At 50.0% G+C, this 121,896-nt stretch overlaps 5 protein-coding genes across 9 annotated transcripts in view; 2 read left to right on the forward strand and 3 right to left on the reverse strand.

The window, feature by feature from the left end:
* The window catches only part of DRG2 (developmentally regulated GTP binding protein 2), an 11,207-nt gene extending 790 nt beyond the window's left edge, over positions 1-10,417 (reverse strand). The window contains exons 1-11 of the mRNA XM_054161301.1: positions 10,280-10,417; positions 8,739-8,899; positions 7,771-7,860; positions 6,615-6,675; positions 5,689-5,779; positions 4,838-4,910; positions 4,615-4,705; positions 4,321-4,418; positions 3,204-3,280; positions 2,205-2,293; positions 807-865 (exon numbers count right to left, since the gene is read on the reverse strand). Coding sequence (XP_054017276.1) covers positions 807-865; positions 2,205-2,293; positions 3,204-3,280; positions 4,321-4,418; positions 4,615-4,705; positions 4,838-4,910; positions 5,689-5,779; positions 6,615-6,675; positions 7,771-7,860; positions 8,739-8,899; positions 10,280-10,343 — 954 coding nt within the window. The 5' untranslated portion in view covers positions 10,344-10,417. The remainder of the gene's footprint in view (positions 1-806; positions 866-2,204; positions 2,294-3,203; positions 3,281-4,320; positions 4,419-4,614; positions 4,706-4,837; positions 4,911-5,688; positions 5,780-6,614; positions 6,676-7,770; positions 7,861-8,738; positions 8,900-10,279) is intronic.
* A 3,553-nt stretch (positions 10,418-13,970) lies between these two features.
* On the reverse strand, positions 13,971-21,456 carry GID4 (GID complex subunit 4 homolog). The gene is given in 8 exon segments (XM_009896694.2): positions 13,971-14,605; positions 15,778-15,908; positions 16,917-17,018; positions 17,736-17,843; positions 18,695-18,754; positions 21,092-21,353; positions 21,355-21,425; positions 21,427-21,456. Coding segments are annotated over 8 exon segments (828 nt in total). The 3' UTR covers positions 13,971-14,541.
* Positions 21,457-21,639: 183 nt separating this feature from the next.
* Positions 21,640-28,268, forward strand: ATPAF2 (ATP synthase mitochondrial F1 complex assembly factor 2). Of its 2 annotated transcripts, none has more exons than XM_054180279.1 (8): positions 21,640-21,836; positions 23,611-23,655; positions 23,932-24,124; positions 24,890-24,987; positions 25,551-25,631; positions 25,727-25,839; positions 27,318-27,433; positions 28,062-28,268. In XM_054180279.1, exons 1-8 carry the CDS (start codon positions 21,733-21,735, stop codon positions 28,197-28,199), a joined length of 888 nt encoding a protein of 295 aa, XP_054036254.1. In that variant the 5' UTR covers positions 21,640-21,732; the 3' UTR covers positions 28,200-28,268. The 2 variants fall into 2 exon arrangements, with proteins under 2 accessions (XP_054036254.1, XP_009895006.2); XM_009896704.2 differs by having other exon boundaries at positions 23,979-24,124.
* A 672-nt stretch (positions 28,269-28,940) lies between these two features.
* DRC3 (dynein regulatory complex subunit 3) lies at positions 28,941-51,014 on the reverse strand. The gene is made up of 12 exons (XM_009897515.2): positions 50,861-51,014; positions 48,386-48,502; positions 44,632-44,798; positions 43,254-43,400; positions 41,738-41,857; positions 40,742-40,854; positions 38,660-38,834; positions 34,471-34,602; positions 33,145-33,215; positions 32,309-32,432; positions 30,258-30,389; positions 28,941-29,875 (listed from the first exon to the last, which is right to left on the reverse strand). Exons 1-12 carry the CDS (start codon positions 51,012-51,014, stop codon positions 29,762-29,764), a joined length of 1,566 nt encoding a protein of 521 aa, XP_009895817.2. The 3' UTR covers positions 28,941-29,761.
* Positions 51,015-52,796: 1,782 nt separating this feature from the next.
* TOM1L2 (target of myb1 like 2 membrane trafficking protein) lies at positions 52,797-121,673 on the forward strand. Of its 4 annotated transcripts, XM_054180280.1 has the most exons (16): positions 52,797-52,890; positions 81,613-81,697; positions 82,344-82,422; positions 84,281-84,430; positions 89,911-90,045; positions 91,050-91,208; positions 91,952-92,068; positions 94,751-94,884; positions 97,804-97,852; positions 99,351-99,474; positions 100,739-100,856; positions 102,832-102,907; positions 106,588-106,653; positions 114,291-114,350; positions 117,016-117,052; positions 117,639-121,673. In XM_054180280.1, exons 1-16 carry the CDS (start codon positions 52,839-52,841, stop codon positions 117,785-117,787), a joined length of 1,590 nt encoding a protein of 529 aa, XP_054036255.1. In that variant the 5' UTR covers positions 52,797-52,838; the 3' UTR covers positions 117,788-121,673. The 4 variants fall into 4 exon arrangements, with proteins under 4 accessions (XP_054036255.1, XP_054036256.1, XP_009895016.1 ...); XM_054180281.1 differs by lacking the exon at positions 114,291-114,350; XM_009896714.2 differs by lacking the exon at positions 106,588-106,653.
* Positions 121,674-121,896: the final 223 nt, after the last annotated feature.

Below are 121,896 nucleotides of genomic sequence, written 5' to 3' on the forward strand. Positions count from 1 at the left end.
TGGTGACTCCACCACCTCCCTGGGCAGCACATTCCAGCCCCTGACCACTCTTTCCATTAAAAATTGTTTCCTCATGTCCAACCTAAACCTCCCCAGTGGCAGCTTGAGGCCATTCCCTCTTGTTCTGTCACTAATGATCTGTGAGAAGAGCCCAGCAGCAGCCTCTCCACAAGGTCCTTTCAGGTAGCTGCAGAGAGCCAGGAGGTCTCCCCTCAGCCTCTTTTCCAAACTAACCATTCCCAGCTCCTTCAGTTGCTCTTCATCAGATTTATTCTCCAGGTCCTTCACAGCTTCCTTGCCCTCCTCTACCCTGGCTCCAGCACCTCCACATCTCTCTTGCACTGAGGCGCCCCAAAATGGACACAAGACTCAAGGTGTGGCCTCCCCAGAGCTGAGCACAAGGGGACAATCCCCTCCCTGCTCCTGCTGGACACAGCATTTCTAACCCAAGCCAGGATGTCATTGGCTTTCCTGGTCACCTGGGCACACTGCTTGCTCATATTCATTTGCTTGTCAATTAGAACCTGCCTGGAGGCCATGCTGCTCCAGGTGAACCTGCTCTGGCAGGAGGCCTGGACTAGATGATCTTCAGAGGTCCCTTTCTGTGCCTCTGTGAGGTTAGTGAGGTTAGTTTTTAAACCCTTCATAGCAACCTGAGGCAGACAAAACCAGCACAGGTAACAAAAGCAGCAGCTCAAATTAAACACTGAGCACATCCCAAGCTTTAAGAGGCACAAATCATAGCAGGCCCCAAGAGGAGCTTGCCTTCCACAGACAAGGAAACATAAAAGCTGCAGAGACATTACCACGTGCTCCACAGAGGCTCCCTTCCGCAGGATAATGGCATCTGTGAAGTCTGGTCTCTCTGTGGAGAAACAGGAGGGCACAAAAAGCAACATTGGATTCCCATCAAGTGTCTTCTGATGAGCTGACATCACCTCACAGTGCCCTGAATTCCTCCTCCTCCTCCTCCCCTTCCACTTGGCAGCTCCCAGACACAACAGGTACCTGGGTACTCCAGAGCTGCAAGCCAGTGCCACAGAGCCCAGCACCCACAAGCAGTCACCCACCTCACCCAGCCAGCAGCTCCTCACAACCCACCTGCCCCCAGCTCCATCCCAAACACCTGGCTTAGGACAAACAAAACCACCCAAGTCAAAACCTACTCAAGTAAAACCAAAGCACTCTGAAGTTTTCTGTGCCATCCCCTTCCCCCCTCTCCCCGCCCCCCCCCCCAAGCTTTCAGAGCTTAGCAAGCTCACAGAATGTTCCTTCATCTCCTCATGTCCACCCCAGCTCAGCCACAGCTGCTCACAACTGAACAGGAACAAGTTAAAGATGTGCCTTCATCACTGGGGCAAGCTGCAAGGGGGCTGTAAAGCAAAGGGAGGATCAGAGGCACTCCTGAGCCTCAGGAGCCTGGCACAGAACCACCAAACCTCTCAAGGTAGGAGCAGGAGACCTAGGTAGTGATGGTCAGCACAGATTGTGTGCAAGGAAGAAGTTGTGAACTTGCACACTTTACTTCCTTGAATCATCATGAGGGCTACAAAGACACTGGGGGGGCCTGGAGCAGCTGTGAGGAGGAAAGGCTGAGAGCCCTGAGGCTGTTGAACCTGGAGAAGAGCAGCCCCAGAGATCTGCTCAATGCTCAGCAAGAGCTCAAGAGGCAGGGGCAAGAAGATGGGGCTAGAATTTTTTCAGCCATGCCCAGGGACAGGACAAGGTACAATGAGCACAAACTGGAACCCAGGAGGTGCCATCTGAACAGGAGAAACTTCTTTGGTGAGAGGATGCTGGAGCCAGAGAAGTTGTAGAGTCTCTTTCTCTGGAGAGATTCCAAACCCTCCTGGACAACCTGCTGTGGGTGCCCCTGCTTTAGCAAGGGGGTGTCCCTGCTTTAGCAAGGGGGTTGAACTGGATGATGTCCAGAGGTCCCTTCCAGCCCTCCCCATGCTGGGATTCTGGACAGTTCATCACAGAGTGCTTAACAGGGAAGAAAGCTGCAAACTTGCACAGTCCCTTTCCTTGCCTCATCATGGATGCATGAGAATGCAGCTCTTCAGTGCAAGAAGAACAGAAGGGATGTGGTGGGACACATGCCTGGCTGGGTCAGGTGAGCATTTCCCAAGAGCTGAAAGCCAGCCAGGGCCTGTGGAGCCTTCTGTGCCTCTCAAACCCTCAGTCAGCTAATGGCCACTTACGTCCTCGTTTCTTGGTGTAGATACAGGTCAGGGCCAGGTATTCCCAGAGCTTCTCCAGCAAGTAGTCCAGGTTCAGTTTCATGCCACAGCTGCAAAACACCAGGAAGAGCTCCATGTTTACTGCTGTTGTGATTTAGAGATTTGAAGAGCAAGGTGAAATGCCTTATTAAAGGAGTAGGGAAGAGGAGGAAAGTCTTTAATGAGGCCAGCAGAGGAAAAGCACAGATTGAAACAAATTGAACTTTCAGGAGGGCAAACAGCTTGGAAGCAGCAAAGCCCCAGCCAGGTGCATCAGCACTTCCAGGCAAACCAATGAGACTGGCTGGCTCTGGCCTGCAGACAGCGGGGAGAAGCTAAGCAGCCTGCCCCTCTGGGGCTGCACAGTGCCTCTGCCCCTCAGCACAGCAGCTGCTGACAGCCCTGGGAGAAGCCCCAGAAAAAGGGTATGAAATGAAGCAGCAGAGCAGGCAGGCCAGCAGAGCAGGCAGGCAGGCAGGCAGGCCAGCAGAGCAGGCAGGCCAGCAGAGCAGGCAGGCAGGCCAGCAGGGCAGGCAGGCAGGCCAGCAGGGCAGGCAGGCCAGCAGGGCAGGCAGGCAGGCCAGCAGGGCAGGCAGGCAGGCCAGCAGGGCAGGCAGGCAGGCCAGCAGGGCAGGCAGGCAGGCCAGCAGGGCAGGCAGGCAGGCCAGCAGGGCAGGCAGGCCAGCAGGGCAGGCAGGCAGGCCAGCAGGGCAGGCAGGCAGGCCAGCAGGGCAGGCAGGCCAGCAGAGCAGGCCAGCAGGGCAGGCCAGCAGAGCAGGCCAGCAGAGCAGGCAGGCAGGCCAGCAGAGCAGGCAGGCAGGCCAGCAGAGCAGGCCAGCAGGGCAGGCAGGCCAGCAGGGCAGGCAGGCAGGCCAGCAGGGCAGGCAGGCAGGCCAGCAGGGCAGGCAGGCAGGCCAGCAGGGCAGGCAGGCAGGCCAGCAGGGCAGGCAGGCCAGCAGAGCAGGCCTGAGAGGCTCCCACCTGATGACCACGCTGTGGGGCCTCCGGGCCAGGCGATCCACCTCCTCCATCGATATCTGGTCGATCTTGTTGTAAACCTAAGCCAGAGGTAAAAGCCCACCCGTCAGGAAGGCAGCTCAGCAACACTGCTGGAGGGCTGACAGGCACTGGTGGGGCTGCACTTCAAATACTGGGCTGGTTTAGGTTCCTCACTCTGAGAAGGATGTTGAGGTGTCAGAGCGTGTCCAAAGGACACTGAAACTGGGGAAGGGCCTGGAGAAGAGGGCTGGTGAGGAGCAGCTGAGGGACCTGGGGGGGGTCAGGCTCCTGGCTCTCTACACCTCCCTGAAAGGAGCTTGGAGCAAGATGGGGATTGGTCTCTTCTCCCAAAGAACAAGGGCAAATGGCCTCAAGTTGCACCAAGGGAGGTTTAGGTTGGACAATAGGAACAATTTCTTCCCCAAAAGGCCTGGAACAGGCTGCCCAGGGCACAGGTGGAGTCCCCATGCCCAGAGGGATTGAAAAGCTGTGCAGATGTGGTGCTGAGGGACATGGCTTAGTGGTGCCCTGGCAGTGGTGGGTTAATGGTTGGACTTGATGACCTTGAAAGGTCTCTTCCAACCACAACAATTCTATGAAGGCATGAACATGTAGCTGTAGCAAGGCAGCTCCAGCACCTGAAACAGAAACCTGGATCCTGTCAGGCAAAGGACAGAGAAAGCTCTCAGCAGAACAAACTTAAAATTCAAAAGCCCCAGTGTCAGTTTGGACCTTTCAGAGCTCTCCCCTCCATTCTCCCAGTATCTTTGGCTGCACTACAGACCCAGTCACTACCAGTGACCTCTGACACAAGGGACCCCCAGGCAGAGTTCGTGGCACAGGGGCTGAAGGCTCTGCAGTGTGGGAGCAAACCCCACACCATGACACCAGCTCAAGCTGCTCCACGGCTGCCAGCCACAAGAGGGCACAGGGAACACATGCAGAGCACAGCAGCCTGCCTGAAGCTTATAGGAGCTCCCTGCTGAGCTGTGCTTTCCACCTCAACCACCACATCACTCCTGCTGGAGCAACCAGGATGATTCTCAGCAGGCTGCAGGTGCTTGGTGTGGCTGAAGGTGGCTGGCTCCAGGATACTCACATAGAGGCATGGCATGTAGACCCTGTTGCCTACAATCACATCAATGAACTCATCAGGGGAACAATCCTCTCTGAAGAGGACTTCAGCATTGAAGATTTCTGAGGTGAAGGCTGTCAAGGTCCACATCCCAACACAGCAACACAACTGCTGGGAGCCAACGGGCTGAGCTTGCTCGTGCAAGTCCCTTGGCAGCCCAGAAAGCCTCAAAGACACAGTGAGGCTGTCCCACAGCAGCTACCACTTGACTGAGGAGCTGCTGATGGCTTCAGGGTCTCCTGCTTTAGGAAAGGATACTGTACTCATGGAGGATGAGCTGTACCAGCTTCTCAGAGCACTGAGTCAACGTGACAGTTGAGTTGAAGGAGATACCTCCACCCTTCTTCGGCTGCAGGGAGGCAATAAAGCAACTTCAGAACAGTCTCCAAACCCCACAGCAGCCCTCAGTCTGTCCACCACAGGGGACAACACTCAGTGTGAAGTGGGCAGTGGTACAAGCTGTGCTTGCAGGAAGCCTCACCTTGAAGTAGATGTTGGGTTTGTTTTTGTTCAGCCGGATCCCTACCGACTCCAACTCTTTCTCCAGTAAGGCCCTGTGGGGACACTGCATGTGAGTGCTGAGACTGAGCACAGCCAGGTGACACCCACACCTTCCCTTTTGGGTTCCCATTGATACAGCCTTGCCAGAAGCTTTCACTACAACCTAAAAGCCACAGCTAACGTGGGGCAGTGCTGTGAAAACGTAGGCTGGCCTCCTCCCCGCCTCTGAGCTGCCCTCCTGGGGAAACGATTCCTCAGCTGAGAGGAACAAGCTTGCTTCCAATGGGATACCACTGCCAGCTCATACTCAGAATCACAGAGTGCTTTGGGTTGGGCCTTTGAAGCTCATCTAGTCCAACCCCCTGCAGTCAGCAAGGACATCTGCAACTAGAGCAGGTAGCTCACAGCCCCAGACAAACCCGAGCTGGAAAGGTTCCAGGGATGGAGCATCTGCCACCTCCCTGGGCAGCCTGGGCCAGGGTTTCACCACCCTCAGGGTAAAAAATGTCTTCCTTCTTTCAGGTTGGAATGGATGATCTTGGAGGTCTCTTCCAACCTGGTTGATTCTATGATTCTCCACTCTGAATCCCCCCTCTGTTTCAAACCATCACCCCTTGCCCTCTCACAACAGGCCCCTGCTAAAAACTCTGTCCCCAGGTTTCTCATTGGTCCCTTTAAGTACTGAAAGGCCACAAGAAGGTCTCCCCAGACAGCTCAGGTAGTGGTTCCCCAACATGCACAGGCCATACTTCAAGGAGCTGATGCCTTCTGGGAGCCCCTGAACCTGCCCCACCGCCCCTCAGCTCCACACCCCCAGAAGCATATCCTCACCTCTGCACTTCCCCCTTGGTGGCATCCAGCATCATGATAACAACATCTGCTGTCCTGGCCACAGCTATCACCTGCCGACCTCTGCCCTTCCCTGAGGAGAGGAGATGGGTGTACATCAGCAAGAGAAAGCAGGAATGAGTTCTGCTACCCTGCAGAGCTGCTCAGAAGCAAGGAAAAAATCCTTTGCTGTGTGGTAGTGAGCAGCTGGGGAGCCCCTGAGCAAACACATCTGCTCCATACACAGTGACTTCTGCCCAGCACAAGCCCTAACAGCCCTAACACAAGCCCTGAGGACAGCTGCACAGGTGGAGATGCCATCACTGGTAGCAGGAGACATCCCCAGACACAGGATGTGGGCCTAGGGTCCCTGTGCAGAGGGGTTATGAATCATTTCTGGTCAATAAAGAGAGAGGCCTTATTAACCAGGTCATGCTCCTCCATTGGGAGATTTTCCAACGTTTCCTGAGGCATCTTCTGACAGCAGCAGCCAGTCAGGAGATGATGAAGCAGAGGGACAAAGCCAGCACCTCTTCCCAGAATCAGGAGTCATAGGAGGACTGGCAGGAACTCAGGGAATCAGTCAAAAGAGGCTACTGTTTAGCTGTGATTTCCTCCCCTGTCACTAGCATCTTTCTTTAGCTGTCCTCTGTACCAGAAAACAGTTGAGGGAGGTAACACTCACACAGGAGGGTGAGAAGTGCCTGGCTTGCTTGGGCTCCCACCTCCAGAGAAGCATCTTTCTGCTACATATAGAACCTCCTGTGGGCCCAGGGATCCAAATCGTGCCTCACCTAAGATCAAGGCCTCCAAGATCTGGAAAGCCAAGATGGGAACTCTTGGCCCTGGCTACCTGCAGTGGTCTGAGACACCCAGCTGCACCTCTGAGGGCAAATCCCTACTCCACACAAACACAGAGATCAGCCAACCTTGTGCTGCTCCTTCAATGATTCCAGGAAGATCCAGCAGCTGAATGTTGGCTCCTTTGTACTGCAATGGAAAGAGGACAGAGAGTTGAAAGCTTTGTGCAGGGCACTCGAGGTGCTTCCAAAGCCTGGGATGTGTGCTGGGGTTCAAAGCCTGCAGAGAGTGGAACTGAATGAGCCCCAGGACAACTGTGCACAAAGCCAATGGCTCTGTTTTGTTAAGGCACCTCCAGAGTGTGTCCTAGGAAGCTGTGCTGAACACCACCACACGCTGGTACGTTAGGTCCTGCCCTCTAAAGCCTCACATGACTGCAGCTTGACAAAGCACCAGGGAAACAGCACAGGAGTCAGGCTGCCCCAGGGCAGTGACATGGGAAGGGAAAAAAACACCACCCTTTAGTCTCCTGCTCTAACAAGAAAACACAGCAAGCAGCAAGTGCCACCACCTCTTCCTGAGGCAGCCCAGAACCGTTCAGATGTGCTGCAGCAATTCCAGCAGCACAAAGCAGCAGGAGGCTTCCACTCCCCACATCTGCAGGGCATTGGCTCTCGAGCTGGCACTGCAGCAAAGCCCTCAGGAACTGGCTGCAGCTCATGGCTGTGCTACAGTATTTGTGTTTATTTGAACACCAATACTTTCATTATTTAACTCTGCTTCCAGTTCTGACCCAGAAGCTCTCATTACTCAGACACTTCTCAGTCTGATGCCCTTTCTCCCTTGCTTCACTGATGGATGCTTAGGCCACCGCTAATAAAATTCCTCAAGGACAGGAGGAGCTGTATTTCCTCTCCAAATTGATCCCAGTACAGATTGCCTCTTTTAAAGCTTCATTAAAAACAAATCTGTCAAGGTTTCCAGCCATCTGGTCAGTGGCACCAGCAGCAGTTAGAACAGAGTCAGCTGAGGATCGCTGGGCTGCTCCGGTCAGCGGAACGGCGGCAGACAGCACGCCCTGCTCAGGCAGGCAGTCCTGAGGAGTGACGGAGCCTAGGGCAGTCCCAAATCAGCCCTGTGGGTTGCACAACACTTGACAGCTCACTCAAGACCTCACAAAGTTTAAAGCAGAAGCCAGCAGAGACCTTTGGATGTTGACACATTTACATGCCTGGGTCTCTTCAGCACCACTAACAAGCCGACGGGAGGAGAATCTCCACTTACTTCTATGACGCCTGGGATGCAGGTCAGGGTTGTGAACTCGTAGGATGCAGCTTCACTGGCAGTTGAAGTCATTAAACTCAAAAATGTGGACTGAAAGGCAAGGGATCAGCATCATCAGAGATATGCAAATGAAAGCCTTGATCAATGTCCAACAAAACAAGCAGCACCAAAGGGTCCCCAGCTCTGGAGCTGTGCCGTGTCTGTCCCAGGGACTGACACAGGGATGCGTCAGGCACTGCTGTCACTGAACAAAGGTAAATCCTGGGCTCTCACCCATTTTATCAGCAGTGCTATGGCTGGGTAAGACTGAGTTTGAGGCTGTTACCACAAGACAAAACAAAGAAGTGCTGCCCCTAGCTCTAACTTTCAGCTCTGAGCCTACAATAACACAGAATGCCAGGTTAGAACGGACCCCAAGGCTGCCCTGGTCCAACCCTTCTAGGTAATGGCAAAGCTGAAATGAGCTGGCCCAGCACCCTGCCAAGCTGAGTCTTAAAGCTGACCAGTGCAGGGAAATCCACTGCTTCCCTTGGGAGAGGACTGCAGTGTTCAGCTGCTCTCATGGTGAAACATTTTCTTCTGGAGTCCCATGGGAATCTCCCCAGCAGTGACTTGTCCCCATCACCTCTTGTCTTTTCCATGGGATTCCTCATATGAAGGGAGTGTCCTTCCTCCTGGTAGCTACTCTTTATGCCCTGGTACATGGTAACAAGGTCTTCCCTAAGCCTTCTCTTCTCAAGGCTGCCCAAACCCAGCCATCTCAGCCTTTCCTCCTGTGGCAGCTCCTGCAGTCCTCTGACCCTTCTTGTGGCCCTTCTCTGGACACTCCCCAGCAGGAGATCCAACAACCTGTCTGTTGTCATGGAAGATGAAGAGGAGATGGAGATCTGCCTCATCAGCTGTACAGGCCCTGCTAAGCACAGCCTGGCAGCACACATGCCACCTGGTTAACACAGACACTCACTGACCTTACCCACAGAAGGAAAACCGATCAGTGCCACGCGGGCATCTCCGGATTTCATCACATCGAAGCCTTCACCCTTAGCAGCTGAGGATTTGGAGGGTTCCAGCAACTGGGCTCTGTATTTTGCAAGCTTTGCCTTCAGCAGGCCAAGGTGGTACTCAGTGGCTGCAACAACATAAACACAACAGCTGGATGACAGAGAGCTGCTGGTAGTTCACTTCCAGAAGTAAGAATCTTCCTTCAAAGAAACGCTGCAGAGCTTGGGTAATGCCTTAACCACTGCTACAGGCAGGAGCCACCCCCTAGGTGCTCTGTAGCCTTGGGAAATCCTGGGGTTGAGAGCAAATCTGGTGTCCTGCACAGAAGGTCAGGCTTGAGGGAAATAAGCAGCCACAAAATTCCTGGCTGAAGGAAGTAAAGGCAGAGAGAGAGTAGGTGCAGGAATGAATGGGTGAAGGCAGACAGCTAAGGAGGGAGATCCCAGTGGGAATGGCCCCTCCTGGGCAAAGGCCCCTCCTTACATCCAGCACTCCAGAAAAGCAGGATTTTCCCCCCTGCTCTTGACAAGGCCTGTTTGACTTGGCAGTCATGTGTGGGAAAGTATTCTACTGATTCTTTCTTTGCAAAACACTGGAATTTGCACCTGGCAGAGTTAAAAAAGAAGGTGGTTGTTTCCCTTCACAACAGGTGAGGCCAAGAAATCCAGGAGATCACAGGACTTACAACTCTTCCTTTCTATTATTGGCCACAGCCTAAAGCCCCCAGAAGCAGCATGGCACTGGGAATCTGCTGTGGCAGAACCCGAGGGGAGCTCTGGTCCCCATTCCCCTCTTTAAGCTAGTGTTCAAACACCAGCCTGAGAAGCCCACAGAAGACATCCCCGGGCTCCCTGTGCCAGCAGCACTTGGGGTCCTTGGTCCAGCTCCAAGAAGAGCTAAGGATGCTACCAGGACTCTGTGCTGCACCTTCTCCAGGCTGCAGCCCAAGGCTTCCCACCTGCATGAGCCAGGGCATCAACAGTGGGGAAAGAGGGTGGCTGCCAGGAGGGGTAGCCTCCAAACACCCCACCCCAGACTCAGGGCTCACCCTGCTCCCTCATCTGCCCCAGACCAAACACCCCAAGCCCCTCAAGCATTCTGACAGAGCCCCTTGCAGCACCACACCTCATTCTAGCTTCACAAACTACCCCACAGCCCACCTCCCCCACGGCCCAGACTGTCACCTCTTCCTTCGGATCCCCTCCCAACCCCCGCTGAACTCTCGCAGCCCCTCCAGCGCCCAGCCCAGTCACTCCCATCCCGACTCACCTCCTCCCCCAGACCCATCGCCAGCGCCCCCATAACCTAGCAGCCTCTCTGCTCCCCCAGCTCGCACCGCCACAGCCTCCTCTTCCCCCAGACCGCCCTTAACTCAGCAGCCCCTCCAGGGCTCCAGCCTCCCCATCCCTCCCAGTCTCCGTGTCCTGTCAGCCCCCGTGCGCCCCGAGGGCTCTGCCCTGCCCGCTATCCCGCGGCAGCTCTCCCCGCACCCCCCGCAGAGCCGGACCTTTATTCTTCTGCGTGCGGGCGATCTCCTTCTCGATCTCGGAGATCTTCTCCAGGATGCCCATGGCGGGGCCCGGCCCGGCCCGGGCAGCTCCCCAGGCCCCACACGCCGCACACCGGAAGCGCCGCCGGCCTCCTCCGTCCGTCCCCTTTAAGCGTCCGGGCCGAGCCCACGCGGGCGGTACCTGTGCCGCCGCCGCGCCGCCCCGGCCGCCTCCTGCGCCCCGCGCTCCGAGTTCCGACTCCCACCCTCCGCGGGGGTGGTGCCAGGGAGCGGGAGTCCAAGCCTGAGCGGGGAGCCCGGCGGAGCGAACCGCCCGGGACACCACCGGAACGTTCTGGTTGGAGCTTCAAGCTCCAAGCCTTAACCCAGCACGGCCAGGTCACCACGGCCCTCAGCACCACATCCACACAGCTCTGAAAGTCCTCCACGGGTGGGGACTCCACCACTGCCCCAGGCAGCCTCTTTCAAGGCTTGACAACCCTTTTGGGGAAGAACCCCAAAACCTCCCACCTAACACCCCCCCAACCCCCCCCCTCCCCCCCTTGTGCAACTGGAGCTCGTTCTCTCTTGTCCTGTTGCTAATTCTTTGGGACACTGACCTCCATCTCCTTCCAACCTCCTGCCAGGGAGCTGGAGAGAGCCAGGTGATCTCCCCTCAGCATTCTTTTCTCCAGGATGAACAACCCCAGTTCCTTCAGCTGTTCTCCAGCTTTATTGTCCTTATCTGGACCTGCTCCAGTACCTCAGTGTCCTTCTTGAAGCTACCTCAAGTTCAGTTCAGAACCAAACCCAGTGTTTGAGCTGCAGCCCCCCCGGGGCTGAGTACAGCAGGGCAATCCTTGCTCTGGTCCTGCTGGCATCCTGGCTTGGATCAGCAATAGTGGCACACGCTGGTTCATGCTCAGCTACTGTCAACCAGGTGTTTTCCTTTGGGCAGTTGACTGCCACTCTGCCCCAAACCTGAAGCATTCCTGGGGTTGTTGTGACCCAAGTGCAGGACCCACCCCTTTCCCTTGCTGAACCTCACCCCATTGGCCTCAACCCATCAACCCAGCCTGTCCAGATCCCTCTGTAGGGCCTTCCTACCATCAAGGAGATCAACACTCCCACCCAACTTGGTGTCATCTGCGAATTTCCCGAGGGTGCCCTCAAACTCCTCATCCAGAACACTGATAAAGGTATTAAACAGAACTGGCCCTGGTGCTGAGGCTGTGGAGGAGGTTGAGAGGAGCTGTAAGAAAAGCTCAAAGGAACCCAGAAGGTTTCAGGATCCCCCCACAGCAGGCTTTGCCCTTCCTGCTTCTCTAACTAAGGCCAGACCCTGCATTTGAGGCAATCAGCAGCCTACTGGAGAAAACCCCGAGGAGGGACTCGGAGCACAGCTGTCCTCTGGAACAGAGAGGTGCTTTGGTCAACAAACAACACACAGACACAAGCCCCTGGGATACAATTCATGTTTAATTTGGACGTTAACGCTCTGCAAAGCCCCTGGCTCCGTCTGCCCACGTGCACACCCCTCCTGCAGCCAGCATGCTTAGAAAGAGACATCACCACCTCCGCCAAGACCAAATGCCTCCTTTCCTACCTCCACACCACGGTCAGCTCTCTCTCACCACACCACAACATACATAACATCTCTCCTGAACTCCTCAAACAGGTCTAAGGAAAACCAAAACGAAGGCTCTAGAGGAGGGAAGCTCTGAACACTGATGGCCCCTACAAACCTCTTGGCTCCACAACCTGCTCTGCCCCTACCACAAGCGTCCCACAGGGCAGCACTGCCCCAGCAGTTTTGGATTTCAGTCAAAATCAGCTTCAGGATGGTGGAAAGGAGACAGGAAGAGAGCAGGATGCTCCTTCCCCACCCTTCTCACAACATATCAAGTCTCAAAGGAAACCTTCAGAGGCTTAGGGGTTGTTAAACATCTTGAACAACTCCAGCACCTTCCTAAACCAGCTTCTGCCAACAGTGACCACAGGGTTAATTCTGTTAAGCCACATCACAAACCAGAGTGTCTCACTGGCACTGACAGCTCTGGGGAGCGTGAGGAGACCAGAGCCACCACCATTACTGCACACAGATGGCTCTGGAGGGCTGTGAGGAGCCTCACACCCACTCAGCACCTGGGAGAAGGCTTCACCCCAATGCATGGGTGAAGCAGCACCACCAGCTTTTGCCTCTAAAACCAGGACATCTCCCAGCACTGCCCATGAGGAAACCCCTCTCTTCCCACCACAGAGTTTCTCCAAGAGGAGCAGGGTAAAACACAAATCCACTTCCCAACTGCTTTGCCTGCTGCTGCTGCTCTCCCTTTATGCCTTGACTCACTCTTCTGCTTGCCTCCATGCTGCTCTATGAACCCAGCCAGGATGGGCCAGACAAGGGCACAGCCAGTGGGGCTCCTGCCCTGTGGAAGGGCCAGGCCTCCCCCATTCTCCCAGAAGCAAGTCTTGCTACCCCTCACTGGGGAGAAGGATGCACCCACAGCAAACAGCACACACAGGGAGGCCACTTCCACATCACCTCCTGAGGCCAGCCCGGACGCTTCTCCCACCACACAAATCCCAACTTGGACTAGAGGGAATGGGCTCACCAGGGCCCAGACATCTTCTCATTAAGGCTTAAACTAGCAATTCAGCTGCAAGAAACCAGACAAACACGCTGCCAGAAGGAAGAAAAGTTAATTAAAACAAAGAGAACCCAAACCACTTTGGCAACAGGCACGAGGGAGGCTTAGCTTTCCTCTCCCAGGCAGCCAGCTTGCCCTCAAACACCACCACAGGAGCCTGCTTTAAGGAGGGGGAGAGGGGGGGGGAGGGATCTGTTCTTCAAACAGCCAGGAAAACCAAAATAAATGCAAACTAAACCCTCAGAACAGCCCCAGGAGGTGGGACTGCCACAGGAAACATCCAACCAAGGCCAACTTTTAAAATGCCTTTAAACAAAATGAAACCACAACCAAAAGAACCCAGAAGCCACACAGGCACAGGAGCCTCGACTGACTGCCACGGGGAGCAGCTCAGAGGAGAGCTACTGGAGGGGGGGGGGAGGGGGGAGAGAAGCTGAAGGGGTTTGGGGGGCTTTCTTTTTTTCTCTCTTTTTCCCTCCCCCCCTTCCCCCTTGTAAAAAGGTGTCAAGCAGTGGTGTGGTGAAGCACAAAGAGCCAAGTACAAACGCTGAAGAGCCCCAGAGCTGCCCCTGCCCCCTCCCCATCCCCTTGCTCCAAGCAGCCAGCTGGTTACACACATGGATAGAAAAAGGGAGTGCCAACATTCCCCAGTTTTCAATGTGAAAACAGCAAAATGTCATCCAGTCCTTGTGCATTTGCCAGAGGGTCCTTTGGAAGAAGGAACCATAAAAATAGATATATTTGTTTGTTTGTTTTTAAATAAAAGTCCTTTTTGTTGGTTTTTTTTTCCTTTTTTCCCCCTCTCTCCTTTTTGTTTGCTTTTTTTTTTTCCTTGTGTCCTTTTTTTAACTCTTTTGTCTATTTTTGTTTTTGGGGTGGGGTTTTTTTTTGTGTGTGTGTGTCTTTTTTCACCCTTAAGTAAAGAGTAAATGTACACCTATAAGCAGAGTTCAGATCCACTTTACTGAGAGCCTGCAAGTCCACACATGGAATTCACTCCCAGTGCTGTCTCCAGCCACGGGCACGGCTCCCAGCTCCAACAGCCTGGCGTCCCTGCAAGGACTGCAGCCCTGGCTAACCTCATCAGCCAGTGCAAAGCAAAGGCTCACTCAAGCCTTAGCTGTGCCAGTCAGCGCTCCCCCACAACAGCTGAAACCTCACACGCTGGGACCCGGCTCCAGGAGCATCAGAGCTGGCAGGCTGGGTACCAAACCTGAGGCCTGGCGAATTCGACCCACGTCAGGCTGTAACAAGGAAAATACAAGCACTCTGCTTCTATTTTCTTGTTACTCAGAGGACAGATCACTGATTCCAGCTACTGAGAAACAGCTTCCAGAGGAGAGCCAGGAGGAACTTCAGTGATAGAGAAACTAGCTGTGCAATAGGGAAGTGCATTTAAAGGTAGCTTAAAACCAGATTAAAGATCAAATCCGCCACTCGACAGGAGGGAGAGAAGCTCCAGCAGCCACGCTCCTTGGGCTGGGTGGGTTAAGGTTGAGGCTCTGCCTGGCGAGTCCGAGGGCAGGAGGGAAGCGTGCATGCCCCTGCTCCCACAGGGGCACAGTCCTCCCGGCAGGCCATGCCCTCCTGCCCGCTTGGCTTCCGTGCGCTCTCAGCTGCGGGCGGCTGTCATCGGAACTCGTAGATAGGAGCACTGTGCTCAGGAACGTGAGTTAAATTCAATGACTGATACCTGGGAGAGAAGGAGAAGGTGGATGAAAGGAGTGCACAGAGCAGCTCAGCTCCCCTGCCACCGATGGCTGCTGCTGGGCAGCCTGACCACCAGCTCTGCGCCTCTGCTCTTCCCCTTCCCAGCGTCAGGTCTCGGAGGCGTTCAGGCACCCAGCACCTGCTTGCCCCGGTGCCAAAACCCTGTGAGGGCTCAGCACCGCTCCTCAGTTCCATCCCTCTGAGCTACCTGCAGCCAGGCTGTGCTCAGGGTGGGCTGGCTGTGGGGTTTGGACAGCTTTTGAAGTTCAACAACTTTCATGTTCAAACTGTGTTTGCTACAGCTGCAAATTACACTCAGGTCTTTCAAAGCTTAGCTCCAGGGGATCTGTCTGAAAGCCTCTCAGGCACCTTCCCTCCCCCAAGAGCTTCCAGCTGCCTTACAGCTTTTGTGTGACAAGGCTGTCAGAGGGAAGAGAGCTCTCCACAGCTCCTTGTCAGAAGGTTGGCTCTAACATGAAACCAGTCCATTAATTTTGCCTGTTCTCTTGTCTTACAGCAACACCCCAAGGACCATGGACTACAAAGCAGTGGCCTAACAAGATTTCTGCCTGAAGGGAGTAACATCCAAGCTGTTACAGGTGAGAAATCACTGAGCTCCCTCTCAACAGTCCCTCTGATATCATCTGGCCAAGGCATGGGGAAGCTCAAAGCCTGAATCACTCAGCAAAGCAAAACCCTGCACAAGAGACCAGGCTGCATTACCCTTGCCTGTCCTCATGGGAGGGCAAGAGCAGGCCAAGCCCTGCAAGTGTTTGGAGACCAGGCTTCTGGAGGGATGCTTTCAGTGGCCCACAGCTGGTGTCTGCCTCCCAACTTACCTCACAGACACACCAGACCATTGCTTCACTGGGCCACAGCACATCCTCAGACCTCTCATCTCTTCTCTTTCTCCTTGCCAGCCTGATGAGCCCCCACCACTCACAAAGGGCAGCACTTTATGCCAGTCAGAGGGGCTGCTCTGGCCAAGCACAGCACACACACCCTCCCTCTGCCCAAAGGTTCAGCCTGAGCCTCCTTCCCAGCCCAGAGAAGCACTGTCTGGACACTCCCAAGGCTGCAGCAAAGCAGAAGAAGAGTCACAGCTTGGTCTGAGGAGCCAGCCCTTGGTCCACAGGAAGAAGGAAGCTTCCTTACCATTCTGAACTCCTATGGTAGTAATAGCCCTCTATAGATGCTGCTGACTTCTGGAAGCAGATGTAATAGAAACCAGCAAAGGAAGCACCACTGATGTCTTTGATAGTGTGATCTGGGACTAGGAACTGTTCCTGCACACAGAACACAGGCTGTGTTTTAAAATGCCAGTTAAATACAACCCCCCCACACCCCCATCTGCCCTCCCAGACTGAATGCTGGCACCCATTAGCATGAAGGCATTCCTGGCTGAGCGTTCCCTGCACTCCCAGCAGCTCAGACCACAGAGACCAGCATGTCCTTGCACCACCTGCCATGGGAGGGCTCTTACAGGGAAGCAGGGAGCTGAGAACAGAATCAGTTTAGAGAGTGCAGGAGATTGGTGTCAGGTCAAAACCTGCCCCCTGCAAACCAGAGGCCAGCTGTGAAACCAGGAATAGGAGTTGCCTGTTGACCAAGAAAAGGCTCCAGGGAGACCTGATTGTGGCCTTCCAAGACTTATGTGGAGCTTAAGAGAAAGATGCAGAGAGACTTTTGACCAGGGTGGACAGTGGCAGGCAAGAGGTGATGGTTTGAAACTAAAAGAGGGAGAGTTGGACTAGGGAGAAGGATGAAGTTTTGCATATGAGGGTAGTGAGACTTTGGCCCAGGCTGCCCAGAGAGGTGGCAGATGCCCCATCCCTGGAACCATTCCAGGTCAGGCTGTCTGGGGCTGTGAGCAACCTGCTCTAGCTGCAGATGTCCCTGCTGGCTGCAGGGGGGCTTGGACTGGATGACCTTTAGAGGTTCCCTCCCACCCAGTCCAGACTGTGATCCTACAGTTTCCTCCCCTTGCAGCTACATAAAGGCTCATGTGAAAAGGGAGGAATCAACACAGGTGAGGAGAGGCCAGCTTGCATCCAGCACAGGTCCCACACAGGGACTGGAGACACCAATTCTCTCATCCTGTGGAGCACCACCAAGCAAGATTTTCCTGTTGGTTTTAGCCAGGACTGCAGCCCTTCAGGACACAATTAGCTGGCTAGACAGGAGTCACACTGCAGTTCACACATGTGGTGGGTTATGAGTGAGGCTGGTAGAGTGAAATCTTTCCTTAAAGCATCACAGCTGAAAAGGAGCAGAGGAGGAGATGTGGAATTTACCTTCCATCTCATGAACACATAGTCCCCATTTTTCAGATCCTCATAATCAAAGTCATCAGAGTTAAATGTTTTTGCATACTGGTAAAAAGCCTGAAACTTCCCCTGAAACAAACAAGAAAGGAAAGAAACCAAGATGCTTATTCCAGGAGCAGAACTCACAAGTGCCAGCTGATAGTCAGGAGGAGGGGAAAAACTGCTACAGAACAGCACCAGAAGGGCTGCTCTTCCCTTGGGGCAAGGCTAAACTACCCCCCAGGATCAGGAGAGGGGAACACAGAGGACTGCCAGCCACACACAGCCATGTCCAGCCTGGCTGGAGAAGCTCTGCACTCCCAGAGGAAGATATTTTGACAGAAACATAATAAACATCAAAGTCTAGCAAGCAACAGCAAAGGTCAAGGTGTGGAGGCAATCAGCTGGTAGCTGTGGCCCCGATCCAGAGCACAGCAGCAGACACACCCTGCCCTGGGCAGAGGGTGAGATGGGGTACCAACAACCTGCCTGTGCCTCTCCTCCTCCCCCCCACTTTACAATGAATGTGCTCTGCTGGGGGTGGGGGGATCAGGAGGTGAGGAATGTTCCTGCTCCATTCCAACCCCAGTGCCAGCAAGTGCAAAGACAGCACCTCCCTTCCCCCAGACCTCAGCCAAGAGCCTGCCGAAGGGACCTCCAGTTGCAACGATCCCAGCGGGGAAAGGAGGGAGCCAGCTAAAAAGGAGAAGTTTCCAGGCCTTCTCACAGCTCTTGCATGGGCCCACACTGCACTTCATCTCCAAACCAGTGGCATCAGATCCCCCCCTGCCCCCCAGAGCTCCTTACCCAGTGCTTACGATCCACATCCTCGTCAGCATCCCACTTGCGGGTTAGGAAAGGATGTTTCTTACTGATTATTTCACCTTCAAAGAAAGTGGTGAGGGTTGGGTACTCCTAGGAGAGACAGACAAGAGGCCAGGAGGTTTGACACCTAGAGACTGGAACCTGAATGCTCAGCAGGAAGAGCTCTGGGCATTCTGCAGCTGGTGCTGTGGCCTTTCCAAGCGGCACGCTGCCTCGTCCCGCCCCGCACCTCCTGCAGCCCGGCTCACACACACAGAGCCTGCCCCCTCCTACGCCAGCCTCCCTCTGCCCCTCCATTCACTTCACCAGCAGGAGCTATGGCAGAGCTGGACTGTTGGGAAACACCAGGCTGGATGATCAGAAGTGACTGTTCACAGCCAGCATCACTCCAAAGCAGGTATCCAGCAGCTACAAAGCCCAAGGGCTGAGTTCAGCCATCCCACCACAGGAGGAGGAGTTTCTCTTTGGCTTTGTGTTGGCACTGAGTTAAGAGGACACAGGCAGGGAACAGCAGGATGAAACCACAGCTGCAAGAAGCAGCCCCCTGGGAGACAGCTCTCAACAACTGCCTGACACCAGGAGCAGCCTCAGAGGATGGATGGGGAAGGAAGCATGGCAAGAACTGCTTGGGTCCTGGTTTGTTTTCTTTCAGCAGCACATCACCACTGGTAGTGCCTGAAGCTGACTGCAGGGTCAGACTCTCTGCTGCTCAGACCTCAAGGCATGCCAAGAAAGCTTCCCTCCTTCAGGACTCCCATTGAGCCCCAGTGCTCAGCGTGCCAAGAACAACAGACTGAAGCTATTAAACTCCTTAGTGGTCAAGTTTGCTGCATGCTCAATCCTTCCATTTCCTATTTCTGGTGGCAGCTTCTCCCACCCCCCCCAGCAAAAAAGAAAAGCCTTCACAAAGCATCTTTTCTTGTTCTGCTGCTAGCACTTACCTCTGTAAGGCCTTTAATCTTCAAGTATCCACAGAGATAGGAGTTTTCCATGTCCACATGCTAGAAAGAGAGTGCAAAGTCTGAGCACAGGCATGAAGGCACCCAACTGATCCAAAGCAAGGCCGACTTCAGCTTCAGCCCAGTGCTGAATGTCCATCTGACTGCCCTGGCAGCCCTTCTCCACAGCTGAGAGCCACTTGCAAAGATCATTCACAGCTGCTCAGCTCACCTCTGACAGCCTCCACATCCCAGGCCTGACAACACCCCAGCTGCTCCCAGCTCCATCACACCAAGGCAGCAGCCTCTGCCCAGAGGTCTCCAAGGGGAAGCAAACCTCCTCCTTCTCCACACAGAATGAAGCAGACTCACAGTTTTCTCCAAGTGAGAGCACCACTGGCAGAACCACCCACACCCCCAGCCTCCACATTTCCCAGTCATCCACTACCAGCATCTACTTACTGGATTTAATTCAGGTTAGAGGAAGAAAGCACAGCCTAGAGCTTCACCTCCTGCTTCTTTCATAGGCCTGACCCCACCACCCATACTGTCTGCCCAGTACCCAGCACAGTGCTCACCAAAGCCTGCTCAGAAGGCTTTGTGTGTTAGAAAGAGGCCTTTCTCCCCACCTAATGCTTTCATGACACCCTTCTGCTGAGTTATGGAGCTGCATCTCACTGCTGCTGCTGCACAGGAGCTAGGCAGGGGGCTGCTTCTGTTCCAAGCACCTTTCAAAGCAGAGGGGTTTTCCAAGCTTTCCCCCTAACAGCTCCAGATTGCTTTTCAAAGCCAGAAGCAAGTTATCTGGGGAAGAGCAAACATCCACTGTGAGAAGATGGATCTTCCCCACCTGTGATCAAAGCAAAGCAGAGGGAGAGCAGGCAGCCACCCTTCCTCAGCTGACAGGCATAAACCAGCAGCATTTTGAGCACAAAGCCAGAGCCAGCCCCTGCGAGGAGGCAGCGTGCAGTGGAGCTCAGCAGCCATGGGATGTCCTCACCACAGCACACCCTACCAGAAAACAGAGTCTGGTTCAAACCCTACCCCATCTGCTGCCCCTGGGGCTCTGACACAGCTGCACAACACCAGGCTTCAGCACTGCCCTGGCTACCCTCTCTGCCACAGTCCCCCAGATCCTGTGCCACCACCAAATGGGGGACAAAGCTGTGACTGGCCAGGTGCTGGATAGGAAAGTGTGCCTCAGATGGTTGGCTTCCCCATGCACTAAAGACTCCACACCTCACCAGCTCTGCCCAAAGCCATCAGGCCAACACCAAAGACTAAAAATAAACTACACAGGGTGACAATGATTGCAGGGAGGAATGGGAAAGCCACACAAGTCCACGTCCAAATTCCCTGGCACAGCTGGGCACTACAGCTGTCTGACTGCATTCCTGCCACAGACAAACCACCACACTTTGCCCCAGGCTTCCTGCTCAGCCTAGGACAGCCTCTGACAGCCCAGGGATGGAGCACCCTGGGTCCCAGCTTCAGCCAGGCCACGCTTAGCTAGCCAGAGACTGGGACCTGGATCCCTGCTGATTTCCAGCCAGGCCTGAAATACTGGCTGCCCCACTGGCAGGGACTTCCCAGGACAACACCCACTCTAAGCTGGGCTTCTTACCCTTCTGGCCTGTGGCACAGAGGGGCATGGCCACTCCAGAGCAAAGGCTTGAGTGCAGAGGGTCCTCAAGGTTTGAGGGAAAGGGAGCTAGGAGGTGCCCCTGAGGGAAAAGGGTCCCTCCTGGGGCCTGAGCAGAAGAGGACTGGGATCTTGCTCCAAGCTTGAAAAGAAAGCACACAGGAAAGGGATAGAACTCTCCAGACCCTGAGGACTCACAGCTATTACCAGGCTTGATGGAACTAGGGGAATCACGGTGAGACACTGCCAGGTCAGAGACGAGCAGCGCAGGGAGAACCACAGGCTTGGTTCAGGCTTCTCCAGGCTTGCAGGGAAAGGTCCCCCTGAGCCCACCCTGCTCCCAGCTCGCTGGGGCGACCCCAGTCGGTCGCTGGGACCAGAGGGAAAAGGGCTTCACCCACCACACCGACACACAACGAGGTCTGGGATCTGAGGGAAATGAGGATGAGCCGACAGCCACCCGAGCCGGCGGGGTCGGTAACCGGAGCCTGAAGGGAACGAGGGCAGGGAGAGCAGTGGCAGCCCCTGGCAGAAGCAGAGGTGACTGAGCCTGAGGGTCCGGGAAACGGAACGACTGCGGCTTTAGGAGCCGCGGGGGAATAACGTAGGGAAATCGCGGCCCCAGGGGGAACCGGCGGGGGCAGCACCGTCCACCAGCGGCAGCCAGCAGAAAGAACGGCCGCTGGCGGCCCGAGGGAAACGGCGGGGCCCCAACACGCTGGGCCCGGTAGGAGGGCGGCTGCCGTCGGGCCCCTCACCTGCATGACGACCTCCACCTCGTAGGCATTGCCCTTGCTGCGCTGCTGCCCGCGGAACTTGGCGCCGCTGTAGAGGAGCGAGGTAGCCACACCGGGCTGCGCCGTGTTGATGGGAGGCGGCGGCACCAGGCTGCTGGCGGCCGCCCCGGAGGGCGGTGAAGAGGCCGAACCCGCCGCCACCGCCCCGCCAGCGCAGCACCGTTCGCTCCGCACCGGCATCTCGGGAGGATCCCCGGGAGCCAGCGTGGCCGGGGCCGAGCGCGGCCGAAGCCGCCGCCCGCTCCGCTCCCCACACGCCCGGGCCGCCGCCGCCGCCACCGCCGCCTGGCTCAGGGCCTCCCGGCAGCGCCTCCGCGCGCTCCCATTGGCCCTCGCGGGCGCTGCGGGAGGGGCGGGGCCGGGAGGTGATTGGCCACGGGGCACGCGCTTCCTCCCGGCAGGCGCGGGCGCGGGCGCTGCCGGGGAATGCAGTTTCCGCGCTGTGGGCAAGACGGGGCGTCGGAAGGGTCAAACCGCGTTCGAGACGCAGATTGGCTGAGACTGGGGCAATATGGCGGCACCCGCAGAGCCGCGCTGAGGAGGGAGCGTGGGGGCTGCTTTTCGTTACTCGCCGCGATGTGGCGTGGCTGTCGTTCGCTGCTATGGGCCCGCTTCCCGCCCGCCTATCTCCCCCGACCACCTCCTGTTGCAGCCGGGAACGGCCCGGTGGGACCAGGCGGGGCCCGGGCCTACGCCCCACCGGCAGGTGAGGGAGCGCCGGGGCCTCTCTTGCCCACTTCGGGCCCTTACCTGTCCTGCTGGGGTTGGTTCAGATGGGAGAAGGCACTCCCTCTCCACTCCCCGGCGGGATCCCCCGTGGTGACATACCCCCTTCCCGGCCCATGGGACCTCCCGGTGACACCCTTCAGGGTCACCCTGGACCAAGGGAATGCTGAGGTCGATGCCCTCGGGGCGGGTCGAAACGCCAGCAGAGGTCATACCCCTGGCAGGGATCGGTACCAGCACAGTCCCTAGGGGCCCGGGCTCCTCAAGGCATTTTAGCGGCTCGGGCAACACGATCCCGGTGCTGGGCTTGCCTCCGTGTCCATCTTCTGGCGTTAATGGAGACTCAGGGGCGGGGACGACATACTGGCAGCATGGCCAAGTCCTCAGCGCACCGATTTGTTTTGCTTATGTTTGTGTTTTGCTGGGCTTTAGGGATTTGGCAGGAGAAGCAGGACACCCAGCCAGGGTGGTTCAGGCATGTTCTGGGCCGTGTATCCCCTCTACAGATTTTGCTGGAAACTTGTGGGTTTGAGGACAGTAAAATTAGTCAGGTTCTGTCTGAGGTGAAGCAGTGGATTCATAGTGACTCACTGTGGGCTGTCAGCAGCCCACTGACATGACTCAGGACTCCTTTGGGGTACACACAGTCATATGAATCATTTCAGCTCTGTGCCTTAACGATGTGGCATTTTTGAGGTCCTGAAACTTGCCGGTGGTTGAGCTCGGTCTGTTTCCTCAGCAGGAACATGGGGGCTTTAGCACAGAGTAAGAGAGCTGCAGCCTGACCTGCTTCACCCTTCAGGAGGTCAGTTTTTGAGTTCAGGATTTATGATCTCATTGGTGTCATTCAGATTCCTCCTGCCCTGTGTGATACAAACCTTTGCAACATCAGCTTTCAGGATCTTGGAGTATGTGTGCCAGTACTGGGAGGAGAGGAGGCTGCCCTGAAACAGAGACCTGTGGTTCCCTCAGGCTCACCTTGCTGGAGGAGCAGGCACACTCCTCAGCTGAAGCTGGAAGTGGCTGTGGGGAGGTGGTTCCTCCCTCCCCTGATGGCTCAGTGATGTGTCCCCAAAACCAGTTGTTAACCAGGGGTGCCTGCCTTAAACCTGCCCTCGTGGGTGGTTGTGGTGGAGGGGGCAGCACCCTGTCCCTGCATGCTCTGAGCCTGCTCTTGGCAGCTGTGGTTCTGTGCATCAGCTGCAGGGCAAGTCAGAGTCTGGGGGAGAGTGTGTGGGTTGGTGCTGGGTGGATTTGAGATCTGATATCATCAGGGCAGGTTGCTGTGCCTTGCCCTGACTCCAAGCCAGCTCTGCTGAGTTTCTTGTTGCGCTGAGACAGAACAAGCCAGGGAGAGAGAGTTAGCCAAGGCAGTTCAGGGCTTATTTTGTCAAACATGACTGCAGTGGGAGACTCTTGAAACACTGAGCCCAAAGCAAAACTCCTGCAGTGCTGGGGCAGGTCTGGTTTGGAAAGTGGCCCTGTAGAAACTCCCTGAAAGCCCAGGCTGGCAGGAGTGAAGCTGCTCCCTCACTTGCTCGTTGGGCACAGCAGCCCTCGGGTTTTTGCCAGTTTAAAGCTGCTTCCCCAGCTTGCTCAAGTTGTGTAGTGTGTGAAAGCTGTGGATGGAGGGCCTGGAATTTTGTGTCCAGGCCACTTTGAGAGCACTGAGGGCTCTGTGTGTTGTGGGCTGTGGTGGGGGGCAGGGGAAGGGACCAAAGCTGCCCTCTGAACAGCTCTGTTTTTGCCCCCAGAGAGGAAGCGGTTCTACCAGAACGTGAGCATCTCTCAAGGAGAAGGTGAGTGTGGCTGCAGGGGCAGGACAGAGGGGCTGGGCCCCTGGAGGGACATTGTCACCCCACACAGCTCCAGAGAGAAAGTGGCACAGCCACAACCCAGGCTGCTGAGTATTTGTCACCAGCCTGCTGTGCCCTGTCTGGCAAACAGCTTCCAAGGCTGCCTGGGGAGAAGTATGTCCAAGTGATGGTGATGGTGGGAAGCTTGAGTATCCCTGGTCCCATGCTCCCATCAGCTCTGAGTCTGCTCCTGCTGTGGGGTTGTCTGTTGTTCCTTAGTGCCTGCTCCTCTTCGATTCCCCAGGATTTCTACTCTGATTCCCCAGGAGGCTATGAAATAAACCTGGACCACCGAAAGCTGAAAACTCCCCAGGCCAAGCTCTTCACTGTCCCCACTGAGGCCCTGGCCATTGCAGTGGCAACAGAGTGGGACTCCCAGAAGGACACCATCAAGTTCTACACTATGCACCTGGTGAGCATGGCAGGTTGGGAGGCCGGGACCTCAGCAGGGCAGAATGCAGTGTGCTGAGAGCAGTCAGGTCAAGAAAGTCAAGATGAAAGACAATGAATTTAAACAACAGGGACAAAGGATGAGTTTGCCAGGCCACTGCCACCTGGAGAGGGCTTTTCCAGCTGGCGAGATGGATTCCAGAGTTGAGAATCAGTTTGGGGTGCAAGTCTTGTGCTGGGGTGCATGAGATGGAGGACTCTTTGAAGAGTGCTTCCTCCTGAGTCCTGCCTCCCCCAGCTCTCCTGAGTATTTGCAGTAGAGCTGACATGGCTTGGGCTGAATGTGTAGCCAAGAGAATGGTCTTCAAACACAGATCATGGAGAGAGCAGCTTGTCCTAATGCCTCTGGAGACTGAGACAAGAGACTGGGACTGTGGCTGGGCACTGGGAGAGCCTTTTGGTTGTGAGGGTGGTTAGATACTGGCTGGGTGACTGTTCAGGGAGCATCTGTGTCACTGAGGGGACCTTGGAATGGGCTGGACAGTGCTGTGGGGGATAGCAAGGGGCAGGAGGAAACGGAGCAGACCACGAGGCCTCTCCCCTGGTGCTCAGTGGCTCCCGAGGCTTCCGAAGCCAGTGGACACAAGCCGCGTTCCGGCCCTCCAGCTGCCTTTAGCTGCATCCCTTCATTCTCTGTCTGTCACAAATCCCTCTGCTGCTTCTTGACTTTGTACAATGGAAGCTGCTGCTTCCCCAGGCCCTGGGTGACAGAGGTTTTATCCCACAGACCACGCTGTGCAACACGGCGCTGGACAACCCCACGCAGCGCAGCAAAGCGCAGCTGATCCGAGCGGCCGTCAAGTTCCTGGACACTGACACCGTCTGGTATGGAACTGGGGCCCTGCTGGCCCAGAGCCAAGGCTGCCCTCTTACACTGTGGGCTTTGGAAGGGACAGTGTCTACCATAACCCAGTCACAGCAGGGCTCTGATCTGTTCTGGTTTCTTCCCAAGGGTTTGATCAGTTTAGGCTGGTCCTAGGCCTGCAGCCCCAGTGGGAGCCTGTGCAGGGTGTGGGTGTGGGGGAGAATGGGGATCTGCTGAACTCTGGTTTGGACACCTCTGCTAGGCAAGGGTGTGGGAGCAGGAGGAGATTAAAATCTCTTTGGAGAAAAGAAAACATTTTTGAAAGGCCTGGGGGAATCTGTCAGCCCAATCCCTGTGCAGCCCAGAGTCAGTACCAGGAGCAAAATGCCCTTTGTTCCTGTGGGCTGCAGGATCAAGCCTGTTCATGCCCAAGCTCCTGTCTCACAGTCCTAGCCTCTGTGGTGTCCACTGCAAGCTGCTCAGCTCCTGTAGGCAGCCGAATCCCTTTCCCAGAGGGGTGCCACAAGCAGCTTGGCAACCTGGGAGTGAACATTCAGCCTGGGTTTGTTGTGCACTGTCCCAGCTACCGTGTGGAGGAGCCACCTGCCTTGGCAGAGCTACAGAAGAATGAATGGGATCCCATTGTGGCCTGGGCTGAGAAGAGGTAAGAGGTCAAAGATGTTTCTGTGGGCTGAGGCCAGAGCTGCAGTGCTTGTGACTGTCAGAGCTGTGAGCTCCAGGAGCCCTGTGCTTTTCCAGGTACAATGTGACCATTGGCTCCTCGACCAGCATCCTGGGACCAAACATCCCTGCCAGCACCAAGGAGACCTTCATCAGTCATCTGGCTTCATACAACATGTGGGCCCTGCAAGGTGAGAGGCCATGCCAGGGAGCTCTCTGCTCAGGCTGTGCCAGGAGAGGAGGCAGTTCCTCTCTGCTTGAGGAGAAGAGCCTCTGTAGTGTTTTTACCTCTCCTGCTGAGATAATCAGAGTGCTGAGGTTTGTATTTGAAATCTCCAGGCCAGTCCCTTAGATGTATTTGTTAGGAGCAGTGCCACTGGTGTTTGGAGTCTGACTCCTGGCCTGTGAGCTGCCTGCTCTGCCCTAGCACAGATAACTTCTGTAAGGCCAAACCTGCTGATGGCTTAGTCCTCAGCTGTGCTACCAGGAGAAGCAATGGGGTTTAGTGTTCTCAGTGCCCACTGTTCTGTGCAGTACTCACTCCCTCACCCTTGCAGCCCACTTGATCTTGCCTGACACTGCTGAGTGACCCTTAAAGAAATGAGGCAATGTTTGCTTTGCTCCCTTCCTCCAGTGCAAGACTTGAATGAGTAGCAAACTGAAATCCACAGAAGACAGCACCTTGGCAGCTAATGGAAGTTAACAGTGTTGATTCCTGGGACAGGGCTTGCAAAGGCTTTCCATTACCCCTGTAGAGATGGTTTTTGCTGAGTCATTGTTCTTCTCACAGTTTGTAATCTGGGGAGGCAGGGTGGAAGGGAAGGGCACATGCCTCTGGGCAACTGGTCAGCTTTAGACCTGAAATTCAAGGTTTGGCCTAGACTGGTAGCACAAAATGAGTTTGGCTTCAGACCATGTCCATGTGCAGGCACCTCCATTTCCCATCCTCTTGAGGTGAAGCATGAGTGCTCAGCAGAGCTGTGAGCCCCTTTTCTCCTCTTGGCTGTGTGTGTCTGTGGAATTTGCTCTGGTGCCTCAGCCATCAGGCATTCTCCCAGAGGGTAGACTCAGTCTAGATCTAAGGAAGACATTTTTTACACTGAGGGTGGTGAGACACTGGCCCAGGTTGCCTGGAGAGATGGTAGATGCTCCATCCCTGGAATCATTCCAGGTCAGGCTGTTTGGAGCCCTGAGCAACCTTCATTAGTTTCAGATGTCCCTGCTGACTGCACAGGGGCTGGACTGGATGACCTTGAGGTTCCTTCCAGCCCAGACCGGTCTGGGATTCTATGTGGACAGCTCTTTTAGCACCAAACTGTTTACAAGTCCCTCTGACTCTGGACTTTAAGCTAAGCTCTAGAATCCTCAGGCCTGGGTGGGTCATCTGTTCCCTTTGCACAGGGAAGGTTTGTGGCAGAATAAAAAATGGCTGTTTGCAAGGCAGAGCCTTTGCCACTGTGGTGGCAGTGGCCAGAGCAGCACTGGGTCTGCTGTGAACTGCACATCTGGCACTTGAGTGCCCAGATGCACATGGGGGGAGGATCACAGGCCCTGTGACCTCCCTGTGGGGGTACCACACCCTGATTGTCTTCAGCACGTGCAGAGGTGCTGCTGTAACGCTGCAGGAAACGACCATGAATCCTGGTTGGTTTGGGTTGTTCCCTTGCAGGTATAGAATATGTAATCACCCAGCTGAAATCCCTGATTCTGTCCATGGGGCTGATTGACAGGCACATTACAGTGGAGAAAGCTGTGCTGCTGTCTCGCCTGGAGGAAGAATACCAGGTAAATGATGTTACAGAACAGCCCTATCATTCAAATAGCAATAATCCCAGCGTGACAAATGCATCTCCTGCCACAAATAACTGGCAAGGGAAGTGCCTGCTAGTGCAGGAGAGGTTCTGCTCCACCAGCCTCTCCGTTGGAGAGAGCTTGGAGTGTGCCGCTGCAGAGCAGCGCTGTGGGCGCCACAGCCCAGAGTGCTCCCAGGGCTGCCAGTTTCTTTTCACAGAGCCCAGATGGTTGCTCTTCTCCTCTAATCTGAAGTGCAAAGTCGTGGCTGGCTTCCCTTGCTGTGGGTTATCCAGTCTGGAGGCCTTGCCAGACATCAAGCTAATAACTTGCTTGCTGGAAACTGGCCTGGTGTGAAGCTCTCCCCGACCCCAAAGTTGCTCAGGCTGCTGGGAATCTTTTCATCCTGGTTTTAAAGGACTTTGCCTCAGCACAGGAGCCAGATGGACCCTGTCCTTCCGCCCAGCTCCTCTGGAGAGCTCCCTGCCCCAGCAGGCAGTGAGCAGCACCGCTCCTGGGGGTCACCTGTGTTTCACAAACATGAACAGGGAGGCTGGGAGTTGCTGAGCAGCTGTAGGTGTAATCCAGTTCTGAAGTGACCTGTGTTCCTCCTCCCCTCCAGATTCAGCGGTGGGGCAACGTGGAGTGGGCCCACGACTACGACCTGTGCGAGCTGCGTGCCCGCGCCGCGGCCGGCACCCTCTTTGTCCACCTCTGTTCGGAGAGCTCGAGTGTCAAACACAAGGTGCTGCAGGACTGAGGCTGCTGGCATGGGGACAGGAGGAAAATGCCCAGCAGTGAACTGCTGGTGCGACCCAGTGTGACAGTAAGCACCACTGCATCTCTCCTGGCATCAGCCTCACGTTGGGGAGCTGTGGGCAGCTCCTGGCTTGGACCGGCTGCCGCAGCGCAGTGCCAGCAGTTTGGAGCCTGCAAGGAAGAAAGGTCAAGGTGAGGTTCCTCTGCATCCCCAAGACAGCAGCTCTGTCCTTTCCTGGCGTCTGTAACTCATCAGAGGAGCTCCCAAGAAAGAGCGAGCCTCCTGGGCAGGGCGCGGCACAGACATCCCCAGCATATGCCACATGTCTTCAGAGCTGCCAGCTCCTGACACACACTTGGTCTGCAGATCTGAAAACAGACTCGGCTGCATCTGTTCTCCATCCCTCCGTGTGCCTGGGTGTCACACCAGGGTCTTTCTGTCTGATTAAAGGCACGCCCCTGCTAGATACTAAATCCACTGCTGCTGAGTATGTCTTTGTTTTAGTCACCAAGCCGTGAGGTAGGGCCTGAGCTGCCACGGTCCAGGCAGGTGCTGGCAATGGCTGCAGGCAGGAAAAAGGCTCAGGGCAGAGCACAGCAGACACATAACTACCCAAGAGATCAAACAGATCTGCTCCCTCTGTGTCTCTGGCTGAGCCTCTCTGTGCTCAGTGCCCTGTCTGAGTGGCAAGGAGCTGAGTGTGCACTCCTGGAGCAAGAGAGGGGGAACCTGGGCTCCTGCCATCTCCACAAGCACAGGGTAGGAGCAGCTCAGGCTGTGTGTGGCAGCAGCGCCAGCCACGGGGCTTTTGGAGCGACCCAGGCTCTCCTCGGCACGCCTTGGCAGCCACCCTCTCGTTTAACCTTCCCACCTTTCTCCTTGCTGCCTGCCTCCAGCAGCACCGCCCTGGCCACCAGCACTGCTCAGAAGCTGCCCACAGGCCGGCAGAGCAGCTGCTGTCACCGAGCAAGGAGGGGAATTAATGAGTCCTGGCTCGGCTGTTGCGCGCGGCGGTGTGTGAGCTCCTGTGGAACCATCGATTTCCCTTCCTGCTGGCTGGGGGCTGCTCTGCTCACGCTGCAGAAAGCTGCTTGGGCGAGAGGCGGTGAGAAGACAAGACAAGGCTCCCGGGCATGCAGAGCCCCCCACACCCCCCAGCCCTGTGCTTGCTGAGCTGGAAACCTGCTGTGATCCTGGGGGTGGTTTGATGGAGAGCTCTCCTCTCCCAGGCTGCTGCTGCGTGTCGGTGGCTCACAGGTTCCTGCTGCTGCGCCTGCAGGTAGCAAAGCTTTCAGGCATGAGATGCTATGATGATTTGGTTCAATCAGCTCAGAGCTGATCCATAACCCCTTGTGACCAGGTCTGAGCTCTGTCTGTGTGGGCTTCATGCCAACATGATGGAAGAGGCAGAGCTTCATCTCCTTTTCCAGGCTAAAAGGATCATTTATTTGCAGTTTATGGTGGGACGTGTCAGGCCTGGAATGTCCCAGGCAGCTTGGGCACAGAGGGGCAGCCTTCCCTGCTGGGGGGGCTGTCCTGTGTGACCCCAGCCCGTGGCAGACCTACTGCATTGGCTCCATGATGGTGATGTTCTCCAGCTCCTCCTGCAGAGTGTCGATGTACTGAATGATCTTTTTGATGCACTCTCGGTTTCTGTCGATCTCGGTTTGGAAAGCCTGAACAGATCAAAAACCAGGCAGTGAATCTGCAGGCTTGTCAGGGTCCCTTCACAGGGTTCCTTCACTGAATCCCAGCATGGTGGGGATTGGAAGGGACCTCTGGAGATCATCTAGTCCAACCCCACCCTGCTAAAGCAAGGTCACCCCCAGCAGCTTGCCCAGGATCACAACGGCCAGGTGGGTTTGGAATCTCTCCAGAGAAGAACCTCTCTGGGCAGCCTGCTCCAGGCCTCCAGCATCCTCACAGCAAAAAAAAACCCCAAGAAACTCTGGAGCAGATGGGGCTGTAGCAAAGCTTAGGGAGCCTTTCCTAGCAGTGCCCCCCAGCACTTGGGCCAGAGCTGCGTGTGCTGTGCCCCTGAGCGCGGGGGTCTCTTACCTTCTCTGTCACGGAGGCCTGCCAGCGGTAGGTGCTGCAGAGGATGTCGCTCTCTCGCTTGTTAATCTTCAGCAGGCGGATGCCATGGGACGCGTTGAGTGCCTTGACAATGGTGGTTTTGTCCACCAGGAGCTAGGAGGTAACGTGACCGGATGAGAGGAGGGGGGCGGGCGCGCAGCAGAAGCGGCAGAGCTCGCAGGGAGCTGCACAGTAACCGCGGTGCTGGGGGAAGAAAATCAGCCTTCTGTTCCACACAGACAAAGCACCACTCATCGGGAGGGATCCAGTGCGCTGCCCTCCGCAGGGATGTGTCTGGGCCTGTGAAATGGAGCGTGATCCCTTGTACGGGTGGGGAAGCTGAGGCAGCATCCTCAGCCTCCCTTGCTGGAGCTAGGAGCAGATGTCTGCTGTGGAGTGTCCACCACCCTGGAGTCCTCCGCACAGGAGAGACAGGGACCTGTTGGAGCGGGGGCAGAGGAGGCTGCAGCAATGGTGGGATGGCTGGAACCCCTCTGCTGTTAGGGCAGGCTGAGAGAGTTGGGGTTGTTCAGCTTGGAGAAGGCTCCAGGAGACCTTTTGGTGGCCTTTCAGTGCTTAAAGGGCCCATCAGAAAGCTGGGAACAGACTTTTTAGCAGGGCCTGTTGTGAGAGGACAAGGGGGGATGCTTTAAACTAAAAGAGGGAGATTTGGACTAGGAAGAAGGAAGACTTTTTTTACAATGGGGGTGGTGAAGTTGCCCAGAGAGGTGGTAGATGCTTCATCCCTGGAACCACCCCAGGTCAAGCTGGACATGGCTCAGAGCAACCTGCTCTAGTTGCAGATGTCCCTGCTGACTGCAGGGTGGTTTGACTGGATGACCTTGAAAGGTCTCTTCCAACCCAAACCAGCCTATGAGTGCTCTGCTGTGGGCAGGGCTACCTTGCAGTGCATGGCAGCCCCCACGGGGAGCTGGGGCTGCAGCTAGGCTCAGTGTGCTGCAGGCTGGCAGTGCACAGCCAGTGTGGGAAGTGGAAAATGGCACTTGGAAGGGTCTCTCGCACTGGTGGCACTGGCTGTAAATCTTCATTTTCTGGAGAGTTCCAGCTTCTAATCGAAGCAGTGACTTCTCCTGTGACTCTAAATAGAGGGTGGCTTTGCTAAACCATAATGACTCTCCTGCTGCAGCCAAGTGCAGCTGTTGAACAAATGAAGATTGCTCCTGCGTGGAAATGGATGGTAGGGAGGCAAGATGGGTGCACAGCAACGGTGCATAACTACAGCCATCTGCACAGGCCATAAAGCAGCAGCTCCCCCGGGGGCTGAGGGTCTGGTTTGTGTCTGTCAGCTCTCCATTACCTGGAGTAATGGGGGGGCTGGGATAATCCAGGCAGAGCAAAACCACAGTGAATGCAAAACTTGAGTCATTTAGCCACTAAATGAAGGAATAACAGAGGCAGAAAGGTCGGCAGTGGCGCTGGCTGGAGTGATCTCTGTGATTGCCGAAAGGCTCCTGGGATCTTTGCCTGTGCAGCAAGACTGAAGGCACAGTGGAAGGCTCCATTGGAAATGTCACGTCCTGCCTCCAGACCAGCTCACGGGCTGGGGAGCTCCAGGAAGAGCTTTTGAAATCACTGAGGCAAACAGAGCCTCAATGCAAGGAAGTCAGAGCAGTGCTGGGATTCTCCCGGGGGAGCGAGGAGAAGCTGAACAAAGCCAGCTGCCTGAGTGCCTGCTGGGTTGGGGCTGTCTGGAAAACAGCCAGAGAAGTGAGTTGTGCTGGAGGCAGGAGAGAGATTTCCTCAGCACCTCTCCTGGGCTGTTGCCACCAGCTCTGGCAGCACCCAGGGAACCCTGCAGTGCAGTTGTCCTCTGTCCTAGTCAGCAGAGATGTCCAGCAGCACTGAGGTTCGCCTGAGCAACTGGGGCCTCTTGGGAGGAGGTGATGCTCTGCTTTGGCCAAGGCTTTTTAGGTGCATGGAGCCTCCTGGAATCCCTCTCCCTTTTAAGAAGAGGCTGTGGCCACCTGTTCTTGCTAATTCCCCACCAGAGCTGAATATTTTGCTGTCCTCACCGTTCGAACATCATCTGGCAAATCCTCTTCAAGCTCATCCTTGACGGATTTCTCCAGTGTGGTGATGCAGATCTCCAGCAGCCTTTCGTGGTGACGGTTCTCCAGGTCCCGGCACTGGGTCATTGTACAGCAGATGCTTAAGGAAAAAGCTGACCCCCACCACTCATTTGTAGAGATGAAATGACCTCCTGTAACTAGAGACTGAGCGTCTGCACAGCAGGCCACAGCAGGAAGGAGCCTGGCTGCTGCCAGAAGCTGCTGTGGTGTCAGGATGTACACTTTCTGCTCTCAATCACACAGTGGGTCTCATCCTCACTCATTACACAGAGCTGGGAGTGGGACTGGGTTTGCAAAGGAAATTGAGGGAGACCTCCCAGGATACAAGCTAAGCTCTGAATCATGGTGCAATTATGTGCACCAGGACAGCAGATTCCTGTATTTAAAGCAGTGTAACCTGCCACTGGAACCCTTTGGTATTCTCATCTCGCTTTGTCCCAGAAGACATCAGCAACACGAAAATGGAGGCCATCTAAAGAAACTTCAGCAGGAATTGAAGGTATTTCCTTGGCTGCTGTGGCAAAACTATACACAGAAAACAGTTGCCTAAATCCTACATGCTTTCAGCCCAGGAGCATGTTGATTTGTGCCCTCCAGAGTCTCCACAAGAAGAAGCTAGGCACCTTAAATGCACCTTAAATTCCTGCACAGCTGAGAAAGACCTTTTCTGTGGGTTTAAAAGCAATAAATCCATTTCTATACTGATGGCTGCTTTCTGGATTTAGGTGAGAGACCTACATCACCAGGAGGTCCAGAACCACACCTTGGCCAAAGGATATAGCCCTTTAACGTTTTCATTGAAGGTTGATGCTATATCAGCAGTGTTTCTCTTAAAATCCTTTATGAGTTCCTTAACAGAGAGGGGGGAAAGAGGAAATGTGACAATGAAAGCTTGCATAAACATAAAAGGGAGTCAGGGAGTCTAGGAAGAATCAACGGCTGATTACAATTTGGACTCACTGCTGTTATTAGCACAGTCAGAAACTGCACTGCCTCAAGCATTTAAAGTGTTTTGAAAGTGCTGCAAGATTTTCCTTCCTCCTTCAGGGACAGAAAATCCAAATCATTTCATTAGAGGGAAGCTGGCTGAGAGATGCCTTCAGCTGCTGTCTGGTGTCTTTATTACCCTCACCTAAGCAATGCACAGAGTGCTGTGTTCCCACACAGCCTCCCAGAAGGTATGAAGAGCCTCTTGTTGGAAGCAAAACCACTGCCTGGGCTTACTGCAGCTCTCGCTTTAGTCCTCAGTTTGCTGTTACCTATTGCCTCTCTCTAAAATGGCTGATGGAGAATCTGTGAAGTGTTGCATTTAAAATGTCTTGGTACAACAGTTCAAACAGAGCCACACAGAGAGAAAAGCCTCTGCATTCCACCCAGGGAGAAACACTTCTGCTCATTCCATCAGTGCCCGCAGAGACATGAGGACCAATTCAGAAAACACTAGAAAGGCACAATCCTGATGCAGCAAGGAATCCATTTTGAGCTGCTGCTTTCTGTCATGCACACCCACAGAAGTAACCTGCTGCATCTGTGAGCACACAGGGGCCAACTCCTGTCTGCTCATTTCTAAACAGCTCACTTTTTTTTTGCCTTCCCTTAAATGAAGATGCACAGTAGCAGCCCTGCCCTAGTTTTGGAGGAAAAGTAGGGAGGAAAAAGGCAGCTCTTATGCAAGCAAAGGCAGTGAGCTGAGCAGGAATGTGTGTAATCTTATTCATAGGAAAGATCAGCTTCAAAGAATTACACCTCTAGAATCCCAAATGCCTGCCCCATGCTATGCAGAGACTTCTGTATGCAGCCCTGTGAAATGACTGAATGACCTCAAGTCCCTTCCTCTAAAGTCTAGGAAATGAGCTTGGAGAGATGTGAAGGACATCCTGTGCTCTGCTCTGAGAAACAGAAATCTGTGGCAATGGATCAATGTCTAGAGCCTGATCTCACCCAGATCAAGTCTGAGCAGAGAAAGGATAAAGCAGAGAGCAAGCAGCCTGACTGGAAGCCCTGTGCTCCCCTCTTTGTGCAACGGGGCACTGAACAGAGGGCACCAATACCCCCACCCCCACCTTCTGGATGTGAAATCTCACAGGTATGTGCTTGACCCTTACCTCCAGCTGGTCAGTTATCAGCATTTCCAAGGTCATGAGTGCTTCTGACAGCTGAAGTATGTCCTCCTTGGACTCGGCTCGTTTGGACTCAGCAATATCGTAGCTACTGGCATTATGAATCTCATCCAGCCTCTAAACACAGGGAGAGACATAAATTACACATAGTTTGTGCTCAGCACTCCACTGCAATTTAATTAACTTGTTACATATGTGAGGAAAGTTCCTGCTGCTGATTAGCTGAACTGAAATGTGATGATTCAGGAAGTCTCCACATTTACATACTGGGGAGTCAACGGTGCTGAGCTTGGCCATGGAGGCACTGACAACACTTCCTCATCCTCCAGTCAGCAGAAGGCTTTGCCCCTTCTGTGCTTCCAGCTTTGGTTCCCATTCTAACACATTCCAAGGTAAAGTTTTAGATTCTTGAAACCATGTCAGTTTGGGACATATTTTAATGGCCATGGTGATGGTGGCTTGCTGGTTGGACTGGATGATCTGAAAGGTCTTTTCCAAGCAAAATGGTTCTAGGATTCTAAATATTTTATATTGAAAGGTGGTGAGACACTGACCCAGGTTGCCCAGAGAGGTTGTAGATGCCCCATCCCTGGAACCATTCCAGGTCAGGTTGTTTGGGGCTCTGAGCAACCTGCTCTAGTTGCAGATGTCCCTGCTGGCTGCAGGGGAGTTAGACTACAGGCTCATAGGATGTTAGGGGTTGGAAGGGACCTCCAGAGACTATTGAGTTCAACTCCCCTGCTAGAGCAGGACCATAGAATCCAGCACAGGTCACACAGGAAAACAGCCAGATGGATCTTGAAAGTCTCCAGAGCAGGAGACTCCACAACCTCTCTGGGCAGCCTGTTCCAGTGCTCTGTGACCCTCACAGTGAGGAATTCCTCCTCATGTTGAGGTGGAACCTCCTGTGCTGGAGTTTATATCCATTGCCCCTTGTCCTATGCCAGGGTGCAACTGATCAGAGCCTGTCCCCTCCCTCTGGACCCCCGGCCCTCAGATATTTGTAAACATTTATTAAACCCCCTCTGGGTCTTCTCTTCTCCAGATTAAGCACCCTCAGCCTCTCCTCATCAGGCAGTGCTCCAGTCTCTTCATCATCCTCATACCTGTCTGTTGGACTCTCTCCAGCAGATCCCTGTCCCTCTTGGACTGGGGACCCCAGAACTGGATGCAATACTCCAGGTGAGGTCTCACCAGGGCAGAGTAGAGGGGGAGGAGAACCTCCCTGGATCTGCTGGACACACTCCTCTTAATGCACCCCAGGTCTGAATCCTGATCCCCTTCACATCAAGGAGAATCTTGATTGACTTCCACAGGGTCAGGATTTAGTGTTCTGAATATGGAATACCTCTCACTGCCTGCCTTCCTCTCACAGCAAGGATTTATCACCCTTCAGCATTAAATATTGACGTCAGTGTTGTATCAGGGAAGATTTATGATGTCTTGGATCAAATAAATAAATAAATGAATGCTCCTCTTTTGCTGAGCACTGTGTTATTTTCAGGTTTCTTCAAAGTAAGTTAGTGATCAACTGTTAATAGGTTTTCAGATGCTTAATCCACTTCTCCTGAGGAATGGGCTACAATGGGGAATTCTAATGAAAACCATTGCCAAGGCTTGGGTCTGACAAGGGACCAGGTTACCCAGACTGGGTGGTGTTAAAAGGGGGGGAAGGGAAGAGCATGGTCTCTTCTGTTTCTAATGTAGACAAGTTCTGAGGCTCAGAAAGCTCCCAAGCCATTCAGTGTGCACCCCCAGAGCAATAGCTTCAAAGTCCAAGGCATTTAATGCTTCTTTGCTCCTTAACCAACTTCAGAGTTATTTTACAGGTTCCCCAAGCTTACAAGGCAGGATTACAGTGAGACAGCCCCTCAGGTGTTTTACAGACCTCAGCCTGCACCCTTTGAACTCCTCTGGTGATTTCAAATCAACAGGGAAATGCTGTTAAAATGCAGCCTTTGGTTCTGACACTGACTCCTCCAGTGGGAACCCTCACACTGGCCTCTGTGTCCTGTTCTTGCAGGATGTAGCTGAGCCTGCACATCATCAAAGGCAAAGAACCTACTGAGGCCACAGCTGGAGCACTGGGTTCAGTTCTGGGCTCCTTGGTCCAAGAGGGACAGGGAACTACTAGAGAGAGTCCAGCAGAAGCTATGCAGATGCTGAGAGGTCTGAAGCATCTCTGTGAGGAGGAAAGGCTGAGAGACCTGGAGCTGTTTGACCTGAAGGTGAACAGCCTGAGAAAGAATCTTCTCATGCTCTGCAAGAGCTAAAGAGTGGGGGGCAAGAGGATGGGGCCAGACTCTTGTCAGTGGTGCCCAGTGTCAGGACACGGAGCACTAACTGGAACCCAGGAGGTTCCATCTGAACAGGAGAAAATTCTTTAGTGTGAGGCTGCTGGAGGCCTGGAGCAGGCTGCCCAGAGAGATTGTGGAGTCTCCTTCTCTGGAGAGATTCCAAACCCACCTGGACATTGTGCTCCTGGGCAAGCTGCTGTGGGTGACCTTGCAGGGGGGGTTGGACTGGATGATCTCCAGAGGTCCCTTCCAACTCCACCACGCTGGGATTCTGTGGCCAAAATCTGGCCTCAGCCATGTTTCTTTGGGTTTGATTTAGGGTTTGTTGAAATGGAAGATATGTTGGCAACTCAAGTGCAAGTTAACTAAATGTGCATCTCAGTCTTCTTTTTTTCCCTGCTGCCTTCTGGCAAGTCTGCAGACTCCTGTCCTGAGAGGAGCTGTCAGAGTCAGCGTGCCAGCATGAGTCAGCAGAGTTCAAGGACTGGGCACAGAGTGACTCAGCAGTGCCAGCCTGTGACAAAGCACCTCACTCAAAGTGACCCCTGGTAATCAAAGGGAGCCAGTGCTCATGACTCTGCCTGCTGTCAGCTGTCAGGGACTGGCTCAGCTGACAGTGTCACCAGGCTTTTGCCCACCCCTGAAATTTTTCTGTGGAAACAAAATAATGATCCATCTATTATCCATGGGCAGAAAGGGATTGCACTGGAAGCTGTGCCCTTAGCAGCCATCATGGGGGGCTGTAGTTGAGCAGAATGGGGGGGGGAGAGGGGGGAAAAAAAAGATGATTTCTGCTGTAAAAAGTCCAGAAATACATTACAATAACTTTATCTAATATTTTTTTTTTGGTTAAAGTTCTTTGAGCTGTTGTTGATAAGATGAACTGAAGCAGAAAATTACTTGAAAAACTCAATACTCTGCAATCTCCTTCTTCTTCCCCATTTTTCAATGGAGGAAGAGTTATTGGAAGCCTCAAAGAGAAGGGGAGTGGTGTTCAATCTGATAAATCTGAGTCTCTTTTAGATCAACTTCATCACAAGTGTTTCAACCAAAAGCAAGGTTGAGCATTTCCAAACCCCACCATGTTTAGCCACATTTTTTTCCCCTGTAAAGCCCTGAAGGACCATGACCCTCCTGGGCAGGAAGACATGTTAATCTTGTCCTGTGACTGAGTTTCAAGTACAGATAAAAGCTCTCAGTGTTAGCTGGTTGTTGGTTGCCCAAAGGGCTGAAACTTCAATCCCCAAATTATTTTTCTACATAAAGCACTAAAAAAAAATATCTCTTTTAACACTACATTAGTTAATGACATCAGATCAGCTAACACAATGATTTTTCTTAGTATTGATTTCTACTGTAAGAAACATATGAAAAAACAGTGACTGAGCACTGGCAGAGGTTGCCCAAAGAGGCTGTGGAGTCTCCACGCTTGGAGATACTCAGTAGCCATCTGGACAAGTTCCCAAGCAGCCTGCTGTGAGTGGCCCTGCTTGAGCAAGGGGCTTGCACCAGATGACTTCCAGAGGTCACTTCCAGTGTTTAACCTCTCTGTGATTCTGCCTTTAGGGATCAAGTACCAATTCCTATCACAACAGTGTAAATCCAGAATCATTCTGATTTTAATGGAGGCATCCTCACTCTCAGTGAAAAGCTGGCTTAGGATGCCCAGCTGGAATAGTCTACCCGGACACGTTGTGGAGTCTCCTCCTCTGAAGAGATTTCAAACTCGCCTGGACGTGATCTTGATCAACCTGTTCTGGGTGGTCCTGCTTTAGCAGGGGAGTTGGACTAGGTGACCTCCAAAAGCCTCTTCCAACCCCCACCACGCTGGGGTTGAGAGATCCTGTACCAACCAAACTGGGCTACAAGCACCTTACCCTTTTGTTGCGGCTCTCAAAGTCGAGGATGATTTTCCTGTTGTCTCGCTGGTTGGCCATTAATGCTTCATGAAGGCATTCACAGAAACTGGAGACTTCAGCTTCTCGTTTTTCATGCTCTTGCAGACCATAGTTAAACAGGTTCTTGCAAACCAAGACAAACTCCTCCCTGTATGTGACACCAGAGTCAAGGTGTTTTGCTTGTTCAGTGGAGCAGCGTTCTGTGTTCCTTTTACCTCTGCAGGTTGGAGCAACAAGAGTTACAAGCTACCCGTGTGTGAACTCCCTGGTTCCTGCTGGGAGCAGGCTGCCAGATATTCTCTCTGTGGCAGGTCTGGGTCACCCATCCACATTCTAAGCACAGGATTTTGCTAAATTAAGGATATGGAGACAGCTGTGGCAACTCAAGGAGGGAAAAGGCCTTGTGGAAGGAAAGGAAATACATCCAGTGACTCTTTTTTTCTGCCACAGCAGGGGAATGAAGCATACAAACCCCTATCTGTCTCCACAAGCGTGGACACAGTGCCTGCATAGTTAATAAATACACCTCAGGAGGCTACAGCCAGAGCAGAGAATAAACTACTGACTTGGTAGCATCACAAAAAACAATGTCCATTTTTCTTCTGCTATTATCTTGGCAATGGAATTGTTTCTGGAGTCTGTTGTAGTTAAGCTGTGATGCATTTCCCCCCCTCCCCCCCCGGCCCTCCCCCAGCGTAATGCAATTTTGAGGAAGGTCAAGTTACTGGCCTTGACAATGCTCTATTAATCTGAATGAGAAAAGAAAAAAGGGGGAAATATGTGTCTGCTTTCTGATCCCCCTGTGTAGGAGCAATGATCAGAGAGAGAGAAAAAAAAGTGCTGGCCTGAAAACTTCCTGCTGCCAGCCCTGGCAGGCTGCGAGATGCACGCCTCGGATCGGGCTGATTAGTCTGTTCCTATCTCCTACCACTTCAATTTCAACATGATTTTAGCGACTGCACTCTTACAATCTAACTGACAGAGATTTATCTTAGAGCTCATTTTAAACTTTAAGTGGATTCCAGCCTTAAAGAAAGTACAAAGCCTTGATTCTCCAAGGGTCAGAAAAGGCTACTGAAATTGTGTTTGATTCAAGTGAAGGGAAAAGGACTATGGTAATTACGGCGGGGAGGATTTAAAATGCTGGAATCTCATCAGGTGCATTAACAAGAGCGTGGCCAGCAGGTCAAGGGAGGTTCTCCTCCCCCTCTACTCTGCCCTAGTGAGGTCACAGCTAGAGTACTGTGTCTCTCCAGTTGAAGAGAGACAGGGAACTACTGGAGAGAGTCCAGCAGAAGGTACCGAGATGCTGAGGGGCCCGGAGTGTCTCTGTAAGGAGAAAAGGCTGAGAGAGCCTTGGGGCTGTTGAGCCTGGAGAAGAGCAGCCCCAGAGGGGATCTTCTCAATGCTGATCAGTATCTAAAGGGCAGGGGCAAGAGGATGGGGCCAGGCTCTTGTCAGTGGTACCCAATGACAGGACAAGGGGCAACGGGCACAAAATTATGTCCAGGAGGTTCTGGCTGAACAGGAAGAGAAAATTCTTTGCTGTGAGGGTGCTGGAGCCCTGGAGCAGCCTGCCCAGAGAGGTTGTGGAGTTTCCTTCTCTGGACAGATTCCAAACCCACCTGACCACTGTGCTCCTGGGCAAGCTGCTGTGGATGACCCTGCTTTAGCAGGGGGGTTGGACTGGATGATCTCTAGAGGTCACTCCCAGTCCTCACCATGCTGGGTTTCATGACCTGTTGGTGCTAGAAATGTGTGGGTTTAAAATGGGATGCTTCATGCTGGGTTGGTCAGCTTGCCAATGATAGAAACCATTTGTTTGTAGCTCTCTTATTTCAGGAGATTTCAAGCCTTAAAGCTGTCAGTGGTCTCAGTCCTGCAGTGGGGTTTTTTTTGGTACCATTCCAAAAATTGAACACAGACTGTCTCAGATCTTAGATCAATGTAGCTTTCAGCCCTGGACAAAAGCAACAGACAAAGAGTCCCTGTGGATGCACCTCCTTCTTCACTCAAGGCATTACACTATAGCTGCAGGTATTCTAGACCCAAGAAGGATATGTCTGCAGCAGGTCACCCACGCCAGGGAGGTATGCCAGTTTGGCAGCTTCTGGATCGTCTGCATAGAGATCCTCAAACAGGAATGAGCCATTCAGGTGCTCCACAAAGGCTGCCTTTGAAGAGAATCAGAGCAATATAAGGAAAATAAAGAGTGCCAGTCCTAAGGATGTGCTTCTCCCATAAGCACATTACCAGCAGAGGAACACTGGTGCAGACACAGTGGTACCAACAAAATAGACAAACCAGGCAAGGCATGAAAGCACCCTGTGGCTGGGGTGAAAAACCATCCCAGTGGCTTTGTTGCTAGGACTCTCTAGCCTAAGGATAGAAAACACTACTTAATCTTGGATAAGACATTAACACATATAACCACATACTGCAAGGCTGTTAAGCCTTTCAGATAAGGAAGCAGTGGACTTTGGGGAGGGATGGAGGGAAGAGCTGCAACATCTTCCCTGTCACTTAACTGCCTCCTACTCTGCAGCTGATCTGATCTTCCAGAGGTCTGGAATACAGAGCCAGACCATAACTGAATGCACCATTCCACCTGGTCTTGTTTTCAGCCTATTCACAGGACTTCAGGGATCTCTGAAGGCCCTGAAGAGTTTAACCATAAAACTAATGAAAAGCATTAACTTGGTGTGAAGGAGAAAAAAGTCACTGCACCATGAAAATGCTAACAGTTCCCTCAGACCTGTGATTTTCTTAATCTCATGTCAGACTGATAAGGTCCCTGGGTATGATTTACTATTTAGCTTTGCAGGGTCTGTGTCTGTAGCTCCATTGTTCAGCCAAAAGAATTATGTTCCCTCACGTCATGTGTATTGCACAGCAGCTCCTGTTTTCATCCCAAAAAAAATGAGATTCAGAGTTCACAGAGATTAATCCCAGCCTTAGTTTTAGCACAGTCGATGTAAATCTTCGAGCAGGTAAAAGGAGTCAATATGTGCTGTGCTTTCTCCCGAGACAATATACAACCAGCCACAGAAAACATACTGTGTGGTGCTCCAGCTCCTTCTGCTTGGCCTGCTCTTCCTTCAGCTGAGCCAGGGCCTCAGCCTCCTCAAGTTCCAGTAGCTCAGTGAGATGCTGATACTTCAGAAGTGCAGCTTCTCGCTGAGAAATGCAAACAAAGACAATGTTTTTATCAGATGATCCAGCATTGCTCAACAAAGCTTGGCACAAGCATTTGATCTTTCTAGAGCATGCACCTGAGGGCCCTCTGCATCTCCATTTCTTTGTGGGCTTTTATTAAGCTACTCATGAAGTTTTTAATCTATTCCTCACCCCAGCTGTGGGCTGTTTTTGTAGGCATATTACTCTGACTCTGCATTCAATACATCTGAGCTGATTCAGTCCCAGGAAACTTCTCTCTCCATTTTCTCAGCTTCAGAGGGTTTGGATTTATTTCAGCAGGCTCTGTTTTGACTTCTAGAATTTGAGCTCTGATTTCATCAGCTAGTAAGTTTAATACATTTACTAGAGAGGAGCACTCCTCCTTTTTGGAGGAGTGGATGGCAAGTGGATGGCAGGGGCAAGAACCTAATTAGCTTGAAACTGAAGCTTGACAAATGGAAGTGTGCAGTTCTATGACGCACTGTCTGTACGAGCAGGGACTGGGCTCAATGACCTGGAAAGCCCTTCCAGTCCCTGTGCTAAGAGTGATGGATATCCCAAGTACAGCTCCTGCTCTGTGCCAAGAAAATCTACAATGAATCATGTTCTTTGGTTACTAACCCACAAAACAAAACAACCAAGAAAAAGCCTTTGTTGCTCCTTTGAGTGCTGGGATCAAAAAGTGGACCCTCAGGTGAGCGGAGTGGATGTGCTGTCCTGTCCTCAGAAATCCAGGGGAGAAAGAGCATCTGACAGCTTCTGCTTGTGTGGATGGTGTCTGCTACTGAAACTGCTCAGCAAGCTGCAGGACCACCAAGCCTCCTCTGCCCTGGACCTTTCCTCTTTTCCCTACCAAACTGATTCCCTCCAAGATGTTCTCATCTCTAAGGTGGCTTGATGCCTTCTCACTCACATCGCTGCCTCTCTGTGGCAACATTCACCCAGCCCCTCTCCCACACACAGCTGCTGATTTGCACAAAATCTGTGAAGACATCACGCCTCTGACACCTCTACTTCTCTGTCAGATTTGATAGAATTTGGCCTACAGGTTCACAGCTGTTAGGTGGAGGCAGAATAAACACCGTGTGTTTCTGTAAGCCTCATTTCTGCAGGGCACCTGCCCTGAATGCAAGAATATTGCTGGCATGCCAACAAAACATGCTCTGCAAGATGCTCTGAGCAAGCTGATCTAGTTAAAGATGTCCCTGCTCTCCCTGCAGGGGGGTTGAACTAGATGACCTTTTGTGGCAGTTTTAGGCTGATGCCTACTTTGTGGGGGATAATTTCAACCCACCATGCCTTTAAGAGTCCCTTCTACCCCAAACCAGTCTGTGATTCTGTGATTGAGTGCTGTTGCCCAATTGCACAAGCAGGGAGGGAATGCAGAGATGCTTACTGTGCTGTCATTCACGAGCTTGAAGTCCAAGTACACCAGAGCTGGAAGATGAGCAACAACAAAGAGCGTGTAGCGCTCCTCCTCACAGAGAGGGTTCCCCATGAGATTCAGCGTGCGTAGGCTTTTAAACCTCCTGAGATACACCACCTGTGCCAAGGGGAAAGAGAGGAACTTCCCAGTGCCTGCACATTTAGTTGTTCTTAGTAGCTTGCATGCATACCCTGCTCTGCTGCCAGACACAGCCTGGCATTAAGTTGTTGTGAAACTTTGGAGGAACTACCCCCAAAAATCAAATCCCCAGACTAGCTCGGGTTGGGATGGAAGCAAATGAAGCTCTGTTTGCAAGCAAACTACAATCTAGAAGTATGAAATGCAATTAATATCTACAAAATATACAATATATGCACTCTCACTATATATATATATATATTTACAATTTAGAAGCAACACAAACACCTCAGACCCCCTTGGACAGATCCAGGGGACCTGTTCACCTCCTCCCCACTCCCTCCCTCCTTCCTGTTACCTCACACAGTAGTCAAAACAGAGATACCTCTGGCAAGGGCACAGGGGGAGAGAGAGAGAGAAAAAGAGAAAGAGAGAGAGAGAGAAGTTGCAAGCAGAATCAACAGAAGAAGAAAAGAGAAAGAGAACTGTTTCTGCCACTACTCTCTATCCCCATTAGCAAGCTAATGAATTCTATAGACCGTATCATTACTTTTCTTTTGTAGCCAATGATAATAATTTTACTTTTAGTCTTTGAGTCAGGGACTAGGCTAAAGCTCCTCCTGCAAACTGGAACAGTTATGAATTCCTAATGCTTTCAGGAAAGGAACTAGTTAAGTCCACATCAGGAATAGATAATTGATGGATGTAGAGGAAAAGGGGATGGTGTGGAGACGACTCAAGGTAAATCCCAGTCTCCACTCCATCCTTTTCCCATATCAAACATTGGAATGATCTGCTCAGGGCAGTGTTGGAGTCACTGTCCCTGGAGGTGTTCAAGCAGCTGGTGCTTGGGGACATGGTTTAGTGTTGACCCTTCAGTGCTGGGTCGAGGGTTGGACTGGAGGATCTTTGAGGTCTGTTCCAATGGGATGTTTTCTGTGATTCTGTACCTACTAATTCCTTGGAACTGATAGGAAGCAATAGGAATTTTGTAGTAACAGAACCAGCCCCCATGAGTCAATAACCTAAAGGAGAAATAGCTGCAGGAAGTGCATAACACTTCTCAAACCCATACCCTAGATTACAGAGGCAGTGAAATCCTAAGGAGAAGTCTCTCCTCTAAAGACAGACTTGGATACAGTGGCAAATGTCAGGTTTAGACTATTTGATCCTTTGACAGGGAACATTTGCAGGGACAGAGAGCACTCACATCTTCCAGAGTGGTCAGGTTATTCTTGCCAATGGAGAAAATCTGCAGCTCTTGCAAGGTGTCCATGTGCTCAAGTTTAGATATTCTGTTGTTGGAGAGGCTGAGGTCCTGCAGCCTGACAAGGGTATCCAGGCCCTCGATTACCTCAATATTGTTGAAGGACAAGTCTGAGGGAGAGTTTAGAAATCAGAACTTTTAAAAGCAAGAGTTAAATATCTCCAGCAGAATGCCCTGGTTCAGGCCTTGCATTTAGCTGAGTTGTTGATTTAGGAGTTTATATCCAGCATGTTCAGTGTCCGACAGGAAAGGCCTGGCATGAAATCATCTTTTGTTCTCATCTCCTCCTTGCAGCTCTCCATGCAACAAATAAATGAGAGGAACAGCTAGAGTCAGGGAGTCATGGCATTGTGTTGGTTGGAGGAGACCTTTAAAATCATCAAATCCAACTGTTAAGCCAGTACTGCCAGGTCACCACTAAACCATGTCCCTCAGCACCACATCTTCCTGACTTTCCAGTTCCTTCAGGGGTGGGGACTTGACAACCCTTTGGGGGATGAAATTTTTCTAAATGACCAACCTAAACCTCCCCTCACACAACCTGAGACTGTTTTCTCTTCTTCTATTGCTTGTTACTGGGAGAAGAGACCAAGAGATTCAAGGGGCCTCCAGGTAGAAACAGTGTAATTAGCATCACATCATCTGGCTAAACAGCTCCCGCTCCACCACCACCATTCCTGCACTCATCCCAGACCTGGAGGCAAGTCCCTCACCAGCCATGATACCACACAAAGGAGCCCAGCACCAGTAAAGAAGCCCAGCCAGCATCCATGGCTATTGGAGGAGTCATCAATCATTGCCCTAACAACCGGGGGGCCACCAGGCCCCCCGGCCTTTGTTGTCACCACCACCATCACCCAGTGTGCACCAGGGGCACTCACCAGTGATGAGAGGAGGATCCTCCAGCCCAGATGGGCTCAGCTTAAGGCTTCTGCTTCTCCTGGAAGGGTTTAAAAAGGGGAGTGGATATGGGGAGAGCAAGGTGGCCACACCTGGGGTGGGAGGAGACTCCAATAGAGCCCAGGTGCTCTGGGATTTGAGGGGGAAAGGGGGGGAAAATGGGGTGGGTGAGGGACTTTAAAGGTGTCAGGAAATATAGGACTGGGGGAAGTGGAAAAAAACAACCAACCAGAAATGGGTAGATTCAGACTGGATGTTAGGAAGAAATTCTTCCCCATGAGGGTGGTGAGACACTGGCACAGGTTGCCCAGGGAGGTGGTGGAAACCTCATCCCTGGGAGTTTTTAAGGCCAGACTGGATGTGGCTTTGGGCAACCTGCTGTAGTGTGAGGTGTCCCTGCCCAAGGCAGGGTGGTTGAAACTGGATGATCCTTGAGGTCCCTTCTAATCCCAACAATTCTGTGATCCTATGATTCTAAAACAATTTTGCAGTTTAGGCTGGATGTTAGGAAGAATTTCTTCACAGAAAGAGAGATTGGTCACTGAAATGGGCAGCCCAGGGAGGTGGAGTCACCATCACTGGAAATGTTTAAAAACAGACTGGATGAGGCACTTGGTGCCATGGTTTAGTTGATTAGATGGTGTTGGGTGATAGGTTGGACTTGATGCTCTTGAAGGTCTTTTCCAACCTGGTTAATTCTGTGATTCTGTAACATCCATCTCACTCCAACCTCCTTTCAGGTAGTTGTAGAAAGCCAGGTCTCCCCTTGGCATTCTTTTCTCCAGGCTGAACAATCCCAGTTCCCTCAGCCACTACTGTGGCAGGTTGAAGTTTCCCCCCAACCACCACAGCTACTCACAACACTGTGCTCTAGACCCCTTCACCATCCACATGCACAACCTAAAAGCAGTTTCTACCTTAGAGGGAAACCTAAAATAGAGGAAAAGAGGTGGAGAAATGCTCCAAAAGGGGACTGTTTCTGTGACAAATTTAACACTCCCTGTGTTGTTTCTTGCAGACTCCTGCCTGCCACACCAGTGTCCACTCTCATGGTCATTCCCATAACACAACTCAGGCCAGTCCCACGCTCCCAGTCGCTCTGTTGTCGACGGAGGGATGCAAAAGGCACAGCCTCACTTCAGCTATTTCACACGCTGATATTTCCACTTATCCTGCCAGAACATCTATCTTGACACCTACATTCATCATGACTAAGGACAGGATTTGCCTTCAGGCCAGCACTGAGCAATCTAGGAGTCCAAAGCTGGTTGATGAGGTCACCAGCTGCCTGCATCACCCCAGCCCGGCACTGAGACACTCACGCAGCAGCTGCTGAACCACGCTGCGGCCTTTGAGCAAACAAAACTCCTGAGTGTGCTTCAAAGCACTCTGCTTACATTGTGGTGATGAGCTGTTGATTCACAAGTGCATTAGTCATCTGTGCAGCAGAATGGTGCAGACAACTGGTTGGAAGAACCCATCAGACATCTCAAGATGTGCTGATGAACCCAAGCCCTTGCATGCTATTTTCAAAGGCAGCTGAGGGTATTTACGCTGCCAGCCAGCGGTGTGGGATGTGGCTGCAGCTCCCAGAGAATGCTCTAAGCCACGGATATGCAGCAGCAAACTTAACCCACCACACCAACCTGCCCACAATCAAACCCTGCACCACTGTGAAAGCAAGTCACACCAGACTACAGTGATGGACACTCCTTGGGGCTGGCACTGGTGGGTGACAAGCTGGACGTGAGCTGGCAGCGTGTACTCACAGCCCAGACCCACTTGTGTCCTGGGCTGATCCCCAGCAGTGTGGGCAGCAGGGGGAGGGAGGGGGATTCTGCCCCTCTGCTGTGCTCTGCTGAGACCTTACCTGCAGTGCTGGGGCCAGCTCTGGGCTCCTCAGCACAAGAGAGACTGGGACCTGTTGGAGCGGGGCCAAGATGCCACAAAAAAGATCCAAGTGCTAGAAGCTCTCTGCTGTGAGGACAGGCTGAGAGAATTTGGATCATTTGGCCTGCAGAAAAGAAGGCTCCAGGACACTTATTGTGACCTTTCAGTATAAAGGGGGCTTGAGAAGAAACATGGGGACAGACCTTTTAGCAGAGCCTGTTGTGACAGGACAAGGGGTTATGATTTTAAACTGAAAGAGGAAGACTCAAACTAATTAGAGAGAAGAACATTTTTTATATTGAGGGTGGTGAGACACTGGTCCAGATTGCCCAGAGAGGTGGTAGATATCCCATCCCTGGAACCACTCAAGGTCAGGGTGTCTGGAGCTCTGAGCAGCCTTCTCTAGTTATAGGGGGGTTGAACTAGATGACCTTCAAAGCTCCCTTCCATCCCAAACCTTGTATGATTTTATGGCACGACAATGACAACAAGGCCTTAAGCACCTGATGGCAAAGATCCAGTGGGTTCCAGGCTCTGAAATGCCTGCATTGGCTTTGAATACAGAGCACAGGCTTCTAAATCACAAAGGTGATTGCATAAATGTTTCTGAAAGTTACCTCCAAATACAAGTACAAACCCTGGCAACAAACTTGACATCTCAGCTTCCTGTTCCTGCCACACCAAATGTATTAGAAACAGTCTCTGAGTATTGGAAAGGTTGTTTTGCAGCTCTGATACTTAGGCATTTTGACATTTGACAGTCAAATGAGGAAGCACAGTGACAGCTGACAGCCTTCCCTGGGAAAGCTCCTCTCAGTCATGTTTGAGGAGGAATGCAACACCTTGGCTTTGTCACAGACTGCTTTGCACCTCTGAAGGGATCTGAACCTATATGCCTGTGTCTTACCAAGCCACACAAGATGAACCAGACTCTCCAGACCTTCTATCTTCTCAATGATGTTGTTGTCCAGCTGCAGTTTAGTCAGATTCTCAAACTGCCAGAGACTATCAATCTGCAGGATATCTAAAGCCACAGGGAAACACAAAACAAAACACCAAAGCAAATGAAAATTGCTTTTCATGTGAGACAGCTTTCAGCTGAGCAGCCATGCTGCCTTGCACAAGGAAAACATGTCCAGTCTTACCTCCAAAATGACTTTCAGCAGATCAGGATGTGATGACTGCCCTGGAGAGCTGAGAGGTCCAGTGGCTGGGTGAGATTTCAGTGAAACAGCCCAGTTAACCTCAGTCTCCTGCACCACTGCAAGCTGCTCATCAGCAATGCCAGCAAGTCGCTGAGGGGACACTGGCTACAGCCCTCCAGTCAAGAGTGGCTTTATGAATCCACTCCTAGGACACCTTGACCTTCATTTTCCTTTTCAGCTCCAAGAGGGAGGTTTGGGGGTGAGATTCTGTGTTTGCAGACTAGCAGTGGCCAGCTACTGCTACTGGAAATTACTCTCCTGCTCCTGGGATTCTCATCACATGGGAGCAGGTTGAGGTCTAGTCTTTCTGTGAAGGCTGCAGTTTAGAACTAATCAATATCCCTGCATTTAGCTTTCTCCAAAAACAGAATCACAAGGGCAGGTCATTAGGCACAGCAGCAAAACACTAGGACCAAGGGGACAGAAAATACAGAATGTTCTCACTCCCAATTCTCTTCCTCCCCCCCCCCCAGCAATGGCTTCCCAGAGGGTTTTGTTAGAAGCTCTGCTGCTATTGCTGTTTAGTGAGTGCAGAGCCAAGCAGGGAACTGCATGTATGAAATATTCACACCCTTCTGTAGTCCCTATTTGCAAACAAAGACATGCAGGAGCAGGTAACAGGGGGGCTGCTCTAAGAAACTCAGTCAATACATTATTTTACTGGAGCACAAAATGAATAACCAAAAGCAGGGTTGGGGTTTTTTTTGCCCAGGAAATTACATACCCCCAAAAGACTCAAATATTGAACCAAATGTTCTTCCCTCTCAGGTGTTTTGGGTTTGGTTTTTTTGAATGCAACTTTATGACTGGTTTGACAGTAAAAGGCAAACTGAGATAATAGTATGGGTGACCAGAGGAAGCCACCAAATTGGACTGTAATCACCATAATCTCTCAAATCGCTGTCACATAATCACCAGCGATGGTGGAGCCTGCCCAGGGTTTGATTCAGCCACACATAAAAGGGCCCAACAGGCCGGTGGCCTGTAGGTGTCACCACAATATAAATGTTAAGTAAGAGCAGGGACAATAACAGCAAGTTAAGCAGCTGCAGCGTTACCCGTCAGTGAAAGCAGCCAGCTCTCAGTGAAAACAACTTCAGAGGAACGATCTGGTTCTAGGGTCTGTACTGTTTAATATCTTTATCTGTGATGTGGATGAGGGGAAGGAGGGCATCATCAGTCAGTTTGCAGATGACAAGCTGGGTGGGAATGTTGATCTGCTTGAAGGTGGGAAGGCCCTGCAGAGGGACCTGAACAGGCTGAAGTCAGTGGAATGAGGTTTAACAAGGCCAAGTGCCAGATCCTGCACTTGGGTCACAACAACCCCGTGAACGCTCCAGGCTTGGAGTACAGTGGCTGGAAAGCTGTCCAACAGAAAAGGACCTGGGAGTGCTGAACAACAGCTGTGGATGATCCATCCCAGATGGCCAAGAAAGCCAACAACATCCTGGATTGGATCAGCAATAGTGTGGTCAGCAGGACTAGAGAGCTAATTGTCCTTAAGTGCTAATAAGTGCTTAGCTAATTGTGCTAAGTACTCAGCACTGATGAAGCCACACCTCAAATACTGGGTTCAGATTTGAGCCCCTCACTGCAAAAAAGACATTGAAGTGCTAGAGTATATCCAGACAAGATCACTGAAGCTGGTGAAGGAAGGAGCAGCTGAGGAAAGTCAGGTCGTTCAGCCTGGAGAAAAGGAGACTGAGGGCTGATCTTGCTCTCTACAAGTCCCTGAGAGGAGATTGGAGCCACGTGGGGGTCAGTCTCTTCTTCCAGTAACAAGTGATAGGATAAGAGGAAATGACCTCAAGTTGTACCACAGTAGGTTTAAGTTGGACATTAGGAACAATTCCTTCTCTAAAAGAATGACCAAGCCCTGGAACAGGCTGCCCAGGACAGTGGTGGAGCCACTCCCTGTAAGTGCTCAAAAAACATATAGATGTGGCACTCAGGGACACAATTCAGTGGTGACCTGGCAGTGGTAATTTAATGGCTGGACTTGATCTTTGAGGTCTTTTCCAACCCAAACAATTCAATGATTCTGTGACTAAAAGTGGAAGTCCAGATGTTAGTTTCCTCATCACAAATCCAAGCTAACAATGGTTATTTAACTGCAAGTTTGCCACGTCATTCTATCACCTTTTAACCAAAGAAGAAAGGAGTAGATTGGTACTCACTTCTAAAACTGAGCTGTAGCTCCGTGACATCCTTAAAGTTAATAGCTTCCCTTCTAGCAAGCTTCAAGTCCTCTGGACACAGCTCCTCAATGGCTTTCTGAACCATTTTATCATCAATAATGTTTGGCTCAATGTCGTTGTCGAACTGACTCATTGTTAGACAATATCAGCCTTAAAAGACAGAAGAGAGAAGTAAATAAGATCACAGCTGGCTGCTATTTCCAATATTCACTGAGCAGGCCTGACAATTCCAAGCAATTAAGAGCACAGCTGAGCATGAAGAAGATCTAACATCTCACAGAAGGTATCAGAGAGAGGCTTGACTTTTAGCACAAAGTCACTGATGCAACTCCAAGCACACCCTTACAGCCCCAGGCACCACCACATGCAAACTTCACACCATCTTTGAGCATCTTCCATGAAGAATTCCAGAACTGGGTTAGGTGAATAGACCAGGAAAGGAAATCTTGTGGAGCTCCTATGAACAGCAATGGTCCATCACATGGCATCCAGCTGTTTCTGAAACCCATCTTCATGAAGAGGGCATGTTCCCACCTGGATGTGATGATCCTGGACAACCTGCTGTGGGTTGCCCTGCTTAACTTACAAATCCAAGAGAAGCAGCAGCTGAAAGTAGTGATTTATTTCTCCACTTCTTTGTTATAAGAATGCCTACAGGCTCTGTAACAGTTGGTTTATAGTTTGTAGGAGTCACACACAACACCAGGATGAAAAATTGTTGTGTCCAGCCCGACCTGGAATAGTTGAAAGGATGGAGTTTCTACCACCTCTCTGGGTAACCTGGGCCAGTGTCTCACCATCCTCAGTGCAGAAAATTTACTCCTTTTACCTGGTCTGAAACTCTCTCCTTTAGTTTGAAACCATCACCTCCTGTTGCAAAAGGCTCTGCTCAAAAGTCTGTCCACATCTTTTTTATCAGCCCCTTTAAGTACTGAAAGGCCATAAGAAGGTTTCCCTGGAGCCTTCTATTCTCCAGGATGAGCCACCCCAACTCTCTCAGCCTGTCCTCACAGCGGAGGGGTTCCAGCCCTTGTATCATTGTTGTTGTCTCCTGTGGACCTGCTTCAACAGGTCCATGATTCTACTTGACCTGCCAGATTTTCCACTTTCCTTGTATTTGTCCATTTCTCTTTAGGCAATGCACAGAGCTTACCACATCTCGAGGTCAGCACACCACTGCACCCAGAGGGAATAAGGTGGATGTCAGTGTGGGAAGCGAGTTGCCCCCCCACCCAAACAGGAAGTTGCTGCTCAGAGCCCAGGCCTGGGGACAGCGCCAAGGCCCTGAGACCCGCCAGGGGCCCCTGACTCTGCCTATGGCGGTGTCTCTAACCCAGACGACTTGCCCCAAGACGCCTCCAGGACACGATCGTGGCCCCGCGCGGCTCTCACCCCGCAGGTCCCCAAGGTCCCGCAGGTCCCCAAGGTCCCGGGCTCGCTCCGTGCCCCAGCCTGCGCTTCGGCCCTGGTTGCTAAGGAAGCCCAGAGGCGTTGCTAGGGACGGTCACGTGACAGACTCAGCTACCAATGGCGAGGGAGTGGGTGGGAAGGATGGCTGCTAATCAGAGCGCGAGAAATCCGTGTCAGCCAGTCAGCGCCCGCACCGTGCCCTTTGGGGCGGGAGGAGGCTCAGATAATTGACGTTTCCTTTGCCCGATAAGATTAGAGAATGCTTTGGCCGTTGCCCAATGGAGAATGGCATTAGCCTTGTTCCTGCTGTCAATCAACTGGAGGGCGTGGAAAGAGGCAGGACTGCGCGGGGCGGTCCCATAGCTTGACAGTGATGGACACACACTTTAACCTATGACGCAACGGGGTGTCCTGCTACTGCCCAATCGCTTGCGAGGAGGCGGGCCATGGCTAGCAGGAGGAGATGCGGTAGGTGCTTGCGGCCGTCAGTCAGGGCGGGGTGGGGGAGGGAGGGCGCCGCCGGGCCGCTGTTTGTTGTCATCCCAAGATGGAGTTTCTGCTGGGGAACCCGTTCAGCACCCCGGTGGGGCAGAGCCTCGGTAAGGCGGCCTGGGCAGCATAGGGGGCTGCGGAAGGCTCTGGCGAGGCAGCGGGGCCTCTGGGACGGGAGGGCGGATCCAGGCAGCGGTGGGATTTGAGGATCGGTGAGATGCTGTGGAGGCGGAGGGGGGTCTGTGAGGGCCCAACGAGGAGTACGGGGACTGGTGAGCACCCAGGGAGGGTTCTGGGCTGTCGGTAAGGTACTGTGGAGGCACTAGGGGCTCTGTGACGGTCAGAGGGACGGTTACAGGGGTCAGAGAGATGCTTTGGAGGCGAGGAGAGGTCTGTGAGCTCCAGGAAGCGTTCTGGGGGTCAGTGAGGAGCTGTGGAGGCCGAGGGAGGGTCTGTGAGGGCCGAGGGAGTGCTCTGGGATAGAAGCAGGGCTCTGGGAGTCCATGAGGTGCTGTGGAGATGGTGGGGAGTGTTGTGAGGGCCTGTGAGGGCCTCTGGAACCAGTGAGGATGTTCTGTGAGGCTTAGTGGAGGTCTTTGGGGATTGTAGGGAATCTCTGGGTGTTAATGGAGGGCTCTGGAGGCCGGAAAGCATATGTGGGGCCTAGCGGGTGTCTCTGGAGGTGTGAGAGGGCCTTTGAGGGTAACAGAGGTTCCAGAGTTGATGCAGGCTCTGGAGGTGGTGGTGGGTTTTCAGTGTTGGTGGGGGCTGTAGGCCTTAGTGGGGCTTACTGGGGGTTTGTGTAGATCTGGAGTGCTCCATGGGCAGCAGAAGACTGTCAGGGTAGTGATGGCTTTGGGCAGCCTGTTTGCCATGACTCCTCTTCAGGATGGTTGTTGGAGGAAAGAAAGCTGCTGCATCCCACCTCTTCTTTCCCTGGGAGTGCTGTGTTGCAGTGACCCTGTCGTTCAGCCACCATTCTTCCAAGGCACTGAAACCTCCCTGGGCTTGTGCCTGGGAGGGTGGTAGTGTTCAGAGATGCAAGTACACATGTGGCTTTCAGCCCAGAGCTTGAATTGTGGTTTTGCTCATGCTTTGGTGACATTAAGGAGGTTATTTGGAGTGCACTTTCGCTGCCTGGCTGACCAAGGCCTTCCTGGGTTGCTGTGTCTGCTCCCTCCCTCTCTCCCTCCCACAGATGTGTTCGCTCTCAACTGTGGCAAGTATTGTTTCAGTCTGGGTTGCCACATCTGGTGCCACAGGAGAAAGCCTGGGTGCCACATCTGCAGAGTTTGATTACTTGCCCCTGGTTGGGTGGGCTGCTGTTACCTCCTGCTTTCATCTCCTGGAGCTCTTGCATTGCAGTGGGAAGGAGCAGCAGACTGGCTGGGGTTCCTGTGGTGCAAGGACTGTGGTGTACAGTCCCAGGAGCCAAGGCTTATGCTAGCACCCCACTCACTGAAACCATGCTCTTTGTTTCATAACCAGCAGTCCTTCCAATGCTTTATTCAGGGGTTGTATATAGTACAATGGATAGCTATGTGTAGTTCAGTCTGTAGCTATTCACTGGTTGATGGAGCCATGGAAGATTTGTGTCTTTGGGAATGAAAATGGAAGACTTTTTGCAGATAACCTGGCCGTGGCCTCGAAGCCCAGAAGCTCTTTGGCAGTGATTGCTTCACCCGTATGTGCAGTAGACCTCCCCTTGTAGAGCTTTTACCCCTTGGAGTCTCACACTGTGCTTTGAAGATGGCTGGACTCTTGCTTTGTCAGACTATATGGAGCATATGTATAGCTTGCTGTTTTCCTTTAGCCATCTGGGGTGTTTATTTCTTCTGCTTAGGGAGAGGAGTGCCGAGAGTTGGCGGATGGTAATGAGAAGGCTGAAAGTTAACCAGGATTTTAAAGTGAATGTGCTTTGTTGTCTTTGGCCATCTGACCACATCTGCTGGGACAGCTGGCTGCCTTGCTGCCTGGACAAGCCCTCTGCAGCGTGCCGTGTTGAGGGGAGGCACTGATCTCTCATCTGGTTATTGTCAGTTGCCTTTAGCCTCAGTAAGTGGTTTAAAAGGGCTTCCTGAAGACTTAAGAATTGCTAGCAGAGGTTAGCAGTAAAATCTGCTTTTCTAGCCTTCTGCCTTCCTGACTCTGGAATGCAAAGATTTTTTTGTGGCTCTTACATCCCTTGTTCTCTTGGAGTGAGTCGCTGACAACTTGGACGCTTCAAGCACAAAGCTCTGAGGGTTGCTCAGAGGAAGATCACAGAATGGCAGAATGCCAGGTTGGGAGGGACCCCAAAGATCATCTGGTCCAATGTTTCTGGGTTATAGTCTGGTTTACATGAAATGGCCCAGCACCCTGTCAAGCTGAGTCTTAAAAAGTGCCCAATGTAGGGGAATCCACTGCTTCCCTTGGCAGATTATTCCAGTCTCTGAGTGCTCATGGTGATAATCTTTTCCTCTGGATTCCAATGGGAATGTCCCCAGGAGTAACTTGTACCCACCACCCTTTGTCTTCTCCATGTGACTCCTTGTATAAAGGCATGCACCCCACACCTTGCTGGCTGCTCCCCAGTTGTGGAGCTGGTTCCTGTCAGAAATGGTGCTGGTGTTGGCACTGTGGGCATGGAGCTGCCTACTCCCACCCTGTGGGGACCGGGGCAGCTCCTCACCCCGGTTACCCAGAACAGCACAACCATGCAGTGGAGTCACCATTCCTGGGAGAGTTCAAAAACCATGTGGATGTGGCACACTGGGAGGTGTTTTAGTGGTCAGGGTGTTGTTGGGTTGGCAGTTGGAGGTCTTGATTCTATGATTTTATGACCAGATCAGGTCAGATGTGTGTGAGGGGCTTAGAGTGCAACTTCCCTTGTGCAAAACTCACACATTCATAGAATGGTTTGGTTTGGAAGGGACCTTAAACATCATCTAGTTCCAAACCCCCCTGGCACTGGGAGGGACACCTGCCACCAGACCAGGTTGCTCAAGGCCTCATCCAGCCTGACCTTGAGCACCTCCAGGGAGGGGACATCCACAAGCTCCCTGGGCAGCCTGTGCCAGTGCCTCACCTCCCTCACCGGAAAGAGTTTCTTCCTAATCTCCAATGTAAATCTCCCCTCTTCCAGCTTCAATCCATTCCCCCTTGGCCCTATCACTACAAGCCCTTGTAAAAAGTCCCTCCTCAGTTTTCTTGTAACCCCATCCATGCCCTACCCTGGCAACCTCTTCCAGTGTCTCACCACCCTCACTGTAAAGAATTCCTTCCTAATACCCACCTGAAATCTTCCCTCCTTAAGCTTTGAATTCAGCTGCCCTTGAGGAGACGTTTCCCCCCCCGCCCCGGGGTGTGGTGAGAAGGAGCTAGCTGCAGATTTGATTTGGGAAGGGAAAAAAATACATTTCTGCTTGTCCTGTCACTGCCAGTTATCCCTCTGCAAGAAAACAAGAAAACAAAAGCAGGCCTTGTTCTCAGACCCTGAGCTGTGCCCAGGGTTTCCACACTCTGCTGGTGGTTTGTTGAGGTTTTGCTGTCGTTTCTTTTTCCTTTCCCAGGGAGCCCGTGGAATGTGATTTTTCACTTCTGTTTCCCTCCATTCTTTAAAAGAAACAGGACAAATTTGTATTTCTGTTTCAACATATTGTGTTGAACACAGTTGTGATGTTTTCAAGCAAGGCCTAGCACTCGCCATACGGGAGCAGCGTGGAGAATTCCGCAGGTCCGGCGGCGCACCGAGGACGCACGCTCCCTGCCAGAAAGTAGCAGTGGTTCACATGAAGATTTAATTAGGGCCAGACAATGCCTTCAGATAAATGCCAGGTCTGAAAGGAACAGAGAATGTCAGAGGAGGTCTGGGGAGAACTAAGAGAGGTAATACAAGGGATTTTCTCTTTTCTCCTTCTCTTAGCTGGGTAATGTCTGGAGCCTGACAGGCTTTTTATGTTAACTCTTTTGCTTAATGTGGGAAAGTAATGCTAGGATGAGCTCGGAGGATTTGTAATGGAGATGGATGGAGTCTCCTGCATCTCAAGTGCCAGTTCAAATGGCAGCCAGGTTCCTCCTCCCTGAAAGCTACCTGATTTTTGGATTGGCTTATATGGTAGCCCCTGGGTAGTTTCCAGTGGTCACATAACAGAAACTGTATAAGACATCACCAACTGCAGACTTCACTTAGTTTTTGCTTAACAGCTTTAATTGACCTGTGGGCACTCAACTGTCCTGAAGTCTCTAGTGAAATCCTCTGCTCAGGAGGGGAGGTGGTTTGTCAGCAGAGCCGATGTATGGAAGGCAGTCAGCTGGGAGATTCCTGAACTTCCAAACCATTCTACTCATTCCATCTTGCTTTTTACCTGGAGGTTGCACTGAAGGGAGATAATTGCCTCACTTTACCTGCAAGATAAAAATCTGCCCCAGGATTCTGCAGCAGAATCTATTACTTCCCAAATGCTTTGTAAGCAAACGGTGGTTTTCAGCATCCCATGGGACTTAGAAACCCATCATGGCAGGGGTTGGAAGGGACCTCTGGACTGGGCAGTCCAACCCCTCTGCTAAAACCTTTCCTCCTCAGAGAGATGCTCCAGTCCCTTCAGAATCTTTGTAGCCTTCACTGGACTCTTTCCACTTGTTTCTTGTCTCTCTTTGAATTGGGGAACCCAGAACTGGACCTAGTGCTTCAGCTGTGGCCTTACTGGGGCAGAGTAGACGGGAAAGAGACCCTCCCTTGGCCTGCTGGCCAAACTCTTCTTCATGCACCCATTCTTGTGGTAGAAGAGGTCTTCATGGTCCCTTCAGCCCTTCACAATGTCACTTTGGTTGGTGGTCAGGGATGTTGGACTAGATGACCTTTGAAGCTCCCTTCCAAACCACACTATTCAGTGATTCTGTGGTCAAGCTCCTGGGGAAGATCCCTGAGCAGAGGCTGCGTGGAGGCTGATGTGCTGCTGGTGCCTTTAGCCGGTGCTGTGTGCCGGACACCCAGCAGTGAATCCGGCTGCTGTCAGTGATGCTGGGCCAAGAGCCTGGGGGGCACTGGAGCTTGCTCTGGCAGCTTTGTGGTGTTGGCCAGCCGAGGGTGGACGTGCCAGCAGGCGTGGAGAAGGTCTTTGTGACAGCTGGCAAAGAACCTGGCGGACGGAATTGGGTGCCGCGGGTCCCGCAGGCTGCTGTGTTGGTGCTGACAAGATCCTTTATGGCTTCAGGGTGTTGGCCTCCTCCTGACAACTGAACTGTTTATTTTTCCCAGTGAATGCTGTAAATCCAATAGCCCAGATCCCTAGAGGAGGAGAGTTGGGAAGGATATTCCTGAGCAGTGAGGAGAAGTACTGGAAGATGTGTAGTAAACCAGCCAAGACAGACTGCTTGCTGTCGGGAGAAGAGCTGGCCTGGGGAAAAAAGCTGCAATTTACAGGAGGGGGAATTTGCCTTGAGATTCAGCATCCTGCCATAAATTGTGGGTTTATCTTTCTTTGTTGGAGAGAGCCATCTTTAAAGTGTCACCGCTCTATTCAAGGTTATTAGAACAAATACCCTCACCGTAGGGTAGCACAAACATCTGAGGTGATTAAAGCTGATTGAATTACAAGAATGTGGAGTGCTGGTGACTTTTTTATGCTCATTGTGCTCATTTGATGTAGGCCATATGGCTTACATGTGAGCACACAGGAAAACCAGGTACTGTTTTTCTTTTCCTTTTCCTTTCTTTAACTCTGGAGACCTTGCAAAGGCTTCAGGAGAGTGTGTGTTTGTTTGTTTGTTTAAATCCCAACCAAGCCTTGCTGCTGGCCCCACCAGCTCCCTCAGGTGCCAAGGGCTAACTTGGGGCAGTGATGTGTGAAATGGGCTTGGGTGGGAGCACTGAGGTCTGTTTTGGTGAGGGCTCTGGTTGGGGCTGTGCCTGCTGCTGAAGTCAGCCCTTCTTGCCACAGCCTGGATTTTGCTTGACTCGTAGTCAAAGACCTCCAGGGAGAGAGGTGCAGCATCTGAGTTAAGTGCACAAAGACCTGGAAGTTAATTTTTAACTATAGAGCAGAAATAAAAGTGTCCTGAGGGACTTGGGGTGTTGATGCTGATTCACATCCCTGCTCCCTGTTAATGGGAGACTTGGGTGAAGGGTGCAGGTCTGGTCACTCGCCTTGGAGTCTGCTTTCAGAGGAGGCATGGTGTGGTGATTTAATACAGACCATTGTTTAAGGAGGCTACAAAAACAGGGCTTCAGCAAAAGATACAGGAGGCACTTTATTGAAGCAACAGCAAGGCAGACAGCTTTTCAATTGATTTTTATCAGAGCACTTGCAGTTTCCATTCAAGGCTGTTAAATTGGTAATAAATATGGTGGACAGAGTCTGTTTCAGAGCTGCTGTTTTGTTCCTCTCTCTATTTTTTTAGATGAGAAAATCCCTCAGCTTGAGGGGGGATGTATAAACACCTTTTTATTTTCCTTTCCACAAGAAGCACTTAAGACCTTTCTCTGGGTTTCTTATCTTAAGATTTTTATGAGTCTGGGGGAAAAAAAATAGTTCTAAATAAATGAATTGATGGCTGCATGCAAGAATGGAGAGATGAATTACAGCAAGCAGCCCATAGTAATCCTGCAGGAGGAATTAATTCAGCTTTCTTGTGCACATACACAAGCCAAAGTTCCTTTCAGCAAACTTAGTACTTTGCTGTGCTGTGAGGAAAACATAATTTTACAGACAAACCTTTTATCCCCAGTGCCAGAAGTCAGTGTTTAAAGTGCACATCATAACCTTAGGATCTGGTACCAATAAATCACATGTTTGCAGCATACTCCTGGGGTCTGAATCATCTCTCTCTTCATTAATTGCATTATAATAAAAATAAAAGGCCCTTTGCATTTCCCCCCAACCACTGAAATCTTGTGCCCTGTTCTAAGGGAAGCTTTTTCTCAGTGCAAGGTGGCAGTAACTTTTCTTCCCATCAGATGCCCACAGCATACGGAAAAGGTGATTTTTGTCTTTGGCTGCAGTGAAGAGGACACAAGAAGTGCTCTCCTCAGAGCTGAGGCACTTTTATAGGTGCTTTTTCAGCTGGTCAGTCACTTATAATCCAGCCCCCTCCCCAGTGCTCATACCGAATTGTGCTAGTCATGCAAAAAGAGCCTGATAAAATGCTTTTAGTTTTATAAGATTATTTGGATCTGCTTTCATTTCATGACAATGGATTATGTTGTAGGGAAAATCTCCATGAAATAGGAAAATGGATCTCTTTGCTTTTAAAGGAGCCAATAAATACTGAGTCATGAATCTGGCAACTTGGAGAAACTACATACGTGTGTGAAGCTGGATAATTAGTCTAATACCATTTAATACTAAGGTTTCTAAGACTGGATTTATTTTATGGGCACAAAAGCAGATTGTAGTTCATGAAGGTATTATAGCATCTATTTCTGAGCAAAGCAGTTTTATCTCTTCCAGCACAGTGCACTTAAATGTATGTTCCATATGCTTCTAATATAAACCTCGATGTGAGAGGCTGCAGCGTGAGGACAGCTCGTTCCCAGTTTGCTACTGCTCTGCTCACCTACTCGGCAGATTTTAGACTGCATGTCTGAAATATGCTGGGCTAAACCCCCAGAAAATCCCCACAGACCTTACCAACTGATCTTATGTTTAATCCAAATCCATTTTTACACCACCACCCTCCAAAAAAAAAAAAAGAAGGAAGTATTCTGTGTTTTCCTTTGTTGAATTAAGAAGAGTTAAATTAATTGTGCTTCTCTTTGAGTGCATAAACTACATTGGGGAGGGCCATGAGGGTGAGCAGAGGGCTGGAGCTGCTCTCCTATGAGGACAGACTGAGGGAGTTGGGGTTGTTCAGTCTGGAGAAGAGAAGGCTCTGGGGAGACCTAATTGTGGCCTTCCAGGATCTACAAGAAAGCAGGGGAGGGACTTTTGAGGGTGTCAGGGAGTGATAGGACTAGGGGGAATGGGAAAAAAAATAGAAATGGGGAGATTCAGATTGGATGTTAGGAAGAAGTTCTTCCCCATGAGGGTGGTGAGACACTGGAACAGGTTGCCCAGGGAGGTGCTAGAAGCCTCATCCCTGGAGGTTTTGAAAGCCAGGCTGGATGTGGCTCTGGGCAACCTGCTGTAGTGTGAGGTGTTCCTGCCCATGGCAGGGGGGTTGGAACTGGCTGATCCTTGAGCTCCCTTCCAACCCTGCCAATTCTATGAGTCTATGATTAAAAATTCTCTGAAGGTGTCAAGGCATTTCATGATAATGGTCAGTGGAGGAACAGCAGCAGTTGCAGAAGTTTAGGTGAGATGATCCTTCGTGGAGAAAGACCCTACAGAGTACCTGCAGGCTGGTGCACCTCAGGGTTGGCCTGGCAATCCCTTTCCCTGTCTGGCCTTTCTGAAGTGACTCTGGCTAAGTGGTTTCACACTCTGCTGGTTTGGTTTCCAAATCTGCCTCAAGTTGTGCCAGGGGATGTTCAAGTTGGATATTAGGGAAATTTTCATCACAGCAAGGCTTGTCAGGCATTGGAGCAGGCAGCCCAGGGAGGTGGTTGAATCCCTGTCCCTGGAGGGGTTTGAAAGATGTGTGGAGGTGGTGCTGAGGGACGTGGCTCAGTAGCAGTGTGTTAGCATTAGGGGTGGGATCGTGAGCTCAGGGCCAGTGATGGGACTTGACGATCTCAAAGGTCTCTTCCAGCCTCAGCAGTTCTGTAGCTCTATGTATAGGTGATAAAAAGCATGAATGTTTGGAGAACACAGGGGAGAAGGAAGCGTTGTAGGAACTCTGAGAAGCTGGGCAGTGACCCTCAAGGCCAGCCTGAGTAACACCATTGCCCTCCCCCCCGGGCTTGATGTGCTGAGTCTGCACAGATCACCCAGAAGTAGTTTTCCATCTTCTCCTTTGCACTCGCCTGGGGAATTATTCATTTCTACATGGAAGAGACTTGTTGCTGAGTGTGAAAATCCTATCAGAGATAGACAGGCCTTATCTGCTGCCTGTGCTTAGTCATTCTGCTGCCTCTTCTCCCCGATTGCTTTGCTCATTTGTTTCAGATATCGTCGATGGGAAAGGGCTCTTTTGAGATTGATGGCTCTTGAGCATAAAAGAGGTGGGATAAATGTAGGCTAGATATGGGCTAAATACAGCCTGGTCTTTCTTCCCTTAAGAGCAGGTCCTTTGCTACAGGTAAACATGTCTTTACCAAACTCCAGAGCTTCCAATCTATAAGAGTCTCCATTGCTCAAGAAGGGGAGATGCCAGAAAACTCAATCAATCTGTTGCTGACAGCATGGTCTCTAGACTGAAAAATGATTGTTCTGTACCTGCCAGAATTATAGGGTAGGCCCCATAATTCACAGGTTCACAGACTGCATTGGGTCAGAAGGGACCCTCTAAGGTCATCTTGTTCAAACACCTGCAGTGAGCAGGGGCACCTCCAAACAGGTCAGGCTGCCCAGGGCCACATCAAGCCTGATCTTGAATGTCTCCATGGATGAGGCCTCAACCACATCCCTGGGCAGTCTGTTCCAGTATTTCACCACTCTCATTGTAAAGAAATGTATAACTCATTTCAAAATCAGGGATTAGGGAAGGAAAAAAGTCTATACCTGTCTGTTTGGGCGATTCCTGGCACAGCTACCTGGAGATTATTTACCTCTGGTTCTGCATCTCCCCATTGACAGAAACCCTTTGGCACCTCAGTGTTTGCAGCTTAGTCTGAGAGCATCAGGAGACTCAGAAATGAGAAGATACTCAGAAGGAACCTGTTGAATAATTGGGTTGGTTCATAGCCTGTTTATTCTGTGTGAGTGAGCCAGCCTGTTCCCCAGCTGGTCCTCAGAAGCCTTCTGGGTTAGATTAGTTTGGGAAGAAATTCTTTGTTGCAACTCAGATCAAAGAAAATGCACACAAAGTGAAGGCAGAGATCGGTGTTGGAAACGGTGTCTGAACCCCAAGAACTTCTCAGAGCTTTGGTTTCTTGTTCTTAAAGCAAGGAAGATTTTGTTACATGCCAAATGTTGTCAGGAAGGCCGAGGGCATTGTTGACTTGGATGTGTTGAGCATTACTTCTCTGAGATAAATCTACTGCAAGAAGTGTGGCCAGCTCTGCTTTTGACCCAAAGAACAACAACAAAAAAAGTGCTTTTCTTGCCTAGCTGAGTGAGTGCAGGAAAAAAAAACCCTCTCCTTCAAAAACCTGCCATTTCCTGACTTTTTTTTAGCTTGAGTTTTGCCTCAATTATAGCTTTCTGCATTTGTTTTGCTTTTGGAAGGAAAAGGGCGTCGTGCCTTGCCTGTGCACACAAAAAGCTACCTTGAGCAGATTAAATAAATTGCAAGCTTCAGCAGCTTTGCCAGCAGAATTTGGAAGGTCTTTGTGCTGTAATAGGGCTCCAGGCTTGTAGTGTTTGAAAGCTCCCAATCACTTTGTCTTCTAAGACTAATGAGTGAGTCTGTAATGTTTTAACAGAAGTGTTTTACTTAAGCTGTGATGACCAAATGCTTACTGAAATACAGAGAATTTTTTCTTCCCAGACATCTGCAAGGCTTTAATTAGTAATCTTGTCCAAAATGGCACAGAATCCTAGCATGGTGGGGCTGGAAGGGACCTCTGGAGATCCTCTAGTCCAACCCCCCCTGCTAAAGCAGGGGCACCCACAGCAGGTTGCCCAGGATCTACAATGTCCAGGTGGGTTTGGAATCTCTCCAGAGAAGCAGACTCCACAACCTCTCTGGGCAGCCTGCTCCAGGGCTCCAGCATCCTCGCAGCAAAGAATTTTCTCCTCCTGTTCAAGTGGAACCTCCTGGGTTCCAGTTTGTGCCCATTGCCCCTTGTTGTATTGCTGGGCATGACTCAACAGAATCTGGCCCCATCCTCTTGCCCCCCACCCTTTAGATGCTGATCAGCATTGAGAAGGTCCCCCTCAGGCTGCTCTTCTCCAGGCTCAGCACCCCCAGGGCTCTCAGCCTGCTCAGAGAGATGCACCAGTCCCCTCATCTTTGTTGTAGCCACCACTGGGATCTCTCCAGTAATTGCCTCTCTCTCTTGAACTGGAGAGCCCAGAACTGGACATAGTACTCCAGATGAAAGAGAGTCCAGCCTCAGCTCAAGCCTGAAGTAAGTTTTTGGCTGAGGTGATCCAGAGGTGCAACACTACATTATGACTCTTCCTTCCAAAACATATTTTACTGCACTTGGTACAGTGGACATCTGTTGGGCACAACACAAACACATTTCCCTCTCTTTGAGACCTGGTAAGAATGTGAGCTCAGCAGTATTCCCCCCAAAGCTCTCCAATCAGGTAACAGAGTGTTAAGGAATGTAACCAGGTAATTGGCTCCTAAGTTGGATTATTTCATTGGGAGTGAGTCTGGAAATCAGTCTCCACGTTGTGACCAGTTACTTCGCCCTCTGCTGCTTTTCTGAGCAGTTTGTGATGGGGTGTAGGTGTGATAACAAGATGACTGACAGTGAAAGGTAAGGGTTAAGCAAGACCCAGCATGTGTTGGGTTTTGGGGTACCCTTGCCTCATGTTTGAGCTGCTGCAGTAAATAACTTGTTTTCTCATTATCTGGGAGCTGCCCTTTCTCTCCTGATTCTCAGTTCTTCTAATTAGAAGGGTATTTCAGTGAAAAGAGCGATCTCAGACCTTTGTGAAATTTGCTGCTAGTCCAAATAATGGTAAATCTGAAATCACTTATTAGACCAGAAGTTGTTATGGCAACTCTAAGATGGCTGGCTAATCAGAGAGTGAGATCAGTTTTTATTTACAAGCGTAATGAGCAATTAAGTTTGAGCAGCTGTCAGACTTGGAAAGTGATTAAAGTTCAGCAGACAACCCAAACGGGTCAGTGTTCAGTTCTGGTGGTTTTCTGACACTTCAGCTTGATCTTGTGTGGGTTTTACCTTCTATAATTAAAACTGCCTTTGAAATCCTCATCTCTGCCAATGACTTGGCATAGCCAGTGGGTAATGAAAAATCCTCTTCCAGACAGGTTCTGTGTAGGATATTGGCCTTGAGTCTTGCTGCAGCTAACAAGGTATTTCAGAGAATCATAGAGTTATGGACTTCACAACCTCTCTGTGCAGCCTGCTTCAGGACTTCAGCACCCTCACACCAGATGTTTTTCCTAAGGTTCAAGTGGAACCTCCTGGGTTCCAATTTGTGCCCATTGCCCTTGTTGTATTGCTGGGCATGGCTGAAAAGAGTCTGACCCCCATCCTCTTGCCCCCTTCTCCTGGGTTCCAGTTTGTGCCCATTGCCCTTGTTGTATTGCTGGGCATGGCTCAAAAGAGTCTGACCCCCATCCTCTTGCCCCCTTCTCCTGGGTTCCAGTTTGTGCCCATTGCCCTGGTTGTATTGCTGGGCATGGCTGAAAAGAGTCTGACCCCCATCCTCTTGCCCCCTCCTCCTGGGTTCCAGTTTGTGCCCATTGCCCTTGTTGTATTGCTGGGCATGGCTGAAAAGAGTCTGACCCCATCCTCTTGCCCCCTCCTCCTGGGTTCCAGTTTGTGCCCATTGCCCTTGTTGTATTGCTGGGCATGGCTCAAAAGGGTCTGACCCCATCCTCTTGTCCTCTAGCTCTTGCTGAGCACTGAGGAGATCCCCTCTCAGGCTGCTCTTCTCCAGGCTAAACAACATCAGGCCTTTCCTCTTCAGAGAAATGCCCCAGGCCTCTCAGCATCTTCCTGGCCTCTGTTGAACTGGGGAGCCCAGAACTGGACTCAGTACCTCCAGCTGTGGCTTCAATAGGGCAGAACAGAGCGGGAGTACAACCTCCCTCAACCTGCTGGCTACGCTCTTCATGCACCTGATACATTTCCATTGCTTTGAATTTGACCTCACTAAGGGTATCATGCAATAGGTAATAGAGGAGGTTGCAGTGGAACATGAAATGTCCTGGGACAGTCTCTGACCTGAAGGATTTAGAGTCACACAGCAAGATCACAGAAGCTTCTGAATGGGAAAATTAAGTTGACACTCTCAGAAATAGACATTTGCAAACCCGCTCTGAACTTCTGGTATTTCCATTTCTGTTTATCAGCCTTTCTCAGGCTTAGCTCTGGCAGAGAGGCACATGAGAAACAGGGCTGTGGAAATGGAGCAGAATGAATTTTTAATAGGGTTAGTGAAGACCAAGAAATCCTCATTTCTCAGCCTGCAGAAGGCGGAATTGCAACTCATGGATCACGTTCCTGCTGCTGCCTGCTTTGCTCTCAGCTTTCCCGAGAAGATGCTTCGCAAACGTTCAGCCACTCGGCTTCACCGGGCAGAGCAAGCTTGGCTCGCTGGAAAGGGCAGCTGGCAATGGAGCCCTTCAGTGACAGCAGCCTTGGCAAAAGTGATTCCTGTTACCTAGTGGAACAGGAGCCAGCTCTCCCCTCTTCCCGTGGTGAAAACGCTTAGCGTGTTCCAGACGCTGATCCTCAAGCCGTGGAGACACTGGAGAGTTGGAATGGGACTGGAGCTAGCCGCCTCTTGCAGCAGGCCTGCTGTCACCCTGCAGAGCCCTGTGAGGGAAGGCTGCAAAGCTGAACAGCCTGAGTGAAGCATTTCACACTCCAAAACGTGAGCTGTCAGCCCTCAGAAGCTGCAGGCTCCTGGCTGTCTAGTTCACTTCCATGTGTGGGATGATGGTGGTTTTCCAGAGGACATAGCTCTCACCTCTGTAGCTGTAGAGGAGAGCGTGGAACGTGCACATGAAATGGTCTGCTGCAAGAGTTTGATGTCGTCGGTAACAGATTTTGTTTATCATATATGAACATGGGCTTAAAAATCTTCTGGAGCACAGCTAAGGAGTGAACTTGTTCTCTTTAACTGCTTTCTTTGTAGGGAATGAAAGATTTTGCCTTTTTTTCCCCCTCCTTGCTAAATGTAATTAGTGTTTTGAGTCTGTTTTAAGCATGTGAGAATGTGGGCAACTGATTTTAGGAGTAACCTGGAAATTGATAGTATAAATAATACTAATGTAGGAGCCTGGTGGATTTTCTCTGCCTTATAGTTTGTTTGCAGCAAACAACATGTTGCAAGTGAGTGGGTGGGGAGAGTCTTAAATATGTGGGGATGGGTTTTTAGAGTTTGCAGCTGATGTGGATTAAAAATTCTTAGAACATTTCACCCATGAAAGGCAATTAGTTTTGTTTTATGAATATGAAAAGCACGTAGCTTGTAAGTACTGGAGTGAAGTCCCAAGTGAGTTATTAGAACTTGCTTTACTCATGTAGTACAAAATTAGCCATCAAGAGCTGATAGATTTCAAATATAGCTCACTGACACACTGATCATCCATAACTTCTCACAGAGACATTCTTCTCAGGCTCACCTGTAACTACTGGATGCAGTTGAGTCTGGGATGGGGCAGCTCCTGAGAGATCAGGACACCTTCGTGCTCCTGGTGGTGCTCACAGTGTTTTGTTCAGATGGGATGGCAAATCGTAATCCCATACTGCCTGCAGTTCTGGGTGACAAAACTGCATCTGGATGAGTAGAATGTTCCTCTTTCTCTCTCACTTGCCTCCTGGTAGTGTCTTACTGGTCAAATATATTCAAAATAAGCATGGGAAGCAGGTGGAGGGAGGAGATGCTGCCTCTCTGCTCTGCTTGCTGAGACCCCACCTGCAGTCCTGGGGGCAGCTCTGGAGTCCTCAGCACAGGAGAGACAGGGATCTGTTGGAGTGGGGCCAGAGGAGGGCACAGCAATGATGAAAGAGCTGGAAACCCTCTGCTGTGAGGCCAAGCTGAGAGAGTTGGGTTTGTTTAGCTTGGAGAAGAGAAAGCTTCAGGGAGACCCTTTGGTGGCCTTTCGGTACTTGAAGGGATCGATCAGAAAGCTGGGGACAGACTTTTGATCAGAGCCTGTTGTGACAGGGGGACAAGAGGTGACTGTTTTAAACTAAAAGAGGGAGATTTAGACTAGATAAAAGGAAAAAAAAATTTACCCTGAGGATGGTGAGACACTGGCCCAGGTTACCCAGAGAGGTGGTAGAAGCTCCATCCTTTGAAACATTCTGGGTCAGGTTGGACACAACAGTTTATCCTACTGGTGTTGTGTGTGACTCCTACAAATAATAAACCAACTGTAACAGAGCCTTTAGGCATTCTTATAGCAAAGAAGTGGAGAAATAAATCACTGCTTTCAGCCACTGCTTCTCTTGGATTTGTAAGTTAAAGCTGATAAAATGAATGGAGTCTGCTCCTTTTTTGAGTAGTTGGTTTTTGGCACGGGGACAAAGTCATGTGTATTCATCTCTCAGAAGGAGAGTCTGAGAGACCTGAGGCTCTTCAGCCTGGAAAAGAGAAGACTGAGAGGGCATCTTTTCAATGCAGATCAATAGTTGAAGGGTGGGGGGCAAGGGGATGGGTCCAGGCTCTTGTGAGTGATGCCCAGGAAGAGGACACGCTCCAGCACCTCAACGTCTTTCTTGTAGCAAGGGGCTCAAAACTGACTCCAGGATTCGAGGTGCAGGGTCAGCAGTACTGAGTCCAGGGGCATGGTCACTGATGGGATGTCAGTGAGGTTTGGTAGACGGCTGCCTTACTGTGTCAGAGGAGGAGGAGATGTGGCTACCCATCCCATGGCAGCGGGCTGTTGAAACAGCGCCGTGCTGAGGAATCCTCCCGCGCAGAGTCCTGGGGAGAAGGCAGAGCGCTGATTCGGAGCAGGCAAATCCGAGGCAGAACATTCTGTCACCCCCACAGCTTTTAATTTATGCTTTCTGCCTCTCGTCTGCAGAAGAAAGATGGACGCTCAGAGTGTGATAATATTAGAGCAGGGGAAGTGCTGCCTAATAGATCACAGATGTTTGCAAAGTGGTGAGCCATCATCTGCAGCGATACCACCGCGCGGGGCGACACTCTGTCATGAGGTGTGACATGTCATAAAGGAGCATTGATCTGTCGCTCCCCTGCAGTAAATCACACGGTAAACATCTCCATTCGGATCCATTAAAGCCCATTAATAACAGCACCAGGTATTTCCAGACGGCTTTGACGGCTCTGATTGAAGGCTTTAGTGGTATCGATTCCTGCCGCGAGCAGCTCGGTGCTTGCCGCTCCCAGAGTACCACCAGGCTGCGGGCGTCGTGGGCTGGCAGCGAGGTGGCAATCTGACCAAGGTGTGGCAGGTTGCAGCATACAGAATCAACCAGGTTGGAAAAGATCTTTGAGATCATCGAGTCCAGCCTATCCCCCAGCACCATCTAGTCAACTAAACCATGGCACTGAATGCCTCATCCTGTCTCTTTTTAAACCCTGCCAGTGATGGTGACTCCACCACCTCCCTGGGCAGCACATCCCAAAGGCCAATCTCTCTTGCTGGGAAGAATTTCTTCCTGACATCCAACCTAAACCTCCCCTGGTGCAGCTTGAGACTGTGTCCTCTCGTTCTGTCACAGACTGTCTGCTCCTGTTACTGCCACATAAGCTACACCTCCAGTGTCCAGAGGGTGCAACCCAGTAGGTGGACACAGGAGATAGTATATTTCATACCTGTAATATCCTGCACCCTGTAAATTTGCCTGCAAAGTCCTCCTCTTCCTCTTTCTTCCCTCTCTGCTCCTGTGGGAGATGCTCCTTATTGGGTAATGGTGGGGGAGTATCTCAAGGGCTCTTAGGCCTGGCTAGGCCTAATGCCAGGAGGAGAAGTGGGGGAGCAGTCTCAGACCTGGCCAGCCTGAGAGTGATTGGCTGTTGGAATGTGCTGCCCAGGGAGGTGGTGGAGTCACCATCACTGGAAGTGTTTAAAAAGAGCTTGGGTGAGGCACTTGGTGCCATGGTTTAGTTGATCAGATGGTGCTGGGTGATAGGTTAGACTCCATGATCTCAAAGGTCTTTTGCAACCTGGTTAATTCTGTATTCTGAGACTAGCCTAGCAGTGGAGGAGGAAGAGTGAGCCCTGGGGGTTTTGGGCATACCCTCAGGAGGGGAGAAGGGAAGTGTTGGGAGGCTTTTGGGTGTGCTATAGGGGGCTGTATATGCTTTGGGATTCTTTTGTCCCTGTGCTGGTAGCTTCTGTAAAGCACTTGCTGCTTTTCCATGTAAACTTCCCATCGCTGCTGCAATCCATTTGCGTGAGCGTCATTCTTCTGCCCCTTTCAGGGGGTAAGAGAGGATCTGCCTGGCCTCAAACCAGGACACAGGGTCACTGCTGGGAGAGGTGAAGAAATAAGTGGTGTAGCTGAGTTTTAGGGAAAAGTGCCTTGGAATCATGCAAATGACTTGATGAGCTGGGAGCTGCTGCATGACCTAGCGCTGAAGGACAGCTATTTGCGGTACGTAGGTCAACATGCTGGCTTTAATGAGCGTGCAGTACGCAGGAGGAAGTTCTGATTGTTGTGTTTTTAAAAGCTGTGGGGAATGAGCAAGTGGAGAGGGCTTTCACTTGGTTGTGAAGGAGCAGTAGTCTCCCTCTCTGCCATCTGTTTTAAAAGAGAGCGACTTACGTACACGTCAGTCAGTGGAGCCTGCTGTCAGCAGCAACAATTTCTGCTGAGGGAGGAACTTCAGTGAGAAGATTGGTAACAAAAGTCAGTATTGTATAGAAACACACCGTTCTGCTTGGCATCCAGACTCCAAATGCTTGTAAGAACTGTGACTAAACCATCATTTGTGCCTGACATGAGTGACACCAGAGGACAGAAACTGCCTGGCCTGGGCTACCCTGCCGTAGAGTCACAGAATCATCCAGCTTGGAAGAGACCTTTAAGATTATCAGGTCTGACTGTGAACCCAGCACTTCCAGGTCACCACTAAACCATGTCCCTCAGCACCACATCTCCATGGCTTTTCAATTGCTTTAGGGATGGGGACTCCACTACTGCCTTGGGTGGCCTGTTCCAGGGCTTAGCAATCCTTTGGGGGAAGAAGTTGCTCCTCATGTCCAACCTAAACCTCTCTGGTGCAACTTGAGGCCATTTCCTCTTGTCCTATCACTTGCCCAAACTTGGGAGAAGAGAGTTTTAGGGAGCTGTAGAGAGCCAGGAGGTCTCCCCTCAGCCTCCTTTTCTCCAGGCTGAACAACCCCAGGTCCCTGACAAGACTTTTGGTCTAGACCCTTCATTGCCCTTCTCTAGACACACTCTAGCACCTCGATGTCCTTCCTGGAGTGTCAGGCTGCTTCTGTACAACAGAATAGCATAGTACTGGAAGGTCCCTCTGGTTTTACAACCTGGAAGTGCACCAAGCCCTGTGAGATGTGATAAGCTAAGTGAGTCAGGCTGATCTCCTCCCTTGCCTACTCTGATGTTATTATAAGGATTTCTGTTTTGTTGCTCTGGTTGGTCAGGTGAAGCTCTGATCTGAGAATGAAATGAAAACCTTCTCTGTTGTACAGCTGTTGATATTTATTTCGTGAGTATTAATCCATTCCCTCTGCTCTGCAGCTGAAACTGTGCCCAGTTAATCAGCTGCAGTTCCTGCTCCTGAGAGAGGCTGAATGTGCTGGAGATGCTGGGCGATGCCTTTGCTGCGGCGTGTCTAAATCACAGGGATGCTGTAGCATGACTGTGAATGCCATGTGGTCTTTAAAAAGGCACAGGAATTGCAAATTACATATTCATGGCTGCAGGTAAGTGGAGTCTGGAAAGGAAGGTTAGAAGTTGTTTGGCATTTGGGCAGTAGCTTCAAAAAGAAGAAAACCTGGAAGTGAAACAGCGGAAAATGACATTTCACAGCTACACACAGAATCACGGAGTGCCAGGCTGGAAGGGCCCCCAAGGATCATCTGGTGCAATCTTTCTAGGTGATAGTGCAGTTGAAATGAGATGGCCCAGCACCCTGTCAAGCTGAGCCTTTGAACTGACCAATATAGGGGAATCCACTGCTTCTCTTGGGAGATGATTCCGGTGTCTAACTGTTCTCATGGGGAAACATCTTTGGAGTCCCACAGGAATCTTCCCCAGCAGGGACTTGTCCCCATCTCCTCTTGTCTTTTCTATGGGAGTCTTTGTGAAGAGGGAGTCTGCATCTTCCTGTTAGCCACCCTTTATGTACTGGTACATGATAATAAGGTCTCCTCTACACCTTCTCTTCTCAAGGCTGCCCAAACCCAGCTGTCTTTCCTCATATGGCAGCTCTGGCACTCCTCTGATCATTCTTCTGGCCCTTCTGTGGACACTCCCCAGCCCATCCACATCTTTTTTGTCCAGCAGGGACTTCTTTATCTCTGCTGGTGATGCCCTTACTGGTGCAACGCAGCATCCTGTTAGCTTTCTTTGCCACTGCAGCACACTGTTTACTCATACTGAGCTTGCTTTCCACCCAGATCCTCAGGTCCCTTTCCACAGGGCTGCTCTCCAGCCAGGTGCACCCCAGTCTTGAGCTGGACTCCTGGGTTATGTATTCCCTACATTTGTCCTCACTGAACTTCATAAGATTTTTGCTAGCCTACTCATTCAGCCTGTCCAGGTCTTCCTGGAGGGTCTCTCTCCCTTCTGGAGTGTCAGCCTCCCTACTCATTTTGGTCTCATCTGCAGACTTCATGAGGATGCTCTTGATCCCAACATCCAGATCACTTAGGAAGATATTAAACAGTTCTCAGTTCACCACTGTGGCTTCAGACAGCCCTCAAGCTGAAGGCTTCTTATGATTACAAACCTGCATGTCCACAGCTTTCTTGGTTTGTTCTGTTTTAACATAGACTCTGCAGTCATCACAAACTGTTGCTCATTTATTCAGCAGCAGAAACTTGGCGAGACAACAAGCAGAAGATAGATCATAGAATGGTTTGGGTTGGAAGGGACTTCAAAGGTCATCTAGTCCAACCCCCCCACAGTCAGCAGGGATATCTGCAACTAAAGCAAGTTGCTCAAAGCCTTGTTGAACCTACCTTGAATATCTTCAGGGATGGGGCCTCAGCTACCTCCCTGGCCCCAGAACCTCCCCTGTTCTGGTATTCCACCACCCTCATGGTAAAGAGCTCATTTGTAACCTCCGATCTAAATCTCCGCTTCTCTGATTTCAAACCATTGCCTCCTGTCCTTGTCCTTTGGAAACAGTCCCTCTGCAGCCTTCTTGTAGGCCACCTTCAGGTACTGAAAGGTCTCTATTAGGTCTCCCCCAAGCCTTCTATTATCCAGGCTGAACACCCCCGGTTCCCTCAGCCTGTCCTCATAGCAGAGGTGCTCCAACCCCCTGATCATTACCATGGTCCTCCTCTGGACTTTCTCCATCAGGTCCTTGTCCTTCTTGTGTTGAGGGCTACAGACCTGCACAGAGTACTGCAGGTGAGGTCTCACCAGAGCAGAGCAAAGTGGCAGCATCACCTCTCTCCATCTGCTGGCCACGCTTCTTTCGAGGCAGCCTAGGATGCGATGGATGACTTCACGCCGCAGTTTCACTGTAAGCACAGCTACAATCAATTGGGAAGTGATGGCAGCCCAAGTGCTGCAGCACTACAACCCCAAGCACGTTTCCCTGTGCTGCCTTGCAGCTCAGCCTGAGCCCGTTTGTTCTAGCTGACTGGCTTTTTCTTTGGAAGTGTGAAGCTCAGCATTTTCAGAGCAGTGTGAAATAAGGAATGTAGAAAAAGGACTTGGAGCAGTGAGGTGGCTAATTGAAAAATGTTCTTGGAGCTGTGCTTTCTAACAAAGGAACTGGAAGGGGTTTAGGAGGAAGTCACTTCAGAGCTGAGTTTTGAGCTTCAGTTCTGAATGAGTCACATTTTATGTTTTAATAGCAGCATGTTGGTAAAAAGGAACAAACCTCCTGTTGGTTGCCATAATGGCTAAGTGGCCATGACTGTCCTTCTAAAAGCAAATGCAGAGAAAGCCAGGACAGACTGTTAGGTCCAGGAGTATCCAACTGTGTTCTTTCTTAAGTGTTATCTCTCTTTTCCAAGTGAAATGTCTTGAACTTAGCAGCCAGGCAAATGCTGAGGGATTTTTAGCCTTAACTTCAGTTTGTTTGGACCACTGAAATATGTCTCTCTGGCCTCTGGGTGGTCTTTCCCCAGGCCTTATGGGCAGTGCTGTGCAGGTCATTGATGACTTGTTGAATTCAGGTGAAACCACTACAGTCCCAAAATGTAACTGTGCTTTAAAGCCAAACAATTGTGTAAGCTGCAGCTCAGAGAGTTATCCTTTCATTTGGTTGGAAAAGACCTTTAGGATTGTCAAGTTCAACTGTTCTCTAACTCTGCCAAGTCTGGTGCTAAACCATGTCCCTCAGCACCACATCTCTGCATCTTTTAAACTTCTGCCCTCCCTGGGGAGCCTGCTCCAATGTTTGCTAGCCCTTGTGAGCCATCTTGTGTGCTTTTGCATTGCCTTTCCTGAAAGACTTTGTCCATTCAAACAGCATTTTGGATTTCACCTCAGCTGATAGCCCTCACATCTGAGAGAGCTCTGCTGCACTGGAGGGAGGGGGACCAGCAGGATGGAAGTAAAAGCCTGCTAATGCCCTGGCTTCTTCTGTTCTCTGTCACACATTATGCAGAGTGAAATATAACACATCTGACTGTTTGATTTTTTCCAATGGCAGTCTTGAAGCACAGCTGGCAGGCAGGTGGGCTGTTAAGAGGCAAGACAAAGATCTGAGAGCCTTGATCTTCTGAACTTGCAAACACAAAAGGGAAAAAAAAAAGCTGTTGTGTGCTGCTTGAACGCCAAAGGCTGCTGCAGGGGAGGGGGAAGTTTGGAATCAGAACTGTCTTGCTTTTGGATCTCTCCAACAGGATGCATTGGCTTGTGTGCCTCTTGCAGAAACAGAAGGTGATTTGTGTGTGTGTGTGTGTAATTCTTCCCAAATGTATGAGTTGAGAGTCTCTGAAGCAACATCTGGAGAAGTCCCAAGAGACAAAACTGTGATTTCTCCGAGCACAAAGATCTGTTCATTCATCAGATGCTGGTGCTGAGGCACAAAATGGCACAGGACTCCCATTTTCATGCAGTGGGATTTTTAGCTAGTAACTTGTGCCTTCTCCTCCAAGAAGGTGATCTGGCACCCCAATCCCTCATTGGTGATTAATTCTACCTACTTAGATAGACCTTGCAGGGAGATTTTTACCCTGCCCCTGCCTGCTGTCATCATTCAGCTGGAGCAGGTGCCCTTGGTGTTTCCAGCAGTCAGTTCTTCAGTCTTGGCTGTGTAAACATGGATATATAGCAAGTGAATTAAACAGCATAAAGACTTCAGCTTGTGCAGTCCCAGTCCTAATGAAAATCTTCAGGCTATCTCCTGTCAGCAGGTTCAGTATCCTGGTCAGAGATGAGCATTGGAAGCAGGAAGGAGTTAGGAGTCCTGCTTTATCTCATCCATATGTGAACAGAGTCAAAATTCAACAGTGTCACCTTTGTTGTACTGTAACTGTGAAGCAAAAGTAGTGTGGACTGAAAAGGGCTGCAGGAGCAGCTTCTCCAGGGACAAGCAGGGATAGCATTTCCTTGGTAGGTGACTTCTGAGCTGGATTCACGATGGGTCAGAGAAGTTCTTCTGCTTTTCCCCTGCATTGGAAGGAGCATTCTTGTCCTTGCCCTGTTTATGATGTGGTGATTACAAGGGCACTTCTAACTCCATTTCCTTGTGGTGACATCTCTGAGGTCGGAGCAGGTCGCTTGGGAAGAGGCTTGGCTGGGTGGGGTTGTGCTCCACGACTGTTCACACAGAAACCTTTCCGCTACTGAACTGCACCTTCCAAACAGGCAGGATTGCAGCAGCAGCAGCAGGGAAGCACTGATACTGCCGTTTGGCAGGGTGTGGAAGTGCAGCCACGAGTTGAGTCTCCGAGGGCAGGCAGGAGAGACAAACAGCAGAGTTTTCTCTGCTCTCCTTCGCAGGCTGGAGATAAGCTGCTGCTTGCGTGTGCAGCAGCAGAGCCCAAGGTCTGCAGCCTGTCAGGCCTGCAGTGCCAGATTGTCTTTCTTTCTACCGGAACATTTATGCTTTAATTCGGGAAACCTGCTGGGAGCTGATAGCATCTTGCTTCTGAGAGAGACTTTCTGATAATCTCTCTGGTGGTGTCATGTCTCTGTGCCAGACACCGACTCCTGGCCCATGCTGCGGTGACGGAGTCGGCAATAACGCAGTGCCTGGAGGCGCAGCGGGGTCAGGAGCTGTGCGAGGCACCCCTGGCACCCCGGCTGGGAGTTGCCAGCCCTTTTGTTACACCATTAGGCTAGACCATAAACTCTTCCTCTGAGTGAGGGGAGGGGCAGGAGGGGCTCCTGCTCATTGCCTTTTTCCTTGTCTGATTTAACATTCCTTACATCACCCTGGAATCCTCTGGTCATGTTCCAGAGTCCTTGTGTGAACCAGTGCCATTTAGATAGATGCCTTTTAATGAGGTTGAAGGAGACTGAGGAACTGGTGACTCTTTCAGAGGGGATTGGCTGATCTGCATGCCATCCCCCTGCACTCCTGCAAGACTTTCCAAAAATCTCTTTAATCTTTGTCAGGCCAATCCCTTTGCTGTTTGAGGAGAGAGAGCTCCCAGAGAGGCACAGCTTCCAAAATCCCCATTAAATGCTGGGCAGGTTGGTGAGTACTGGTGGCCAGCGTTTTGGCTGTGCCAGGCAAGGATTCTCTGAGGGCTGAGTGCAGGCAGAGCTGTCTCACCAGAAACACAGAGCTACAGCCAGCTGCGTTTTGGTTCTGGAGGAGCTCTACAGGCTTTCAATTCATCTCAGTGTAATCCTGTTCTTCAAAGGAATCCCACACAAGCCCCTGTGCCTTCTCTGCAGTCAGTTAACTCCTTTAGCAGTTGAGAGAGCACCGCAGCAGAAAATCTGGGTCAAACACCCTACAAAGGACAAACGACTGCCGCCACCGCGCTCCTGTGCTCTGTGTCGCTGCAGAAGAGACTAAAATTAGCTTCTGACTCTTATTCGAATTAAAAATTACCCAGGGGAGAGAGAACTGATTCTCCAGAAGACAGCAGGTCCATCTGAACCCCACGCAGCCTCCACCACGTGGTACTCCAACTGAAGAGCTGCCATGCAAGAAACCAAAAGGTGGTGACTGTCTGGGACAAAGGGGAGATTGTTTTCCCCAGCGGCCTGGGAGCAGAGAAGGGCTTGGGGTTACTGGTGGATTAAAAGCTGGATGTGAGCTGGCAGTGTGTACTCATAGCCCAGACCCACCCGTGGCCTGGGCTGCATCCCTAGTAGCATGGGAAGCTGGTGGAGGGAGGAGATGCTGCTCTGCTCCACTCTGGTAAGACCCCACCTGCAGTGCTGGGGCCATCTCTGGAGTCCTCAGCACAGGAGAGACAGGAACCTGTTGGAGCAGGGCCAGAGGAGGCCACAGCAATGATGGAAGGGCTGGAAATCCTCTGCTGTGAGGCCAAGCTGAGAGAGTTGGGTTTGTTCAGCTTGGAGAAGAGAAAGCTCCAGGGAGACCTTTTGGTGGCCTTTCAGTACTTTAAAGTGGCCAACAGAAACCTGGAGACAGACTTTCCAGCAGGGCCTGTTGTGACAGGCCAAGGGGTGATGATTTGAAACTGAGAGAGATTCAGACTAGAGAGAAGGAAGAAATTTTTTACCTTGAGGGTGGTGAGACACTGGCCCGGGCTGTCCAGAGAGGTGGGAGATGCCCCATCTCTGAAATCATTCCAGCTCAGGGTGTTTGGGGCTGGGAGCAACCTGCTCTAGTTGCAGATGGCCCTGCTGACTGTAGAGGGTTTGGACTAGATGACCTTTTCAGTTCCCTTTAAACCCAAACCACTCTCTGATTCTATGATCTCAGAGAGGAAACATGAGTGAGGTTGTTGGGACCCTCGACAAGTGTTCAGTGCTACCCTCTGACAGTGCTGCAGCAGCAGCTCCTCCTCACCCTGCTCTCTCTGCTCCACAAGCATTTATAAAGAAGCACAGAATCCTGCAATGGTTTGGGTTGGAAGGGACCTCCATAGGTCATCCAGTCCAACTCCCCTACATTCAGCAGGGACATCCTCCATTAGATCAGGTTGCTCAGAGCCTTGAGTATGACCTTGGATAGCTCCAGGGATGTGGCCTCAACTACCTCCCTGGGCAACCTGTTGCAGTGTTCCAGCACCCTCATGATGCAGAACTTGTTCCTAACATCCAATCTCAATCTCCTCTCATTTCAAAGCATTGCCCCTCGTCCTACCACTGCAAACCTTTGTAAAGGGGGAGAGCAGAACCAGGGAGGACCAGCCCTGGTCAGGGGCTGCCTGATGCCAAATGCTGCCAAGGACACACGTGTTTGGTAATGCAGTTTTAGGTTAAGAAAACAAATTGCTCACCCAGATTAAGGAACACCCTCTATTTAAGACCTAATCTCTCATTTTGCAGCACTGTGCTTGTAAATCCCTTGAGCTTTGGAAATCACCTTCTCCAGCAGAGCAGATGAAGAGATTAAATATATATATATATGAATACTAACTTCCACCCCCCAATGTTAAATAAAATGTTTTCCTAAGCAACAAGGACTATGTGGAGGTGAAAGCAGAGCACATTCCATAGCAATAAACCTTTGTGTCCAGTATAAGAGCAGGATGCAGCTAATTAAACTGATTGTTACAGGTAGCTTTGCACAGAGATGAATTCCTGTATCCCAGACAATATTAGAAAGCTCTGCCTCTGCTCTTCCTGAAGGGAACCCCTGCCTAACTTTGCCTAAGTACAATGCATTAAAAATAGTCATTAACCTGTCCAGTATTTACTGGGAGACCTTCTGGTGGCCTTTCAGTACTTAGAGAGTTCTATCAGAAAGCTGGGGAGAGGCTTTTTAACAGGGCCTGTTGTGACAAGACAAGGGGTGATGGTTTAAACTAGAAGAGGGACATTCAGTCTGGAGGGAAGGAAGACATTTTTTACACTGAGGGTGGTGAGACTTTGGCCCAGGCTGTCCAGAGAGGTGGCAGAAGCTCCATCCCTGGAATCATTCCAGGTCAGGTTGGTTGGGGCTGTGAGCAACCTGCTCTAGTTGCAAATGTTTCTGCTGACTGCAGGAGGGTTGGACTAGGTGACCTTTACATGTCCCTTTCCATCCAAACCAGTCTGTGATTGTGTGATTTATTGGACATTTTGGGAGCCATGCATCTCTCTGAGGGTCCTCAAGCAGAAAGGCTTTTTGTTGCCAAAGTGAACTCGACCAGGAGGTGGTGATGGCTGAAGATAACCCAGAGGTGAAGATGGCACAGCTTGGAGCTTTGCAGCCACTACGACTTCCCTGATGGGTGAGCTCCAGTGCCTTGCAGCCCAGCCTGTCTGAATGGGAAGCAGGGCCTGCAAAGAGTTGTCTCCTGTTCCATAACCTCCTTTTCCATGCTGTACTCTCCATTCTGGAGAGAAATGGCTTCTTCTCAGCACTCTGCTTGGATTTTGCACAGCTGTCTGGTTTGTCTCAGGCTTCTGTAATTACTGTCCTTGGTGGAGCTGCTTTAGCCTCCATTCTGCTGTAGACAAGTCACTGCAACTTGAATTACCCAGACACAGAGTCTTTGTCCAAATAATGGCCCATAATTATGGCCTGTGGGCATCTGCATCCTCAGTCACTGTGACAGAAATGTTAATGGAAAAAACATTGTTGGTAAACAGAGAGAGAGATGTGTGATGTCTTTGGAAGCTGGTTTTCTCCTCCAAAATCTGCCTTGTTCTGGGGGGACTGCTCAGGGGCTGGTGTAAAGACAGAAGGGTAGTTGGGGAAGGTGGTTCCTGTGATTTTATTTCTGCTTTCAAATATTTAGAAGTTTGGTTGGGTTGGGTTTTTTTCCCCCTTAATTAAAAATGCACTGGGTGCCAGGGATCTGGAGGAAAACCTGGACTAACTTAGCAAGGAAGGTCATGTTTGGCTTGAAGGGTCCCCTTTTTAGGCCACACCTTGAGTCTTGTGTCCAGTTCTGAGCCCCTCAGTTTAGGAAAGATGTTGAGTTGCTGGAAGGTGTCCAGAGAAGGGCAACGAAGCTGGGGAGGGGTCTGGAGCACAGCCCTGTGAGGAGAGGCTGAGGGAGCTGGGGTTGCTTAGCCTGCAGAAGAGGAGGCTCAGGGGAGACCTTCTTGCTCTCTACAACTACCTGAAGGGAGGTTGTAGCCAGGTGGGGGTTGGTCTCTTCTCCCAGGTAACCAGCACCAGAACAAGAGGACACAGTCTCAAGCTGCACCAGGGGAGGTTTAGGCTGGATGTTAGGAAAGAAATTCTTCCCAGCAAGAGAGATTGGCCACTGGAATGTGCTGCCCAGGGAGGTGGTGGAGTCCCCATCCCTGGAAATGTTTAAAAAGAGCCTGGATGAGGCACTTGGTGCCATGGCTTAGCTGATTAGATGGTGTTGGGTGGTAGGTTAGACTCCATAATCTTGAAGGTCTTTTCCAACCTGGTTAATTCTGTATTCTGTGTTCTTTTGAGGTCTCTCTGGTGGCAGGCTTTCTGTTCAGCTCAGTAACATTGCTGCCTGTGGGGAGTGTAACACAGACTGGCTTTGAGAAGTGTGAAAAATCCAGGGGATGTTCTGGGCACCACCAGACAGAAGTACATTGATTTAGGAGGAAATCCCAAGGAGGAAATCGTTCTTGTCAAGTGATTACTTGAAGTTATGGTTATGCTGCTCTCGCAGACGTCTATAAATTAAACTGCCAAGAGCTGACATCTGCTGCTGTCACAGTGCTATAGGTCATCCTTCCCCTAGAATTTAGTCTGATGCCGAGTGACTTACCTGCCACACAGAGAGCGAGGGAGCGTTTGGGATTCAGGAGATGTGTACACAGCCCCAGCACGGATAGGAGAGTGAGGACAGTGCGGGGACAGTGCCTAGTCCCCTGGCAAGTAGTATTTAGGGACCATGGCCCAGGAGTTAAAGGATGCTGGGCAAAAATGGGGGCCCAAGAGTGATATCATGACCTGAGATGCCATGACCAGCAGGATAAGGTGATTCTCCCCTTCTTCTCCTCTTGTGAGACCTCACCTGGAGTACCACATCCAATTCTGGAGCCCTATGGTGGTTTTGTACCAACAGGAGGAGGACATCAAACTGTTGGAGCCGGTCCGGAGGAGGCCATGAAGATGATCAGAGGGCTGGAACAACTCCCCTGTGGGCATAGGCTGAGAGTTGGGGCTGTTCAGCCTGGAGAAGAGAAGGCTCTGGGGAGACCTTATAAAGGCCTTCCAGTACTTGAAGGGAGCTACAGGAAAGCTGGGGAGGGACTTTTTACAAGGGCTTCTTGTGATGGGATGAGGGGCAATGGCTTCAAGCTGGAAGAGGGAAGAATTAGACTGGAGATTAGGAAGAGGCATTGTAACAAGTTGTCCAAGGAGGTGGTGGATGCCTCCTCCCTCACAGTGTTCAAGGACAGGTTGGATGGGGCCGTGAGCAGCCTGGTCTAGTGGAAGGTGTCCCTGCCCATGGCAGGGGCATTGGAACTAGGTGATCTTTAAGGTTCCTTCCAACCCAACCCATTCTATGATTCTATGATATGTTTTCCTCTGTGGTAGTTCTTTTCATGCTGAAGTTCTGGACTTCCTTGAATTCTGTCTCCCAAGTTGCTCTTTCCTCCCTCAATGTGTCTGGAGGTATTATCTGCTAAAACCAGGAGGAGGTCATGTTGATTTTGGGGAGATTTTCCTGCTTCATAACTTGCCAACAATGCAGTATCTGAGAAGTTTAAATTGGAATTAGCTGACATTTTCCTGCTCTCCCAGGAATTCAGGAGTCTTTGAAGAACAGCCAATCTATGTGGGCTGAAGGTAATGAGCTTGAGGATTAATTGATTCTGTCTGAAAACCTCTATGCTGATCCCTAAAACCAGGAGGGAAGGTTTGACATTGCTTACAGTCAGTGGGGACTTTTATTATCCCTGTCTTTCTTTCACTGGATAGTTTCAGCTCAAAGTAACTGAAGCTGGATTGGCATCGAGTGCCTGATCAGGAAGGGGGCAAAAAGCTTTCTTTTTCTTTACCTTCCAGAAAAGGCCACAGATGGCTCTCTGCAGAGTGAAGATTGGACACTCAACATGGAGATCTGTGACATTATCAACGAGACAGAGGAAGGGTATGTGCTATTGCAGCTAACTGCAGGGTTCATGAACACAGTCTTCACCCAGCTGTACTCAGCACAGCAGGAGGTGCAACGTCCAGGGACAGGTGCTCGTAGTTCAAATGCAGTTTGCAGTGAGCTGCTCAGTTTCCATGCTCCTTGGGTATTTCAGAAAACCACTGTATGATGCAGGACTGTCTGTGTTTGGTCTCTGTTTGGGAAGGCTGGCATGAAAAATGTGTTATTGGAGGAGTCCCCAGTTTGTGCTTCTGGGGTTCTCCTTTTCAGAGGTGCATCTCTTTGCAGTGCTGCAACGCTATTAATTACCGCTGTCTGAATGGAGAGCTTCATCTCCTTCAGCATCAGAAAATCCCTGCTGCCTGCAGTGTGCAGGAGAACTGATCTTCTGCCCTGGGCCTTTTTCTGAGTGCCTGTCAATCTCTCCTGCTTGATCAATATCCTGCCTTTTTGGAGGCCTCGGGCGTTGCTCTGGTCTTGACTGCTGTGGCATTCTCTCTCCTCACATAACTCTATGTGACCCCAGTTTGGTTGCAGTCAAGTAATCTGGCATTAACACATGGTGAAGGATTTCTCTCTCTGCAGTATATGGCATGTGAAAAGCATGTCTGAATCTTTTAAGAATGTTGTGTTTCTGCTTCAGACCAAAGGATGCCATTCGAGCGCTGAAGAAGAGGCTGAATGGAAACAAAAATTACAGAGAGGTCATGCTGGCACTGACGGTGAGTAGGGGCAGGCTGGAAGGCCTCAGAAGGGCAGAACCCTTTGCTTTTGCCCTTTTCCTTTTGCTGGCACTCTCTTGAATGTACACACTATTTGCTCTAACAGCCACAGCTCTGCCCTTTTCTTCTTTCCAATTGCCTCCTCACTTCCTTGGAGGAGGATGCTGGAAGCTTTGCATAGCATTTTTCTGACTCAACTGATTTCTGCCATTTGTTTCGGGGCTCTTATTCATTCCAAGTACTGACTGAGGAAAGTTAGAGTAGCCCAAATGAGTTTGTGTACCCTTTGGGGCTTTCCCTTTCACTCTCATCTCCCTGTGTCCAACCATTTCTCCACTTCAAAACAAGAGCTGTGGGCATGTCTGCAAGGGAGGATGATGAACTTGCCACATTTGCAGCCTCATAAGTAGCTGATGCGCAATTTCCCTTGTGAATGGATCTCTGTAGGAGACTCCCTTTAATTTATGCTGATCTAATTTCACTCAATAAAGTGTAAATTATATTCTGTGCATTTAGGCAGCACTGCTAAGGTGTGAGATAATTTGCCAGTGACCTTTTCCAGTGCTGGCTGTGGCCAGGGGTTTCCCGGGTAGTGCAGCGCTCCTGACCGCGCGGTGCTGGGCAGCAGTCTGAGGGATGAGCAGCACTGACTAGATGGAGTTGCAGTGCCGTGGGTAGGTGATCTGTGTGATCCTTTCCCACAGCTCTCGTTGCCTCTCCCTGAAGAAACATGTCTGTGCTCTCTGTCTTCTTGCCATTCCCTCTCCTGGATTGTCATTTTGACAGATTACCAAAGGCCAAAGCAGAGGTTATCCATTGTGCAGGGAAAGAGCGGAATTCATCAGCGGTGAGTCTGTGTCATCATGGCTGATGAAAGCAGCTGAAGGAGGAGAGTAATTACAGACTCCTCAGATCCAGAGTCACAGTGGTTATTAGGCATGGCTGTGAGGAGAAGTGACGCCTCAGATTTATCTCCATGCTAATCATGTTCTTCAGAGAAAAACCAACAGCTGTTCTTCCATGGCAGTTGAATGGCAAGTGAAAGGTGCCTCTAGCTAGGTTGCAGGGGGAAAATGTGTCAAAGTATAACCTGTCAGAGCATTCACCAGGGAGTGTTTTGAATGAGTGAAGATCATTCACCTGAATTCCCCCACCTCTAGAACACAACTTATAGCTCAGAGCAACCGGGTCCAGCTGTGTGCCAGGTACATAAGAAATGGTGGAGTGCCAGAGCACAGTAATATCTCACTGTGACAGGATGTCCTCTGTCTTACCTGCTCTTGATGTGATGCTTTGTGCTAAGCTGTTCAGCTGCACAGGTTGGACATTTCTTCTTTGAAGCTGAAGAAACTTCCATGTCTTTGCCTTAGAACAGCCAAAAGCAGATCACAGAAGTGTCCAGGAGGTTCCTGGTGGGTGAGGTACACAGAATGTCTGTGTGGAGAGGAAGCTTTGTCAGAAAATTCATAGAATCATTGAGCCCAATCATCAACCTAACACCGCCATGGCTATTAAACCATGTCCCAAAGCACCATGTCTAGGTGTTTTTTTAACACCTCCCTGGGCAATCTATTCCAATGCCTGACCACCCTTTCAGTAAAGACATTTTTCCTGATATCCAATCTAAACCTCCCTGGCACAATTTGAAGCCATCTCCTCTCATTCTGTCACCTGGTACTAGGGAACTGAGGAAGAAAAGGAGGATTCAGAGTGTAACTGTAGAGTCTCCTCTATCTTCTCTCTCTCCCACCAACACTTTTAAAATAAAATAAACCCCTAAAATCTGAAACCAGCCAAGAGGCTGTGTGTGTGATCAAGCTTTGCTCCAACAGTGACTATTTTGTGTGTCTGCATTTAGGTGTTGGAGACCTGTGTGAAGAACTGCGGCCATCGCTTTCACGTCTTGGTGGCCAACCGCGACTTCATCGACGGTGTTCTGGTGAAAATCATCTCACCCAAGAATAATCCCCCCACTATTGTACAGGACAAAGTACTAGCACTGATCCAGGTACACAGCCTGTCTCTGCATTCATATGTTGCTGCCTGAAATAAGGAGTGTCTGCCTCGCTGCCACGCACCGCTGAACACGCTGTCAGCATTAAAGATGTGGCAAGGTTTTTACAGGTGAAAACAAACAGCGTCTCCAGCTTGGCAGGGAAGAGCAGGGAAGAGCACATGCATCCGGGTTTTCAGCCAGAGAGAAATGTCTGGATTCTAGTTAGAGAGGTACCACTCTCTTCTAAACCATGAGGAATTAGTTGTGGAATTGTAGAATGCACTGGTTGGAGAAGCACATCTAAAGGTCACCTAGTCCACCCCTCCTGCAGTCATCAGGGACATCCCCAGGTACATCACGTTGCTCAGAGCCTCACCAAGCCTGACGTTCACAGGCTCACAAGATGTTAGGGGTTTGAAGGGACCTCAAGGGGCCATCGAGTCCAACCCCCCTGCCAGAGCAGGACCATAGAATCTAGCACAGGTCACACAGGAACACATCCAGATAGGTCTTGAAAGTTTCCAGAGGAGGAGACTCCACAACCTTTCTGGGCAGCCTGTTCCAGTGCTCTGTGACCCTCACAGTGAGGAATTCCTCCTCATGTTGAGGTGGAACCTCCTGTGCTGTAGTTTATATCCATTGCCCCTCGTCCTGTCACAGGGTGCAAGTGAGCAGAGCCTGTCCCCTCCCTCCTGACCCCCAGCCCTCAGATATTTATTAAATCCCCTCTGAGTCTTCTTCAGAGTAAACAGCCCCAGGGCTCTTAGCCTATCCTCACAAGGCAGTGTTGCAGTCCCTTCATCATCCTCATAGCTCCCTGTTGGACTCTTTCAAGTAGATCCCTGAACTGGGAAGCCCAGAACTGGATGCAATACTCCAGGTGAGGTCTCACCAGGGCAGAGTAGAGGGGCAGGAGAACCTCCCTGGATCTGCTGGACACACTTCTCTTAATGCACCCTAGACCTTGAATGTCTCCAAGGATGGGGCCTCTGCCACCTCTCTGGGCAACCTGTTCCAGCGTTCCACCACCGTCATAGTAAAGAACTTCTTTCAATCTACCCTTTCTCTAGTTTAAAACCCTTGCCCCTTGTTCTATTGCTACATGCCCTTGCAAACAGTCTCCCCAAAAGAAGATAAATGGGTGACTTTGCCATTTGACAGTCACATCCAGAAGCTGGAGCCCTGCTTCTGTGATGGGCTTGTCCTCTGAGGCAAGGAAGTTTCAGAGGCTCACGCTTTTGCTGAGTTGCAGAACGCTTGCTTTGCTGTGTGTGTTTCTCTGCCCGTAAAATGGAACTGTTTCCCTCCATTAGAAAGCATTCTGAATTCCTTTGAAAGAGGGTTATTGAAAAGTAACTGACCATATAGGAGTTAAAATGGTTTGGGTGTGTTTTCTTTGGTTATTGTGCACTGTCAGATCCTTGCCTGCAGTGGGGAAGTTCAGACCCAGGCCTGTCTGCTGCTTCTCCTTCTGTGCAGCATAACAATAAACAGCCACTTTAATTCCACAAACCATTAGCAACACATGAGGAAACATTGGTGCCTGCCTGGAGGAAATCTGACAATTATAGGAAGCTTTATCACTAAGCTCCTACAGGCTATTGCATACACCAGAGACTGGAAAGACACTGCGTGCTTAAAATGATAGAAACCTGCTGCAGTGTTCCTTGTGGGAAGGTGTTTGCAAAGCCACAGCTTTGTTTCCCAAATATCCTTCTGATTTTTTTGTGGCAAAGCATGGAGCTGAATTTCAGCTGCTGTATTTGTTGTTTGGATGCACAGACAGGACATCTGTAGAGCATGGCTATGTAAAGAAGTGATTTCTGAACAGGGAACAGGCTGAGGGGGGTGGAATTAGGTGGGCATTGCATGGGGGTCCTTTATCTCTGGTCTCTGATCTCAAGGCTTTAGGGGGAAAAAACAAAACAACACAAAATGAATTAATTAATTCTGGTGCATCTGACTGAGCCCTTGGGTGTCAGCCTGCTGCTGCATGCAGTGACCAGGAAATGAGGTCAAATCATAGAATCATAAAATCATTTTGGTTGGAAGAGACCTTTAAGATCATTGAGTCTGACCATAAATACTGTCCTGTGAAGAGAAACTGTGTGTGTCTTCATGCTGCTTGCTCTGCTAGAGACTCTTAGAGAATGCTGGTTACACTGGGTCCTGGATTTAAGCAGATTCCCAGTCATCAGTGCAGCTAAGATGGAAGTGCTTGTAACCTAACCAAAAAATCTGCAGTCTGGGTGCACTGAAAAGCTTTATCTGAGTAGACTTAGTGCAGCAGAGCTAAAAGCCTCACTCTGGGTTCTAAATGGCTTTTGGTATAAAAAGCTTGAGAATTATGAAAGTTGCCTGTGGGTGGGTTCTGTTAGTGTCTCTTTAGCTGGAGGTGGGAGGGGACTTTGTTTCCCAGATTGCCTGACAAGTTTGGAAGAGGGATTGCAGTCACTCATTCCAGGTGCCCTGTGGACACGCACCCCCAAAATATCCCACGTGTCGTGACCGCTTCGCTCAGCTTAGACTCTGCTCTGTGGAGCTCCCTGCAGTTGGAGTTAACTCTGTTCCAGGGGGCTGATCTCTTCTCAGCTCTGCTCCACCACTGTTACATTTATCCCTTTCCGTAGGCTTTTTACAGTTTGATACCGGGGAAGTAATAAGAACAGAAATGAGAGGATTAATAGCACTTGGAAAAAGCTTGTGCAAACAGCAAATGTCTTCAGCCATACTGCTCTTATACTCCTGGGCCTTCCACAGCAAGGCTTGATGAAGCTGCCATCCAATTCCTTATCTAGAGACTTGATTATTTTGAGCTATTGAGCATCCTGCGTCTCACTTTCTCAACCTATTTCCCAGCGTACATGCATTAGCATGTATTACAGATTGCTTCCTTCTGCACCTTGCTGAAAGGCCTTGGAAATCTAACTGTGCCTCTGCTAAGAACTTGTGTATCAGCTCAGAGGTCATGCCACCTTCCTGCCCAGGAGCTGAGCACTGTCATCAAAGATGAAGCATGGGGAGACTTGGAGTGGCGTGGGAAATTCTGTTGAGGATAGCTGTGTTAGGAAGTGTCCAACACTGGAGAAGTTGGCTTGGGATGGTCCCTGATTGAGCAGCCAAATTTGGGTGGTGTTTAATTAGCCTGTTTGATTACACTGAGGTGCCAGATGGGATTTATGCAGTGGCATCCTTCAGTATCTACCTTTTGCTAGTCTGGTCCAAAGTCTTAGAAGATCTGAATTCAATCTCACCTCTGTCATACTCTTGTTTGGACAATGGGCAAGTCTCCTAAGCTCTATGTGTAGCTCCTTATCTGTAAAGCAGAGCTAATATTACTCTGCCTAGATGAATTGTAAGCTGTCTAGGACAGGGATTGTCTTACAATGTGTGTAGACAGCACTTAGGACAATGGCAGCCAGTCCTACTTGTGACCTCTGAGAGACGCATTAATGTAGATAATGCTCCCAGCTCAGGCAAAGAGGAGTACAAATCAAAGTGTCTCCTTTCTCCAAGGAAGAGAGTTGCAGGAGAGGGAATATATTAAGAAGGGAGAGTGCAAATGAAGCGAGTTCAGTGTCATTAGTGCCTCCAACAAAATCTATAGGAAGCCAGTGAAACAGGGGATGCATTAGCAGATCCTCCTGGACAAACAAGCCTCATTAGAAGTTGAGGGCAGCCACACAGCATACTTTTGCCTCTAATTTCTTTTGAGCCATTATTAAATAGAGCATCCCTTGCCTGACATTTTTCACTCTTACCTGCAAACAGAGCTGAAGTGGGGAAAGCCATTATGTAGAAGCATCATTCAGATGATTTCTTATGTAAATTGAAAACACAGACAAAGAGCAAGGGTAGAGTTACTTGTACAGTCAATACCTCCGTCAGATCAGGGATGATTTGAAAGGTCAGTTCCAAGGAAACCAAACGGCTCTTTGCAGTCAGAGCTGTTTTCCCTGGCTCACATAGGGCTGTTTGGACTTGCCTTGCATCAGCACAGTTGATGCAGTTAATTTACTCTTAACAAAGCTGAGAAGCAAACCCAGAATTGTTAGTGTGCAACTGATAATGGATTGTCTTCTGGGCATGTAGGGTAGGAAATGCTCTTTCTTAGAGCTGGACAGAATAGGAATGGCAGTTAAATATCAAAGGAAGTTCTTTACAGTGAGAGTGGTGAAATACTGGAACAGGTTACCCAGAAATGTGGGCCTCCTCGCTGGAGACATTCAAGGTCAAACACAATGGGGCCCTGAGCAACCTGATCGAGTTGGAGATGCTCGCTGCAGGGGGGTTGGATGAGATGACCTCTGAGGGTCCTTTCCAACTCAATGCCTTCTGTGTGTGATTCTGTGAATTATTTCTTATCTGGCTCTGCTAGCTTTGATTTCTCTCCTCTCAAATACAATTAAATAAAAAAAAAAAGAAAGAAAGGTGGTTAAAAACAGCTTTTAAAGTAAAAATAGTCAGAGATGCAGTGTAAAAACGATGACTACATGAATTAAGTTCCGAGCCCACACACGCGTCTCGCAGTACCGCATCCCGCACGCTGATACTCTCCCTCACGTGTGTGGGGGTTTGTGGAGTGCTTCATTTTTAATTGAGTCATAATATTTCATTTTTTCCCTTCCTCTAAAATGTTAATACTTGGCTAATTTCCAGTAAAAGTGAAAGGGAGCAGAGGCTTTGCAGATATTATGCTCCTCGCAGCTCCGTGAGTACTAGAGGCTGGCTAGCCAAGAGAAACACTTGGTACTTCCACTGAAGAAAAAGCTCAAATGTGAATTGAAGTCTTTTTAGAGAGCAGAGAATTCATGTGGGAGAGATATTATGAGCGTTCTGGCTGTGGGAAATTCTCCCTTTAAACTTGCTCTCTCTGCCACACCAGGGTGTCTGAGTGTTGGCTGTGCTCTGTAAGAAACCAGGCTTCATTAGTTCCGCTGCTCGTGGGACTGCAGGTTTCACCGTGGAAGAACCTCAGAAACTGTCTTTTGTCTTTCAGTTTGGGCCATACAAAATACTGAAGAAAACTTGAGAGCTGTGGGGTTTGGGAGTTTTTTCACTTTGGCAACAAATGAAGATGTTTCAGAAATCTAATTGAGGTGACCTCAGATTATTGCAGGACTTTATGAATCGATTTCATCTTTCACACAGACTTTTTTTTGTCCTGGTGGCTATAGAATATGCAAGAAAAGACCAGCATGCAATCACTGCTAAGAAGAGGAGACTGGAAGAGGCTTTCATTTGTGTTTGCAGATTTTGATGATGTCAAGGGCTAGACACAGCTACTGTGCACTGGGTTCCTGCCTGTGTTTGAATGAAATGTCTACGTGACTCTCTTAACAATACTTGCAGGATCTTTTAGAGCAGATCTACTGATCACAGCTTCCCTTTGAAGCTGAAGGACATGAAAGCTTTTGTAGCCAGTATCTGAGGTCAGGGTGGAGCTGGAGCTTCATTTGGGAGGTTTATGGATAATCCCTCATGTTTTCCAGGCTTGGGCTGATGCCTTTCGAAGTAGCCCTGATTTGACTGGAGTAGTGCATATTTATGAAGAGCTCAAGAGGAAAGGCATAGAGTTTCCCATGGCAGATCTTGATGCTCTGTCTCCAATACACACACCACAGAGGGTAAGCTGCAGGGTTGTTTGGGGGTTTTTTTCTCCCCAAATAATAGTTGGATAAGCATTCTTCTTTCCTCTCCTGTGTTTCTCTGAAACTGGCTCGTTTTCTCACTCCTGGAAGGACCCTTTCAATAGCGAAAAGGCATGTGGGAGCGGCATAATACAGCTGCATTTGACAGGCTGATAAGCTAATGATATCTTCTCCCTTGAGTCAAAACACCATTCTGAGAAGAGAAAAGCATTTGGAGGAGGCTTGCACACTTGCTTTATACCACAAAACCACCAGATAAATGCAACTGATTTGTTCAGAGAGAGTCCAGCAGGATATGTGATTGAGATATACTTCTTTTGCTCAAAACTATGGTTGTTTCAGTGGGTGAGAACCCTGAGCCAAGGCCTGCCTGGCTTTTAAAGGTGTTCAGGTTCTGAACTTCTCGCTGATCCCATGGTAACATGAGGTCTTCCCACCTCTGAAAAGTTAGGTCTGGAAAGTTGACAGAGCTGCTGCTGGGAAGTCACTTAATAATCACAGATGTTCTGATTATTCATTCTGAAAACTGGAGTTAATGAATCTTTGAAGTGGTAAATGCAAGTGATCAAGAACTGAAAGATTACAATTCTTGTGTCAAGATTAATTAAATTCATTCTCCTCTGTATCACATTCTCCTCTGTATTCTCCTCTCTGTATCACAGCTTTTGCCTTTTTGTGATTTTGTCAGCTTCAAATAATTGATAATTATTGATCTTTGGCTCTTGCTTTTATTTCCTTCTCACTCTTCCTGGAAAGGTAGATTGACTTCAGTGGGCTGGGTCAAAAGACACGGGCATGCATTTTTTTGCTGCAGCTGCCTGTTGCTGGGCTGGGCCTGCCAGCCTGTTCTCGTAACTGCGCTGACCTTTTCCACAAGGTGCAATTATGTTCTATATCTGAGCCTATTTGGCCTGGGGTTGCTGACAAAGCAAGTGCTGTCACAAGTCAGCGTTTGAACTCCTGTCTTTCTGATGTGGCAGAGCGTTCCTGAAGTCGATCCTGCAGCAAATATGCACAATTCACAGTCCCAGCAAAGGATGAGCACCAGCTCTTACTCCTCCTCTTCTCCAACGGCGTATTCTGCTCCTCAGGCCCCACCTCTGAATGTGACTGGTCCCATCACTGCTAATTCTGAACAGGTACTGGGATGATGATTTCTTTTGAAGGGGACGCTCTCAGCAGATCAAATTAGAAACCACTTTGCAGAGGAACTTTAATTTTAACCCTTTTGACTTTTGCCTCCTAGTTCTGGTTCTACTTAGTGATCTTTCCTCATATATTGACAGAAAAATCCAGGCTCCTAATGACAGCAGTTAGGAAACCTCCTGTGCTGACAGACCAACCCAGTAGGCTAGGAGTTATTCTCCTTAGCCCCACCTTCTGAAAGGCACAGAAGGTCTTGCAGATGCAGGAAGTCTAACAGAGAGTTATGTCTGCCTCCATAACAGCCTTGCAGTCGCCTCGATACAGGATCCTCTTTTCCCTCTGCAAAAATAACCTCAGAGCCTAATCTCCTGCTCCAAATCTGTACAGCCTTCCCCACACTTGCACGAGGCACACAAGGTGCACTAAAACCAAGCTCTGGTTGGAGCTGCTGTTTTCAGTTGCTTCCCTTCCACCCAAGCACAGCACATGTGGGTTTGTGATGATAGTGACTCTCCTACAAAGGGCTTTTCCTGATGCCTGTTTGAAATTCTCTCCTGGGTAAACTTTTTATCTTCACTTTTTTTGTCATCCTCCCCTCCCACCCCTCAGCTAGAATGTCTGGAGCCTCAGATAGCAAATCAGACTGAACCAGAGGCATCCCAAAGTCAGTTCTTGAAAATGAACTGCTTCAGGCACACAGTGTGCAGTGCTCTGCTGTCTTTTTGCCCCACTGCAGATTGCCCGGCTGCGCAGCGAGCTGGATATCGTCCGTGGCAATACCAAAGTGATGTCTGAAATGCTGACAGAAATGGTACCTGGACAAGAGGATTCCTCAGACCTTGAATTACTTCAGGTAACAGTTTTGTAGCAAATATGATTCTGAGCCGTCCTGTGCTTGAGTTTCCCTGGAAGGTGTGGGGTTGGTGGTAGTTCACTGCCTTGTTTTGCTGGGTTTATGTAATGAGTGTGGACTGTGCTTGACCCTGGTTAGTTTCCCTACTTGATGTTCTTCATTTGTTAAAGCTTCCAATGTCAAGGATTTCATAACTTCCCTTGAAACTTATTCCAGTGCTTTCTTCTCCACGTAGCTAAAATTTCTTCCCAATGTCTCCTTTACCAGAAAGCAGCTTAGAATTACTGTAGGCTCTGTAAACCCTGAGCATTTCTACTTCTTCTGCATCCTCCACCATCACTTACACAGTGTGAAAACATTCCCAGGTATTATGAAGGAAAAAACCAAACACTCCAGGTTTCTAACTGGACAATATACTGCCTAGGGCCTTTGGATCCTCTGCCACTCAAACTATTACACATAACCTGTCTTTCCAGAAGATGTCCTGCAGCTTCTCCTGAAGGTAGTGTCTTAAGGCAGGAACTCAGGAGAGGTTTCATGCTCTCTGGAGGGTAATCAGAAGGGATTTCTTTGCTGGAAAACCTCAATCCAGTGCAGCATTTATTATCTCAAGAGGGAAAATGGTGTAAGCTGAGCTCACGTCTCATGCTTCATACTTGCTTCCCTAGGGCAGTGGCAGCAGGATGGCCTTTGGACTGTGGAGAGTAATACAGTACCACATGGAACACAGATGAATACTGTGATCTAGCATTCCAGCTGCTGCCCTTAACATGGTATTTGCCTTTCCATAGCTTCAGAAGTAGGCTTCTGGTTTGATCCTCCGGCAGGGAGGATGAGCTCTCACCACAACATATTTGGAGGAAGGCAGGGAATTGCCCTCTGTGATACACAGAGTTTGAAATCCATCCAAGACCTGAAGTCTGTCCCATGCAGCGGTGTTGTGTGCTTGTCTCAGAGCCATCATGGCAGCCGATGAGAGGCTTTGCAATAAAGAAGCCTTTCAGTTAGCGCCCGTTTGGGTTGGACTGCTCAGAACAAAAGAAGCTTCCAGGAAACCTCCACAGCCCAAACCAGCAGAGAACAGTTTGCTTACACTCAGGAACAACTCCTAACATCTTGACAGCATAACCTTACAGCATAGCTGTAAGGTGAAAGGACCTGATCATAAAACGGAGTGACAGCAGCGCTGCTTTATTCCAACCGCTTCCCTCCTCTGCCTGATGCATCCTAAATCTGAATCACAGAGCTGGGGACAACCCAGTTTTGATCACAAAGGCTGGCTAGTCTTTTGAAAGCTGGGTGCTGCGTGCAAGGACTCCTTGCTTTGAGGTTTATATAGCCCTCCTCCTTAAATAATTCCTGACATTTTCTCCCAACAATCAAATGTAAACAGCTTGCTAGAGAGCCAGCTCTGAGCAGAATAGATAGGTACTGTCAGCCCTCTCGGAGAGGCAGCAAACAAACCCTCTGAAATGTCACAATCTGCTTCTAAAGTGATGGGATCAAAACTGACATTGGAGAACACATTCCTCAAGCTGTTAAGGCAGCTGGATTGCACTAGGTGAAATTTATCCAGAGCTTAGGATGTCAGACCAAGCAAGGAAAACAAACACATTTTTGCTTTCATCCCGAAGGTTGTGTACCAACAAGTCATCCTTGTTTAGTGCTCAATTTTTGCTGTGAAGTGAAGCTGGGGGGGGGGGGGGGAGTTGGGGAGAGGAGGGTGGTGCAGAAGATGAGAGGGATATGCTTTAGTTGGAATGTCAGTGCTTATTGAAGTAAAACCATGGGTCTAATCAGTGGCGCCATGCCATATGTCACGTCTCTTCTTGTAGTTCCTCCTCAACAGATCAGGTTTGACCTTTGGTCTTGAGGCCTTTCAGGAGGAAAGAATTCTGCCAAGTAATTGGTGATGGAAGAGATGTCGTGGAAGCAGGAGAACTCCTGGTTTAGCAAACTTAAATCTAGATTCCTGGGTGTGAGAGGCTTCTAAAATAAATGCCCTTACTCTATGTTCTTCACAATTTTCTTCTGAAACTGCCTTTTGGCAGTCTCTTCCTGTGGCATTGCTCAGTTGAAGGGAACGTTTCTGTCTGTAGTTCAGTACTGAAGTGTCTGTGGAGTGCTCATCTTTTCAAGCTCCTGCTCCTTGTTTTGCATCCTCCCTCATGTTCTCAGTAGCTGGCAAGTTCTGTGTCCCCAGCACTTCTCACACTTGGCTACTTGTGGTAGCCCTGATGAACCTCTTTTCCCTCCTTGTTCCACCACGTGTACCTGGTTAGTTCTCTCCTATATTCTACCTTGATGTGCAGCTTTCAGTTTTTAAGGATGATATTGCCAAGAAGAACAGACTGAATTTTCCTTGAAAGCTCTCTTCTGGAAAGCTGCTGTATTAACATGTTTTATTCTTAAAACAGATCACTGAAATACAGATATTTATTTTCTGAAGTGCTCAGAGTTAAAGAAGAATCAGGATGTTGAATTGTAAATAGGCCCTCAAGGTTTTATGCCATCGTCTCTTGAAGGGCATGTTTGATTAGATGTGCTTTTGGGTGACATTTAATCATGCAAAGATAGACTTGTCTTAGTGTTTCTCAGCTGGGGGATACATTTGGCTGGGAACAGAGCTCAACTAAATCTGGCTGCTTATCAGAATGTGTGTGCACGATGCATTCCTCCTAGGAACTGAACCGGACCTGTAGAGCTATGCAGCAGAGAATTGTAGAGCTTATCTCAAGAGTGTCCAATGAAGAAGTCACAGAGGAGCTGCTGCATGTGAATGATGATTTAAACAACGTCTTCCTCCGATACGAAAGGTGGGGCACCTTTCCCATCAGCCCTTTGCATTCCTCCTGGGTTTTCTCTTCAGTGGCAAAGTAGTCAGTTGACAAGAGTTGGCATCTGGGCCCAACATAACCACATGCAGAGAACCAAACCACAGGAAGCAGTTACAAAGTGTTGTTATGCTCTTTTATAGTAATATTTCTTCTGTTGTTGCCTTTATCACTTTTCTTTTCCTTCTTCTCTCTTTTCTTTTCATTTCCTTTTCTTTCCTTTTCTCTTTTCTTTTCTTTTCTTTTCTCTTTTCTTTTCTCTTTTCTTTTCTCTTTTCTTTTCTTTTCTTTTCTTTTCTTTTCTTTTCTTCTTTTTTCTTTTCTTTTCTTCTTTTTTCTTTTCTTTTCTTTTCTTTTCTTTTCTCTTTTCTTTTCTTTTTTTCTTTTCTTTTCCTTTCCTTTCCTTTTCTTTCCTTTTCTTTTCCTTTTCTTTTCCTTTTCTTTTCCTTTTCTTTTCCTTTTCTTTTCCTTTTCTTTTCCTTTTCCTTTTCCTTTTCCTTTCCTTTTCCTTTTCATCTTTTCTTTTCTCTTTTCTTCTGTTTTGTCTTTTTTCTTCTTTTCTTTTCTTTTTTTAATTTTATTTTTTCTTTTTTATTTTCTTTAGTTTTCTTTTCTTTTTTTCTTGTCTTTTTTTTTGTCTTTTTTATTTTCTCCCTTTCCTTTCCTTTCCCTTTCCTTTCCCTTTCTATTTTATTTTATTTTATTTTTTATTTTATATTTCATTTTATTCTGTTCTATTTGTAGCCATTGAAATTTTGTGGGGCATAGCCATAAAATGAAGGGCAAAACTCTGTGAACTAGCAGAGCCCTGTGTCTGAAGTGCCTGTTGTGTGCTGCTTTACAGATGTAGGGACTTGAGACCATAAATAGCACAGCTACTAGCTCCATGCTTGCCTGGGCTCTGCACAAAGTGCTTGTGCTGCTTCCTGGCTTAGGGAGGCTCCCGTGAGCTCTCTCTGACTTCTGAACTCTGAGCTTTCTGCTTCCCTTGCCAGTGCAAGGGGAGCTGAGGTGGGTGTGACCTTTGTGCATGTAATGGGTTTGTTTTTAAGGAGCACTTCAAACCTTGGGGGGGGGGGGGGGGGGGAGCCTGTCTGGTGCAGAGCTGAGGGGTTGAAGGGTTGGTCTGCAGGAATCATCCCCAGGGGCGGGATGTGGGTCACAGGACTTTGGACATGTTAGACAAAGGCTCTGTCAGCCACATCTGCTGCAGGAGGTGACACGTGATACGGCAGTCTTGGGAAAGTTTAATCTTCCCCTTAATGACAGGCCCGGGGAGGGAGGCACTAAAGAGTACCCTTTGTTCCTTGCTCTCAGCGCAGGGCTTTGTTTCTCAAGCCTTTAAAAATAAATTAGGCTCTAGGTCTGTGGATGTGTGCTGTCATGGCAAAGGCTGGAAGGAAGACTCGGTGGCCTCGATTTTGCCTTTGATTTAGTCGTTCAGAGGAGATGGGGGCAAACTTTGAAACAAATGGTGGCTTTTTATGTGAAATGGTCCCTGTTTCATGCACAGGCATGATCCTACAAGTGGCAGAATGTCACTGTCACTAAGGCTTGTTCTACTCACCCTTAATATTTTCTCTATTTTCCTCCATCTGTGACTCTGCTGCCTGGGGCTAATGTATTTGTAGTCATTAGACACTGAAAGGTGAGCTGAGTGATGTTAGCAGGCTCTTTGCTGTGGAATAGCTGCGCTGGTCTGAGCGTTTCAATACATTCCAGTTCCTCCTCTGCCATTCCAAAAGCTCCACACTGATCACGTTGATTCCTAGGATGGGGACCGAGCTCTGCCAGTGACTCAAGCAGCAGCTCTGCCCTGCACCGGGAAGGATGGAAACCAGCGAGTGGTTCATAAGCCTTTGGGTGAGAAAGTTGGAGGTGGGAGGTGTCAGGTTTCCAGCGAAGGGAGCTGGATTTCCAGGAATAGTAGACACCCACAGTTTCCTAAAATGGAAATGTGGGCCTGAATTTGGGGTTTGCTGCCTTTAGAGTCTCCCTTTTCCTCTGTTACAGTAAGAAAACATTTCAGCTTGCTTGAGATCCCCTGTTGTGTTGTGTCCATGTGGGAGAAAGCCCACAGGGCTATGTGACTGTTAAATAGCTTACTGCTTTGAAATGAGGAAACATTTGAACCTCAGCGAAATCCGTGTAAGGAAAGGAGGCTTAGACAGGCTCTGGGAGGAGGTAGTTCCCCCTGTGCTTTTTTGAGCTCCTGAAAGCTGGGTCCAGGTTTGCCGCCCCAGAAGCCCAGCTGGTTGGGGAAGGGGCAGAAAAGAGACCAGATCTTGACTCGGCAGACTTCTTCCCCCAAGAACTAGGAGGCTGTTTCTCCACCATCATCACCTCTCTTTCTTAGGAAGTCCCAACGTGTTTGAACATAGGCTCTGATGATCTTTGAGCTGACCCAGAATGTGTTAAGAGCTGGCTCTGCCAGTGATTGTTTCTCCTGGGTAGGGCTGTGCTGCCCTGCGTAGGCCTCCTCATTTACATGGATTGCAGCAAGAGGGAGCTGTTAAGTGGGAGGAAGACTTGCTGCAAGCCCTCAGCTTACTTAGCTGGGAGCATCAATCTTGCTCCTGTCCCTTGGCTCACATAATAGTCTATCACGAAGCACTTAATGGGACAAAAACAACACCAAAGCAAAGACAAAGGCTGCAGAGTTTTGCAGGTTGCAGGATCAGGCTGGTCAGCTTCGTGGCCACATCTGCCAAGAATGCAGCTTTGGCAACTGTCCTCCCTTTGTCCTGGCTTGGAGTTAAAGCTTTCAGGGTTGTCTCCTGAACCAAAGCAAACAAAGTTCTGTGCAAAACAGGCCATGGCTTTGTTACAGACTTGTGGTTTTCATTGTTTCCTGGTGGCTTTGACAGCCCTTGTTGGTTTCTTGTCTCTCTTTCTGAACAGATTTGAACGATACAGATCAGGCCGTTCAACACAAAACGCCAGCAACGGAGTAAGTACCTAACTCCATGTAGTATACCAGCAGCTACAGCAAAGTAGCCATCCTAGTACCAGCAGTAGCAGACCTCCTACATGGCCAGCCTGTGTCCTTCCTGTAGTGGCCAGTAGTGGATGCCAGGAAAAGAACCATAAGAATGGCAAACATCAGGTGACAACTTTTTGCTCAGGAAGACACTGCACTAAAACATCTCTGTGTTTACAGTCCTTGATGGATTTTCTTTCCTCTATGAACTGGTTTTTTTTATTGCTTTTGAGTCTGTGTGGACTTCAGGCATTCAGAATGTCCTTAAGCAGTGGTTTCCACAGTTTCACTGCACCTTTTTACATATTTAATAAACATTTTGTTTACATTTGACGGAGTCAATTATTTGTATTTGCTCCACCTGATTCTTCTTTCACTGTGTCAGTGGAGCATCTGTTATGAGGAGAGGCTGAGGCACCTAGGGCTGTTTAATTTGGAGAAGAGCAGCCCCAGAGGGCATCTTCTCAATGCTCAAAAAGAACTAAAGGGTGGGGGGTAAGAGGATGGGACCAGACTCTTTTCAGTGGCACCCAGTGACAGGACAAGGGGCAGTGAGCACACACTGGAACCCAGGCAGTTCCATCTGAAGATGAGGAAAAGTGTCTTCCTCTGAGTATGCTGGAGCCCTGGAGCAGGCTGCCCAGAGAGGTTGTGGAGTCTCCTTCTCTGGAGAGATTCCAAATCCACCTGGACATTGTGATCCCAAGCAACCTGCTGTGGGTACCCCTGCTTTAGCAGGGGGTTAGGCTAGATGATCTCCAGAGGTCCCTTCCAACTCCTACCATTCTGTGATTCTGTCTTGCAATACCACAGTTCAGTTTGATTTTCTTCACACCATTTATAATTCTAGGAACCTCTCTGCTTTTTCAGCAGCCCCTTTTCAAGCTGAAGAGCTACAGATCTAATTATTCTTCCAATGAAAACTCTATTATAGCTGTTTTAAAGTGCTCAAGATCTGAGTTCGTAATGAATTCAGATGTGGCACTATTGCAGTTTCTGTTCTACATTCTTCCAATCATTTCCTCTGTTTACTTTCCCTGTTTGATTGCCACTTCTGCAGTGTGATGCAAACTTCAGCACAGGCTCTGCACTGTAGCTTCAGTCACAACAAAGAAGTTTTGTTTCTGAGAACAATTTATACCTACTGTGGAAGATGATAGAGATTCAGTTTGACTTGGATCTGATGCTGATCCAGTGCTGAAAGAAGTGGGGAACACAGACACATTAGCTAAATCTGAAGAGATGTAAATGACCTCCAGAAGAGTTTCCTACTGTGCTGAGCAGTCAAACTGTGGTTTTCTGGTGGCTGAGCCTTTTTATTCTGCACTTACCACTGTAGTATGCAAGAGACTGATCCATTTAGCATTATGCAAGAGCTTTTTGAGGATGCACCCATTAGTTTTGTTGTTCAATGTTGCACTGAAATCTCTGGCCTGTGTAACTTGCTGCCTTTCTTGTGTCCCAACAGGTACTGAATGAGGTGACAGAAGATAATTTAATAGATTTGGGTCCTGGCTCTCCAGCTGTAGTGAGCCCAATGGTTGGAAACTCAGCACCCCCATCTTCACTTTCTTCACAGCTCGCAGGGCTTGGTGAGTGCCTGATCCCATTAGGGCTGATGAACATGAGGCTGCAAAGTGTGGACTTTTGCAAGCCACTACCAGTCTGTGGGTCTGGAACAGGCTGCTGGGGCCATCCAAGTGCATGGTGGTGGGAGGCAGTGGACTGGAACAGACTGCACAGAGAAGTTGTGGATGCCCCATCCCTGGAAGTGTTCAAGGCCACTGGTGTAGTGGAAGGTGTCCCTGCTGACTGCAGTGGACTTAGAACTCGATGATCTTTAAGGTCCTTTCTAACCCAAACCGTTCTATGATTCCGTGAGGTCTGAGCCACTGGCTGAGGTCCCTGTGACTGAGCTGAACACCCAGCACAAACTCTTATGGCAGTGGGCTGCTGGCATTTATGAGGAGCTATTTTTCTCGGGTGGGCCAGGGAATTTCTGCTCTCTGTTGCTCTCCACTACCTGATTAATGTTGCCCTGTAGCCTTCAGAACGTTTGGGGGTGTGACTTACAGGGCTGGGAGGGCTTTCCCTGCACTGCAGTCATCCATAGTTGGGAACCAGCCTGGCACAAAGGGAGGGATTTATTAACCAAAGAGGAAGCTGAAGGAGAGGATTTAGGTTCTTATTGATGGTCAAACTTGTACTATTACTTTTATTTCTCCTTAGGTATAACTCAGTGAAATCAGTCTGGTGAAGGTTCATGATTCCCCTTCTGCAAATAGAAAATGTTTGGGTGAAAGACTTAATGAAATTATTAGGAGTGTTAGGTTAAATCAAACCAAAGATTGCTTGATAAGATCACTTGATTTGAGTAGAGATTCTTCACCCCTTTCAGTGCCCCAGTATCATATAATTTGATATGAAACTGTTGGTTTCACAGTCAATAGCTGCAAGACAACATTGTGAAGAAGACTAATATCCATGGCCAGCATCTGAGACCATGTAGTTGTAGATAGTAGCAAGTGCCTGAGGATGAGACTGGCAGCAGGTGCACAGCCATTCCCAAACACTGCTGTCTGGATGAGGAGTGCTGGTGGTGTGGTGCTTGCAGGAGGAACAAGACAATCTCTACATTTGTCTCTTAAGAAATTCATGGTTAGCAGCTTCCATCTCCTGCTGCACAGAGCTGTGCTCAGTGCTGCAGCTGGGAACTAGATGCTGTTTTTATGATCTCCAATTCTGTAGCTGTTGTGTGTCGTTAGTGCCATCCTCCCTAACCCAGGCAGTCAGGACCATGGTGTTTGCATGTGGTTTGCTACTTCATTGGTTCATTTTCTTTTCCTCTGCTTGCAGACTTGGGTACAAACAGCGTCAGTGGCACCCTCAGCTCTCTACAGCACTGTAACCCTCGTGATGACTTCGACATGTTTGCACAGACAAGAGGCAGCTCCTTGGCTGAGCAACGAAAGAAGTATGTTGGGCTTTGTCTTTAGCACTGTTTGAGTCACAGCACTGCTCTCTTCTGGGGGCATAAATCTGAAACTTCTTGACTTCATTCCAGACTGAAAAAGTAGCTTTGCTCTATGTTTTTTTGTGTGCTTTTCATCCAATCCCCATCCTGTTGGTCATTATTAATATGAGCAAGTGGAGAAGTTCCTGCTGCTGGGCAGAGCAGACTGGCTGAGTAATGTTGTTTGACTGTCTTAGTATTCAGTATTCAGTATCACCAAGGTTGGAAGAGACCTCAAAGATCATCGAGTTAGTTAATGAGCTCACTGGAAACTTGGAATTAAACTTGCCTTTAGTTCTGCAGATGCTTCCTCTTGTAAAGGCTTCTCACCCCATCCACCCAGCCAGTGTTTGAGCTACAGGAGCACAAGAGTCCTTCACCTGAAGGTCATGGATACACTTTGGTGACTGAATTACTGTCATCAGGGGCTTGGAAAGAGAATTACTATCCAGTTAAAGTCTCCCTTTGGCCAAGCAGTCAGACACTCATGGGCTGTCAAGGCAGTGTAGCTTGCCCAGCTGCTGTGCTATCCCTAATTTGTTTATATGCACAGGGCTTGCATCTCTAGAGCTGCTAATGTGGCACTTTCAAGGGCATTGAACAGGTCAAATTATTTTAATGTAAAGTAAATCTATGCACTTATTAAGCAATCCTTTGATCCTTGTCAAGCAAGATTCAGTCAAAGACACACTCAGGTGTTTTTCTTTCATATTCTGTTTCTTGCCTCCTTCTGGCTTCAGCCTCTACAGGATGTATTAGCTGCCAGCAGTTAGAACATCATCACTATCTTGTCTCAAACTGAGAGAGGTTGTTAAATGGTTTAGCTCAGACCTTAGCAGATTATCAAAATCTTACCAGCTCTGATAAACTCGAGGCAGCAGATTTTTTATTTGTGGTTACCAGCAGAGCTGTTGGTCCTGCCTCAGCTGTGCTGAGAGGATGTGCTCTACTGTAGAGATGTACATTACCCCCCGAGATTTTGGGCTGAGAGCCCTAATGTATAGTCAGAAAGAAGATGCATTGCAGAGAGATGTAATGGAGGTCCCTCTGTCTCTTGTGCTAAATGAAGCACAAAACTAGTCTTCCCCCAGTGCACCTCCATCTCCTTCTGCGAGCTAATGGAACAGGGAGCACATAGCAGCCTGTGATTTCACAGGGGAGGATTGATGTGCCTTCCTTGGATTGTGTGCTGTGTAAGTGGAGCAGCAGCAAGGCAGTGAAGATGTGAATGTGACTTGCCACAGTGTGTAGGTGAGAGCCTCTGGGTGCTGTGCTCAGAGCCTGGGAGAAGGCAGCGTGCTGGAGGAGGAGGTGCTCCTCCTGCTCAGACCCACGGCTCCTCCCAAGGGCTGCCTTGTGGGCAGGTGTTGGTGTCTGCTTCAGCTCATGGCTCACTGTGCTCTGAGAAATTATGCTGTTGCCTCTGTCACCTGACTGCTACATGTCCCTTTTGCATAGCAATTTAAGAAGCTTTTTAAAACCCAAGCTCTGTGAATAGTGCATTTCTTTGTATGCTTCACTGCAGTTGCTTAGTTATGGTTCATCTGGCTTCAAGTCTCCTTCTGCCTCCCCCTCCACACACGCATCAAGGTCAGGCTTCCAAATGTCATCATCAAAGCTTTGCAAAACATAATCTGCAATCAGGCCTCTTTTCACAGTCCCCTGCTAGCTCTTGGGCACACTCATGACCTATTTGTCTACCTTTCATTATGCCAGTCTTATGCTTTTTAGCTTCAACGTGCTTCTGAAACCGCTGGATGGTCTTTACCCAGAGCACACTCCTCTTCCTGGAGTACATTCAGTACACTTAAGTCTTGTTCAGCAAAAGAATGTGCTTTCTGATTTCCAGGGGAGTAAATCAGAGCAGCAGCTGCATTCTGTGTGGGGTGACTGCTGGACTTCCTTCCTAGCTGTGTGGTGTGCTCCTCTCTTTCAGCGTGACGTACGAGGATCCGCAGGCTGTCAAAGGACTGGCATCTGCCCTGGATGTCCGAAAACAGAACACAGGAGGGGTAGGTCGCTGCTCTGCATTCTGTTATCTGAAGCCCTGTGTGGAATCCAAGCTGTAGGCAGCTGCTTTGAGGTCTCATTCTGTATTCCAGCAACATGCTAGTGCTGGCTATTTGGAAATTGATATCTGGAAGCGAGCACTTGCTCAGTAATGATCTCTAAAGAGCTGCTACTTAGCACACCAGCCTAAAAGACATCAAAATCACTGTGGGTAAATTCTCCTGTGCTTTTGCAGCTTGCCTGAGGTGGGGGTGGGAAGGTCCAGCTCTTTGATGGAATCACTGCTAAAAATAATAAGTGGCAAGCGTCTTGTGAACACTGGTGTGCATTTGTTTGATTCAGTTTTGCTTATGAAAGTTGGTGCAGTCTTAATCTACCAGACTTTGCTCTGAGTGCATGGATACAGGAGCACGTTTGAGGGAGAGGAATTGTGCAGACTTTTACTGCTTCACATGCCTTGCTTTAGCTGCCCTTGCATGCAGTCTCTGTCCTGTCTGTCCCCAGGCAGGCTCTTCCTGTCTTGTGTGAGCAGAGGCCCATGTACTGACACCTTGCAGCAACTGATTGTTAGAAACATCTTTGAGAGAGCGAGCTTGGCCAGCTTTGCACATGCCCTGGTGAAGGCAGAAGGGAAAGGAGCTGTCAGATTGGCCCTCAACCCCATTCTACCGTCCCTGCCTTTTAAAACCGCCCTGCTCTTTTGTACTTCACAACGTGCAAGTTTTTAGAGCAAGTTCAGAGCCTTTCTCTCATCTAATTTTGGTGTCTGCTGACCACTAGGGAGCATGGCAGAGCCAGTGTAGCTTGGGAGAGCAGCATGCACACCCCTCCCTCCATGGAGAATTGCCTCCCCATGCCTTGGCTGATCCCGCCCTGGTTCTTTCATCAGTTGAAATGGGAGTGCTGGGGGCAGCTGGCATGCCTGGCAGCTTGTGCTCTGAGCCAAGGAGAATTTGTGTTCAGAGCCAGCTGGGGTCAGATCACAGCTGCCTGCCTGCCTTGGCCATAGTTCAGTGGCAGTGGGGCTTCAGCAGTGATTTTATATGGAGTATCCCCCTGTCCCACAAAGCTACCTGCTTGTTCCTGTCCCTATCCTCCTGCAAAAAGGGGAATTTGTAACCCAGGTTAGCCCTGTGACCAGTTTCAAGCTTGACCCCACAAAAACTCGTGCCAGCAGTACTGAGGAAAAAGGGGGAGGCAGGAAGAGAAGTAAGAATCTTAAGGGTGGCAAGAGAGGAATTCCTGAATGCAGTGGTGATAGCCCAGTCCCCCAGGATCACTGAGCTGTGTTCCTGGCAGGACCTGGGAAAGGATTTGAGATTCTGCTCTTTGTTCCTGGCTAACCAGATGCAAAGGGTTTGCATTGAGCTACTGGTCAAGGGAGCTGTGTTCCCCTGTGGCCACAGGGTCATGTCCTTATTTATTAACACTTTTGTTCTCAGCCAGCTCTGCTTGAGGCACCACTGCTATGTGTCATTCACACCAGCAGAGCTGCTGCTCTGCCCCAAGTGCTGTCAGTTCAAAGGGCTGTCTTGAAGCTAATCTGATGGTCAAAGTTTTTTTGGGCAAATGCTTTATGGGCTGTGGAACTTTGGGCTCTGAGATGTCATAGAGACTTTCAGCCTCTTTTCAAAGGTCCTGAAGACTGTATCGTTTTATCATCCTTCCCTGGAGCTAATCACGGCCAAGTTAGATGAGATCTTGAGCAATCTGCTCTAGTGGAGGGTGTCTGTGCCAGTGGCAGGGGGGTTGTAACTAGGTGATCTTCAAGGTCCCTTCCAATCTGAACCATTCTGAGTCTATGAATCAGAACAGCTTGTTTTGAAATGCAGTCACAGGATCCCAGCATGTTAGGGGTTGGAAGGGACCTCTGGAGATCATCGAGTCCAACCCCCCTGCCAGAGCAGGACCATAGAATCCAGCACAGGTCACACAGGAACACATCCAGACAGGTCTTGAACCAGAGAAGGACAGTTCACAACCTTTCTGGGCAGCCTGTTCCAGTGCTCTGTGACCCTCACAGTGAGGAAGTTCCTCCTCATGTTGAGGTGGAACCTCCTGTGCTGGAGTTTATATCCATTGCCCCTTGTCCTATCCCAGGGGGCAGCTGAGCAGAGCCTGTCCCCTCCCTCCTGACCCCCAGCCCTCAGATACTTATTGACATTTATTAAATCTTCTCTCAGTCTTCTCCAGACTGAACAGCCCAGGCCTCTCAGCCTCTCCTCACCAGGCAGTGCTCCAGTCCCTTCAGCATCCTCGTACCAGTCTTTGGGTAAAGGGAAACACTACTTTTTGTCAGGGGCTGTGAGGCTTGTGGGTGTCTCTTCTTAAAGGAAACAAAAACTAAACTCTCCTTAAAGCCAGCAGGCGCAGCAGGCGGCCTGGCAGCGCTCAGTGAACGACAGACACACGTTCAGTTGGGTAGAGAGCTAATTTAAGAGCAGCTCTAGGGAGGAGCCAAAAGCTTCCCAGCACATTCTTCACACACATCTCGTTCCAGCACGGTTGTCCGGCGCTAGAATCCAGCACATCCGACATCTCTAATGTAGTCATTCTCAGAAGAGTCTGTGGAGAGATGGCCCCAATCACGTGGCATTAGCTGCCTTGTAATGTGATTTAGCAGCTGGAAACAAGGCAAGCTAAAAATACTCTTGTTTTCTTAATATTGCCTTTCCATGTTGGGAATTGCTTTTGTTGCCACAGAGTTGTTGCGTGATCGCAGCCGGGAGGAGAGGTGTCCAAGAAACAATCCTCTGGTGTTACACAGCGAGTAGATGAAGCTGGAATCATTTCCCCCCTTCCTGTTTTGGTTTTTTGGTGGTTTTTTTTTCCCCCCAAGTACTGAAATGAGACATAAAAGCTTAGAGCTGATTCTCCCTTATCTGTGATAGTGGAGACAGGAGAGGTATCTGGATGGAGGTCTCTGCAGAGCTAGCCCAGTTCTGGCAGGACCAGCGGGCTGCAACCATTGAGCTCTGCCAGTCCCAAGTAAACCCCTCCAGTGCTAGAGAGGACTCTGCATCCAAGTCCTGGCTCAGGGGTGAGATGCTGAAGGACAAGAAGCCATCTTGAGAGCCTTTGTGTTGCTGTGTTGTGCAGCCTGCAACCTGCTCAGAGGAGCTGGATGCATCAGCATGGTCCTTTTAACCTCTGCTGCCCTTCAAGAGGGGCAGTTTGAAAGCCTGCCAGGACACTGCAGCACACTGCCATTATTTACCCTCCTGCTCAACGCTGTCATTAGAGCTATTAGAGTTTGGGGCAGAGCCTGCCTGCTGAGAGGATGAGGTAAGTAGGGCATGCTGCATCTCACAGCCTCATCAACAAGGGAAACTCCACAGTGTTTCCAGTAGTGTGTGACTGATTTTGGCAGGTTGTGTAACCTACACTTTTTTTTTCCTTCTAAGAAGATGACAAACATCAGCCTCACTACTGGGCAGAGATTCTTCTTAATTATAATTATTATTTTTAATGTCAGCATGGAGGAAGTGCTCAAATTCTGTGAACTGTCTGTAGGAAGTGCAGAGGTCAGGGTGAGGTCTGTCCCTCAAGGGACAGAGCTCTGCAGAGCAAAGCTCTGAGTGTGTGTGGAATGTGTATGTGAAGTTTTCCATTTGCTGCTGTTATTTATCACGGGTTGTTGCTGTGGCTTCTCTCTTTATGGACCTTTCTGTTCTCAACACAGAGGAGAGGTAAAGGTGGGAACTCAGACATGGAGCCCATAGACAAGTGGCTAATTACACAAGGAATGGTGAGGACTTCACCAGTGAAGCGATTCCTCCTGCCCACCCCGGTCCCTTTCCCTCCAATAACCATCCTCCGTTCACCTCTTGTCCTGCCCTACTGAACCACCTGAAATCAGACAGTACAAGGAGTTGATCTCCCACCTACATGATTACCTGGGGCCAAGGGAAAGATGTGCACCAATTGCTGGTTTGTACAGCACAAACCAACTGTAACCAACTGAATCATTTGTAGGATCCCACATCACCTTCAGAAGAGGGGTGGGGATCCAGCTGGTTCCTTATACTGTCTTGATTTGTTTATGCAGTATCCACTTTTCGAGGGATAAACACAAGTCTCATGGATCTTGTTCATAAAGAGGACACTTTCTACCTGTCTCTAAAACAGTCTCTTTTGGTAGTGCTTTGCTTCATGGTCTGGAATAAACAGATTGAGCTTGTAGGATCATAACCTAATTGAACTGAGTAATGCTGGGATAGTTGTGTGTGAGAGGAAGGGAATGGGAGAACTGCTGCCCAGACTGACATCTTCCACCCCACTGGCATTAGGATTCAGACTCTAAAAGGTACAATGGTATTTCTGGCTTTAAAGATTTAATTCCCATGTCTAGTGAAGCCAGTGCTCTGATAAAATCAAGCTTCTGAAGATCACTGAATCTCTGCACATTTTGACCTTGTTTGAAGTTGTCCTTCATCAACATGCTTGCAGAGAGAAGTTCAAAAGCCTGCTTTAAGTGCAGAAGTCAGAGGTAGGTAAAAAATAGCCTCAGCCCTGCCTTAAAGCCAAGTTCTAAGACCAATTTTGTAGTTTTGGACAACATAATCCATCACTTTAAAGTGTTTGAGGTTAGTCCCAGTAATGTGACCTAACAGTACAAAGTCCTTCTGAGACAGTCCTGGCTGCAGCTGGATTCAGAAAGGTGCAGTTCAGAATTCCCTTTGGAACCCCCTGGGGTGCACCTGCAGTGCTGCCTGTGGAGCTGGGCATCAGGAGGCCTCTGGAGCAGGAATGCCTGGCTCTGGGGGAGAGCCTTGAATGCCCCAGACAAAGCTGCCCCAAAAAGAGAAACAACCCAGAGTGTGCAATGTCAAAGTGCACCAGCTCTGTGAAGCACTTTGTGTTTGTTCTTCTGGATTTAGGGCTAATCCAGATTACTCCTGAGGGCCAGCTTGTGAATTTGTCAGCAGTCTGCATGCCTGCTGCACACACAGAGGTGGGACCTGTGCATATTTACTGTCACATCTGCCTGCCCATGCAAGCACCCAACAGCAGTCCCATGCCTGCTGGCACACGTGGGTAAGCCCAGCTGTAGGTAGCTATCCTTGGGAGCCAGAGTTTCACTCCAGTGCTTGTCAGAGCCCCACATGAGAGTGAAAAGCTGTCAAGTGAGCAGCGCTTGCTTTGCTCTGATACAGCTGACTGTGGTTGACAGAGGCTCTCGCTGTTTGGTGGCTCTGTGGCAGCCAGAGATGTTCTCTGCCACTGTTAGATGTTCATCCATAATGGATAATCCAGTGATTGAGTTAGTTCCTCTTCTTTGCCTTTCCACTGTTTACAAGAGCAGGGAAGCATGAAATCGGCCCCCCTGCTGTTCACACCACTCACACCACTGCTTTATTAAAAAAACAAACACAATATTCCTTCCTTGGCTTGTGGTTATTCAGTCTGGAAAAAGGATACTGCAGCATTCATGGAGGCATATGGATTTGGGGAGGGAAAGGGGGGGTCTGACTGTCCAGCCAGTCGCTGCTCTGACAAGCCTCTCGCCTTGTTTGTGTGCTAAATACGAGAGAGAAACACCTCCAGTAAAACCAAACTAATCATTAACTCAGTTTCTCTCCTAACTGGCTGTAGTTCTTAACCAGATTTATTAATATGACTTTGTAGCCTTTGCAATACCAGTGGAGTAACTGGCATCCCAGGTGTGAACTTGATGTGCACTTGCTTTGGTAGCTTTTTGTCCTGTTGAGATGAGGAGGAAAGAGGGGTGAGCTGACGTTGCCGTTTCCTGTGCCTGGGCAACACTGAGACCCCTGGAGGGGGTCTTCTCCCCCTGCCAGCGTGGTCCCCACATCCCTCGTGTCCTGATGTTGTTCTTTCCCAACTGTGACACATTTAAACTTGGGGCTGAGTTCTCCCCACTCCATTTCTGTGCATCCCAGTCCACCTACACAGCTTTGCAGCAAAGAGGCTCCTTGAGGGCTCTCTGTGCCTTTCCTGTGAAATTTGGCAGCATTGTTTCTGTTTCAGTTTAACCCACAGCTGCTGGGAAGGTGGTGCCAGGACCATGGAGACACAAACCACACCTTTATCCACTCCAGCTATGCCTGCAAAACCAACACAGCCAACATGATACCTGCAGAGAGTGTTCCTGGTTCAGTTGTGACTTAGGGAGGTGCTCCAGTACTGGATCTGTTGGAAGGGTGAGGTCTGGGGGGTTGTGCAGTTAGGTTGTGCAGGTCTCACTCGAGGTTCTGCATCAGCTGCCCTCAGACACAGACCTTAGCATAAGGCCACCACAGTTTAGGGCAAGTAATTCCAGTTCCCTTCTCAGGAGTTTGGACAGATTTGCATGAATGTATTCATCTGGCACCCCTCTCACATACCACATGGATGTTTGTTGTGAAAGAGAGAAGCAGCTGGCGCTTGAGCCACCACGTCAGGTCAGACGCTATTTGGGACAGCAACATGGGAGGAAGGAAACTGAACCAGGATTCACAGAAGGTGATAGGAACAGCTTTCAGCATTGCTTCTTGACCACCAGCAGCATGCCTGGCCAGGGAGGAGATTCCTCCCTGTAGTAAAGATATGTGAATAAAGATCAAATGAAAGCTTTGCTGAGATGTTGTTAATTAGCAGTGCAGCGGGATGCCGGTACGTGTGCCTTCAACAGACAGATAGGATCTAAGATGTGGAAATGACTTGGGTAACATGAGACTGTTGAAATGCATCACCTTCATGGAGACTGAAGGGCTTGAATTGTGGAAGAGAACGTGTGAAAATCTCATTTCATCTGTGTGGTTGGACTCCTCTCCCTTCTGAAGGCAAGCAGGCATGTTCCTTGCTGCTGAAGACCGCCTGGGTTTCAATACCTGTCCAGCCACAACATTTTACGGAGCGCTCTACGAGGACAGTGTGATACCCCATGAGAAGGAAGGCTCTGGCTGTCTGGACATGCCTACCAGATCCAGATCAGCTGGTTGTTGTACAGGCACAACGGGCTGTGTCGGGGAACGTGCTGCACCCGAGCTCTTGCCTTTCCCCTCTACGTGATGTGTAAACACAGCTACAAGTGATCAAGTAGCTAATTCAATCCTTATGTGTAAAGCCAAAAGTGTTCTAATATTGAGGCCAGGCAGCTATTTCAAGATCACAACAGCTTAAAATAGCTGGTAAGACTGTAGTAGGAAGCTGGAGTAGGCTGCTAGTGTGCATGTCAGTGCTCTCCTTCTGCTATCATAGGAACAGCAGCCCTCTCTTTGCTATTGCTAACTAACAGGAGTGAGTAGCAGCTAACCAAGGACTTGTGTCAGCTCTGTTCAACATCTAGAGAGAAGTGGAATTAACTCAGCTACTACACGAGGGTAGTCTAGCAGCAATTAGCATGAACCTTGTTAAGTATTTTAAGAACATTAATGAGCTCACCTAGAGACCTGAGTTGTCATTCCAGACCTGCTGCTTTTCCAGTGGGATCATTTTTAATAGAAATCAAATGTGATCATAATAACCTTAAGCTGTCATTTTAAGGGTAGAATATTGGATTTTATGACTTCTGAGGAACTGTATTGGCAACACTCTCTGCCTTTGGATTGCTGCTGAGAACACCAACACATCTGACTTGGTTAAGTATGAACTTGGATTCCAGCTTCCTGTGGGATTCGCGGGATCGAACGCTCGCTTTTGTTCTCCCAGCCCTCCCTTTTCCAGTTCCCTTTCAGGACTGTTGAGATGATCTCCATTTGTAGGATTTTTTCCAAAAGCTAAATACATTTTTTAAAAACCAGGAGTTTTGAACCATGAGGCCAACTTTTAATTAAAGCCAGTTACTTAAAGGACCCCAAAATACTTTGTGGCTTCATTTCCCTTTACTTTGAGTGTAGGCTTTTATCAAAGAAATCACAATATCGTTATAAAAACAGCTCTTGCAGCCAAGACTGACTATCTGGGGAGCTGTCTTGCCAAGACTGAGAGCTCCACTAGACCGTGGATGTTTGCATAATCAAAGTATTAACAAGACAGGATCCCATTCTGGAGCCATTTCCATGTAGTCTGTGGCTGCCACTGCTGTTTGTTCCCAGCAACTGTTGTCTTTTTTAATGTGTAAACTAGCCAATTTATTTTCACATTGCTTCTGCTGTGTTTCAGGGGGATTAGGAGGGGGCTTTTTTTGAGCAAAACTCCCCTCCACATTCCTCACTTTAGGGTTTCTGGAAGGAGGAGACTTTGCCAAATGCACAACTGACTGGCAAAAGATGAACTTGTACTGTGTGGTCCATTTCAGATGACAGAGAAGTGGTGCAATGAGGTAGTTAAAATACCTGAAAACTTCCAGTTACTCTTGAGAGCTCCCCCCCCACCCTCCTCTTTATTCTCAAATTAAACCTGACACAGTTAACCCAAGTTTTGTGGGGAAACCAGGGCTCAGAGTCTGAGGACAGTGAATTGGCAGTTTGGGTAGGGAAGGAGCGACAGATGCAAAGCCTTGGCTCTTCTGTGAGTGTGCTCTTTAAAAAGTCAGTGCTGAGCAGAAAAAGGGCTGACATGCTGGAGTGTTTATCTTCCAGTTCTCTCTGCTTCTTGTGTCTGACCTGTGAGAAGTGTTTTGCACTTCTGGGGTTGGTGTTTGTCATGTGCAGCAGACCCGTCTGAAAGCAGAATTGCTATTCTTCTTTTCTACATCTTGCACAAGGCAGCAGCACAGACTCAGTACTGCAAGCCCCAAAGTCCTGCAGTTCTCAGGAACCCATTCCTTGCTCACTCATCTGTTGTGTTTTCTGGATAACCGGTATCTGAAACCAGCGTCTGAACTGCTGTTCCTCCTAACACAGAGGCCAGAGTACCACCATGCTTTTCAAAACAGAAGCCTGCTATCTTCCTCCTCCCCCTCTCCATACATACTTTCTTATCCTTAAAGAAGCTTAAATACCTTTCTGAGCTGCAAACTAGCCAACAGCTCTGAAGGCTACACCTTCCAAAGCATTGCTTATGGTGTGCAGGGTCAAGCAATCCAGGAGAGAGACACAGGTGAAACGTCTGCTGCGGCCTTTAGGTTGCTGTAGGCTGAATAAATTCATTGCCTTCCATCTCTGAAGCCAGCATTTTCCAAAGCTGTTAAACTAACAAGCCAGTTCTACAAGATGCAACTTGTTCTTTGGAAGGAGCAGTGTTGGAAGATGTCTACAGAGCCCTCATCTCCTTAATGGCTGTCTGGGTCAGCTCACAGCAGCTTCAGCACACTGCCTTGGAGTTGTACCTGTGTGATCCAGTTCTCCATTGCAAATGTAAAAGGGGAAGTTACCCTGGATCTGCCTCATCCCAAAGGAAACAGCAAGAAACTATTTGCTGCATGGGATCTTCATGGAGTAGCTGCAAGCAAAATGACAACTTGCACCTCTGACCCCTCTTGGATCTGTCACATGTACTTTGCCCAGCAACCTGCAGAACTGGAGCTGAGCCATTTTCCTGGTGCCTCTCTTGGTGTGAGATGCTTTGGATGAACTCTGGATTTCCAGCCCTTTGACACAACTAACCCAATTTATCAGACCTCACCTCAAGCAAGGGTTTAATTGACCTCATCACTGCAAAGGGCCAACTGATTAGAAGAAAAAGGCTGGTGAGGAGCTCTGCTAAACAGCACCAGCCTGTGCTGCTGCTCCTGTCATTCAGTGTCTGTCTGTCTCTGCTAGAATACCCTGAGAAAATTACATCCTGGAGAAGAAAAGGCTCCAGGGCAACCTTAGAGCAGCCTTCCAGTACCGGAAGAGGGCTACAAGAAAACTGAGGAGGGACTTTTTACAAGGGCTTGCAGTCATAGGACCAAGGGGGAATAGATTGAAGCTGAAGGAGGGGAGATTTAGATTGGAGATTAGGAAGAAATCCTTTCCAGTGAGGGTGGTGAGACACTGGAACAGGTTGCCCAGGGAGGTTGTGGATGCCCTCTCCCTGGAGGTGTTCAAGGTCGGGTTGGATGAGGCCTTGGGCAACCTGGGCTAGCGGAAGGTGTCCCTGCCTATAGCAGGGGGGTTAGAACGAGAAGATCTTTAAGTTCCCTTCCAACCCAAACCATTCTGTGATGTCCCAGCAAATTCATCTGCAGAGCCTCTTTCAGCTCTTCTTCCTCTTCTGAAGAGGTTCAGGCAAAGCTGTGAACAACCCCTGACACCTTTTCATCCTAGGAGAGCCTCTCCAGCACCCCGAGGTCTCTTGCCTGCCCGCCCTGCCGCTTGGCTGCCGTGCTTTGGCCTGGAACCTGCGTGCCTGATGTAGTTTTCCAAGGGTTCTGCAGGTTGCCCTCACAAGATCTATTGTGGTGCTTTCCTGTTTACTTCTGCAGCCCTCAGTCAGGTTTCAGCAGTGCAGTTCAGTCAGGAAACCCTACCCCTCACAGGCAGCAATTTCCCCTGGCTGACCCAGCTGCCTGCAGTGCAATCGCTGCACTCCGCTGCTCGGCGCTGCCTGTCGCAGCCGCACAGCATAACGTGAGGAGGGCAGGCAGAACTTCCATGCCTGTTTGTTAAACCAGGGAGGCCTGATGGGCTAGCTCCAGTGAGCCTTGGTGGAGCAGGAGTCAAGAGGAATGCATACCATGCTCTCCTCTGCCTACGCCAGGAGCTGCTGCCCCATCCTCCTCCTCACCCGCACCTCTGAGACGCCACACTGGCACACGTCGAGCTTTGCCGCCTCTGCTGCGAGAGAGTCACCTTTGGAAGAGGAATGGGGACAGGGAACTGGGACTGTTTTGCTTTAAACTGGTGTGCTGAGGCTTGCCAAGGCTCAGCGGTGTGGTGGGAGGAGGATGGGGAAGGAAACACGACTGTGTGCTCTGGGCTCTGACCGCCTCCACCTGCGGAGGGAACCAAACTGTTTTCCTAGGCGCGCTGCCCGAAGTGCCTCTCTCTGCTAACCCAGCACCGGGGCTGAGCCCCTCTGGCAAAAACACCCCAACCCAACAAAACACAAAAAAGGACAAAGGTGTTAAATTGAACATTTCAAACCCTAGCTGATATCCAGTATTCTACCCTTAAAAGCTTTTCACGACCCAGATTAGAATCATCGGTTCCAGCTGGATGGTTTTAATGTGTGGTCGGGAAGTTTCCCTGGCATCAAGTCACCTCATTCCCCAGAAGCTTTCTCTTGGTCTTCTCGGTTTTTTTGGCCTTGTTGTTCATGATTTCCTTTCCAAGTGTTTCCTTATTTGAAATGCCAGTTATATTTTGTTGCCTTTTTTTTTTCCTTTTTGCCTGTTTTTTTTTTCTCTCTCTCCTTTTTTTTGGTTCCCTCCCCCCCCAGCACATCTCACATCTTTGTGTTTTGTTTTGTTCTGTTTTGAATCTTATTTCTGGCGTTTTCCATCGCTCTGTGGCCATGATTGTGGATGTGTTTTGGTTTTTGCCTGCCTTGCTGTTCTCTCGCTGCACTCCCTAGATCCCTGTTGCACAGTCCTCTGTCATGGATGACATTGAGGAGTGGCTCAGTACCGACTTGGTGAGACTCTTTATATTTTCATTTTTCACTCTTGTACAGATAACTTTCAATGCATTGCTGAGTTGCTGATGCTTCTCCTAACAGGAGGCAGTGACACTTCCAAATCACACAGCTTATTTCCCTTTGAAGGGAAGATCTCAGCAGGAGGAGACAGGGTCGTGTTCAGCAATCCAATTTCTTTCCCCCGAGTTGTTTTATTTTCACTTCTCCACGTTAACATCAGAGAGTAGCAGCGCTCCAGAAGCCCTGCCTTCCTGGTCCCCATGCAGGAAAGCATTTAAACATGTGCTGAGGTTTCCCTGTGTTCTCCACCAGACCTGAAGCACATGTTTAAGGCTGCACGAGCTTTGACATGCTTACACTGAGGCACGCTTTTAAGAGATACTGGATCGGGGCTCAGACTTCTCTCAGACAGAGATGTCTTTGTTAAATTGGCAAGCAACTCTGACATGTTTCATAACAGTGATAATAAAAATTTATGGCAGTCTCTCTTCAACATTTATAACTTTCAGTTTCTCCTGAATGGTTATTGTCTAGCGATTATTAAACAAACAAACAAGAGACAGAACTAGAAGCAGCTTTTCCTTTGTTCTGGGGCTTGGTTTGCTGTACCAGTACACATTAGGGTTAAGCAGTGGTACAGCTAGCAGGCATTAATTCTGCTCTTGTTTTTAATGTAAGCATCTGACTCAGATTAACCAAGTGCATTTTGGGGAGGGGTGCTGGGTTGTGTTTCAGACTGGTCTTTTAAACGTGGTTTTGCTGAGCTAAACTGGTGCCTTGTGGTCACTGTATCCCTAAGGATCATCTCCTTCCATTCTTCCAACTCCAGATATTGTCCCTAGGTTACTCCTTGAGGTCTCCCCAGCCCCTTGCTGCTGCTTGCTCAGCTCCTAGCCTGGGAGCTGTGGGGCTCTGGCAGCAGCGCTGCGGGCACGCTCCAGCACGTCAGCCCTCTGCTCCAGCACCAGAGCTGACTGCACCAAGGAGGAAAAAGCTCCTGCTCTCCAAAGCTGCCTGAAGTACTTCAACACATACTGGCTTTGGGTGTTGGAGGTTGGCAGACTGATTGGCTGTCTCTGAAATGTCACTGCCTTGCAGGTAGCTTTTCCAGGCCTCAGTGCAGACAGTCATTTTCAAATTGAATTCCAAACTGGCCTCATTTTGTTAAAGAAATACAGCAAATGCTGCATGTCCACTCTGCTTAAACAATAAACTTTTGTCTTTGCCATTTAAATTCATTTAGCAGGGGAGAAGATCTCATGGAGAGATAGCAAGGTAGCTCTGTCTATCTGTCATGCCCCTAGTTTTGCTCCAAAAGAGCAGAGCAGAGCTCTGTGTAAATGCCTGAACAAGCCTGAGGACCGCACTTGTTGTGACCATGACAATAACAGCTTCTCTCCTCCTGGCTGCCTGGGTCCCCATCCTAGCTGTGTGTGAGTGCAGCATAGAGCTGCCCTCTGAGAAAGTCTGAACTGGATTTTGGTGGGGAGCTTTTTTCTGGGTTCCCCCTCCCCTTGCTTGGGTTTTTTGTTTGTTTGTTTTGTTTGGGGTTTGGTTTTGTTAATGGTTCACTTCAGTTCTCTGCTTCCTGGCTGAGGAAGTTACAGATTAGATCAGCTCATCATTATTTATTTCCTGACACTTTCTGGGGTCCAGTGGACAAGCAGTACCTCTGCTGTGTCAAAGAGGCTGCTGTGTGCACCTTAGGAAACCTCTGTGCAGCAGAAAGCTGGTAGATGCTCCAGAGTTTTAGCAGTCAGGCACTACAAACCTTTGTGAGGCCAGTCATTACATTCCTGCTCTCATGGTAGTTGAGCCATGGTGTGGACAAACACTTTTCTTTTCCAAAGCAGGTTCAGCACGAGGTTTTCAAGTAGAATTTTCACCCCTCATGTCCAGGTTTCAGCTGGAAGGGAACACCAGTCCAGACATCCTGATAGGATGCCATAACCTTGGACTTCTAATTTCATTTTAATTTCCTTATTAAAGCACTGCTGGAAGTGTTCTACACAGCTGGTAGAAAACACACTGACACCCCAGCATGCCAGCCCTTGCATCTTACAGGCAGGCACTAACTGCCCATCTCTGTCCCTCCTGCAGCCCACCCTGGTTTTGTACAGCATGGACACCAGGAAAGCTGCTGTGTTCCAATGAATTCCCACAGGAGGCACATTGGCCCCAGACCTATTTTGCAGCATGTGTCCTTCTGTCAGCCAGAAGTGCATTTTATTTGAAGGCACAATGCAAACAGCAGTCCTGGCCTCATTTGAAGGACTGTGTGTGACAGGCAAGGTGGCCTCTTGCACAGTGTTGGTGTGGCTCACACAGCTCAGGTTTTGACTGGGCCTGCTGCTGTCTGGTGTGGAAACAGCGCTGGACTACCACTCAGATCCAACCAGGAAAGCCTAGCTACCCACCAGCAAGCTTCAGAGGCAGCTCTAGTGCTCATCCTCCTGCTCTGCAGCACAGAGAAATGTCAGTCACCATCAGCCTCCTGACACAGGAGCTGTGCCATTTCCCCAGGTCACCCTGCTCACATAGTTAGCATGTGGAAACAAGTGGTGGAAGCTGTCCAGTTGCATTAAACGTGTGCAGAGGCTGCTGGTGAGGGTGAAGCAGTGCCTGCCTGGGTGCTCACATTGCCTTTTCCTTCCCCTTGCAGAAAGGAGATGAACTGGAAGAAGGAGTGACCAGTGAAGGTAAGCAGAGATGCCTATGGCTATGAGATGTTCTCAGTGCACAGACTGAGTGATCTGCTTTGATCCCTGCTGAGATGCTGAGTTCTCCCAGCCTGATGTTCCCCAGCAAATGCTTCTGCACACAGAAAGGCAGGAGGAGAGCATTGCAATGAGTTCGTGTCTGTGGTGTGAGGAAGCTCTGCTGGCTGCAAGTGCTTTCCTGCCATCTTCCTTGGCTCTGCACTGTGTTTGTGCCAGCAGGGATGCATCCCCGAGCTGTTCAGCCCTCGGGAATGAGTTTCCTTGCTTCTGTGGCAGCTGATGGCATAGCATGGGATTGATTCCCTCTGCTGCCTGGGCTGGGGTGTCTGGAAGGACGTCCATACCCTTCCTGAGGAAGTCAGGCTGGACAAACGTGTGCCTGCAAACACAGCCCGGGCAGACGCTGCTGCTTCAGACCCTGCTGCTTCAGACCCTGCTAACCTGTGTCCCCTGTTCTCACCTCTCTCTCTCTTGTGTTTTTGTTTTGTCTGTTTGTGTGTGTGTTGGGTTTGTGTTTGCTTTGTTTGTATTTGTCTCGTGTGTGTTTGTTTGTTTTGCATTGCAGAGTTTGACAAATTTTTAGAAGAGCGAGCCAAAGCGGCGGAGATGGTTCCCAACCTTCCATCCCCTCCCCTGGAAGCTCCAACCCCTCCAACAAACCCTTCCGGCAGGAAAAAGCAGGAGCGCTCGGAGGACGCCCTCTTTGCACTGTGAAGATCGCTCCCAGCCGCCGCTCTGCCGGCTGTACGGCCACGCTGTCCTCCCACACTCCTTGGCTAACAACGAACACCCCCCCTCGCCCTTCCTCCCCACCTCCCCCAGTTTCATAGATGGCTTCTCCTTCCCCCCTCCCCGCCCCGAGCCTTCCCCAAACGATCCACTACTCCCACAAGCTCTGACTCTTTCCGTTTCAGTCCGACACTGTTCCTGCCAGATCACGATTCTCCAGCCCTCGCTTAATCCCCTCCTTCCTATCCCAGCTGCACAAAACCGGCTCTCGACGCTGAAAAAACCCTTTCGAATGCATGAGTACGTCACACCGCCTTGAAACAAAAGCCCAGAGGGGAGAGAGAGAGAGAGAGGGAGAGGGAGAGCAGCCTTGCCCTTCAATTTCTGTAGGGATCATCCTCTTCTGTAGGCAGGTCCTGCCAAGTCGAGTGCTCTGTCGATCAGCATGTAATTGACTGAGCTGGAATGTTCGGGAGGAGCGGGGCTTTATTTTTAGATGAGATGGTAATGTGTTGGCTTTCGTGTCGGATTCGACAGCAAGGAGCAACTGTTCCCCTTTCAACATGTGCTTCACAAGTTAAAATCCTTTACTCTCCCACTCACACATCTCCCAGTACCATATGGTGGTCGCTCCCCCCCCTCCCCCCCTTCATGTTCCAAGGCTCACAGGGTATTTTTTTTCCTTGTGTTTTATCTGGGCTTGCTCTGATTTCAAGCAGCCTGTGGGCTGTGTCCAGTAGCTCTGGCAGTTGAGGAGAATGTGGAACATGGAGCTAAATGGATGCTGTAACGTTAAGTGCATGAAGCATTCTGCTCTTTGGGAGAGCATTCACACATCAGGACTTTTTTTCTAGAGTGGTTGCCTTTTAAAATAGCTGAGTTGGGTTTTTTCCCCTTACCTCGGATTCCTTCTTCAGTGACTGCAGAGCTCTGCGTTTGCCTGGGCTCGGTGTCAGAACCATCCCTGCAGATGGATGGGACTTGCTCGTGGACTGGGTGTGAACTGAGATTCCTGGATTCCCTCTGCCATGCCTGGTAGGATAGATGTGCTGGCTCTTGGTGGTAGGTGTGAGGAAAAAAAGAGGCAAACCTCACAGAGGCTTGGATGAGATGCTGAGGGGGATGGCTACCGTGGAGGGATTAGCCCTGCCTGCCTGTGCTGGAGGTGAAACTCCTCCTTTCCTTCTAGGTTTGGGCCTGAAAGTGTTGGATGATTGTGGCTGTGCTATTTGTCATCTTTAGAGTGTCCTCTGATACCCCTGCCCCTTTAGTAACTCCCAGGTCCTCTGGGTCTGCAGTCTCCTCCTGCCTGTTCCAACAAGCATATTCTCTGGCTTGCCAGAGGCATGGCTGAGAGTGCTGCTCTTCCTGGAGCTGCCAGAAGGGATTCCAGCATGTGTGCCTGCCTGGCTGGGCTGAGGAGCAGAGCTGGAGCAGGCAGCTCCAGCCACCACTGCAGCCCCCAGCGTGTTCCTTGGTAGGAAGCCAGTGGTGCAAGGTGGCAGGATCGAAAAGAGAGCTGAACACTGCATGGCAGGGAGAATCTCCTGACAGAGAGGCACTGATCAGATGATCAGGCAGGCAGCAGAACTCCAGCCCCCCTTCTTCAGGGTGCTTGTTGTCTTGGGCAGCCAGCCACTTGGTTCTGACTTGGCATGCCTGAGCTTCCCGGGGTGCTGGTGTGTATTGAGCTCTCTCAGAAGCTGTTCTAGTCCAAGGAGCTGTGCTATAAACTGCTGATGGGAAGGTGATCAAAGCTTTTATCTCAGCATAGTTATTCAGCTCTCTGGGGTGCACCACACTTTGGTAGGCTGCAACACATAAAACCTTTTACCAAGTGGCCCAATGGCAGCAGTGGTGCTCACTGAGAGGAGGGATCACGTTCATCTTCGGAGGGAAGTGTTGGTTGGTGCAGGATTTCCAGGCTGTCCCGGGTCAGATCTTGCTCTGTGCTGTCCCTGCACGTCCTCTCCTTTGTCCTGCTCTGCCTGCATCTTCTTCTGGGATCCTTCCATAAGTAGCTGGGCCCAGCCATGCTGCTCTGCCACCCTCCAGCACTGCCTTGGCAGCTCCTCACTGCTCCATAGCTCACTGCATGGCTTGCAGGTGGCTGGGGAGAATTACTGTAAGGCTGGAGATAGCTTAGGACAGATTGAGCTGCCTCTTCTCCCCACTTGCTGACCCTCTCTCCATCTGAAGCCCTTCCATGTGGGTCTGCAGAGGGTTTCTCTCCATTTCATCTTCTCTGTGGTTAATGGCAAGTGCCAGCACAGTCTGCCTTGGCTGCATGTGTGTGCTGCTGCTCTCACCCACTGCCTTCCTTGCTTAACACAAGGTGACCCCAGTGCCCAGGTGCTGGCTTCCAGGCACCCTGCTGCCGGCTCCTGCCTTGTTGCAACACATCAGATGTGGCCACCAGCTCCCAGCAACCTGAGAAAACCTCTGTCATGATGCTGATTTGATTTCAGACAGTGTCTGGTGGTTGCCTGGGCAGTCTTGCCAGCACAGAGTGAATTGTTGGTGTCCCTGTCAGTGCAAAAGGCTCCGTGGGTGTTTTAAGAGTGTCTTTTCTCTCCTAAATCCTTGGAACACATTGACCCTGTAAATGGCCACATCAGGTGATTCTAAGCATGTTAATCCAGCTTGCCTGCCAAGCCAGAGGAGATAATCTCATTGCCCAGGCACGGGGACGTTGTCAAACGATGCTGAGTGGCAAGGGTAGCACCAGGCTGTCATTGAGCCCCGCTGCAGAGCACCATTGCAGAGCTCCATTGCTGGCCCTTCTTCCCCCACCCCCAGGCAAAAAGGGGGCTGGGGGGGGTGTGCTGTTAATGCTGCTTCTTTCTGTCATGCTAAGCCTGCCCTGGGACTTTCAAGTTGTTGCTGTAGAGAGAGTCAGGTCCCTTTCTGGAAGATCTCATGGAGCTGTCAGTGACTGTTCCCTCCAGCCTGGGAGGAGAAGAGATGAAGCAAAATGGCTGGGGCTGAGAGGAGCTTGTGTTGGCTCAACTCAAGGCACCCTCTTCTCTGTGCTTGCGACCTCAGGCACCCCACAGTCCCCACTGACATCCCACGTTCTCTGCTGCAATTCCAGGGCACTGTTTGCAGGGGGTGGCAGGTGTCTTGTCTGGATGTAGGGCAGCACTCAGGAGATGCCTGCCTTGGGTGGTGTGTGCTCAGCCTGGGGCTAAACATCCTTGTGGTGGGGTCCTTGATGGGTCTGGTTAAAGCACAGCCCTGCCACGAGTTCAGTTTGGAGCCTGAATCCACCAGACCTGGCCCTTGGGGGCTGGCAGCACCGGAGGGGACAGAGCAGGGGGCAGAGCAGGGTGGTTTAGCCCAAACCTTCTGTAACAAAAGTCAGAGCTGCGCCAGAGCTTCCCTAATGTCCTGTATCAGGATCTCTCCTCTTCCCCATCCTCTTGTGGGCTGCAGAAAGGCTGTTGGAGGGAAAGGGAAGGGCTTTTTCGCTTCGAGGACCAACCTTTTGATTTCTTCTCCCTTCACTTCCACTCTGAAGTGCTTCCTCTGTGCAAGTGGGGCAGAGGCCTTGGGTGGCTCCGACGCTTGCGAGCAGAGGGCTGGAGCTGCAGCCTGCTCCACCTCCCACCAGAGAATAACATCCCAGCTGCTTTCTAGGCGTAGTAGGAATCACAGCTTGACACTCAATGACACTAAATTATTATGGGGGTCCTTTGTAAAGTCTAATCATACCCCTCTCTAGGTTCAAATATTTATTGGGGGGGGTCAGTATATATTTTTTTGTTGTTGTTCCTTTCCAGTGTGTTTTTTTTAACCTCTTCTGTTCACCTGTCATGTGCTGAGATGTAAGAAATGAAATGGTTTCTATTTAAATATCTCCTGGGGGAGGGGGGGAGGGAGTTGTTTGGGGTTGTTTTTTTAATTGTCACATGTAGATTCCAGCTGCATCTTTGGCAGGTGTAGTAGCTAACAATGTGCTGTACAGACAGGTAGGGTGTTTAGTATGTAGGTAAGGCTCATAGGAGAGTTGCTCATAAAACCCTAGCATGGTGTCTCTGAAAGGGAACAGCATCAATGCAGAGTCTGGTCCTTACTGGGACCCTCTACGTAGC

The sequence above is a fragment of the Dryobates pubescens genome, chromosome 4 (assembly GCF_014839835.1).
Source record: "Dryobates pubescens isolate bDryPub1 chromosome 4, bDryPub1.pri, whole genome shotgun sequence".
In the NCBI taxonomy this organism is placed as follows: domain Eukaryota; kingdom Metazoa; phylum Chordata; class Aves; order Piciformes; family Picidae; genus Dryobates; species Dryobates pubescens.

Coding starts and splice junctions, on each gene's coding strand:
- TOM1L2 (XM_054180280.1), top strand. CDS start 52,839: ATGGAGTTTCTGCTGGGGAACCCGTTCAGCACCCCGGTGGGGCAGAGC. Junction 82,423..84,280: donor AGGTCATGCTGGCACTGACG/GTGAGTAGGGGC, acceptor GTCTGCATTTAG/GTGTTGGAGACCTGTGTGAA. Junction 117,053..117,638: donor AGAAGGAGTGACCAGTGAAG/GTAAGCAGAGAT, acceptor TTTGCATTGCAG/AGTTTGACAAATTTTTAGAA.
- ATPAF2 (XM_054180279.1), top strand. CDS start 21,733: ATGGGCCCGCTTCCCGCCCGCCTATCTCCCCCGACCACCTCCTGTTGC. Junction 21,837..23,610: donor GGCCTACGCCCCACCGGCAG/GTGAGGGAGCGC, acceptor TTTTGCCCCCAG/AGAGGAAGCGGTTCTACCAG. Junction 23,656..23,931: donor GAGCATCTCTCAAGGAGAAG/GTGAGTGTGGCT, acceptor GTTGTTCCTTAG/TGCCTGCTCCTCTTCGATTC.
- DRC3 (XM_009897515.2), bottom strand. CDS start 51,014: ATGAGTCAGTTCGACAACGACATTGAGCCAAACATTATTGATGATAAA. Junction 48,503..50,860: donor GCTACAGCTCAGTTTTAGAA/GTGAGTACCAAT, acceptor CTGTGGCTTTAG/ATATCCTGCAGATTGATAGT. Junction 38,835..40,741: donor GTGGGTGACCTGCTGCAGAC/ATATCCTTCTTG, acceptor CTCTGGTGTCAC/ATACAGGGAGGAGTTTGTCT.